A 143,159-nucleotide genomic window follows, 5' to 3' on the forward strand; every position below is an offset into this window, starting at 1 on the left:
TCATTTATTCACTCTAATTTAAGGTTTTGCGTGCCAGTAACACATTTTAATGTTTTAGAAGGTCTCTTTCTATAAGTCTATATTATATAACTAAACTATGGTATGTAAAGTAAACAAGGTTTTCAAAATGTTTAAGAAGCGTCATTTAAAATTAAAATGCTGATCTTACGCCGCCAGCCTGCTCAGCTCGCTGCCAGCCTGGGGTTCTGTTCACCTAGGCCGGCAGCGGGCTGAGCAGGGCCTGTGGCCGGGACCCCAGACCTGGGGGGGGGAGGGTTCAGGGGTCAGGGCAGAGGGCTGGGGGAGGGGGTTCAGGGCAGAAGGCTGTGTGTGTGGGGGGGGGGGGTCAGGGCAGAGGGCTGGGGTGCTCCCAGCCCCCTGCCCTGAGCGGCTCAGGGCAGGGGGCTGGAAGGGATGTGCCCTGTTCCACCCCCTTCCCCCAGGCTCAGTCCCTACCTCTCTCTGCGTCCTCTACGGAGCTGTGTTCAGGCTGCCGCTCTTCCCCCTCCCCCTCGCAAGGGCCATCAGCTGATTGGTGCAGGGAAGGAGAGGGGGGGGCAGGAAAGCACCATGCGGGGGGAAGAAACGGGGGAGGGGGAAGCTTGGCTGCGGCAGAACCAACCTTCTGACTCCTGCCCCCTCAGGGGAGAGCGGTGGGCCGGGGGGGGGGGGGAGTTAGGCTGGGGACTGGGACCGCGGCAGGCAGCTGCGTGCCGCTCAAAATCGGCCTGCGTGCCGTGTTTGGCATGCGTGCCATAGGTTGCTGACCCCTCGCATAGAGGCACCCAAGGCTACAGGGCAGGTGGTGATAGACCCCCTCAAAGTGTCACAAATACCTTTGACTATTAACCCATAGGACTGAGCGTCCTTTGGAATGCCACTGAGGATAAGGAGTTATTCTCAGTACTTTCCTGTCCCTCCCTTTGCACCTGCGCTGTGTGTGTTCTCCAGCTCACTTCTAGCTGTACTGCCAGATATCCAGACCTTCCCAGGGCCTCCCTGTTATAGACATTTAAAGATTCCCTTCTGACTGGGCCTCAGCCCTTAGTCTTCCAGAAGCCCCGTTCCTTGGCTACACATAGCCTTCCCCTCCTGCTTCAGGCTTGTCTAAACAGCTGTGTTAGTTTGCCGTAAGCGAGGGTATGAATTTATAGTGCACTAGCTTCTCTGCACCAGCTCCCCCTGTGGACGCTCTTACTGCACACTAAGTATGTTTTCTGGTGGTGTAGCTTAATGCAGTGCCCGTGCGCACTAAGCCGTTGCACACAAAGGCACTCTTAAAGTATGTCTACACTTCAAAAGAAAAAAAGAATGGCAGCAAGTTTCAGAGCCTGGGTCAACTGACTTGGGCTCAGGGGGGCATGCGCTTTACGGCTAAAAATAGCAGTGTTAAGCATTGCTGCTCTGAAACCTGGTGAGGAGGGTGGGTCTCAGAGCCTGAGCTCCAGCCCAAGCAGGAAGCTCTAACACTGCTATTTTTAGCCACAATACACAAGCCCAAGTCAGTTGACCCAGGCTCTGAGGCTTGCTGCCGCTTGGTTTCTTTTTTGCTATGTGGACGTACCTGTTTGCACAGTCAGTGTGTCTACATGAGCAGTTAGTGTGGAGCAGATAGTGTACATGAACTACTGTGGGCTTTTCCCATGTAAAAAAACACCTTCCTAGGATAACATTTTCAAGGAGGTAGCACACAATTCCCATTGAATTTCACTAGGTTCTGAACATCTTGCTCTCTCAGGATCTTTTACAAATCCCCTAGCCCAATGACAGGATTGTAATAACTGCAAGGGAATATCTAAATTCAAGCAAAACAAAGCCATAAATCATAGACAAATCTGTAAAAAAATCCAACCCACCTTTATTAATATTTAAACTTTGACTTTACAAAAATCTAACTACTGCACCACGTGGCAAGCCTAAACAGCTTTCCCTGTTTGCTAATGCACTTGGAACAATATGGTTCGGCTGATCATTTTTCCTTTGCTTTTAAAATAAATGTAAATGTTTTCTTTAGGCATTATATTGAAACAGTTCCTAGCTGGTGGCTCTTAGACATGGAATTACCCTTAGTGAATGCAGGTAAGCCTTGGCAACTGCCTTTGCCCCATAAATATACATTGTAGGTTATTACTCCTTCTGGAAACTATTGAACAATTCTGAACTGTTATAGGAGCGTGAGGGAGAGAGCAATTGCAAACATCAGTAGAGAAGGTATGTTAAGTGGCAGTATAGCCTAGTGGCGTAGTCCCTAAACTAGGATTTAGGAGACTTGGGTTGGCTTCCTAGCTCCTTTATGAGTTTGCTGGGTGCCCTTAGGCAAGTCACGTCTCCCCGTGCTTTCGTTTCCTCACCTATAAAACGGGGATAATGATACTGGCACATTGATATCGCAATGATGAAAAGTGCTAAATTTTTATTATCAGATGTTTTGTTATTTGCTGTGAAATTAATTGACTGTTGTAAGTAAGGGCATAATGAATGACAAAAAAGTGATTAACTGAAACAGTAAAATAAGAAACCTAATGCTAAAAATACTTCTCTGACTTCCCCGTGTTAACTAATAAGATAGATCTCTATTAATATCCAACTCAAAACTGATAGGATCTTATGCTTCCTTAATAAGGTCATAATTAAAATTAAAATATTAAAACCACATTTTCAGGCATAATTTGTTCTAGATAGAGATGGAGGAAATGAGGTGAGGCCAAGCCTCACTTTTGCAATCAGGATTGTAAACACATCCTTTAGAGCTGTGATGTTCTAGGGCAGTGGTTCTCAACCAGGAGTACACATACCCCTGGGGATACGCAGAGGTCTTCCAGAGGTTACATCAACTCATCTAGATATTTGCCTAGTTTTACAACAGGCGACATAAAAAGCACTAGCGAAGTCAGTACAAACTAAAATTTCATACAGACAATGACTTGTTTATATTGTTCTATATTCAATACACTGAAATGAAAGTATAATATTTATATTCATATTCCAATTGATGTATTTTATAATTATGTGGTAAAAATGAGAAAGGAAGTAATTTTTCAGTAATTGTGTGAAGTGACATGTTTGTATTTTTATGTCTGATTTTGTAAGCAAGTAGTTTTTAAGTGAGGTGAAACTTAGGGATACAGAAGACAAATCCTGAAAAGGGTACAGTAGTCTGGAAAGGTTGAGAGCCACTGTACTAGTGGGTACTCTTGTGGGGGGACCTCTGTTAAAATGTTGCTAGTGCATTGAGGGGAAGGCTTCAGCATAATTTATCTGCTTGTGATGGAGGAGTTTGCCTCCTGTCTGGATACTGTTACATCACACCCACCAGATTACTTTTCATGTGGGTTCCTACAAATACTTCTCAGGAGCCAATCTTTTGCCTTTGGAATGAACCATATTGCACCAAATGGCATTCTGTCTGTCTCTCTCAAATATTGCAATGGATGAGGAGCACCTTCAAAAATATTCCCTACAAAGTCTTCATCCCTCCCATCTCCATTTCCAGGCACACCCCTAGGGCATTGGGCTGAACATAGTTTTCAGCATAGTTTTCATAAACGATTGCAGGAAACATTTGTTTTCCCAGGAGTGTTGCCTCCCTACGTGGTTATTTTTATGCAAACAAAACCATTTTCTCAGTCACACCCCCGGCTCTCTGTAACCTTATGCATGACTGCATAAATTGCAGGCTAAGTTGAGGAAGTTTTTCAGGAGTCCCTTATTACATTTTTTTTAATAGCTCTTCCCTCTTTTTGAGATTGGGGAGGGACTAGGGCATGATTCAAACCCACTGGAGTAAATGCAAAGACACCTATTGCATTCAAGGAGCTTTGGATTAGGTGCTTAATAAAGAGAGGGAGTCATTTGTATTTGGATCTGGATTGCAGGTGAATAAACCTGTCCCAAAGTCCAATGAGGATGCGAAGACCCTGGGTCTTGTATTGTGCTCCTCCCTAGCTTGTAATTAAAGAAACAAAACAAAGTTCTATTTGTCCAGAGCAGGCTTCAGAGTGATAAGATATCAATGTTTATAATGGTGTGAAAGGAATTATCATGGTAATCCAAGACTTGGTCTTGCTGTCCCATTCCCCGGGCTTTCATAGGCAATTAAAAGAGGTGCATCAGCATGGAAAGCAAAAGCAGATGGCTTACTTAACAACCTAGTGCTTAAAGAAAAAGCTGCACTCTTGCAGCCCAGCCGTATGATGGTTCTCAAGATTAAGATAAGCAGCTGTCACAATGAATAAACTGTGAATGTGGTGAGTCTTTATTTAAGGAATTTTTTTTATTGCACTTGGCATTCTTGAGCGGAGTGCTGCAGGTCGCTCTCTCCTGAAACCTGCTACTGTTTGTGGCTCTGGCATTGTCATTACCCAGTGGAAGAGACAGTCAGCCAGCTTCCAACTTGCATTAATATTAGTGCATTAAGAAGAAAGCTCCACTGTTTAGGCAATAGGTTCAGCTTTTCAGGGTGGGATTTTCAAAAAACCTCAGCATTGGCCTAGGGTGACTCTGGTAGAAGACAATGGAGTTTTTACCCATGACTTCACTGGGAGCAGAGTTAGGCCAATACAGAGCGCTTTCGAAAATCCCACCCTTTGTGTTTAATATTAAAATGTGAGACTATTTTCAACAGTGCTTATGTAAAAATGGCCCCTTCTCATTCAGCAGACCCCTTCCTTCTTTTTGCAGTTAGATTCATAGCCTCTGACTTCACCGATTAAGATAAATTTTTACAGCTACTCATTCTTGTTAGCCAGTACAGCTAGGGGAAAGGGAGTTGGGCTCTCTTTTGGCTTGTGTGTCATTAACAGACACACTCTTTTGTCATTGTGTGTCAGAGTTGTGACTGCAGAATCTTTAATGTCAAATTCTTCCTGGCTTGGGCATCACCAACTTGACTCTCAGATCTCAAAGAGTTTACAGGCTTGGTAGTTAGTTTTTCTTGAAAAATGAGCACACCTCAGGAGCCATCGATAAGGAGTGGCTGAGAGAATAAATACTGAGCCTCTTGATGCCCATTAAGGATTCACTTTTCAGAGCAGGACCATTTTTTAAACATTAAACTCTTTATTCAGTCTTTTAGGCTGGGATATTCAAAGGAGGTGAAGGAAGTTAAATGCTCCACTCCCACTGAATTTCAATGGGATTTGGATGTCTGACTCCCATAGCTTCCTTTAAAAATCCCAGCCTTAATATATATATGAAAGGGGGGTGGAAATTGCTTTTTTCAGCGACTTCCCTCTGTGTCTCCCTTGGGGTCTGCTGTGCCTTGACCCTGGCAGCTAGCTACAAACAGATCTCATGGCGGGAGGATACTGTTTCTGGTTCCTCTGTGTCTTCCTCTCTGTGAATACTGTAAGGACATGGAAGTTGTTGTCACTGACTTTCCAGTAACTGCAGGAGCAGGAAGCACAAGGCTCTCGGTCCAGAGTAGGATGTATCCCAGCTGTTCAGATAGTGCCCTGTTCTTTCTGCTGGCTTAAGTACGGTCAGTGGCCCCAGTTGACTGCTCTTAGAGTCCACCAATAGGATGTCAGAGGGCAGCCTCAAACTGGGGCTGGGCTTCCTGGGTCATCAGTTGTTAGCAGACTGCCAAGCAGAGGGTTGAAATATGGCTCTTCCTCTGGACCTGGGTTCAAGGCCTGTGGATAATGACACCCACTCATCAAAAAAGCAAACTTTCCTTTGCCTCCATTTTACTTACATATCCTAACATCCAAGTGTGTTAACACTGTGTCTCAGACAGTGCATTCAAAATCTTTTTAGGATCTGATGTCCTTTTGTCCCTTGCAAGTTTGCATGGCATTTCTTTCCTCCTCCAAGATCATTTCTCTTTGAACTGCATGGATATTCCAGATGTTTCAGCCTGTGAAGCAGCAGCTCCCTTACATATAACAAACCCAGAAGACTAATCCCAATAAAGCGTTTAGAAGAGCATCAACTTAACCACAAGCTGTTTGAATGTCAAGATGCGGAGTCTGCGATTTTTTGCTTACGTTAATTTTTGATAAGATTGTATACCACATCTCAGTCAAAACAAGGGGAAAAAAGAAAAACTCTGAAATGTTTGTTTGCCAAGTTATCAGCTTTCAACTTAGGCAGTGGCAGAAGATTGTGTGATGCCTTAAATCTCACTTAAAGCATCAAAAACACGTTCACCCTGATTTCGTAGTGGATAGATTGTCTCTGCCCTTGCTGATCATCTTTTTGTGCTTTGGCATTTTAATTTATGCTGATTTGCTTCAACACATCCCACCAACAAGTGGAAGTGGAAAACAGGGTATACGATCTCTGAACAATTCAAAAGAATAGAACAACTTGGGGAACAACCATTGCAGCAGTTTCTCCAACAAGATTTAGTGAGTGGGCAGCACATGGGATGACAGGTGCATGCTAATTCACCTGCTGAATATGATTTTGAATACCTTTGTATGCAGCAGCCATGTTAGCTCTGTTGTCATAGCTTTGTCCCTTGCAATCAGGCATATCTAACCTGTCCTTTTTCAGCTTCTCTAAAATAGCTTCCATAATTCCCTGCCCTGGTTTGGTATGGATATCAATGAACTCCTCTACAAAGCGCTCAACAACCTTTGCACCATCTGTGATGCTGGCAGAGCCAGATGCCAGCTCATGTTGAAGTCCCTATGTCGCAACTGAACACTGACAAATACAGAGCTGGAATCGGTCTGGCCTACCTGTGTGTTAGTATTATTAAAACAGGTATTAGAATTATAAGAATGTGTTTAGAGCTTGCTGAATGCTTGTGTGTTACTGCATATATTAATCTCACATGTAACATCTATGTCCTATAGTGTAAAGTAATATTTAAGCAGTTGTCTTGTGAGCTGCTGTGACTATGTAAAACACCAGATAGGAAAGAGACATTAATTAGCGTGAAATGCTGATCTGTAACAGAAGGTGTTATGTCATCCCCAACAGGAAAGGTCCACTGACATTAGATGGACTATTGTGGGACATTAAAAAGGACAAAAGATGTTTGTTGTTCTTCACTGGAGAGACAGGGGAGAGCAGATGAGCCATGCAAGTGGATTCCTCTGGTCAGCTGAACTTGCAGCTCAGAGCACCTGGCAACATGGGGATAACACCCTCTCTTCCCCAAAAAAGGAACTGGGGATCACTATGCAACTTGGATTCTGGAGGGCAAGGTTTCTAGGCATAAGCAAGAGGTCCCCAGATGCTTAGCCTGAGTTAGCCCTAAAGGATATATACAGCTTGCTGAATATAGAAGCTTCTACCTTTTGAAAATTAAAATTATAAGTCATCTGTTTACCTGTTTTAACCTTGTAAATAACTTTATTTCTTTTTCCTATTTAATACATTTTCATGTAGTTTATTATAGGCTTGGCCACAAACATAGTCTTTGGGCTGAGATCTAAGGTGCAATTGACTTGGGGTAAATGACTGATCTTTTGGGACTGGGAGTAACCTGAATATTGCTGTGATTCTCGGTGTATGGGATGATCTATCACAATGGTACACTCACCTGGGTGGTGAGATATATTGCAGCACTGAAGGGGACTTTCTGTGACTCCATGGTTAGGCTGTTATATAGAGCCTGAGGAGTTTGCACTAGATACTTAGTTGATGAAATCTTAATATAGAACTCACAAGCAATTTGTGGTTTATGTCCTGCTTCTTAACAATCTGCTCTGAGGTTGGTACTCTCACTCCTGAGCCACTGCAGGTATCATTACACTGGCGTAGGTGTCAGGATTCACATACTACCGGTCAATTAAATGTATACATCATAACCCCAGTGCTGTTAAAGTTTAATCTTGATATTGAGTGTTTTAAAGGCTAAAAATAGACACAGTGAGGAAATCACAGTCATGTGACAGTCTTGAGAGAAAAAAACCCTTGAACATTTGTGTTTGCAGAAGGGATTATCCATTAAAAGGAAAGCCCAAGATCAAAAGCTGAGAGCTTTCCTCATAAGCTTGGAGCAGGTACCAAGGAAAGGAGAAGAGCTAGAGCCTGTGTAACGAAGCGGCCTATGGCGGGACACTACTGAGAGGATCAATTCAGGACAAATTGCTTAGAGCAGGGCAGTCACAGCTCAAGGGTGGGGTTCCTTCACAAATGCCATCACCCAACTTGATCCTTACCCATCACCCCAGATAGAGGACCTACCGGAACTATTAGAGGGGTGCAACGTTCATAAGTACTCTGGATTTGACTTGAGGGTATTGGCAAATTTCTTTATATGATGATGCGGAGGAAAAGTCAGCTTTCTAGTGGAATCTAGCCTATATGAGTTTAAGGTTATGCTTGTATTCCATAGTGTAAGGTAATATTTGAGCAGTTATATTGTGAGCCTCTGTGACTATGTAAATCACCAGACAGGAGAGAGACATTAACTAGCATTAAGTGCTGATCTGCGACAGATGTTGTTATGACCTGCCTGAATAAAAGGTCGATCGACCCCAGATGAACCATTGTGGGACATTAAAGAGGACAAAAGATATCTGGTATTCTGATCTCCCTGCCCCGCCCCATGAAGATGAGCCAGGCTAGTGGATTTCTCCCATCATCTGAGCTTGCAGCTCAGAGAACTTGGCAGAAGGGGGATAAAAACCCCAAAGAAAAAGAACTAAGGGTCTCTACGCAGCTTGGGCTCTGGAAGGAGAGATTTCTAGGTATAAGCAAAAGATTCCCCAGTTGCTTAACTTGAGTTAGCCCTAAAGGACATATAGAACTTGCTGAATGTAGACTCTTCTATTACCTCTTGAAAATTAAGATTGTAACTCATTTGTGTATCTGTGTTTACCTGCTTTAAACTTGTAAATAACTCTCTTATTTCCTTTTCCTGTTTAATGAATCTTCATGTATTGTATTATCAGACTGGCTACAAATGCTGTCTTTGGTGTGAGATCTAAGGTGCAATTGACCTGGCGTAAGTGACTGATTTTTGGGACTGGGAGTGACCGGAATATTGCTGTGGTTCTTGGTGTAAGGGACCATCTATTACAAAGGTATGCTCACCTGGGTGGTGAGATAGGAGTACCCAAGGGGACAGTCTGTGACTCTGTTGTTAAGTTATTTTAGTGCCTGAGGAGTTTACACTTGATACTTGGTTGGTGAAATCTAAGTATAGAACTTACAAGCAGTGTGGGGTTTGTGCCCTGCTTCGTAGCAGTCTGCCCTGCGGTTGGTACGCAGGCTCTGGAGTCACTGCAGGCAGTGTTACACTGTCTTTCAAAACCTCAACATACCTTAACACCTGAGTCATTTGTCCCACTTGTTAGAGGTCTGGAGTGCAATCAAACATAATAGAGAAGTATTTAGCTTTCATACTTTTACAAAAATAATCTGCTGTACTTTTATTATGATCTTACTGATAAATTCATTTTAAATTCGGTTTGATAAGTAGCTTTGTGGTTCTGGCCTTAATAGTTTCCACATGATATCATGGCACACTATCATACCTGGCAAGCAAGTCAAGTGAGCCCCAACATTTATTATTACAAGGGCTATCTAATTTCTTGTCTGAACCTCTCAAAGCTAAACACCTCTCATCTAAGTACAGCAAAATAGCCTCGATGACACAAAATATTATGCCACATGTCCTTCTGCATCTGATAGCAGGTTTGCATACCTTTGTCCATTGTGCAACTCTTTTTCAATCATTTGACAAGTTCCATCCACCAAGTGATTGCCTCCCTGTGTTCCTTTGAATGTTTGTATTGGTATATTCATGTGCTAAAGAACATAACCTTCGTGAACTTCAGTTTTACGCTTCGCAAAGGAAGATGAGGCATTTGACTGAAAAGGAAAAGAAACGAAACAGAACAAGGAAGCAAAAATCAAAGTGTACATCAACCAAGATCACTGGTATAATCCCCCATTAGGAGTTTGGACAAAGAACTGCGATTTAATACTTGCCTTCCTTTGCATTCATTAGGTGAAACATCTTGTTTTATATTAACAATTGGACCATATTCCATCCACAAACAGTCAACACAATCCGGCTCTTGTGGCCTAGTAGCTGGATCAGTTTTGTCATAGTCAAAATTCTTCCCCACGCTTTCAATAACTGAACCGCTTTTAGCATACATGTCCATAGCAATTGCACTAGCAACCAACAGGCAATCTTCTGTCCTAGATTCAGAGATTCCGCCACCAAGCAATTCAACACCAAGCTGAGCTCTGTGCCAGAATCATACTCTGGCACGCAACAAACCTGACAAACCCAAATCAATGTCCTTGCCAGCTAAGGAAGGCTCAGAAGTGTGAATAACAGAATCATCCATGGATTGTGCAACAGGAACATAGTCGAACTTTGCACGTTTCAAGAAACTTTGTAGACCACTTTCACTTTTCTGATCTTCTTTTTTCATGGGCCTGCTACAGCGTGTGCTTTTGAGCATCACTCTTGTGCTTGAAGATTGTCATGGCAGAAATCATGGTTGATCATAAGAATTCACCCACTAAGCTCTTCATGAATGAATTGCTAGATTTGGAATGACAGCTGTAGTGGGTGAAAGTGCTAACTAATATCTCTGTGAAACTGAGAAATCAGATGAAAGGTCATAATATCTCTGTGAAACTCAGAGCTATAGCCAGTGGTCAAAGTGTATGTGGGGGGATGTGTCACAGACCCTCCCTTCCAATTATTTTTGAAGATCAAAAAGGATTTGCACAGAGCTTCTTACAGAACTGCTGCTTCAAACTGCTCCCAGGGCTCCTGCTGCTTCCTCATACAGCTTCCCAGGGTCCACTCTATTCTCCCATGGGCAAGCACTGTTCACTCATAGACCTGCCCATCAGTGTACAGGGAGTGGGTGGTGCCTGTGTCCATGGAGGAGTGGAGCAGATCCCAGGACTGAAAGATGCAGCAGCAGCCCAGGGAGTGGCAGATGTAGCAGCTGCGGGGGAGGGAGAACACAGCCTAGAAGCTAGGGAGGGGCCAGGAGAAGCCACAGGGAGCATGGTCCCTCCTCCACTGGCCACCCAGCACTTTGTAGAGACAGGCTTAGAGCTGAGCAAGCAGGGAGCAGCAGGGGCAGAGGCAGCAGCCCTGGCATGGGTCCCAGAGACTCAGAAAACCATCCCCATGGTCACTGCTCTCCCAGCTCCAAAGAGACCCTCTCCTCTTTGGTTTGGATATCAATGATGTAAGCAGGGTTTGAATGAATTCTTCCCTGACAGCTAGCTGGGTGGGGAGGAGACTTCAGGGAGCAAACTGTATTTACATGAACACACCTACTCTGCTTAGATAGACTGCAGATAGAGTGGTGTGTTGCTCAAAATAATCAACTTTGGCTGGTGTTGGGTTACAAATCACTGTAGTACTGAATGCAGGGGTAGTGAAATACTGTTACCAATGTTGTCATTATTGTATGAATACAGGGAAACAGCAGCAGGACTGTGCTTAACCTGTCCCAAACGAGGGGGTCACCCTCAGCTGAAAGCCAGGGGCTTGAATGCCAGAGCTCTGTGACAGTAAGGGAGGAGAGAGGTGTTCTAGCCAGGAGGTGTGATCTCTCTCTCTCTCTCTCTCTCTCTCTCTCTCTGGGTCCTACCCAGTCTGGTTTAACCTGTTCTTCCCCACTGTTCAAAGAAAGAGCTCAATAGGCTTCATTAAGAGCCTCTTTGTTTAAGAGCCTCTTTGTTATGTTAAAATACTCAAATGAGAGCTGAAATCACTTGAGATGGGGCAGTGTTTCTGCCCAGCCTGCAAAGACCTGAAGATTACTAAGGCCCTGTCTACGCTGGCATGTTTCTGTGCAGTAAAGCAGCTTTCTACATTGTAATTGCCAAGGTGTACACACTGCCAAGCCACTTAGTGCGCAGAAACTGCACAGTTGCAGCGCTGTAAAAAAAACCAACCAAACAAACAAACAAAAAACCCCACCCCAACGAGAGGTGTACAGCTTTCTGCACTGGGGGTACAGCACCGCGGTGCCAGTGTAGACACCCTGGTCGATTACAGTGCTGCGATTGGCCTCTGGGAGGTGTCCCACAATGTCTGTTCTCACCTCTCTGGTCATTGTTTGAACTCTACTACCCTGCCTACAGGTGACCAACCATCATCCCCACCCCGTAAATTCCTTTGGAATTTTGAAAGTCCCCTTCCTGTTTGCTCAGTGATGTGTGCAGTGGTCTCAGTACATTTTTACAGGTGGTCATGCCTGCTCAACACACCAGGCAATTCCCTGCTTGGCGCAATGCCGAGCTTCTGGACCTCATCAGCATTGGGGGAGAGGAGGCTGTCCCGTCCCAGCTGTGCTCCAGCCATAGGAATTGTGATACCTATGGACAGATTTCACGATGCGTGACAGAACGGGGGCCAAGCCATTCTGTACCCACGAGCTGCCGGTTCTACAAAGAGCTGGACATGATACTCAGTATCCACTATGGATACTTTGGTGGCTCGCATGCCAGTCGAGAGTGGACCAAGCCAGAAGGAGGAGGAAATCTTGAATGAGGATGTGAAGGGGGAGGCGGACCCAGAGGCAGAGGATGACTCAGAGGTCATCCAGGAGCCTTTTTCTACCCCGGAGGAGGCTAGCCAGTCACAGCTGTTGGATATTGCAAAGCGCGAACAAGAGAGGAGGCCCCTGGTAAGTGGATTTGATTTTGGGAATCGCTGAAGCAAGTTGTTACAGGCAGGAGGTTGCAGAAAGCAGGCTTGTGTCCCACCACATGCCTAATCTGAGCAGTAGAACAGGGTGTTGATTGACTCACTCACTTCACAGGAATATGCCTCAGATCTCCAGGAAACTGTCATGGAGATACTGGGCAATCCACGCCGCAGGTTCTTTGGCAGAGCTGCTTTGTTTCTTGCCTCATTAACGGTAACTTTCCCACACCACTGTGCCATCACCGGAGGCAGAGCCGGCTCTAGACCCCAGCGCGGCAAGCACGCGCGTGGGGCGGCCCTTTCCCGGGGGGGCGGCAGGCTGGGCCGGCGGACCTGCCGCAGTCATGCCTGCGGGAGGTCCACCGGAGCCCCGGGACGACCGGACCTGCCGCAGGCATGACTGCGGAGGGGGCGCTCGTCCAGCGGCTCCAGTGGACCTCCCGCAGGCATGACTGCGGACGGTTCGCTGGTCCCGCGGCTCGGCTGGACCTGCCGCAGGCATGCCTGCGGCAGCTCAACCAGAGCCACCGGATCAGCCAACCGTCCGCAGCTGCGGGAGGTCCAGCCGAGCCGCGCAACCAGCGGACCCTCCGCAGTCATGCCCACGGGAGGTCCGCTGCTCCCGCGGCTCCGGGGCGCCTCCCGGGCATGACTGCTTGGGGCGGCCAAAAACGTAGAGCCGCCCCTGACCGGAGGGAGGTGGGAGGGGAACGGCCGGATGGACCATTGCTGCACACAGGAGAGCCGCATAAGGGCCAGGGCAGAAACTGCAGTCTTGGAGAAGACCCTCCCTTGATAACCTGCTCACCCTCAGCAGCGAGTTATCTTCCATAATGAACACAGCCTGTGGAAAATGTAGGACAGGAATGATTATCAGGACCCCCCCTACAGTACTGGCTCTCCCCAAGAGCCATGTGCCCAATGTACAGCAGGGTCTGGGAAGAGTGATTTCCCCTGCCCCTGTGGCTACTCACCATTTTGGGGGTCTTGTGACTCATGTGTGCTTGCCTGGGGTCAGCCAGTTAGTGACAGGTGTGTGAGTACTGGCTGTGCTTTAAATCACTGAATCAGTGTTCTGTGTGTTGCAAACAATATTGTTTCTGTAAAATATTGTGTTTAAACTTCACAGAGATGATCTTGGGAGCCCAGCCTCCCTCTTTGTTATTGGCGGCTGAATGGCTATGCAGAATTAGAAAGCAGCCAAGAAGAACTAAGGAGGACTTTCTGCGTGATGTTATGATGCGCTCTGCGGCCAAGAAACAGGAATTGAAAGAGTGGCAGGACAGCGAGAAGAGGGACCGAAAGCCAAGCAGACATGCTCCAGGTGATACTAGCACTGCAAACGGAGCAGTTCCGTGCCCACCCTCCCCTGCAGCTGCGGTCGCTAAACTCTTTCCCATGCTCGCCCCAGACACCAGCAACACACTCTTATCAACCTCCTGGCTCCAGTCTGTAGCCGTGGCATTCCACTCCTCCCCCGTCACAGTCCAGCACTGCAGACTCCCAGTACCCACTGCCATAGGTGCCGACTTCCCCTCTGCCCAGTGGGTGCTCAATCCTCCACCCCTGGCCCCGCCTCTTCCCGACCCTGCATCGCCCTCACCCCACCCCTATTCCACCCTTTCCCCAAAGTCCCCACCCCTGCCCTGCCTCTTCTCCGCCTCCTCCCCTAGCGCACTGCATCCCTGCTCCTCCCCCTCCTTCCTAGAAAGTCCTAAGTACCGCCAAACAGCTGCTAGGCGGTGGGGGGCAGGAAGCGCTGGGAGGGAGGGGGAGGAGCAGGGATGCAGCGTGCTTGGGGGGTGAGAAGGAGGTGAGGAGGGGGGAGCTTAGCTGCTGGTGGGTGCGGAGCACCCACTAATTTTTCCCTGGGGGTGCTCCAGCCCCAGAGCACCCACGGAGTCGGCACCTATGCCCACTGCACTCAACACCCGTCCCTCTGAAGTACAGTACCCGCTGCACTGTACTCCAAAGGAGAAGGTTGGATATGATCCCTGGACATACACAAATCTTTAGCCGGCCTGGGACCCACCTCCTCCTGAGACCTTCCCTTCCCCTATCCCCCTCACTGCTGATATTTTTTTTTGTTTGACTCTCTCCTCCAGTTGTTGTTTTTAATAAAAGAATTGTGTGGGTTTGAAAGCAATCTTTATTTTATTAATTGAAAGCAAACAGAGCCCCGAAAAGCAACAGACAATTATGTTAAACCTTCATATTGCATCGTCTGCACCAATCACAATCACCTCCTAGCATTACAAGCACTGCACTCCCGAGCATAGCAACAAATACTAGTGGCTTTCAGCTTCAAATTGCTGCCTCAAGGCATCCCTGATCCTTATGGTGCCACGCTGTGCCCCTCTAATAGCCTTGGTCTCTGGCTGTTCAAACTCAGCCTCCAGATGCTGAGCATCTGCAGTCCAGTCCTGAGTGAAGCTTTCACCCTTCCCTTCACAAATATTATGGAGCATACAGCATGTGGATATAAGCATAGGAATATTGTCATCGGCCAGGTCCAGCTTCCCATAGAGGCAGCAGCAGCAGGCCTTTAAATGGCCAAAAGCACTCTCAACAGTCATTCTGCACTTGCTCAGCCTGTTGTTGAACCGCTCCTCGCTGCTGTCAAGTTGCCCTGTATATGGCTTCATAAGCCATGGCATTAAGGGGTAGGCAGGGTCTCTCAGGATCACAATGGGCATTTTGACTTCTCCTATAGTGATCTTCTGTTCCAGGAAGAAAGTCCCTGCTTGCAGCTTCCTGAACAGGCCAGTGTTCTGAAAGATGCGTGCGTCATGCACCTTTCCAGACCAGTCTGTGAAATGCCCACAGTGATCCACAAGAGCTTGGAGAACCATAGAGAAATACCCCTTGCAATTAATGTACTCAGTGGCTAGCTGGTCTGGTGCCAGAATTGCAATGTGTGTACCATCTATTGTTCCGCCGCAGTTAGGGAAGCCCATTTGTGCAAAGCCATTCACAATGTCATTCACGTTGCCCAGAGTCATGGTCTTTCGGAGTAGGACAGGGCGGCCCAGAGGATTCAGGGGGCCTGGGGCAGGGCCGGGTCTTTGGCAGCAATTCAGCGTCGGGTCCCTCTCAGAGGGAAGGACCCACCGCCAAATTGCCACTGAAGAATGAAGCGGCGGCAGTAGAGCTGCCCCTCGATTGCAGCTTTTTTCTTTTTTTTTCTTTTTCCGCCACTTGCGGCGGCGCTTGTACTCACTGGGCGGCGCTCCGAGGCTTCGGCAGCACTTCAGTGGCGGGTCCTTCACTCGCTCCAAGTCTTCCGTTGCACTGAAGGACCCACCACCGAAGACCCGGAGCGAGTGAAGGGCCCGCCACTGAAGTGCTGCCGAAAACCCGGAGTGGCTCACGGGGCCCCTGCGGGGCCCAGGACCTGGGGCAAATTGCCCCACTTTCCCCCCCACCCCCCGGGCAGCCCTGGAGCAGGATGCGATTAATGGCCCTGCACATTTCCGTCAACCCTAATCCAACGGTTGTCTTTCTCACACCGAACTGGTTAGTGACCGATCAGTATCAGTCTGGCGTAGCCAGCTTTCACAGTGCAATCGCCACGCACTTCTCCAACGGGAGGACAACTCTCATTCTTGTGTCCTTGTGCTGCAGGGCTGGGGCGAGCTCATCACACAGTCCCATGAATGTGGGTTTCCTCATCCAAAAGTTCTGCAGCCACTGCTCATCATCCCAGACGGTGCATCATGATGTGATCCCACCACTCAGTGCTTGTTTCTCGAGACCAAAAGTGGCATTCCACTGTGGTCAGCACCTCCGTGAATGCCACATGTTGTAGCTACTACACGTAGCAAGATCAATGTTACACTCCTCTTGCCTTTGTAGTTTAAGGAATAACTCCACTGCCACTTATGATGTGTTAATTGGAGTGAGCAGCGTACTGGTCAATAGTTCGGGATCCATTCCTGCAGACCGAAGAGGCAGCGTGCGCAGTACACAAACTGTTGAAAGATGGTGCCAAATGTGGACAGAAGCACAGGGATTGCTGGGATGCAAAGCAATGCATCACGGGGCATTGGGACAGGACTCAGGATGCCCCACGACTCCCTCCACCTTCCCACAAGTCTTAGCAGCAAAAGAGAAAGAGGTGCTCTGTGGGATAGCTGCTCAGAATGCACCGCTCTGAATAGCGCTGCAAGTGCTGCAAGTGTGAACACGCTATTGCACAGGCAGCTGACAGTGTGAACACACAACAGCGGTTTTCCTTCTGCGCTCTCTGAGCAGTGCTGTAACTGCTGGTGCTGTAACTCTGCCAGTGTAGACATGGAGACTGATGTGCAGAGGTCGCAGCAGAGAGGCAGGTGGCAGCAGAAGGTGACTGACAGTCAGTCGGAGAGGCTAGTGAGGCGATGTGCAGAACGAGTGGCTTGTGAGGCAGTGAGGAACCGTGGCTGGTGGGGCGGCCAGCAGAGAGGAGCAGTGGCTGGCAGGGTGGCTAGTTGGTGAGGAACAGCAGCTGGCAGGGCAGCCAGCCAGAGCAAGCGTAAGCAAGGTGCCTTCTTCCCCAGGTGGGAAGTGAAATCACACAGATGCACCTCTGAACCCTGGGTCCCCACTGACCAAGGACAATCACTGTGAGTGGGAGATAGTGAGGGAGCAGAGAGGGGCACAGAAAAGGAACCTTTGGCTGGTTGTAGAACTCAAGAACGTGAGGTGGAAGGCACTGCCCCATGCACGCTGGGGTGGGTGTCCTGCTCATTTATGATTATGAATGCCACTTGTGACATTTTCCCTAATTAGTGGCGGGTGACTTCCCTCTGTTCATTAAAAGTTTCTTTTCTACACTAATACTGTGCTTGTGAGTGGGGAAGTTGCCTCTCAGAGGCGCCCAGGGGTGGTGTGTAATTTTCCCAGGTTACTGGGTTGGGGCTCGAGCCGGTTCCGTGTTGTATTGTTGAAAAGGAACCCCTAGGTATTGAACCCAGCCCTGGTTGCTACTGGCTCCACCAGGCAGAAGGGTTACAACGACATCCACAAAGCAGTAAGCAGGGTCCTGAATACACCCTTCAGCACTAAGCAGGCCACTAAATAGTACAGTTGGGGCACTAAAGGGGCCCCTGCATACACCTTTGGGAGAACTAAATGGGGCCCTGAATCGTCCATTTGCGACCCTAAACAGGGCACCAAATAGAACATTTGGGGCACTAAACAGCCCAGAGCTAAAAATACCTGAAGGGAATCCCCTCAAGAAAGGGTTTGAGAGGGAAGGCAATGAATATAGGCTTGAGGGTTTCTTTCAGTGGCTCCCCCTTAGGACGGGGGATTTTGCTCCCTCCTTCAAGCTGTCAGGGCTTGACAGAGCTGTCTCACGCTGGAGCGCTGAAGAGCAGCACATAAAATGAAACCAACCCTGCTGCAAAACCACACACGCATGCTAAAGGGAGGGGTGGGTGTGGGTGCTGTGGGGAAGAGGAGGTAGAACGAGTTAGACTTGCTCCAGTCCCGCCCCCAGACTTCACTGCAGCCTCCTTTCCACCTGATTATGCCACAGATGCCTCAGCCAAGTCTGAGATGTGTTGAGCTGTCCGCTCTCTTCCTCTCTCTTCAGCCACAGCTGGCTGGGAAAGGCCATTTGGGACCTGCACTGCCCCTTTGCATGGACCTCTGTGGACAGAGAAGTAACAGCGGCCCAGCAGCTGGGTGAAAGTAGCCAGGGGGACTGCAGAGGAAACATCCCCTGGAACAAAGTTGTTTGCAGAAATAAATACCAGGTAACAACTTAAACAAGTGTTGAAGGAAGGGTGCAGTGTCTCAATCAGTAGCTCCTCTTCCTCTCTTCTCAGTGTGTTGCAATGCAGCAGCCAGCATGCTTCCGGTGGTGACTGAATTCTGTGGGGAAAGGCTTTTTAGACAGCAGTGTTGTTTAGGTACTGCCCTGGTAAGGATGGCACTACTGTGGTGGGGCCTGGCAGCTGGCTGGCCTGGCATCAAGAGATTCTGCTAGGGGCTAAGGATGAGAGAGTGAGTGACAGCCATTTCCTATCCTAATCTGCTGTGTGGTTTGTCTGCGGGCTGTTAAACAGGGTCTGTGTGTCACCCAGGAGACTACTATATTGGAGAACTGTGTATGTGTGTGCGTGCATGCACACATGTATAAAACACATGCTCGGGGTTTAAACTGTGTGTGTGTAGTCTGTGTGTTGCGGGGGGAAGGGAGGGTGCTAAAAGCAGAGGAAGAGTTTCCTGTTCACCTGTTCAGGGGATGGGGGGATGTTTCTCCCAAACTCCCTGTTTCTTGGCTGTTGTGATGATAGTTCGGCATGCTGTTTCAAACTACTTAACCACTGTATGTGTGTGTGTGTGTGTGTGTGTGTGTGTTTTGTATGTGCATACACATATATTTCCTAGTCAGGACTCTAATCACTAGACAATGCTGTCTGACTTTCATATTATGAGGCAATACTATCTAGTGTTTAGAGGAGGACTGGCAGACTTCATTCTGTTCTTGGCTTTGCCTCTGATTCACCATAAAACTGTAGGCAACTCATTTAACCTGTCTGTGCCCCACCTTTCCCAGCTGTTAAACAGTAATACTAATACTGTTGAAAAGTTATGTGAGATACTTGGATGATGCTTTTTGGTGCTTTCTGGATAAAGGATATTTTATAAGTGTCTGTAGCAACAACACTGTAACTAATATTGTTATTTAATTGGTTTTATTTATGAGCCAAATGTTTCTGTCATGCTAAGATCCAGATAAATATGGTCATAGTGAAATCACTATTCTGTGCCGATTTAGTTTTAGGATTCAGCGTGGTAGCAGTATTAGTCTGTATCAGCAAAAAGAACGAGGAGTACTTGTGGCACCTTAGAGACTAACCAATTTATTTGGGCATAAGCTTTCGTGGGCTAAAGCCCACTTCATCAGATGCATGCAGTGGAAAATGCATCTGATGAAGTGGGTTTTAGGATTGTGTAGCTATTTTTCTCAGTGCACCTTCTACTAATGGAAGAGACATTAACTTAGATTACAGGCTATTTATTGTGTTCAGTATAGTGGCTGACCAGCAGAGTACCCAATGAAACCAACAGCAATGCTAACACTGATGCTTACAAAAAGGTATTTGTCTAGTCCCCTTAACATTTTGGTGCCAGAGTTGCACTCCTGTATCACTGGTATGGCACTGTCCTAAAGTAAGCTTTCCTTCTGATTGCCTCAGTCTTTTGAATGGAGCAGATAGGAATTTTGAAAGTTTTTGTGACTGTACAGTCAAGATATAGGAAGACACCATTTACCATCAAAATATGAGACGCTTCTCACTGCAACATCAATAGGTCAGATTTTGGCTGTTTAAAATGAAGTTCAAATAATTTCTCAGTCCAGTCAATGATCTGACCCCTCTGTAACTGTCCTTGTCAGTATTTTTAATCTCCAATGGGTCTTTCATCTAAAGACACACTTTCAGCTTTTTTATTAGTTTAACATCGTTTTTTGTGGTTAACAATGTTATCATCTATTTCAGTAGACTGTGAGTTACTTTCACTTTAGTAACAGAGCTTGTCCCATTTGAAGTAGATTAAATTATTCTGTTCTACAATACAGGTAAACTCCAGCTATTCAGAGGTCTCAGGAGATGTCCAAAACCCTCAGATAATGGGAGGTTGGGTTATTGGGGACTTGCCCTGTAGCCCTCAGCAGTGTAATTGCTATTTTTTAACTGCAGTCTATTTAAAGGGTGTAAATTAAAGGTTTATCTTCCAAAAACAGCTTAGGATCAAAGCAAAAAACTAAGCAAATAAAAAAAAATCACCCTTCCATCAATATTTCAAGAGCAAGGCCTCATACATAGCAGCCCTGCCTGCAAGAGCTTACAGTCTTGGTAATGATATATGCAAATTGCTGGCAACTGAATAGGTGTTGATGTTCGTTGGTGGTGGTAATAATGGTCATTCACGAGTCTTTCATCTCTGGATGTCTGAGTTCACTACTGTCTTTAGTCACCAATGAAAGAAGTGTACTGGTCTTGGGCAGAGGCCACTCCTTTTGTGGCTCTGGGGTGGAGAATGATAGGAAACAGCAGGACTTAATGCATCAAGAAGCACTATCTGTAGACTTTTCTTGTGGCTTATTTTCAGTTTGCAAGGTGAGCAAGCAACTTGCTGAGGCTTTTCTCTGGCTTTTCACCTCCCACTCTGGCCCCACTGACATTTTCTCTTACATTTTGCTGAGTGGAGGAATGGTAGCTACATGGAGAAGTGAAGAATATGCTGCTTAGCTAGTCTTCCCCTTCATGTGGTCCCAGTGTAGCTTTTTCCCTGGTACTGCACAGTGTTTGGGGACTTCTGACCTTTTTTAAAATTTTGTTTTGATTGTAAAAACAGCCTAGTTAAACCTGAATAACAGACATAACCAAGGAGATCACATTTCATAATACTGATAATAGGCTAAACTCTTAGGTCTTGTTTTCAGGAAGAATCCATCTAATAATGCTTTGGAAAGATAAGCAGAGAACGCCATGTGGCTGCTTCATGAACTGAAATATATCAGAGGCTGGATCCAGAATCTCAAGAACTTAATGTGCCCTCCAATTTGCAGGCCTGCCAGGTGGTTGCAGTGGAGCAGGCGGTCAGGCAAGGTTCTGTTGGAAACAACACAACCTAGTGTGTTGGTGTGAAAAGGGGACAAGATATGGGTGTACTTCTTAAAGGCTTTAGTCAATTCCTTGCAAAGCCCTAGGGACCTTTTTACATCATGTTAATGGAGAAGGACCTCATCAGGATTGGCATGTAGGTGTAGCAAAAAAAAAGTTGGCAGGATGAATGAATGCAGAATTTTTCTCAAAGGGCCGTTCACCACCTTAAGAAGAAGGGTGCATAAGTCACTAGGGAAACTGACACCCTGCCCTGCCCTCAGAGGCTGCTAATGGTTTCATCCAACAACAGGCCCAGTGCCACACTGCTTGATTTAACCAGCTATGAAGGGCATGGGTCCCACTCACAGGTAGCAACTGGAAAGTCCCTCAGTCTGGTTGAAACTCAGCTAGAGATGATGAGGCTGTCTCTAGACACAGATCTGCCCCCTTGGAAACAGCCATTCCAGGACAAATCTGATTAATTTTATCCACAAAGATACAAAACTCATCACAGTGATTAATATTTGACTGTGTTTCCAGGCAACAGCAGCCAATCCTGGCCAGATTGTACATCACCCAGAACAATCCCCTTGGATGACATTTTGCAAACACTACTCGTGCTCATGCCGATTCCAATTACTTTCTCTCCATTACTCTCTTCCCTCATTGCAACTCCATCCATCCTCTCTTCCCCACCTGGAAGCCATTAACCGCCACTTTTCTGATTCCTCTTCATCCACCTTCCTTTCTGGTTTTGACACCTGGCTGCCCCTGTTCCTCTACTCAAAACCGCTCTCCATCATTTTCAGTGCGGCCTTAGAGGCCACATCGCAATCTTGCCTAATCTCTCAGCCTCCCATCTCCTCGCTGTCACTGCCTTGTTTGAGATTCAGCCCCAGATCAATTCTCCCACTTGCTAAAATGGCCTCTCACTTGTCCTCTTTTTCATTAAACACTGCTTCCTCTCTGATCTCTGGAGAAAATCCCATGTCTTCACAGAGTTTCTCCACTGTATAATCATTCTTTCTTCCTTCATTTTTGCCATCCTCCTGGTCAGGCAACTTCACTTCTCCACTCTAACTGAATCCCACACCTGCAATCCCAGATACTTATTCAAGGTATATGACACCTTCATAAGCCCATCCTCCCATCCCCACCCCAAGGATATTGTGAATTTTTTCAAAAACAAGATTGAGAACATCCAATGTGATCTCGCCTCCTCTTCCACCCCACCTACCTATTTTGCTCAGGTCCATTCACAAGGTTCCTGCTAAAATAGACTTCTGTTTCTATTTTTTCCCCATGTCACTTGCCCCTCACTTCGAGTCTCTCCACAGGCTTCCAGTTCTCAACCACATAAAATACAAATTCTGTTTTTTTTCCTTTTTAAGACCCTTCCGAACTTTGTTCCTCTATATTTGTCTGCTAGGGAATATTATCAAATTGCCCTGACCCTGTTGCTCCACAAACTATGCCAGCTTTGATTGTTCATTTGTCTGCTTCTCCCACAAGAAACTTTACATGTTTTCATGCAATACCATATTGACCAGAGCACTCTCCTCACACAAATCCATAAGATACCCTGTCCTTCAAATCCTTCCTCCAGGCCCATTCTGACCTGGATACCTTCAGAAAACTGCCAGCTGCAGGCCTACATAACACTTGTTCTGCTAACAGTTTTCTTTATCCTCCCTGCCTTGATTCTACAAATCATTTTTTACACCCAGTTGTTACATCTTGTCATCTTTAGATTGTAAAATCTGCGGGGTTACATTTGTACAATGGGACTCTGATCTTGGTTGGACTTCTGGATGCTACTGTCTGCCTAGTAATAATATGTGACAATCAGTTGTTCTCAATGCAGTGATCAGTATTCCAGCCACATGTGTTTCATTTGTTATAGGGCCTCTGTATGTGCAGGTGACCTGTGAGGATGTTTAGGAGACATTATGGATAGCTAAGGACAGGCCATCATTCCAGCAGTCCACTGACTGTACAGTACTGACCCTTGGAGACAACTAAAAATGACTCACATTTATCAGTCTTCATGGGTAGACAATAAAACAGGTCCTCCAAGGTCAGGCAAAGGTGTGTTCTGACTTCAAAGTCAAGGAGGTGAAAGTCAGGCCATCACAAAGGTGTAGTCTTCACCTAGACTTTCTCAATCCCAATCCAAAACCAAGTGGAGAAGTGTGCCCACCTATCTACTTTGAGCCTGAAACCAGCTAGATAGTTTACACCAAATACACACTCTGGCCCAAATTCTCCACTGGTATAATTCCCTGGATGTCAATGGAGTTACATCAGCAGAGTGTTTGGCCCACTAGCTGAAATCCTCATTTAGAATCTTTCTTCAATTCACTATGTTTGATAAAGAAGTAAATGATTTGCCCTCCTCTGTGTATCTGATGGCACAGGGATACGTGTGGTGCAACTTCCCCATTCAAGTAACTAGTCAGTTAAATTCATGTTTTCTATTCTCACTGTAAGGTATTTTTCCAGGTGTGAATAATTTTTCATCTTCTGCCTGTCTCCAGTGTCAGTTTTTAATAAAAAATTGGGACCAAATTCTTTCATGATATTTAAACACTCAAACAAGGCAATGTTGATAAACAAGATCAGAGACAGAGGCCTGAAAATGAAGTGAAGAATTATATACAATAGGCAAGATTTTTTGATGTTTTTTAGAAACGTCTTGATCATTAGCACTTCCTCAGGGAAAGATGTGAAAATGCATGCACTGCTGAACTCTGACACTTGGGAGCACCTCTATTGATCATCTTCCGGAATAAAGCTTTAACCGTCTTTAATGAACTCGAGCGCCAAGAAGTGCTGAGCTGCTAGAAATGTATTACAGACTTCTGTATCAGACAAGAAAATGCAAACTATATCTTAGATAAAGTTAAAAGATACCGAGTGATGGGGCCTGGGTATTTTAGGAACTAGTGCTAGGATATGCAGCCTTTCACCACAAGATTGTTCATTTGAATGTGGTCCAGATGGGTAGTGAATTAATATTGTTACCATCTGATAGATGTTGTTGCCCCTTGGGCAGTTTGGGGGGCCTTGCTGGGTTGTTTCCATTATGAGGGGAAACTGATAATGAGTCAAGTCTTTCTTGGGTTCAAACCCGCTTACTTACAAAGATGTCCAAAAAAGTCCTGTTTCCCCTAAGCATAATAGAAACAAACAGGAGGTGGTTTCTTTGTTTCAAAGTCATTCCAGCCTTTCTTGTGCCCCCAAAGAAGCTCTTTCTTTTGGCTTCCACCCAGGGCTACAGTCATCAGTACTTCTCTGTCTTTCTGGTCACTTCCTGTTTCTGACACTGACACACACACACACACACACACACACACACACACACACACACACACACACACACACACACACACACACACACACACACACACACACACACACACACACACACCCACCAATCAATGCCCCAGTCCCTGCATGTGCAATCAGTCTCAGGGAAACTGCTCATTCTCCCTGAACTAGTTCTTGCTCGGGCCTTCCCAAATGACCCAGTGCCTTGGTGGCTTCTGTTACTTCAGCTATTTTATTCCATAAAGGAGCTTAATTGCTTCTTCCATTTAGCCTGAAAGGCAGATAGCATGCTCGACAACAAGATCTGTGATTGTCCATTGATCAAAAGACATGTTTGCTAGTGTCAGGGACTCTAACCCCGACAGCGAAGTTAGTTGTCTGATCACAGAGAGACAGGCAACACCAGTAAGGTCCGATCAAAAGCTCTTTATTGACAAGTGCACGCATCAACAAAGAGCAGCTCGTCTCCAGAGAGGACCAGCCCCTCTTTACAGCTTAGTATTAGCCTATATAGACAGTTTTATTACGTCATACATCATTCACTTGAGCAACCCACCCCCTTTGTCTAACAACTTGAAACTAGACACTTTTAATATACACACATGCCTAGACTTTATGTCTACAACTACAGATTATTTAATAATATCTTAACAAGCACCAAAAGTTAGGAATACAGGGGAGTTTTAAACAAACCTATAACTCAACCAGGGAGTTAGAATCTGAACTGTGGGATGCTAAAGTTTCTTATCAGTTCTTCAAACACTGTTCTTAACACTGCACTGCTGATACTATGCCAGGAATGCAACCCCTGGTTTATCTCACTTTTTCCAGGGCTTTGTGAGACAATGCTGCTTCTCAGTATTTTTCCACTCTGGGATTACCCAGAAACCTCTGTTAGCCTGACTTCAGTCAGGTTGGTATACCTGTTTTGTCTGCTATATCTTCATTCAGGCCTAACACTAGCAGCCACCTACACTGTGCAGCACAATATTCAGTGGCCGCTGTAATATGAATTAGGATTTAGATTGGGTGATTGAGTGTTTCTGAACTATTTACAGCTAGCAGTCCCAGTGCATTTCCTAGTGATCAGGAGTCAACACCACACAAGAAAGCCACCACCCCGTGATAGTAACCCTGTTACCAGCCTCTTCAGAGGCAAGGGTCCAGGTTTTCAGAATTGGTCGGCCCCCATTAAGCCACTGAGTTTAAGTCATCAACTTTTCAAAAGTGCATGGCAACAAATTCATTGTTCTCAGTAGGAGCTGAGCACGTTTAAATAGCTGGCCAATTCAGCTTGGGACCTAAATGGGCACTGAGCTCTTGTGAAAATCTGGATATAAGGCTTTAATGGTCTGTTGTGACCAAACTCCCTTTTCAGTCCTACAGAAGGTCTCTCCAGGTCAGGGATGAATCACATTAGGGAAGAGGACATGTTAATCCTGTTGTTGCACTTGTTCCTTTGACAAACAGAAGCAGTTAGTCTCTTGAGCTGTCAGTCTGACACCTTCTTTAGGACCAAATTCACTTTATTCTCTCTCTCTTGTTTTTTTTTTTTAACAAAGCTCAGGTAAAAATAAGTTAGATCTTAATTATGATAGCTTCAATAGACCTAACAGAGTGTAAAACAGAATATGACAAAAGCTCTGCTAAGAGTTAATTTTAGTGGTTGTCTTGACTTGTCTGACCAAAAGGTGGAGTGATATTTACTTGTCAGTTCTATGAGTAACATCATATGCTTACATGCCTGATAAGCGTGTCAGATAGTCATGGAGAAGGAAGTAACTTTTATTTTTGCAAAATTATGACTGTCAATAATCCTGCACTAAGTGGAGGGAGATGGACCAAAAGACTTAGGGCTTGGCTACACTGGAGAGTTGCAGCGCTCGTGGTGGGTTTACAGCGCTGCAACTTAGTAACTGTCCACACCTGCAAGGCACATCCAGCGCTGCATCTCCCTGGCTGCAGCGCTGGCCGTACACCTGATCTGCCTCAGGTATAACGAGTGCAGCGCTGGGGAGCAAGTGTAAACAGTGATTAATCTTACTACGCTGTAACTGACCTCCGGAATCTTCCTAAAATGCTTTAAGTACCAGATAACATTCTTTGTTTTGTTGTGATGCCTCTCTTTGTTTTGTTGTGAACTCTGGGCTCCCGGAGCTGCTTATCTAAAAAACAAACACAGCTCCTGTTTGCTGGAGCAGAGGCAGGCAGGGGAATTCCTTTGGAATGTGCACAGCTAGTGTTTGCTAGTGTTTGCTTGAGGAGAGAGATAATTTGCTTGAGGAGAGAAGTGGGGGGAAGGGGGTCTATTTTAAAACAGGTGCTTATGTGGTCTGAAGGCTATTTGCATTTAGTGAATAAGAGAGGGGTGGGGGAAGGGGTCGAAAGTTTTAAAATGATTGAAGGTTGATGCTGTGTATCTTCCAGTCCTTAGAACTTGCAAGGCAGGGAGCTCACAAAAATCAGCTCCAAAAATCCACTCTCTCTGTCTCCCCCACGCTCCCTGTCACACTCCACCCCGCCCCCCTCTTTTGAAAAGCACATTGCAACCACTTGAACGCTGGGATAGCTGCCCATAATGCACCACTCCCAGCAGCGCTGCAAATGCTGCAAATGTGGCCACACTGCAGCGCTGGTAGCTGTCAGTGTGGCCACACTCCAACGCTTTCCCTACACAGCTGTACAAAGACAGCTGTAACTCCCAGCGCTGCACAAGTGTAGCCATGGCCTTAAGGTATTTTCCACCTTGTCACATCTATGACGGTATATCAGACTGAAATCCTGGCTCCACTGAAGTCAATAGGACTTTGATGGGGATGGGGGGAAAGGATTCTGCCCCATGTATTCAAAGGAAACAGAGAATGGCAAAAAGTACTGTTATAAAATGTATTAATATTAAGCCTGATTCTACTGTTGCTTGCACTAATGAAAATAAGGAGTAACTGCAGTGAAGTCAATGGAATTACACAGGTATAAAACTAATATTAAAGGAAAATCAAACTACTTTATGGAATTGCATTAAAAAAGGAACATTCAGCAGAGCTGTATCTAGATACTATCCTTATATTTCAGTCTTTCCCCTACCAGCACTTTAAAAAAAAAACCTTATATATTGGTTTTTAAACTCATTTTCTACTGTCTTTCAGTTTTGCAAACACTGAAATCATTTAGCAAGAGACCCCACACTGTGGTTAGGCTGAAATTAGCGTTATGTGTTTCCCGCACATTAGTGGCTTGTTCAGAGTCTTTCCAGGCACGGGGAGTAAATATGCAGTCACCACTAAAGAGTGGGCATGTGTTTTATTTCATTACATAGGCCCGGGTTATTCCATCAAGCCACCACATTGGGTCAAAGCTGGTGTGGGGCTGCATCGCTGAAGTGGGTCTTACCCCAGTGTAGCACACTGCAGAAGGGTCAGCTAGTCCTGAGACCAACTCTATCTAACCCCGGGTGAGAATGGATAAGCTCTAGGCAGGGACTGGCTGGGTTATAAGCCAATACACTTTAATACATGCGCAGGCCAGAGGACATGTGCCTCTTCCCTAGAGCATGTAAATAATCCCCCTCCTCCTTTCCCCGCTCCTCACTTCCCAGGACAGGGAGATGTATTAAATTTTGGTCCCCGGAAGTAACAGTGAGGTGAACTGCTCCTTGTTCAGTTCTCCTCATTCACAGGCACAGGTCAGCCTGCTACGGAACCTGTGGAGAACTAGTTTTTATGACCTTTGACTATCTCATAGAAAGGGAATTTAGGATTATATTTCCACTTGCAAATAGTGATGAATTAAACGCCCATTCAGAAACCATAGCAATACATTCCTAGTTCCTTGTGATACCAGGATATGTTTCTGCAGGGCTGACCAGGAACCAGAAGCACACACACCACCTGCTAATCAAATACAGATAACTGGATCTGCGTGTATGCATTTCCCAGGCCTTGTTTGGAATAGCCAAGCCACACAGAACAAACGGCGTTGAGGTCTTTTTTTATACCTCATGTTCCTGTGTGAAGATGACAGTAAAGATACACGGTGTATTGTATAAAAGGAGAAAACAACTGTAACAAACAGAGGGTATAATCTACCCTAGGGCTGCCAATTTTGGTTGGTCGAATTCCTGGAGGTTTCATCACATGACATAATCTTTAATTCCTGGAGACTCCAGGACGATCCTGGCGGTTGGCAGCCTTAATCTACACTGCAGCTGGGATCATGCTTCCCAGGTTAAGCAGACACACTTAAAAGTAGCAGCATAGCTGGTGGGTAGCAAGGGTGGCGGCTCAGACTGGCCACCTGAGTACAAACCCATCTGGACCACAGGTAAGTACTCAGGCCCAGTACCTGTGCTACAGCTTGTGCTACCCCCAGCTACAATGCTGTTTTTAGCATAGTGGCTTGAGCAACGCTAGCATTGTCTATCTGTCTTTCTGTGCTGGGAACTGCACTCCCAGCGGCATTGTAGACATATCCTAGTGCAGTGTTTCCCAAACTTGGGACGCTGCTTGTGCAGGGAAAGCCCCTGGCGGGCCAGGCCGGTGTGTTTACCTGCCGCATCTGCAGGTCCAGCTGATCGCAGCTCCCACTGGCCACAGTTCACTGCTCCACACCAATGGGAGCTGCTGGAAGCAGTGGCCAGTACGTCCCTCAGCCCGCGCCACTTCCAGCAGCTCCCATTGGCCGGAGCAGCAAACGGCGGCCAGTGGGAGCCACGATTGGCCAGACTTGCGGACGTGGCCGGTAAACAAACCAGCCCAGCTCGCCAGGGGCTTTCCCTACACAAGCGGCGTCCCAAGTTTGGGAACCACTGTCCTAGGGTATGTCTACACTGCAACATAAACCCAGGGTTAAAACTCCGGCTTTATCCTAACCCCTCTTCTCTTTAGACATGAGTTGCTCTAACCCAGGGCTTGGACCCAGGGTCCCAGGACCTCACAGGGTTAGAGGGTCCGAGCCTGAGTCAAGCTGGGGACCCAAGGTTTCAAGCCCTATTACTGTGCAGTGTAGACAAAGCCCTACCACACTTATGCTCTGGGAGTCTGCCAAAAGTATTCCACAGCCCCATGGGTGGACTTTCTTTGTCCTCTGGACAGTCAAGTTCGGTGGACAGTCAAGTTTTCCCACACTGCACCACAAACAAAGAGCTAGCACAGTCACAGTTTGGGAGGGTGCTAGGAAGTCTCAGTTATGGGGGTGTGGGGGGGTGTTGACCTGAGTCAGTCTAATGCAGTATAGATGCTGGAGCCCCAGATTGGGACACGGGTTTCAAAAATTCCTAACCTGGGATTATATATGAGTGTAGACATTCAAGACCTAGGTTAACAAACCCAGGGTTTGATACCTCAAGTTCCACTAACCCTGGGCTTACATTTCATTGTAGACATACCCTTAGAGGTCTAACCATCACCCATGTAGTCCTTTCTCATATAATCTGTTCCATTTACTTCAGTGGGGTGACTTGCATGAGAAAGATCACTTCCAAGAGCAAAAGTATGGAGAATCAGGCTCTTAATTGCAGCAACTCTAAACATAAGAAAACTGAAGTGTGAAGTATTTTTTGAATGAACAGTACCTACAGCTGAAGTACCAAATAATCTGAGAAATGCTTATAACAGATCACAGACTGACACAATTAATGTGCATGGATCAGCTCCACAGATGTAGTTAATTGGTGCAGCTCCACTGAAGGCTATGATAAGGCTGGCAGATATATTTCATTGAAAATTTTTATTATTAAAATGAATTTTTAACCAAAATGAAAAATTTAATTTTCATGAAAACTTTCCTTTAAGTTACATTTTTTTCAATGAAAAAATAGAAACCAAAAACATTTTGCATTTCAAAAAACTGAAACATCGGTTTTTGAGTTTCAAACACCAAAAATTTGTTGGTTCCTGGATTTTGTTAAAAGCTTCAAAAAATCCGTGGAAACCTTTGCAAAAAAACCCACGTTTTCAAAATTTTCCTTGAAAAATAATTGGCATTTCATTCATCTAGGCCTAGTCAATGGAGCTATGCCAATTTTCATCAGCTGAAGATCACTCAATGTATCAAATCATTCTGATATCAGTATGGAAATAATTGAAAAGGTTTTGGGTTTTTTTTGAAAGTCGTCTACTTTATCTAAACCTTTGCCAAAAACTGTTTAAATCAGAGATAATCTATTACTAAAGCTAAGTTTCAGTAACATACAGTACTGATCAATATGATCCAATCTATTCCAGTCAGGGCATAAACTGAATGTTATATCTTTCACTAATGTGACATCACATTCTGAGGATTCACATTTGCCTTCACAGTTTGGCACAGTGAAACATAAACACATTCTGACATTAAATTCAGACAGCTGGAGGTTGCTTCACTTTGCTTGGAAGTCTACTCTTCTGCTGTCTTGATCTTCTGCAGGGGCGGCTCCAAGCCCCAGGACGCCAAGCGCGTGCTTGGGGCGGCATGCCACGGGGGGGCGCTCTGCCGGTCGCCAGGAGGGTGACAGGCGGCTCCGGTAGACCTCCCGCAGGCGTGCCTGCGGAGGGTCCGCTGGTCCCGCGGCTCCGGTGGATCTCCCACAGGTGTGCAGAACCAGTGGACCCTCCGCAGGCACGCCTGCCTTCCCGGCGACCGGCTGTGCTTGGGGCGGCGAAATGTCTAGAGCCGCCCCTGATCTTCTGGCCCTATTTACATAGTATTCCTTGTGATCACTGGTTTTTGAAAGAACATTTTCTGTTTTGAAAAGATGTTAATGAAAGGAATAATGCTGTACCTGATAATGTCACTACTGTTAATGCACCAGCATTTATAAAAACAAACGTAGTTGCAAGTAGTGGCTGACAGTCATTTCCATCTGATGGCTCTTTGGCGGCATGTTTGAAATGAGTTGGGTGGCTCTTGGTTGTGCTCCCTGTGGGCATATAATCACAAACCATAAACTACCACCACAGCTAGCACATTTGTTAGTTCTCTCAATGGAAAAGCATTAAAGCATTAAAAGGGCCATGGAGACTGAACTACCCTTTCATTCCTATACTCCTGTACAAACCGCCCAGGGTATTTACTCATGGGTGCTGACGTAGGCATTGCCACAACTGCTGTGCTACTGCACTCTGGCTATCTCGGGTACATCTACTTGAGCGTCAATCACACCCTGTGATTTCAATACACACATAGCCCTAGAGATGCTTATTCTCCATGCCAGGGATGAGGCATTTTGGTGGGCAGTGTCAGAGAAGCTAGCACTGATGCTGCCCATGCCATACATATCCCGTGCATAAACAAGATATTGGTCTCCTACTCTGCTGATCTGGCATATTCAACACTTTATATGTTATGATATAAGAGGGATATGTTGCTTAATCTCTGTAATAGAGGCATAGTATTCAGAGGGGAGAAATAAAGAAAAAAAATCTTGGGTTTTTTTGCTATTCAGGTTATTTTCTAAGCAAATCCTTTAGATCAGTGATATTCAGACAGGCTCACAGAAGTGGCTCTTCAATGTGTCTCCTGAGGTTCGTTGCAGCACATGGCATTAAAACACTGTGTGGTTTAATTATTAACCAATCAGCATGTTTTACTATGTTATTAGCCAATTGTAACTGATAAAATAATAATTCTTGGTCACTCATTTTGCTGTGAGACTAATATATATACACTAAATATTTCTCCTGTCATACTGTTTAAATATGAATATACAGTACTGTAGTAAATGAAACGAAGAAGTCATACTACTGTGGCTCTTTTTGGGTAATGATCACCAATTTGGTTCCTGAACCACTGAGGTTCTTTAGAGTTCCTGGGCTTATTTTTTCAGATACTGTGCACCCACAACTCCCATGAATTTCAGTTAGATCAGTGAAAATTAAGATTGGATATTGTTCTAAAAGATACACTCAAACTCAAACAGGAGTTATCAGCTTGTTACGTGAATGAAGGCAGCGTTGCCAGCTCTTACCATTTTATCACAAGTCTTGCGATAGTGGGAAGTTTTTTTTAAAGCACCACCTGCTGTAATGAAGAAATTACACTTTAATTTTTTTTAAAAAGTGGGGTTCAGCCCTCATGGTTTCAGAGAAAAAACTTGAAAATATGACCTGTGTGAACCATAAAGACTCAGAAACCAGAAGGCAAATAAATAAAAAGAACTCCTCATTTATTATTTTTAAAAATCCCATTATTTTTGAGGCGGTCTCGTGATTTTGAATACCGGTACTTAGACTTAAGAATACTGTGAAATTCTTGGGCCTGCGTTATGCATGAGGTCAGACTAAATGATCACAATGACCCCTTCTGGCCTTAAACACTAAGGATTTCAGCTCTGAGTGTTCAGCACTTCTGAAAACTAGTCCCTAAATGTCTCAGGATTCAGCAGCTTGTGAGAAACCTCAACCGTGTAGTTCCATTGCATTCAATGGAGCTAAGCCAGCTGATGATATTTACACCAGTTGATGCTGTGTAGCTCAACGCTTGCTGCAGGGTTGGAGTGGAAAGTCAGGTCTGTGCTGATCTATTGAAGTCAGGGAGGGAGACAACCTAAATTTGTAAGCAGACAATTAGTTTTCTTTAATGGATGGATGCTTGGATGGATCCATTTTATTATTTAGAAGTGACCTTGGACTAATTAAATTAGCCATCCAATGATATGCAACAAACTACAATTTTTCATCTCAGCTATTATCAGTGTTTGCAAGGTATCAGCACACTATAGGAATTAAGATGAACAGGCCTAGATGTGAAGGCAGCTGTGTATATCAAGGGATTTAATGCAGCCTCTAATTTCATTTTCTGCTGGCTGGCTTGGAGAAGCCATGTGACTTTTGCTTGCTACATAGCTAGTGTACATGATAGTTATGGAAGGTGGGTCTCCAGTGATGCAAATCATTTTGTTTCATGGTGCAGGCATATTTTGAAAGTAAGGTGGAGTGGTTTTAAATCATCAGTTCTCCTATGCCAAAAGGTAAATATTATTATCAAACAATGAATGGCATCTTTTTATTGCAGCAGTGCTTTATCTGTTCCCATATTTCTATTGCTTCATATACCATTGACTATTAAGCTTTATTATTCTCCTTTTAGAGTGAGTCTAAAGAACGTTATAAAAAACACAGGAATTGAAGCTTTTTGCTGTGGTGCTCAGCTTGGACTATTTCTGCAATTGTGGCTCTTTGAGAAATCATTACGGTTCATAGTAAAGGACAGTTTGATTAAATCTATATCCCATGGGCCAGATTGGGATCTCATTTAGACCAGTTTTACACAGGTGTAGCTCTAGTTACTTTTGTGGAGTTACATCCAATCTGCATCAAGGTTATTGAGAGCACAATCTGAACCCAGCCAACCTAATTTTGATCTCCCTTACACTGGCATAAATCCAGAGGGGTAGCCGTGTTAGTCTGGATCTGTAAAAGCAGCAAAGAATCCTGTGGCACCTTATTGGTGTCACCTAATTTGACACCATCAGCTCAGGATTAAACAAAGACTGTGAATGGCTTGCCAACTACAGAACCAGTTTCTCCTCTCTTGGTTTTCACTCAACTGCTAGAACAGGGCCTCATCCTCCCTGATTGAACTAACCTCGCTATCTCTAGCTTGCTTCTTGCTTGCATATATAAACCTGCCCCTGGAAATTTCCACCACTTGCATCCGAAGAAGTGGGTATTCACTCACGAAAGCTCATGCTGCAAAACGTCTGTTAGTCTATAAGGTGCCACAGGATTCTTTGCTGCTTTTATAAATCCAGAATAGCTCCATTATAGCCCATGGAGTTTCAGCAGTGTGAGAGGCCAATCCAGCCCAGATTCTATACATGATATACTATTAAATTGTCATTTCTTGGCTATTGTAGCTCCCTTCACTATCACCTCTCCAAATCCTACATCTTCAGGCTTCAGCATGGGCAAAATTCTGCTGCCTTCCTTCTCACAGAAGGACACAGCACCGCATCACTCCTCCAACTCTGCCAGTTCATTTCAGGATCCAGTTAAAAAAAACAACCTCCATGGACTTCTACAATATACCCTATGAGCTTTGGTTTTCTCTACTCCCCTGCCCACTCCCTCTGATCATTTATCAGTGGCTTCCCTCTGTCCCTTTGTGTAATCTTGCCTCTCAGTAGTATTATCATTTATCATTTGTATTATCATAATGCCAAAAGTGGCAATGTAGTGCCGGTATTAGTGTAGTGCCTGTATTACTGTAATGCCCAGTCATGGATTAGGGCCCCATTGTGCTAGGCCAGTGGTTCTCAAACTTTTGTACTGGCGACCCCTTCCGCAAGCCTCTGAGTGTGACCCCCCTTATAAATTAAAAACACTTATTTAATATATTTAACACCATTATTAATGCTGGAGGCAAAGCGGGGTTTGGGGTGGAGGCTGACAGCTCGTGACCCCCCCATGTAATAACCTTGTGACCCCACTGAGGGGTCCCGACCCCAAGTTTGAGAACCCCCATGCTTTTTGTTCTATGAACATAGAACAAAAAGACCAAAGACCTTATTGGTGCAAGATCCCTGTCTTCTGAGGCGTTTACCTTTCTGTGTTGTGTTGCTGTGTATTCTGCTTTTTAAAGAAACAACACACAGGCACAATGGAGTCCAAATATACACGTTTACTAACCAAATACAATAGGTTTGACTTAGTAACTTACACACAGTGCTGCTTTGGCAGGGTTCTGGTTACAGTAGAACCTCAGAGATAAGTACACCTTGGGGATGGAGGTTGTTTGTAACGCTGAAAAGTTCATAACTCTGAACAAAGGGTTATGACTGTTCTTTCAAAAGTTTACAACTGAACATTGATTTAATACAGCTTTGAAACTTTACTATGCAGAAAAAAAATGCTGCTTTTAAAAATGAAACAAGCACAGAAACAGCTTTCTTACCTAGTCAAATCTTTTTTTTAAACTTTCCCTTCATTTTTTTTAGTAGTTTATGTTTAACACAGTACTGTACTGTATCTGCTTTTTTATGCTGCCTGATGGCATACTTCCGGTTCCAAACAAGGTGAGTGGTTGTCTGGTCAGTTCGTAACTCTGGTGTTTGTAACTCTGAGGTTCTACTGCACTTCAGAAACACAGAAGACAGTTAGCACTGCTAGAGGGCTCACAAACTACTGAAAGGAATACTACCTCGTTCTTACAGGCTATATTGGGGGAGGGCAAACTACAGCCCACGGGCCGGATCCGGCCTCTCAGGGCTTTCAATCCGGCCCATGGGATTGCCAGCCCCGTGGTGCAGCGGGGTTAAGGCAGGCTTCCTGCCTGCCCTGGCCCCACACCACTCCCGGAAGCAGCCGGCACCATGACTCTGCAGCCTCTTGGGGAGTGGGGGGAGGGGGCAGAGGGCTCCATGCACTGCCCTCACCTGCAGGCACCACCCCCTGCAGCTCCCATTGGCCTGGAACGGGGAACTACGGCTAATGGGAGCTTCGGAGGTGGTACCCACAAGTGAGGGCAGCATGTGTTGGAGCCGCCTGCCCCACCCCAACCCCAGGAGCCACTGCTGGACATGCTGGCCACTTCCGGGAGCAGCGCAGGGCCAGGGCAGGCAGGGAGCCTGCCTTAGCCCCGCTGCACACTGCTGCCACTCTGGAGCTCCTCGAGGAAAGCAGCACCAGGCCAGAACCCCCACCCTGAACCCCTCCTGCACCCCACACCCCAACCCCTTGCCCTGAGCCCCTAACCCTCTGCCACAGCCCTCCTGCACTCCAACTCCCTGCCCTGAGCCCTTTCCCACACTCCGCACCCCCTCTTGCACCCAACCCCCTGCCCTGAGCCCCCTGCCGCACTCCACTCTCCTGCACCCCAACCCCTTGCCCTGAGCCCCTTCCTGAACACCACACCCACTCCCACACCCCGGACTCCCTCCCGCACCCCAACCCCCTGCCCCAGCCCTACATTCATGGCCCTGCATACAATTTTCCCACCCAGATGTGGCTCTCGGGCCAAAAAGTTTGCCCACCCTTGGGCTATATGCATTCTCAGGAATCGATCTCTGCATTTGTAAAGCTCCTATTACTGTAATATCTAGGCTTTGTTACATTATTAGGACTCAAAATGAGCTCTGTTATGATAAATAGTTTCCCAATAGGGGGCATTATCGTGTGATTACATCTAGAAAATTAGAAAGCTCTGCTCTCAGGAAGTGCTTGGTGGGAGAGGCCAGTCCCTGTGGAGAGAGGACACAGCCGGGATATTACACTGTCTCACCTCTCTCTCTTTTTATGCTTGAACACTGAACGAGTTCTCTCCAAAGTGAAACCAAACTCTTCCTCTCAGACCCTGTTTTAGCCACCAGTTACTGTCTTGCAGAAGAACCCCGCTGGGTCTTCTTCCACTCTGTCCCTTGGGGACTGTCTCAGGAAAAAGTTTAGTTTTGGGGCGTGCCCTGAATGTGGTATAACTCCGGCTCATTCTGTCTCTCTTGGTAGGGCGGGTTGTAGCCTGGAGCCTTATGTGAAGCAAACATTGATTTTGGCTGCTGAGAATTTGAGCCAGGCTTCTGTCAGCTCTAATGTCCTGCAGGGATTGAAGCTGCCCCAGCAGGTAACAGAGAAGTTGTTGCCAAGATTGTGCCAGCCTAGGCCATTAAGCGCCTTAGAAACTAGATTTTCAAGGCTACTCAAGTGCCTACATTTTTTTAAAAGCACCTGAATATCTTAGGCACTTAAATCCTAGTCCAGATTGAAATCAATATGAGTTAGGCACTCAATCTGCTTAGACATGTTTGAAAATCCCATTAGGCACCTATCTGCAACTTTAGGTGCCTAAATATCTTTGTAAATCTGGCCCTTAGTGATCAGGACAAATACTCAGAACCAGAACTGGAACTAAATGGGAAGCCAGTGCAGGCTAACAAGCATATATGTTACATGCTCTCTTTGACCTGTTCCACTAAGTCTATGTCTACACTACACAGCTTTTAGCAGCACGGCTGTGTCACCACAGCTGTGCTGCTAAAAGTCGCTGTTTGTCGGGTCTCCTGCCGACAAAAAACCTCCACCCCCAACAAGCAGTGTTTGCTGCCAACAAAGCGCTGTTCACACTGGCGCCTGTCGTCAGCAAAACGTTTGTCTTTCAGGGGAGAGCGGGGTTAACACCTCTGAAAGACAAAGCTTTTGTCGTTCAATTGCCAGTGTAGACATAGCCTTGGGAGGCAAGCACAGTGGAATGGACAAGCTGCAGGTTTTTTTGGATTTCACTTTCAATCCCAAGTACAGTCCACTGTTATACTTCACTATAATAGAAAAAGGGGACTGATCCCCTCTTATCCACGCTAGTTTTACATTGGAGTAATTGCACTAAGTTCAATGAAGTTACTCCTGATTTATACCAGTGTGTGATCAGACCTGTTCTCTTTAACAGACCAAAATATGGAAAGAAACTTCACATGAAGGAAATCAAACTATGTCTGAGCCGTAGGCATAACGTTTTAAAAAAAATCTGATCTTTTGCAAATCCTCTTCTCTTTGCACTGATGCTCTGTGAAGCATAATTTAAATTGGTTTAGATAGAAAAAGGAAAACAAAATCCAATATTGTTTATATCAGAACACTCAGAATAAATTAAGATAAAAACCATACATCTCCAAACTTTTGATGAAGAATATTTTCTTATAGGTAGCATAAGATATATTTTTCCAAACACTGCTGGGAAAAGGGTTTGGGTACTATTCAAAATATCAACTCAAACATGCCAAGAAAATGGACTGTATAATTGTTCTTACTGTTCCAGTGAATATTCAAAAACACATGCTGTAAGGGGCAGCCTAAATATACATTTCAAAATTTCATATGTACTTTTTCTTGTTCTCTCTCAGCTCCATTTATTTCCTTTAAAAATAACTGGTTCATCGACTTGCATCAGTCTTCATTACTTTGCATAAGAATATGCCATATTCCAAAAGCTTAAGGGACTGCACGCAAAGTATGAGTCTTGACAGTAGATAATTAAGCAGAAAGAATGCCAAGTGAGTACTTGTAGTGAGTATAAATTGTTCTTTTCCTTTTTTTAAATTTGCCCATACTTTGCGTTTTCTTGTTCTTCACATTAATTAGTTGTCTACATTGCTCATTAAACAGGCTGATTTTCTGTTGAGATTCCTTTCAGTCATAGATCTTTTTCCCTTCCTCGTTCACCGTCCCATTTTCCGTGTGCTCTAGTGCGGTTTATTAATGGAATAGATCATGGTAGGCATTTTCAAAAAGCTTTTTTCTTCTCCTAGGCTTCAGTGGCTAATTAAAGAGGTCGTTGCTAAGAGATGATGGAAAGCATCATTGAGAGGCTCTGATGTGCTCTCTTTCTTACCTTCGGCATACAGGTTTTGGACCAGAGTTTGGGAGTAAATGGGATGGCAGCGTCCCAAAATACTTCTGTGACCAGACCTGTGACAACGGACAGAATAAAAGGGGACAGTGCCAGTCCTGGGCCACTAGGAGATACAGAGTCGAGCAGGACAGAACGGGACCCAGGGCAACAACTAGCCATGTTGGGGTTCTTTCAGATCTGTGATGTGGAGGGCAAAGGCTTCATCATTCGGCGTGATATGCAGGTAAAGCAAAATTGGTGAAATGATGCAATACAATAGTTTTACCATATACAAACCCACATGTAAAATGGAAGTTCAAAGGAAATGTAAAATTTATAAAACTCAGAGCAATTGATTTCACTTTTCACTTAACCTGGTGTAACTCTACCGACTTCACTGGGGTTACTCTTGATTTACAGCAGAATCAGAAATGTGTTTACTTCATCGATTTTCTCTTACAGATTTTGTCAACAAATGCCATTCCAGGCCATTCACTCTGCTTTCCCCAACCAATAAAATGGTACAAAACCTCAGTCAGAATGTATTTCTAAATATACTTATGCAAACAAAAGAGTATTCTATGTTATTTTGGTATGTTCACATGGTGCTTATTAAATCAATGTTTTTTGGAAATAATTTTAAAAGTTAAGGGGCCTAATTCTGAGCCCATTGAAATCAATAGGCAAAATGCCATTGACTCTGCCAAGAACAGGATCAGGCCCATGCTGTGGAAATGTTCAGAGAGAGATTCTATCAGGTGTGTTGTGGAAAACAACAACAACCCACTCTGCAGCTATTCATGTTGTACATTCAGAGCACTCGTTGGGTGTATTCATTAATTTTTTACTTCAGTGCTAATGAATTAAATAGAATTTTTTGGAGGATTTAACACCTTCACATACAAAGCTGTTTAGTGTAATAGTAAAAAGTGCCCAACACACAGAGAATTACCCATTCTGAAAAAACCAAACAAATCAATGCTCAGGTTATTGCCAGTTGCAGGTTTTCTGCTGTGTGTGTTTATGGATTTTTTTTCCTTCAAATTACTTGTTTTACTGACTGCAAAGTTTAAAAAAAATGTTAGAGTAAACATTTACTGTTGGTTGTAGTGCTTACTACACTGTGTAGTCCCACTGAAGTCATTGAAATCACAGTAGTAAGTGTGTTATTCCTGGTAGTAAATGTTTGAACGTTTGGACCATTAGGCATCTTTCTAGATCACCATATTGTTTGATTTATGTATATGGATTAAAATGGTAAAAAGAAAATAGGATTTAATTTTTAATACAAGGGAACCCTCACATATTTTTGAACTTTGTCTGTTGCTACAAGAAGGGTAAAAGATATTTATTCCCATTCAGGTCTGAGTTCTACACATACAGAGGAAATGTAACTCTATTTGCTGCGAGCATCTGAGAAGGGTGATAGAGAACTTGTTTGAGTTGCAAAGAGAAGAATGTAATTTTGTCTTTGATTTCACAACATGAAACAGCTCTTTCAGGAGCTGTTTAGCATGCGTGATGAGCTTTATATATGAGTAAATCTCCAATTCATTAAAAATAGATATAAAGAGCACTGGGACTAGTGACATGAAACCACTTGAAGTGGCATTGCATTATGCTTATTTTTGTTTCTAGCTGAGCGGATTAAAGGTGAAACTACAAAAACATCCTTTTTGAAAACACCGGGCCTGATTCTCCTCTCACTAAACCACTATGTAAATCAGGAGTAATGTCACTGAAATCAATGCAGTTTCACTGGTGTAAAATTGAGGTGGGATCAAGTCTCTCTCTTTGACTTTATATTCTACCTGAGATCAAAAGTTGAGAATTAAAAAAATACAGAGGCCAGCAAATTGGAAAGTTACAGTTAGTGTTAGCTCAGATACTCGGAGCCTGCTTGTCACAGAGTGGCTGGCCCCTTTAAATGAGGCAGGTCCAGTTCCCCTGTGGTAGAACAAGTGCTCCCAGCTTGGCCAGTTAGGAGGGAGGGGTAGCACATGGATCTGGGGGAAAAGGGTCTCCAGGGAGAAAGCCCAGACAGCTGGTGCTCAATTAAAAGAGTACAGGAGAATCCTGCAGTTGGCTCTGAAGCAGGAAGGACTGAGAGAGGCAAAGGGAAAATCCCCTGGGAGCTGTAGCCCAGGGTGGGCTGAGGAATTGTTTTCATGGGTTGGGGTTTTTAAACCTATGTTTGTAAAATAAAACTGCATGGAAAGAGACTCTGGATATGGCAGTGGGTCCTTTGTGGGCTGAGGACAAACCAGAGCCTTATATTGCTCCACTGAAGTCAATGGGAATCTCCTCAATATCCCATCCAAATATACAGAGCAGAGCTAGCCTTGTTTATCCTTTAGAGCTGGGTAACCACCACACCCATTCAGATGAGGAGAGTCCTGCTCTTGCTAGTTCTTTAATTACAACTTCTTTTTTGACTCCCATAATCTATTCATCCCTGAACACAACTCTACGTCTGTGATATCAGACTCTTGCAGTAACATGTATTAAAGATTAATTTATATCTCATTATGTCACTCTTATTTTGAAATGACTTTAATATTGTTCTGATCCATTTTTGTCTCACTGATTCCATATCAAATTTGCTCAATTTCCAAGTAAAAGAGGAGGCACCTTGAAAAAGAAACTGTAATATAAAATACTTTTTGTTTATGATAATAAAAATTAAATTACCCTAGAAAATAATGTACAAATATAATATATATAAATAAATTTCAATAATAAAATAAAAATAACATTTGAAATGATAAAATAGAGAAGTAAAATAAATTAATAAAATAAATAAAATAAAATAGTAACATAAAATGAATAAAATTGTCAACACTGATATGTTTTATTTAGAAAAAACTGAAATGTTTCATTTCAAACATTTCAAAATGGATATTTGGGGGGGCGGGGCGAGAGGAATTTCCATTTTGCAGGAAATTTAGAGTTCTGTAATTCTAAATTACTGATGTTCTTGTCTTGCTCTTTAGATTCTTCTCTTCCACTAACCACTTTTATAATAAATAGTGTAATGGAGGCATGGCTTGTCATTTCAGAGACTTCATGGTGAGCTACCTCTTAGCCTGGAGGAGCTGGAGAAAGTATTTGATACTCTGGATGCAGATGGCAACGGTTCACTTACACCTGAGGAATTCACGACAGGATTAAGTGAGTTTTGGAATGCAAATCTGTGTATATCTCCATCCATGTTCAGTACTTCATAGACAGGTAAGGAGACATGGTTCCTTAAGGAACCTGCAGTGTAGTCCTGATGCTTGCAGTGAACCCTGCACAAAAGGCCACCCTGACATACCTGAGCACAGTTCTGGTCCACCTTTATTAGAAGACCTCCTCCATTATGCAATTCATTTTTGTCAGTCTCTTGATTAGTTGCTTCAGAGAGGTTTCATGTTACCAGAAAGGAGTTCTAGGGGACGCCTTGTCAGTAGGTCTGGTCAAAAAATTTCCATCTAAACTGGTTTTCAAGAGAAAATTAGGTTTTCCACTAAACAACATTTTTCACAAGTGTCTGCTTTCCATGGAAAATTTTGATTTTTCACCAAAAAAAAAAGAATGGCCAAAACCCAAAATATTTTGATTTGGGAAGTTTGCCAAAGTGCTTCAAGGGAACTGTAGTTTGGATGCCTCATGTTCCCATTCTCCTCTATGGCCTGCGCTCCGTGGCTGGATTGCATCTCTAATGATGCACCATGGCCAAAAACTCCCATGGAACCACTGCCTCCCCCTCCAAGAAGGTGTATCCTGATATCATCATAGCATATCCTAGGAAATATAGTATGACCAGGGAGCCTGGCCTGTAGTGGATAATGGGAGCATGAGGAACCTGTATTACAAAGTCCCTTGAGATACAACGACAACATTTCTGAATCAAAATATTTTGGTTTTTGTATTTCCAGGGGGAAAAAAAAATCAAAATTTTCAGCAGAAAACATCCCCATTTTTCAACCAACTCTACTTTTAGGAGATGAGTGCTGAAATACTTTGGGGGAAGAAGTGTGTTTACAGGACAGGCCTGAGGCGTGCTCAGGCTCCCATTGAAATCAATGGAAAAACACCATTGAAGGCAAGAGGGAGGGTGACTGATTTGTGAGAAGGAGGGTAGGGTTCCAAGCACTCAGGGTTGGCATGGAAAAAGACATGAAGCCAAGAGTGGGAGAAATACACAAAAAAGGGCTGGTAGGAGGGAGGTTTGGGAAGAGTGCAGGGAGTCAGAGGGCCAGTCAGAGTAAGAGAGAGTGAAGGGGCAGAGTTCTGAAGGGCCGTGAAGATGAAGATGAGAAGTTTAACATGATGTCAAATGGAAGAGGAAGCTGCTGAGATTGATTTGAAGAGTGAGGTGCTATCAGAAGAGCAGCCAAAGAGAAGAAAGATCTTCAGGGCAGTGGTTTGGATAGACTGGAGGGAGAGACAAAGGAAGCTATCCAGTTCTGTGATGAAAATACTGTAGATACTATGTATTTTGAAGACAGTTTCAGGGTCAAATTTTCTTCTCAGATGTACATGGCTCCCATATATTCAAATGTGCCTGAATCCAAGGCCAGAATGTGGCCTGCTGTTTGTAAACACCTGCACTGGACCAGATTCGTAGCTGGCATAAACCAGCATCAACTTACAGCTAACAATCTGATCCACTGTGAATATTTCGATAATCGTTTGGCTATCATGATGCTCCAATTATGCTGTGTTTCTGTACCAGCAACAGGCAAGAGATTCTAGAAATGTATGTAACTCAAGACAGATACAGAAAAGTCCTGAGTAGGTAGAAGTTGACAGATTTTTGCAAATATGTAAAGTTGAATGGGGAAAAAGCAGCTCAAGGAACATCTAATTTTGATTAACAAGTACATTAGGGGCTCAGCTGGGGATCCATTGTAGGCCAAGATCTGATAACCTGCTGAAAAAGCAAAATATTAAAATATCAGATAAATTTATTATTATTAATACCTATTATTTATTAATTTTATTATGCCAGATCCTTCCATTTTTATTCAGTCCTTAGACAAACTCACATTGAAGTCAAAGGGAATTGAGGATGCTCAGTGCCTCTGGAAGTCAGAACACTTATTTATTAGTTTGAGTGCCTAAATTTAGGCCTGTAAATTTGAAATTTTTGGCCTGTGTGCTTTATCCAGGGTTAAATGGTGAATAAGGGGTCAACCCAGGAGTAAAACCCAGGAGCCCTGACTCCAGATCTCTTTCTCTAGTTGATAGGCCACATTCCCTTTTCAAAATGAGAAAACTAGCATTTTCCTTCCTACCAAGCTCTGTTTATTGTGAAGTTCAATCTTGGGGAATGTCTACAATTGGAGGTGGGGGTGTGATTGCCAGCTCATGTAGACGTACTTGCGCTAACTCCAGTGCTTGATTTGTAATGAAAGAGGTCCCTGGCTCAAGCAATTTTTTTACTTTCATAACTGACACGGCAAGCCCAGAAGTGCCGGGGCTATGAACTGCCAGGCAGAGCTGGGGCTCAGCTCTGGCAAGTCCCGGCACAAATTAAGCACTGGCTAGCTCTCATTGAGCTGGCATTAATGTAGCAGTGACAAGAGGTGGTATGTGCTAGCCATACAGAGAACAAACCTGCCTGAACCCGGTGGGTACATACTTGGTGCTGCTAACCCATGCAGCACCTTGCCGCTACTAGGGTTACCAAATAGCAACTGTGAAAAAACAGGACAGGGGGTGGGGGGTAATAGGTACCTGTATAAGAAAAAGTCCCAAAAAACAGGACTGTCACTTTAAAAATGGGACATCTGGTCACCCTAGCCACTACCCCTGCTATTCCAGCTACATGACTATTTTTAGTGCTCTAGTTCAATGACAGCTAGCGTCAGTACGTCTACATGAGCTGGAAATCACACCCCCAACTCTGAGTGTAGAGACAGCCTGGGAGAGACTGCTAATAAGAGTCACTCATTCTTGTAAAGACTTCTAATTACTCTATAAACAGATTTTTTAAATGATGTACATCTTTAAATTTTAGGTCAGTTTTTGTATGGGCAGATGAATGAAAGGCATGAGTCTGACAATGAAAATGTCTATCAGTCTAAGTGGGAAGAGAGCTATGCTAAAGCTGACGATGATGAAGATGAGGACCGGCAGTTCTCAGATCTGATGGACCGGCTTGGAACGAACAAGATCTTAGAAGAGTAAGTCATACAAGCTGCAGTATCGACAATGTAAAATTCATAATCTTTTATGATTGAGCTCTACACTTGTTAGAAAACCCTGGGCCTGATTCTCCTCCCATTTACACCCACTGTGCAGTGGTGTGTCACCACTGACTTCAGTGGAGATGCTTTTGACTAACTGCAGTGAGAGATCAGAATTAGGGCCCCTTGTGATGTAGCGATCTCATATTCATTTCCGTGGCTGCTGCAAGTGATGAAATTAAAAAAAAACCCTGAGCGCCCCACGTTTGTGCCCCATGAGGACAACACAGTTAAACTCTCATAGTCACATGCATTTGTGCCATGTGAGAGCAACACAAATGAAGCACTGATGTGGCACACGTTCTGAAAATATGTACGGTAATATTGATATGCTATCTGTGTATCCAAAAATGACATTATTTGCAAATAAAGAATCCTTAGAGAGCATTCCTTTGGCAAAGTATTCTTAAATTGCCTTTGTATCAATTAAGAATAACAAATCACTAGTTCCCTTTCATAATCGTGTAGTTATTAACGATTAATCATTAATAATTTACATTGCGGTAGTGCCTACAAGCTCCAGCGAGGGACCAGGCCCCCTGTGTGCTAGGTGTTCTACAAACACAGAACAAAGGGGCTTTCAATCTATGTTTGTGTGACATTTGTCAATGAAATAAAATGACTGCTCTAAAATACCAAGTTGTCAGAATGCTGAATGCTGGGATTTTTTTTTTCTTCTTTTTACATCTAATATCATTTGAATCTGATCTCTCCAAACTATTTTGAATTAGTATGTTTGTTTTACCTGGCATTATCCAGTAAACATCAGATACATTCTGTACAGTAAGGCTATTTCAGGGACATGCTGGTTGTTAAAATAGCCGTCAGGTCTTATATGTTCCTGTGGGACATTTCAAACACAAACTGTGAGTTTAGTGATTCTCTGAAAGCTCCCATCTGTGGGGGAAACAAGATGTAAAGAAATTGTGCAGAGGGCAAGAAAACGGACCTTAGCTTTGACTTGTTTATTCACTGAAAGACCAGTTTTCTGTCCGAGCTTACACAAATAGGCTGCGCCTTGCTTTCGTTTGTTAAGAGTTAGAATAATTGTGAAGTGTTTTGTGTTTCATACTGCCCGGTTCTGTGCTGCATATAATTGAGACAAGGTCATCTACAAGATATATTTATAAGCTAATGGAATGATGTGCAGAAAATTGACTGAAACAATATGCTGGACATGCAAGAGCCTCCCTAGTTATGATCAGTGAGCAGCGTGGCGTGTGGGCCAAAGTCCACTAAAGTCAGTAATGGGAGGCTTTCTGTTGAGTTCAGTGGGCTTTGGCTCAGTCCCTAGATACTTGATTCTAAGGTAAAGTTCAGAATATTAATTTACAATGTGGTCGTCTCTGCTCCTCTAGGGCTTTGATCCTTTCCTGGTGTGCAGAAGTGGTAAACAAGCTTATATTCTAGTTCAAGTGGGAATGGAGGTTATGCAAGTGCACATGTATGGTTGAGCACTTCACTGTAATGTAATTAATTACACGTAGAGCAACAAAAGCTCTCTGCATGCTCGTGGTCTGATTTGCATGAGCACAGGAGAAAGGAGACAGGGTGTGGGTGGAGAATGGGCAAGTCTCACAGGATGTGGCCTTAAGTGATCCTCTTCATACTACAGAGGTTCTTAGCTATCCCCTCTAAATCCTGCTCCCTGTCATAGGCAGGAGTAGGTTGGCAGCTGTGCAGCAGGGCTTTCATTACTGCAGGATCAGATTCCCCTGCGTTTCCTGTCATTCTCATCACTTTTTACCTTGAATTTATACAAGCAACGCTCCCCACCTGCACTGTCCAGGATGGAGCCTTTAATGTGCATGCAAAATAGAGCAGGTCAGAAAAACAGAATAAGAAATTCACATGAATTTTGGCAAATCTTCGATCCTGTTGTGTTTTGCAATGATCCAATGTTTCATTTTTGGCAGAATTGTTTTTAAATAAAACATATTTTAGTTTTAAAACGGGAGATTTCTGAAAATGAAATGCTTCAATTCTGAAACAGTCTCACCCTGGAACTAAGCTGATCAAACATAATTGGTGAAGCAGAAGACCAAGGATAAAATTTTCAAGTGCCTAAGTGACTTAGGAGCTCAAATTGGCACTTCAGAGCTTACGTCTCATTGACTTTCAACGAAAAAGGCTTCAAATGAGTTTGCCCCCTGTCCAACTCCCATTGGAAGAAGTGGGAGTCTCTCCACTGATTGCGATCAGAGCTGGATCAGGTCCTGCATTAGTAGTAATAAAACATATATCTCTTCTCTAGCCTAATGATAACTCTTCTGCAACCACTAATTAGATATAGTTTCTGTGGTGTCCATTACAAAAGGAAGCTCTGACCCTTCCTTGTGTAAACAGTCTAAGAGGTTTTATATCACAGTCTAGGGATTCCAGTAATGCTCTGAATGACGCATGCATTTAGAGAAGACCTAATAACTAAGATTAGGAACGAGGAGGGTCAGAAGATATAGGAGCCAGAGCTTGTTAACGTTTGTAGCTATGAAAAGTAAGATAATAGGGATGACAGAGCATGGTCCCCTGGGACATGAGCCTGGAACTTGGGATTCCTTGCTCTGCCACAGACATCCTGTGTGACCCGGGCAAATCCCTTTGAGCTAGAGTCACAAAAGGACATAGGTTTCTAACTACCATTTTAAGCACCTGCATCCCAGAATCAGGCCCCACTGGGATTCACAAAACTGCCGCTCAGCTGCCCCAAACACTGTAGGCACCTAAACTCACTCAAGGCATACGCTTTTTCAGTAAAAGTTTCATCTGTGCCTGTGTTCCTGCCCCTGCACATGCACACTGCAGCTGCACACCAGGTGTCTGGATGCCTAAGCCCCAGAGTGATGCATGAACAGGGGGAAGATAGGTGTTCCTCTGTCTAACTTGCCTGTGCGACCCCGATCTGGTAAGTGCACTCAGACCTTGCCCACCGGGATGGGCCCCTATAGGTGGGCTTACACAAAATGACTGGAATCGGGGGGCAGGTCCTCCCTCATGACTTTTAGCCCAGTGGTTAGCGTACTCAACTGGGATGTGAGAGAATATGGGTTCAAGTCCCCCTGCCACCTGAAGGGGAAGGGATTTGAACTGGGATTTGCTATTTCTCAGGCCACATGAGTGTTGTAACCACTGACTGTAGGGTATTCTGATGTGGACCTTGCTCAGTCTCTCCAGTTGAAGCTGTTCCACTGAGTATAAACAATTTAAAAGTGTCACTGATGCAGGGGCAGTGGATCTTCCACCTCTCAGGTGAATGCTCTGACCACTGGGCTACTGATTCATTCTCATACCTGCTCGCGCTCTCTCTTCTGGCCAATGAGTCTCATCATTTATCCACAGTGGAACAGCTTCAACAGGAGAGACCAAGGGAGAACTCATAGCCTGATGGTTGGAGAACTCATCTGAGAAGTGGCGGGTCTCTGTTCAAATCCATTCTCCCCCTCAGATCGCAGGGAATCAGCTGCAAATGTTACCATCTCACTGTTTACCCTTTTTTTCCAAGCTCATTTATGAATATGTTGAACAGGACTGGTCCCAGTACAGACCCCGGGGGGGATGGGGGACACCACTATTTACCTCCCTCCATTCTGAAAACTGCCCATATATTCCTACCCTTTGTTTCCTATCTTTTAACCAGTTACTGATCCATGAGAGGACCTTCCTGCTTATCCCATGACATCTTACTTTGCTTAAGAGCCTTTGGTGAGGGATCTTGTCCAAGGCTTTCTGAAAATCTAAGTATACTATATCCACTGGATCCCCCTTGTTCACATGCTTGTTGACCTCCTCAAAGAATTCTAGTGGAAAACAAAAAACATGTTCACTCTTTCCCAACAAATTATGCTGATCTATGTGTCTGACAATTTTGTTCTTTACTATAGTTTCGACCAGTTTGCCCAGTACTGAAGTCAGGCTTACCAGCCTGTAATTGCTGGGATCACCTCTGGAGCCCTTTTTAAAAATTGGCATCACATTAGGTATCCTCCAGTCATCTGATAAAGAAGCTGATTTAAATGATAAGTTACAAGCCACAGTTAGTAGTTCTGCAATTTCACATTTGAGTTCCTTCAGAACTCTTGGGTGAATACCATCTGATCCCAGTGACTTATTACTGTTTAGTTTATCAATTTGATAAGCAGGGCTTAGCTAAGAAGGGCTTAGCACACACCCCTCAGCTTGCCATCTGCCATTAGCTATTTTAGGCAAGGAGCCACCAACCATGCATTAGTAGGAGCATTGCCAGTAGATCAAGGGAAGTGATTACTCCCCTCTATTTGGCAATCGTGAGGTCATATCTGGAGTATTGCATCCAGTTTGGGACCCCCCACCCCACTACAGAAAGGATATTGACAAATTGGAGAGAGTCCAGCAGAGGGCAATGAAAATGATCAGGGAGCTGGGTCACATGACTTATGAGGAGAGGCTGAGGGAACTGGTCTTATTTAGTCTGCAGAAGAGAAGAGTGAGGGGGGATTTGATAGCAGCCTTCAACTACCCAAAGAGGGGTTCCAAAGAGGATGGAGCTAGGCTGTTCTCAGTGGTGGCAGATGACAGAACAAGGAGCAATGATCTCAAGTTGAAGTGGGGGAGGTCTAGGTTGGATATTGGGAAACACTATTTCACTAGGAGGGGGGTGAAGTACTGGAATGGGTTACCTAGGGAGGTGGTGGAATCTCCATCCTTAGAGTTTTTTAAGGCCCGGTTTAACAAAGCCCTGGGTGGGATGATTTAGTTGGTGTTGGTCCTGCTTTGAGCAGGGGATTGGACTAGATGACCTCCTAAGGTCTCTTCCAACCCTAATCTTCTATGATTCTATGCTGACTTCCGTGAATCCCATTCTGAGGCGTCTATCTCTTCCCATTCATTGTGTAGAGAGCCAAGGCACCTAACTGAGGCTTTGTGAATCTCAGTGATTTTCTAGGCACCTAGATAGAATCATAGAATATTAGGGTTGGAAGGGACCTCAGGAGGTCATCTAGTTCAACCCCCTGCTCAAAGCAGGACCAATCCCCAGATTTTTACCCCAATTCCCCAAATGGCCCCCTCAAGGATTAAACTCACAACCCTGGGTTTAGCAGGCCAATGCTCAAACCACTGAGGTAGCTAGCTATCTCTCTCTCCCCCCTCCCCCCACCCCGATGTTAGGCAATGCTCAGCATAACCAGGCCTAAGATTCTTGTGCCTCTAGCCCTTAGTTTTTCAGTGCCTCCAGGGAATAATAGGATTTCCCCACTTCAAAGAGGTGTTGTGAGGATTAATATATTCAATGTTCGTGAGGTGTTCAGATGCTATGGTAATAGTGGTCATATAAGCAGCACCACAGAGAAATAATCTAATTCCATTCTTCATGATGATAATTTATAGGGGCAGGAGATATTTTCTTCCCATTTGCCCTGCAGGTTTTTCACTTTCCTTTGAAGCACCAGGTGTTGTCCTCAGCTAGAAAGAGAATCCCAGACTAGATGGAACAAAGATCTGATCTAGTATGGCAAATCTTATGATGTGAGGCTGCACAGGAGAGATTCCAGATTCTTACAATGCTACTTACCTGCACTTAATAAATGATATGAAAAATTGGTCAGAAGCCAAACTTTCACAGAGTAGGATTCAGGGAAATTACTTCAGATTTACACTAGTCCATCTGAGATCAGAATCTGGCCCAATGTCTTTGGTTTGTACTAAGTTAGGGTAAGATATTTCTAATTGAATGGGGAAAGCTAATTAGGTCTAGTTTGACTCCATATGTTCTTCAGGTGGACTAAGTATATCACTGAGTATAAATGAAATCTGTCTTTATCAGAGATTAAAGGAAGCAATTTTGGCCTAATAATTTGCTATTTTGGACTGTATAATATAGGGAACCTTATGGCAAAATCCTATTTTAGCTCTCCAGACTAAATTGGTAGGATTATATGTTTCTTCAGTGAATACCTTGAGTTCAAACTGAGCTTCAGGACTTCAGGGGCCTGATTCTCCCAGAGGGTAAACATCTCTCTTAAGGTGCTAAATGGTCTCAACTCCCACTGTAGCTGGAGATGCTCAGCCCCTCAAAGGATCAGGCCCTAGGTGTGCATTTGTGTGATTCTGCTTACAAACGGTGGCTGGATGTAGAAGTGAATGTTCTTCACGATTCATTCAGAACTGTAATCTGGCTCGGTGTTCTGATCTCAGGAGGATGTTTAAAATGAGCCGTGGTCCATATTGACATGTAGGCTCAATTTTGATCCCTGGGCATTTTAGTACAGGTTTTCAGTAGGGATCCAATACTTTTTATGGGCTGGCTCCCATTTCTCAAGTTTGAACTAACTCATTCCACAAAAGTCTCCAAATTATTCCATGGAAACAAATGTGTGTCTTTTAATTATAAATATAATACACTCTACCCTAGTAGTTTTTCATGTGTAACTGTTAGTTGCTTGTTACTCCTTTCCAATGTAATCCTCTATAGATAGATATTCTGTACTGTCTCTCTTCCTTGTTGCCTTTACAGTTTGCCTAATCCACTTAAATTGTCGGATTAGATGCCTATGTGCTTCTTTAGATACATAGATAGCTTTGGAAATTAAGCCTAATGAGTAAAACACATAATTCCCATCTGCATGACTTTTATTTCAGAATAAGGTAAGCAGAGAACAAAGAAGGAATAAATGCAACTCTCCATGAACATGTGAGGGAGAAGGCTTGATGCTCCACTGCCCTGCACTATGCAAAGTGGGTGTAAAATGCTACCAAATCACAGTGGTGGTGTTTTACCCCCATTTATATTCCCTTTATGCAGGTGTAAATGAGTACAGCAGATACCAGGCAGCTGAGTATCGGGCCTAGATAATGCAAAGTGTGTTACTCTGTAACAGACATCTGGAAATTGCTCAGACACACTATTCCACAATGGGCAGACAGAATCTTCTTGCACTAAAAGGGCCCTGCATGGAAAACAGGATTTTAATATCTACCCTACCCCACATTCTTGACAGTCATTGTCCCTTTGTTATAACTGAAAAGAACTAAATATTGTTCCGTGTGTTCATTAAAGAAGTCACATGTATTGAGAGTCCATACTTTAAGTGTGGCATTTTGTTTATTTACGTATATGGTGCTCAGAGACTAGTAGTGATGGGGGAAAGGGGCAGATAGATAGATGACACAGTCCATCCCCCGCCTCCCAAGCTTCCCGGTGAACTGGGGAATGCACAGGTGGCGAAGTCCTCTCCTCTAAGAACCCCAGTTTGCTCTGTAGGCCTATGCAGAGAATAAAGACTTATGGCCCCCACCTTCTCCATTTCCTGCCCCCTGTAGGATGAGATGTGCCCTGGGGTGCATGGAGCTCCCCCATGCACAGGGATGGAAATTGCAATAAGCCCCTTTGCCAAGACAAGTGATGGAAAGAATCCATCTGCATCTGCCTCCAACCATCCCATCCTGGGCACCTGCACAAGGGCCAGTCACAATCAGGACCTGTATAAATAGCCCATGCAGATGACAAGCCTCACATTCTGACCAATGAGGTGCTGAATTTTCTTTGTGTTACTAGGCTGCTGCAAACATTTACTCCAGCCTGAAAAATCTTATCTCCTAACATACTTTATTATCTTTTCTTTTCATCCCTCAGCGAGAGCAATATAAGACAACTTTGGTCGCAGCTGAGAAAAGATGAACCTCATTTACTTTCCAATTTTGAAGAGTTCCTGGTCAGAGTTTTCTCCCAGCTCCAAGAAGCCGATAATGAAAAGAATGAATTGGAGTGTGCCCTGAAAAAGTTGGTACATCTGTTTGTTGTGTTCTTTCTGTAGTGCTTCGGATGTATTACGTGCTACTTGCCATCAGAATCCAACAGGGGTTTCATCAACCAATCAGCTTGCTGGGGAATTGAAGATTATCTACTGATCAGAGATATTTTAAAGCAAACATTAGCCAGTCACCACTAGAGCTGGTCAAATTATTTGTAACACAGAACTAATTGGCTGAATTTAGCTCTTCCTTTCCTATTCACTAATTGTCTTGTCTGAAATTTTTTCACAAATGTCTATTATTTCGTTCTGGTTTTAACAAACTACAGCTACAATTATGGTGGCCATTCCCAGACAGCCAACATAAAAAAGTATGATTACAAGAACATAATGTATCAGATTCACCGGTACACTCTGGCTGCTTTGCAGCACGCCATGCAAAACAGCTGTAAACCCAGTTTAACTTGCTGGTTACATTGGATTTACAGCTGCTTTATGATGATGGAGCAGCACAAAGCAATCAAAAAGTTCCAGTGAATCTGGCCCAGTATGATGAAAACACAGACCAGCCTTTTATACTCAATTAAAATTCTGGAAGAGTAAAGTCATACATAAAACAAGTGGAGCGCATAGTGATGCTTATAGTTAAAGTTCCACATATGTTTTCATTATAAAATGTAATTTTCAGATGCTTATAACTTTGGCAAGCTTTTACCTTTCAGTCTGAAATTTAACAAATTTATTCCCAGCCTAGGAGTGTGTTTTCCTGGAAAGTTTGAGCAGAAATGATGTAGTCATTTTTGAGAACAAAGAGAGTGAAATAAGAGACAGCCCTCGTGCCTTAGTGGAATGTGGTGTGTGATGGGATGTTCCACTCACGGCTAGGATGGCACCTTCTCCTGGGCACGCTGGGGAATAGCTAGCCAGGTCAATGCCCCTTCCCACAGTTGCACTCCATCTCTCTGCCTCTCTCTCTGGGTCAGTGGCCCCTCTCTCGCTGCACGTGATGCTGCTGCCTCTTCATGACTTAGCCCTCCAGCCAGGTCACTCTGTGTGCTTCCCCCTTCCAGGATACCAAAGTCTTTCAAAGTGTCTCTCCACATCAGCAGTCTCAAGCAGTCTTCTCCTTCACTGCCCTATGGTGCCATTCCCTCAGTGGCTAGCAGGGGAACCCAGGCCCACCATCCACTTCATGTTCTGGCTCAGGGACCCTCTAGCCAGCAGTAAAGGTTCCCTCCTGGACCTTACTGGCTTTCCCTGAGCCCTTTCCTACCCTCTGGCACTCCATCCTCTCTGGGTTTGCCAGCCTCCTTACTCCCCTCTCCCAGGGAACAACTACAGGCTACCTGTCCCTGTAGCCTCCAAACACTCCTTCCTTCTTCCAAAGAGTGACTGCAACCTTTCCCAGCAGCCCCCTTCTGCTTCCAATTTCCTGTCTTTATAGTCCCAGCCCAGCTCCTTCCTTCTCAGCTGGGCTCCCTCACTCAGTCAGGGGATTCCATGGCCACCTGATTCCCCTGAGCTGTGACTTGTTGGGCTAATTATTCCCCCTTCTCACTCTGCATTAACCCTTTCCAGGCAAGTGTATGTGTGGGGGGAGAACACCCCATCCCATGGCGTGAGCCTGAAATTTGACAGGCATGTATTCCCCACTTCCAGGAGTGTCTTTGTGTATGCTGGTGAAAACCAGTTGCCCTTTGGTCAAAAGATAAAGAGCATATTGCAAGCATGCACACTGGTGTCAATGAACTGCCATGTACATTCCATTGACACTATGCCTGCATGGTATGTAACCTGAATGGAAATTTCCATTGAGTAGGTAATCTTTTAACAGTGTTTTGGAATTGTGAATACGTAAGTAAGTTGAGTGGAATATCATTTTTTATATGAAGGTGTACCTGGATCAAGGGCACCACAAGGTGTGCAGGCAGGGGACCCAGGCCCACTCCCTGCCCCTTGGCCACTGATGGGAACTGGAAATTTGGCCCAGATGCCCCTCTGTCATGATAGAGGGGAGGCCAGGCCAAATTTGAATGGCACTGCAACTTCATGCACAAGGTCACAACGCCACTTATTCAAATTTGGCCCAGCCACCCCCACATCAGGATGGCGGGGATGCCATGTCAAATTTGAGTGGTGTTACAATCCCATGTGCTGGGTCACAATGCTACATACTGAAATTTGGCGCATTACACCCCCCCCCCCAGGACAGAGGGGCAACAGGTCCAAATATAAGTGGCACTGTGACCCCATACACCTGCTTGGACCCCCATCTTTGCAGTCCTTCCAGCAGCCATGGCGCCAGACACTCCAAAAAAAGCAGAGCAGGGGCACCCTAGTCTGCAGGAGGGTGAGAGGATTGGATCCAGCTTTTGGTGCTTCCAGGGGAAATGGAGACACAGGAGGAGGGATGGGATCTGGAGCTCCCAGAACTGCCTGACCCATGATGGGGATGATGCTCTTCAGCCTGATCACCTCTCTGGGAAAGAGCTTGGGGCTGGGTGTGGGGTGGGAAGAGCTCAGAGCTAGGTAGCGGGAGCAGAGTTTGAAGCTGGGTGCAAAGCAATGTGGGTGGAAGAGTGTGGGGTTGGGTGTGGGTAGCAGTAGTGGAGTGTCTGAGGCTGGGTGCAGTGGGAGAGGTTTGATAGAGGCAGGGGAGGGAGAGCTGTGGGCCCCCTACTTAGAACAATTCTGGCCAAGTCCCTGCTGTGGATTATGATCTGTGATGGTGTGTAAAGAAGGACACTGAGTTCCAAAAGAGCCCTGCTTCATTTCATGTGATATCTAAAAATGTATATAGTGTATAGGACTGAACAGATCATTCTGCTGCTGTCTCATAGACTATCAGGGTTGGAAGGGACCTCAGGAGGTCATCTAGTCCAACCCCCTGCTCAAAGTAGGACCCATCCCCAGGCATATTTTTACCCCAGTTCCCTATATGGCCCCCTCAAGGATTGAACTCACAACACTGGGTTTAGCAGGCCAAGGCTCAAACCACTGAGCTATCCCTCCCCCGAAATAGTTGTGCACGATGGAAATTCTTTGTTTTATTTTCTCTTAAAAACCAACTCCCAGGAAATTCCATAAATATATATATATTAAAATAACCTTAAGGTTGCAAAACAAAGCACTCAAAATTCAGGAAATGTCCAAGTACCCCATAAAACCTTTACTCCAACAGATCCTTCGCCCTACTCTGGGTGTGAATACATTAGGATACAGTCTTTTTAATTACACAATATACACTTTTTAATCTGGGAGACTTGCCTCATTCAGGCCTGGTCTACACTGTGGGGGGATCGATCTAAGATACGCAACTTCAGCTACAAGAAGAGCGTAGCTGAAGTCAATGTATCTTAGATGGACTTAGAATTACTTACTTCGCATCCTCACAGTGTGGGATCAATGGCCACGGCTCCCCTGTCGACTTTGCTTTCGCCTCTCGCCGAGCTGGAGTTCAGCAGTCAACGGGAGAGCGATCGGAGATCGATTTATCGCATCTACCCTACACATGATAAATCGATCCCTGATAGATAGATCACTACCCACTGATCTCCTTAGTGCTGGTGCTGGATGGTTTGCAGAGTATGAGGCATGAGGCCACACTCTGGATAATAAAGATAAATTTAACTTTTGAACATTTGACTCATTTCTAAGCACCATCCCATCTATGCACTGAATGGGGCAGGGATCCTGAGGCAAAAATACTGGGTGGTCATGTAGTTAAAGACTGTATCATTCTGTATATGTACCAAGGGGCAGAGTTAAGGATGAACAGGCAATGTTAACTTTAGCATTCCCTGACTTTTCCAACTTATCTTTTTTAATGTAGTTTTTTGTATGTGATTTTTATATTCACTTAGTGTAATGACCCCATATTGGCACAAATTCTACATGTGCACCTGTGTAACCTCATTGATTTCACTGAGAACTGCGTTCATCCATATGGCTTGTGTTTAGATGCATGTGAATATTTATTGGCCCAAAAGTAGATCTGATCTAATCATGAATTTCTTATACATAGCATGTTTAAAAAAAAAAAACCCTCTAACCCTTTAAAGAGTAAACAAAGTTTGTGGTCCTGGGGGGGAAAAAACCTATTACTGATCTCTGAGGAGCAAATTAATAAGAAGACATTTGCATATGTGAGTTGATTGGCTAATATTGACATAGTTCCAGATCTTAGTATTGATGTCCTCTGAAGAAATGAACCATAGAAACATACAGATTTATCACGTCTGTTTTTCAACCATTCATGCCAAATATAACCAGAATGAGAGATTTTGCTCCACTAAATGTCTATAGTTTCATCTAAATTGAACCTTTCTGTATTTGCTAGCTGTTGGTTTTAGATAAATGATAATGGTTTGCCTCAATATTTTTCTGTCATCACTTCTAGATCATTACTGGAGCACAAACTCACATTCTATTAGGGTTATCGCTTAATCAGACAATTCCATGAAAGGTTTCTGAACAGAAAGTAAACGGTTTTGGACTGAATTTTCAGATGAGCACACACAGAGCAAGTCCGGTTAGTCTTTCCAAACTAAATACCATCACAGTTTGAAGACAGATGGCTTGCTTTTCCTGGCTGCTCTAGGAAAACTGAATTACCGTAAAGAAAATAAATCAGATTGGTAGCATTGTAACCCAAAATGTTTTTTTCATTGGAGTTTCTCCCTAATGAATGTGTGATATGCATTTCATAGATTTCAAGACCAGAGGAGACATTATAATCATCTAGTTTGACCTCCTGCTCTTTATGTAATTTTTTTTATTTATACAATACTAGAAAAGATTTACCCTACAAGACTATATTAAACCAAATATTATATGTATGTCTTCTCTAGTCAAAGAGATAGCTGGGCTGGTAGCCACACACCTGGGATAGCCACCTGTAGTAATAGCCAAACACATGAAACAAGCCGGTTAAATCCAAAACTCATGCTTTTGGCATTTACACAGTATTTTATATTCTATATTCCCAGTGTTTGTTAACTCACTTACTTTCCAACATTTTTCTTTTAAATGTTATCTTAATTTAGAATTTCTGGCTTCTGAATACTTGGTGGGAATTATTTTTAAATCATACAGTGATGTTTTGGACAATACAGTGATGTTTTGAGGGGGTTTATCCCTTTAGCTATTGATGTACTTATATCTTGCTGGTTTGAAAGGACAAAATATATTTGTGTTATTAAATGCCACATAGGTCCTTGAAGAGTTCATAATCTCTATGGAATTTTTGGTGCCTTTTATAATCTCTTCAGGAGTTCCTTCGGGGTTTATAAACTTGACTGGAGTCCAGGCTTTCACAGCCTCCATAGTGTTGTGCACAAAGTTGGTACTGTGCTTTAATGCAAATATCAACATTTTATATTATTTATTTGTATTACAGTAGCACCTAGATTGAGCAGGAGCACCTCAGCTGAGACTGGTCCCTCCATTGTGCTTGTGAATGTGTACAAACACATAATGTTTGGACCATTCTCTGTTCCAAAGAGCTTACAGTCTAGAGACAGACAAGACAGACAGACAAAGGGTGGGAGGAGAAACATGAGCATTCAGGGTAGGATTCACAGAGGAGATTTAGGTGCTCTGCTGCTTATAGGGTGACCAGATGTCCCGATTTTATAGGGACAGTCCACCCCCGTCCTGATTTTTCACGTTTGCTGTCTGGTCACCCTAGCTGCTTAGTGGAATTCACAACCCCGAGTTAGCTGCCCAGAGCATTAGGTAACTAAAAGAGAGGTTCAGAAAAGCTAGCATGCTGAGCTGCCTAATGCCTATGCTAGCCAACAGAAATGCTGAGTACAGGGAAGTGGCCTCGATCTCACCCCCACAAAAGGAGTTAGGCATCTAATCATAGATGCTGGAACTCGGGGTGGTGGGGGTGCTACAGCACCCCCTGGCTTGAAATGGTTTCCATCATATACAGGGTTTACAGTTTAGTTCAATGGCTCTCAGCACCCCCACTATACAAATTGTTCCAGCTCCCCTGCATCTAACTTCAGGCCGGAAGGAGGCACCTCCCTTCACTTGGGATTCACAGCTGTGAACTCTCTCCTAGAGTTAAGTGTCTAAGGGCTTGTCTACACTACCCACCAGATCAGCGGGCAGCGATCGATCCAGCAGGGGTCGATTTATTGCATCTAGTATAGATGCGATAGATCGACCGCTGAGCACTCCCTGTTGACTCCGATACTCCACCAGAACGAGAAGTGCAAGCAGAGTCGATGGGAGAGCATCAGCTGTTGACTTACTGCAGTGAAGACACCACAGTAAGTAGATCTAAGTACTTCGATTTCAGCTATGCTATTCATGTAGCTGAAGTTGCGTATCTTAGATCGACCCCGCACGGTAGTGTAGACAAGCCCTGAATCAAGTCAGCAATTGTTCAAGGAAAAACAGAGGAGGAGGTAGAAGAAGGTGTAGTCCTGCCTTCCCCACATTATAACCTTTAATCCAGTGGTTAGGGTTCAGTGTGGGAGACCCAGGTTCAGTTCCACCATGTGCCTGTTGTGAAGCTGGGATTGCTGATCTTGGATTTCTCACATCCCATGAGAGTGCCCTACTCACTGAGCTAGAGAGTCATTCTCACTCTTTCTCTGGCCCAAGGAATATCTAATTATTTATACATAGCAGCACCACTTCAACAGGAGACATTAAGACAGACCTTCCCCAGAACACCCTATAGCCCATATCTGGGGAGATGGTGTTAGGATATAGGCACACCCCTCTACTTAGGATTGTGCACATGCCCAACTGCTGAAATTTAAGCATCTTGGGGGACTTTACATTTGGAAATGTGGGCACCTACCAGGTTAGGTGGCAGATGAATGGGGGTTTTGCAAATGGCAATGGTTCCTAAATGTTGGATATAGTCATTTTATGAATGCCACCCAGAGAGGTGAAGTGGTTTTTCCCAAGGTTACAAAAGCAAGTCAGTAGCAGAGCCAGACTTCAAAGAAGGCTGAGGACATTTGGAACCTTCTAGGATCAGCCCATAAAGTACCCAGCACACTAACCAATTTTCATTTGAAGTATCGGCTGTTCTGACCAAATGTCTGTGTGAACAATGGTGGACAAAATTCAAATACTGCATCTAAAACAACAGGCAGACATGAAACCATCCCATGTATGAATTAACCTCACTACCAGAACATAATAACCGGAACATGTCACTTTAGCTATCCTAACCAGAGTTATGGTCTAGTTTGGTAAATTTGTTATAACAAAAAAACAAAACAAAAACATTTACCCACGGGATTATTGTAAAGACAAAGAAGCACTACAGCACTAGTGTTGGAATTATATAACAGTTAAAGCTGGTCAAATTATTCAGGGTGAAAAGGGGGTTTTGTTGTTGTTGTTTGTTTGATGATGAATTTTGGCTTTTTTTTTACTAAATAAATCACTTCATTATAATTTCTTTCCATTATTCTACCACCTCTGCAGATGGTTGACAAATATCTAGCAAATAATTTATCTGATGAATTTTTCCCACTACTTGTGGGATAAATTATTCATGATTATGTTATGCTTCAAATAATGATGATAAATTATCTTCTTATTATTATTTGAGCAGCTTTAAGAATGGAGACTAAACCAATAATTAAAACTTTGGGTGTGTTTAGCCTGCAGATGTCATCCCCCTGGTAGTATGCTAAAGCAGACAACAAACAAACATGATATTAAAATGTCTCTCAAATGTCATGTTCAGATTATAGCCCTGTTCTGCCCTTGCAAACACAAGTTAGAGAAAATCCAGTGCTAAAAACAATAGTGTATGAATTCAATATTCAAGTTGTTCCTTTTAACCTGAACAAGCAAGAAAATTCAGTTATGGTTCTCATGGCAACATTGACTACTGTGTTCTTTATATACACCATAATAGGGTCTTTCATTATATAACCAGCCTAACCCTGCTCAATGTGACATATTATTGGGCAAATACAGAGTTTACAGATGTGATCTTGGCATTCATGTGCTATCTTGTTAAATGATTATCAAGTCTTGTATGGTTTCATGGAATTCCACCCTTCAAGGATTTGCTCTATGGATTATTGTTTTCTTAGAATAGAGTGCCTTAGATATTTTGGGCCAGAATGTAAATCTGACCATGCACCTATGAAGGGGAGTAAGGAAGCATAAAATGTCCCTTTATTTTCCTCACTCTTTACTTGCATCATGGGGAAGGGTGGGGATTAGCAGCCTCCATAGGGGGTCTGCATTTCACACACAGCTTGAACTCATTTTGCATAGATGTAAATGACCATGTAAAGTGCAAGGCAGTGGAGAATCAGCCCTAAGGAATTTTGTTTTCTTGTGTCAATATAGCACAACATTCATTTGTCACTAGAGTCAATTCTGAGACTACACACTGACCTTTCTAGTTGGGGATGAAAAATGCAAGTTATAAATGACAGGCATTGTGAACATTTGGAGGGGAAAAAATGACCTGATTCTTATATCAGTTAGCTTGACTGGAGTTGTTCCTGATTTGCTATGGTGTAACTCAGAGGAGAATTTGCAGAATATAGGAAAACTCACAGGGGAATTCCCAAATCATACAGTGATTTTTTTCTGTTCCCCCTATTTTTCCTTCTGTTCCTGATTTGAAGACTTTTGAGGATTTCTGGGACAGTTACACTCTGCAAATTGCCTGAGTAACAACCCGTATCCATTCTCGCCAGACCATGTGGGGAGAATGTTCAGCGATGTCACAGAGACTCTACTAAAAATCCTCTGAATGTGCTGAGAAATGACTTTTCAATTGCTGATCATTTCAAAAAATATATTTTTTATTCCCGCCTCACCCAGCCAAAAGCTAGCGAAGTCTCTCTAATTCTCCATGCAAGCTCTGTTCAGGCCAGGTGCCAAACTGCAGCTGTTTCAGTATCAATCCTGTTAAATGCCTAATCCAGCTGTTTCAATCTCAATCCAAAAAGAGTGGGCTTGGTTATTCAATCCCTTGTTCTTTGTGTAGTTGTGTGCACTTGTGCAAAGTGCTCTTAATCTGCTCCCTGACTGGATGACTAGAACTTTAAACAAGTGTGAAACAAGTGTCAAAATAGAGAACGACACATAAAGACACAGTAGCATATGAACTTTCAGACAAGTCATTCTTTGTGCTGAAACTTGTGGGATGCATTAATGGTTTCAGAAATAAATCATCAGTTGTAAGAATACTCATGAATAATGCAGTCTCATAAATAACAGTAGAGCAAAGCTGCAACTTGAAAATACTCACAAATCACTTTCATTCCTACTTGACCAGCTCTAATTTAGAAATGTTGTTTCCAGTATTTTCATTGTTGTTATTAGTGTCACGTCTAGGATCTCCCTTCCTTAGGCTTTAGGTTCCACAGTTATTAAGAGTGCCTGATAAACAGCCACCATATATTGTGCTGGCAATTTTAAAACATCAAATAAACAGCCTTATTAGCTTTAGTGCAGTTACTGCTCTCCCCCATGGGAAACAATTTGGTTTTTATCTGTGACCCTGCTGTACGTAAATACTTTTTTTCTGCTCTTAGGATCATTCCCTTGAGTCTTGTGCTAAAACAGAAATGCGATGCTAAGCTGGCAAATTGTGAGCCTTTTACTTGAAATAGTGCTACAAAGACCCACTCCGTGTGCTTTTATCTCTTATTAGGAAAATTGCTGCTTATGATGAAGAAATTCGACATCTCTATGAGGAAATGGAGCAGCAAATCAAAAATGAGAAAGAGCAGTTTCTCTTGAAGGTGACTGTGTCTCTTTATTATACATATGGAAGGCCTAATTCTGCTCTCCCACTAGTTTTTACACCAGTGTAACTCCATTGATTTCAGCCAGTGTGAAAGCAAAAGAAAGCCCCCAAAATGACAGTCTACAGAGAAGTATAAAATAAAGCGTAATTTCACTTACTACCTCACCCAGTGATCTCATCAGATTGCGGGCTCAGGCTGGCTGACTACCTGGATGGGAGACCAAGGCGCACCCACAAACTGCACTAAGTGGTGTTGGTGTTATTCAGGAGGTGGTGTTATTCCTTCGGACAGGGCCAGCTCCAGCTTTTTTGCCGCCACAAGTGGCAAAGGAAAAAAAAAAAAGATAAAGCCATGATTGGCAGCACTTCGGTGGCAGCTCTACCGCCGCTGCTTCATTCATTGGCAGCAATTGGGCAGCCAATCCTTCCCTCCGAGAGGGACTGAGGGACCCACCGCTGAATTCCCGCCAAAGACCCGGACATGCCGCCCTTTTCCATAGGCCGCCCCAAGCACCTGCTTCCTGTGCTGGTGCCTGGAGCCAGCCCTACCTTCGGAATAACTACCGAACCAATAGCCCACTTTGCTGGTGGAGGTGCCATCTTTTACATGGGTTTTAAAATCAAGGTCCTGACCACTTGTGATCATAAAAGATCCCTTGGAACTTTTCACAGCAGCACTAGTCTCAATGTCCTGGCCAAATTCCTTCTTGAACAATTTCTGTGGTGTCATTCTTACAGAGTACCTCTGCCCCCTTCCTGGTCTCTCTGAGTGAACCTCTTCAGGTGACAGGTCTCAGGACTTTACCTATCCTGGGGTGGAATGCCACCATTCTCGCACTCTTAGACTGAGTCCTACAGTGCCCTGTGTATCTACTGTGCTCACCCAGCAAGTCCAACTGGGTTCATTACCTGCTGACCTTCCGTTTGGGAATCTGTGACCAGAGGTGAATAGAGTGACCAGACAGACATCTGAAACCAAAGTATTTACCCCAATAGGAACAAAGCATAAGAGAAAAAGGATTTTAAAGCAACAAAAAGTCTACACACACATCTATCGTACCTAGAGGCTCACCATCCCTGATGATAATCTATGCAGGCCTAGTTTCTTCAGACACCCCAGTGGGTGCTGCTGTCACAGCCTGGTTCCTCCCTGAAGAGCTCCTCAACAACTATTAAACAGCACCCCACTCCCACCCTTGCAGAGAGAGTCTCTTTTTAAACTGCCATAGTCCCTCTGATGTTCTGGTGTCCAGGCTTTTTCTATCCAGCATTGTCTCCTAACCCCTAGCATTTTATCTTGAGCGATTGTTTCACTTCCTGCTTTTTTTTCCCCATACAGATCCCTATTGGATTAAACCAATACAGTAAACATCCCAATAATCTGGCGAACACAGTATTCAGAAATACAGAGCAATGCCATGTATGTCACACATTGTCTAAAAGTTGCCCTGTAGTTTCAACTGGATACATTTTTCTTTACTTCCTGCCCTAAACTGTTGTTTAGTGTGTATTTTGCACAGTTAGGTCCCACTATCAACAGTGGGAATCTTTCCACTGACTTCATTGGGTATTGGATTAGATCCTTACACAGCAGCTGTGTTCCACTCCAGAGCTGGGTGAATCTCAATGTTGGGTCAAATGATCTCCTTATATAGAGTTGTGTAGCATTTGAAAAGTTGTAAAATGCATTGTCTTTTACAATGAAGGTTGATATGCAAAAGATTGGTTTGTATGCTCCAATAAAAAGATTGCCACTATTTAAATTATACTGTAGATCCAAAAATAAGATGTAAAGATTCTAACCTATAAGAAACTATATTACCAGTAACTGGTAATTAACGTTATCATTAAGGTAGCATAATCAATTCCATTATTAATCCCTATCACAGGCCTTTGTAGGTTGCCAGGTAAACCTCAGTTTAGCTCTTTAAAAGTTAGTCAGCAGTCACAGCCACTCAAGAAGTGTTATTTCTTCGTGTGACTAATTTATTTTTTGGTGTTTGGAGTTTTAAGTTCTTTCCCTAAAGCAAAAGTTCACAAAGGCCCTACAGAATGCAGAGACGTACGGGTGCCATATGAAAAAGAAAATGATTGCCTGTCTCGGGAGGAGCATAGCGTTTGAAAAATACATAAAAAGAAATGGTTAAGAAGGCAAATAAGTACAAACTGTTGCTATTTAAGACATTTGGTACCCTGCTGATTAAGGACTGTGTTAGAGGAATGGTTATTATGTCTTACCCATTTGGATATGTATTTTCTGAATAAGAAGCCAGTTAATGTATATTAAATTGCCTCATTAAATGTATTGTTAGGAGTGAGAGGAGTAGTGGGGGAACATTTCAGTGTTCCTGCACCCACCCCCTTGAGGGAGGTTTGATCGCTCTTTAAAGGAATTTTCCTGAAGAACTAAGGGAGCAGATTCTCAGCCACTGGAGCTCTGACAATTTACACCCAGTGGTGGATTAGCCGCTGGGCCAATGGGGCTTGTGCCCAGGGGCCCTGGCCAATTGGGGGGCCCCCGAAAAATGGGTACCCCCACACCCAGACCTGCTCCACCCACCCATCCAGTGTTCTTGCCAAGGAACAGGGTCAGGGCACAGGGGCTTGCCCCACTCCCCCCACCCACCCAGCGCTCCTGCCGGAACAGGGGAAGTCCCCATGCCCCGACCCCACTCCCTGCAGGAGTGCTGAGGGCAGCGGGCAGTGGCGGATATGGGGTTTGTTGGGCCCTGGGCCAAAGCAAGCTTGTAGGTCCCCCCACATCCTCTTCATCCCTCCCCAGCACTACTGTGGAGAGCGGGGTCAGGGTGTGGGGGCTTCCACCACTCCTCAGCAGGAGCACTGGGTGGAGCAGGTCTGGGCACGGGGGCACCCATTTTCAGGGACCCCCCAGGGGCCCTGGCCTGTTGGCCCAGTGATTAATCCGCCACTAGCGGGGGGAGGATTGCAGGTGGAAGGGGTGGGGAGGGGTCCCCAATTCCTTTGGCCCAGGGCACCACAAACCCCTAATCTGCCTCTGTTTACACCATCTGAGAATCTGTCCCAAGGAGTAATTCCTAATGAGAGAAGGAGGGGTTCTCATTTATTCAAATGCTGTTATAGAATATTTGGGTAACCACCTGTTTGTGGGGCCACTGCAGTAACTGAGAGATTTGTAAACACCCGGGGCCTAACTCTCTTCTCACTTACATCAATTTTACACCACTTCTGTTAACTTCTGCAGAGCTGCTCCTGATTGCAAGTGATAGATTTTAAAGCTAGAAGGCACCATTTGTGATAACCTGCATAAGAAAGGCCATAGAATTTCACCCAGTAATACCTGTACTGAGCTCAGTAACTTGTGGCTGAACTACAGGAAATCCTTTAGAAAGACATCCAGGGTAAACTTTTCAAACACATGGAAGCAATTTAGCAGTTTTAGACCCATTTTCAAAAGTGACATAGACTCCTAAGTCTCACAGATATAGGCTCAGATGTGCCTAAATCACTTTTGAAAATGGGGCTTAACATGTGTCCCTTAAGCACTTCTGAAAATTTTACCTCCTGTGTGGGTCAGAAACTGTGCTGGTGTAACTCAGCATAGATGCACTAACTTCAGTCATTGAGGTCAATGGAGCTATGCCAATTTACACCAGCTGAGGATCTGGCCTCCTAAGTGATGGAGAATTCACCACATCCTTAGGTAACCTGTTCCATTGGTTAGTAACCCTCACTGTTATCTACCCCTTATTTCCAAATCTGACTCCTAGTCCCATGCCCTGTACTCTGGACCATGCTGCCCTGATGATGAAGACCCTGCCTTTTTGCTTAATGTTCATGTCTTTTGATTTTGCAGGATACAGAGAGGTTTCAGTCCCGCAGTCAAGCGCTGGAACATAAACTCATTTCAAAAGAACAGGAGCTGGAACAACTGGTTCAAAAACAGAAAAGGGTATTTAACAGCATTATACAGAGAGAACTGTAGATAATTTTGATTTGCCCCTATGATTTTCCTTCATAGTTTCTCTTCTTTCCTTCATATATTTAGCAATATTTCAACTCAGAGAATTTTTTTAAAATAAAAGCCATTTGAAGTGATTGGTCACCATGAAAGCTGCAGTTCCACACTGAAGTCCTTTATAAATTCATAGAGGCTCATAGATTCCAAGGCCACAAGGCACCATTGAGATAAACTAATCTGACTTCCTGTATAACACAGGTTGTAGAACTTCCCCAAAGTAATTCCTAGAGCGTATATTTTAGAAAGACATCCGGTCTTGATGTAAAAATTGGCAGTGATGCAGAATCCACCACGACCTTGGTAAATTGTTCCAATGGTTAATTATGCTCACTGTTAGCAATTTACACCTTATTTCCAATCTGAAGTTGTCTAGCTTCAATTTCCAACCATTGGATCATGTCATAATTTATATATTCTCTTTATTGATTTTTTTATGGAACAGCACTTACATCTCCTTATAAAGAGATAATACAATATTAATATTTGCTATGTTATATAAACATACAGGGTAAAACTTTCAAAAGCATCCATCTCTCAATTTCAAAAGTGACCTAGGCAGATAAGCATTTAGTAGAATTTTCAAAAACGCCACCTATCTGTCTAAACGCCTTTTAAAATCTGTCCCTTAGCAGCCTAAGTGTCATGGAGGTAGGCCCCTAAATCACTTTTGAAAATAGGATTTAGGCTCCCAGATCACTTACGTACGTGCTTTTGAAAATTTTACCCATTGTCCTCTGCTTTCTAAAATAAGTGATTTCTCTCATAAGGCATCATAAAAACAATGGGCCTGATTTTCCACTATGTTAGATGGGTGCTGTGCAGATGTAACAGATTCCTGCTGCTTTAATTTATGCCAGGGATTACCCTAGTGCCTGGATGGCATGCAATCTGGAGACTACTATGATATCTTAAAGCTATCGGTGCACACCTCCACTCCAGATTGCTCCAAGTGCTCCTGGACTGTACTGGAGAATCAGTGCCATAAACTTTAAATAGTCTCTTCTAAACCCAGTGGACCTGATTCTTTTCAGTCACATGTCAGTTTTATGGCAGCGTATCTCCACTGGAGATCCCCGATTTACACGCACATAGGTGAGAATGCAATGATGCTCACAGTTCTCATCAGCCTGTCATGTTTCCATATCAGTGCCTGCTGTAATTTGTTCCATAGTGTGGGGAAGCACAGTACTTTTATTCTGTAAAATTGCCATAAATCCCTGCAAGCTATATCCAGGGGGGCGGATTTAATACAATTTAAAAAGTGAATTCACTGCTGGTGAAAGGCCTGAGACTGACAGCTCTGGAGATAAATCTCCTCTATTTAACTACAGAGTAAATATAACCATCTCTCTCTGGCAGTGCTGACCTGAAGGTCCATTCTAGAGAGGAGCGAGAGAAGTTCAGTCTCCACTGGTTATGCAGTGTTTGGATTCTCCTCTAAGGAGTCGATCCAACTTCCATTGAAGTCAATGGGAGTTGCACCTGGGTACCAGAGATATAACTGGGTTTTTAGTTTGCTAGTTGTGATAGTGCATTTTTATGTGTGATGTGGAGACCTGCCCCCTAGGGAACTGAACTAAGACAATCATTTTATTTCATATGTCACCAAACAGCCAACTGATGGTAATTACCTTTGGATAAGTCTACCCTGCAAAGAAAAACCTTCAACACGGAGTCTCAGAGCCTGGGTCAATTGACTCTCATGGGACTTGGGCTGCAGCATTATAAACAGGAGTGTAGATATTCCCACTCAGGTTGGAGCCCAGGATCCAAAACCAAGCTTGGAATGTCTACACTGCTATTTTTAGCCCCGCAGCCCCGAGTCAATTGATCTGGGCTTTGAGACTTGCTGCCACAGGTTTTTCTTTGCAATGTAAACATACCCTATTACTACAAATTGTAATATTTTTCTCCATTGCCTGTTGCAGCCTGTTGTGCAGTGCTGCATGCTAAATATCTGCCACATTCCACCCAAGAGGTAATTGTATTTCAGCAGTGGATTAAATGAACTGTTTCTGTCTCTGTGTGTGTGTAGGCTTATAAAGCATTTTGGGTTCTTTCAGGATGCAACTGACTATATATGTAAGCTATTATTACTCATCATTTTATAATGGTTTTATTTTAATCTTTGCTATCTTTTGCTTTTCAAGCAGATTTAGACATCTATTATCAATGAGTTACACAAAGGTTGTTCTTCGAAAGCCTTTAGCTGTGTCTTCGTCTATATATTTGTCTTCTAAACTGTTTGGTGTAAGAGCCTGGGCAAACTTGAAATCTTTATACTTGGATTTTAATCCTTGCTTACTGAGACAAAATTTACAGTGACTTCAGTGGAAGTTTTGTCTGAGTAAGGACGTCATGATTTTGACCCCAACAACTAACTGAGGAACCTGAAATGACAGTTTAATACACACACATACCAGTCCAAGAACCAGGCTGTCGAAGGATAGGATTTATTCACTACTATAAAATCCAAATGCCCCTTTTATTTTTATGGGCATGCTGTTGAAAAGAAGCCAGCCCTGGATAGACAGGATTTTCTTCTTTTATTTTTATTGTCACTGAAAGGTATATTTAGTCCGATAATAAACTGCACTTGAAACCTTTGTCATTTTAACAGCTGAGTGGTGCCCTTTGCCAGCCTAAATTATAATATGTGACTGCTCTCCAGTTGAGTAGTCTACTCAGATTTTTCCACCCAACAGCATAATTCAGTGCAGTCAGTACAGAGCTTAATGTTCACATTTATCTCTTTCCTCATGTCCAGCATTTGGGGCCCAACTCTCCTTCTTCCTTACACCTGTTTTTATAATGCTATAACATCCATGATTTTGTCAAGTTTCTCCTGATTTACATCGGCATTGGTGTAATTCAAATCAAGCCCTCAGTGTTTAATTTGTGCCTTAGTCAAATTCCTTCTCTCTTCCTCTTAAATTGAAATGGACTTTTTTGCCAATTACATTTATTTTTTGAATGAGTGATGGTAACTTTGGGTATGTCTACACTACGGGATTATTCCGATTTTACAGAAACCGTTTTTTTAAAACAGATTGTATAAAGTCGAGTGCACGCGGCCACACTAAGCACATTAATTCAGCGGTGTGCGTCCATGTACCGAGGCTAGCGTCGATTTCCAGAGCGTTGCACTGTGGGTAGCTATCCCATAGTTCCCGCAGTCTCCTCCGCCCATTGGAATTCTGGGTTGAGATCCCAATGCATGATGGGGCAAAAACAGTGTCGCAGGTGATTCTGGGTAAATGTCGTCACTCAATCCTTCCTCCGTGAAAGCAACGGCAGACAATCATTTAGCGCCCTTTTTCTCTGGATTGCCCTGGCAGACGTCATAGCATGGCAACCATGGAGCCTGTTTAGCCTTTTGTCACTGTCACCGTATGTGTACTGGATGCTGCTGACAGACGCAGTACTGCACTGCTACACAGCAGCATTCATTTGCCTTTGCAAGGTAGCAGAGACGGTTACCAGCCCTATTGCACCGTCTGCTGCTTTAGAAATTGGCAATGACGGTTACCAGTCCTTTTGTACCGTCTGCTGCTGTCATGGGTGCTCCTGGCTGGCCTCACTGAGGTCGGCCGGGGGCACATGGACAAAAATGGGAATGACTCCCCAGGTCATTCCCTTCTTTATGTTTTGTCTAAAAATAGAGTCAGTCCTGCCTAGAATATGGGGCAAGTCTACTAGAGAACCAGAGAGCACAGCCGCTCCGTGTCAGAGCCCCAGACATCCTGCAGAAATGATGAGCTGCATGCCATTCTAGGGGGTCCCCTACAACAACCCCACCCGTTGCTTCCCTCCTCCCACACCCCTCCTGGGCTACCGTGGCAGTGTCCCCCCATTTGTGTGATGAAGTAATAAAGAATGCAGGAATAAGAAACACTGACTTTTTAATGAGATAAAATGAGGGGGAGGCAGCCTCCAGCTGCTATGATAGTCCAGGCAGTACAGAATCTCCATTAGACATGAAAGGGGATTGAGGGAGGAGCTCAGCCTCCAGCTGCTATGATGAGGATGGTTACCAAGCCTTTTGCACCGTCTGCCTCTCCAGGAGAAGCTTAAAGAAGGGAATGACCGGGAGTCATTCCCATTTTTGCCCAGGCGCCCCTGGTTGACCTCACCGAGGCCAGCCAGGAGCACTCACGGGATGATGAGGACGGTTTTCAACCATTTTGTACCGTATTCCATCAGGAAAGGAAGGGGAGGGGATGCTGCTGTTCAGCGCCGCAGCACTGTGTCTACCAGCAGCATGCAGTAGACATACGGTGACACTGAAAAAAGGCGAGAAACAATTTTTTTCCTTTTTCTTTCACAGGAGGGGAGGAGGGTAAATTGACGACATATACCCTGAACCACCCGGGACAATGTTTTTGACCCTTCAGGCATTGGGAGCTCAGCCAAGAATGCAAATGCTTTTCGGAGACTGCGGGGACTGTGGGATAGCTGGAGTCCTCAGTCCCCCCTCCCTCCCTCCATGAGCGTCCATTTGATTCTTTGGCTTGCTGTTACGCTTGTCACGCAGCACTGTGTTGAGTCCCTGCTGTGGCCTCTGTCTGGAGATTTTTTCAAATGCTTTGGCATTTCGTCTTCTGGAACGGAGCTCTGATAGAACAGATTTGTCTCCCCATAAAGCGATCAGATCCAGTATCTCCCGTACAGTCCATGCTGATCAGCGCTCCATGCTGTGCAAACAGGAAATGAAATTCAAAAGTTCCTGTCTACCTGGCCAGTGCATCCAAGTTCAGATTGCTATCTACCTGGCCAGTGCATCCGAGTTCAGATTGCTGTCCAGAGCGGTCACAATGGTGCACTGTGGGATAGCGGCCCGGAGGCCAATACCGTCGAATTGCAGACACACTAACCCTAATCCGACATGGCAATACCGATTTCAGCGCTACTCTCGTCGGAGAGTACAGATATCGGTATTAAGAGCCCTTTATATCGAAACAAAGGGCTTCGTTGTGTGGACAGGTGCAGGGTTAATTCGGTTTAACGCTGCTAAATTCGGTATAAACGCGTAGTGTAGACCAGGCCTTTATTTAATTACAACATCCTTGCTGGATTATGAAAGAACCTCTTGAGAATAATACAAATTCCCTTTTCCAAACTGTATTAATTAGGTGAAGTTGTTCTTACATTTTTTTTCCCTGTAGTGTGAGGGATTGTAAAATATGTGAAAAGAAACTGCCAGCCAAGAAATGCTCAGGGCTGCTCCTACTGACTCAGCTAGATGGAGGCTCCCTTAGGGATCACTTGTCAGAGCTGCTGTCTATGGACAAGGGTGGATTAAATGCTGATCCAAACTTGTGCTGACAGGGAACCCAGAAGCCAACAGAGTGTGGCTCTGTAGATACAGAGGGGCCTATCTCCTTGCAAATGTAGGTCCAAGATCATGCTTCATGGACAGTGAGCCACTGCAAGCCAATAGATTCTTTGGCTCAGTCCCTTCTGCCAGCTGCCACCTTCTTGAATTGTCAGCATGCTCCCATCCTGCATAATTCAGGGGTGTTATCTGTAATACCCCCAAATCCATAGCAGGCTGGCATTTCAAAAAATAGGCAGCAGGGGCTCAACACAGAGACTGCTGGGCCTGCCTGGCTAATGTGTGTTTATAGGGGGGAGACAGCACAGTACTGTACTATGGCCCAGCAGAAGTCTTGCACTGGGAGAAGAAGGTAGCTGGGATCGGTGCTTGGGATAAAGGGTAGCTGAGTTTCTGCCCTGTGGGGGGTGGGGGTTGGATGGAGGGTTAGGTGGAGGTCTAGGCTGGGAAGGGGAAGGCATGTATGGATCTGATTAGGTCAGGGGTAGGTAACCTATGGCATGCGTGCCGAAGGCAGCACGTGAGCTGATTTTCAGTGGCACTCACACTGCCCGGGTCCTCGCCACCGGTCCGGGGGCTCTGCATTTTAATTTAATTAAACATCTTAAACATTTTAAAAACCTTATTCACTTTACATACAACAATAGTTTAGTTATATATTATAGACTTATAGAAAGACACCTTCTAAAAACATTAAAAAGAATTACTGGCACGCGAAACCTTAAATTAGAGTAAATAAATGAAGACTCGGCACACACTTTGGAAAGGTTGCCTACCCCTGGTTTAGGTATACAGGAGGGTAAGTTGGGGCTGGATAAGGAATAAGAGGGGGTTGTGATTAGGGAGGAAGAAGGAAATGAAGGGGATTCTGAGTTCAGAAGGAGGGAAATGTCAGCCGCTGTGTGTGTTTGAGAGGCAATTATAGGAGAACTGTTTGTGGGGCAGGGTTCCAACATTTGCTGAAGCTAGGTCTCATTTTGCCTTGAGGATACCTTCCAGTTAAGTCTTAGCTGGAGTAACAGCAGGATTTATGGTGGACCAGATTCTCAGCTCCAGTGAACCCTGACTTCATTGGACCTACACTGATTTACAACAGCTGAGACTCTGACCCAAAAATTCCTTCCACCAACTGGAAAACTTGCCTAATTAGAAGTTTCTAGTCCAATGTCTGGCCAACACTTTGCCAGGGTCATGTAAATAATTTGTGTTACTGTCAAGTATCGGAGGGGTAGCTGTGTTAGTATGGATCTGTAAAAGAAGCAAAGAGTCCTGTGGCACCTTATAGACTAACAGACGTACTGGAGCATGAGCTTTCATGGGTGAATACCCACTTTGTTGGATGAATGCATGCTCCAATACGTCTGTTAGTCTATAAGGTGCCACAGGACTCTTTGCTGCTTGTTTTACTGTGTTAGCATAAAGCTACACATTTCTGTGACATACTCACTTCTCAGTCTGATCATGTCCGATTGACCCATTTACTACCATGCAAAATTTGAACTGAATCACTCTATACTCATAGTTGTGCCATGCCCGCTAGTAATCATGTCCAAGATTAGTACCTGTGTTACTACACTATTATAGTGGGTGCTCCATAGTACCTGCTATAATTAAGTTTCCAAACCAATTACCATTGTAAACTTTTGTTTTCAGATGGTCATAACTTCCTCACATATTCACCTTTTGGCACTGAGATTCTCTATGCTTGAGCTCTGCTTGAAGCTTTTGCTATTCTCAAGCTTTTGGTATGGAGACAATTTGCATGAAAAAAAGTGTCTTATTAAAACACAGAATCATAAAAGCGTAGGGCTGGAAGGAACCTCAAGAGCTCAGGTAGACGAGCCCCTTGCACTGAGGCAGGAACAAGTAAACCTAGACCATCCCTGACAGGTGTTTGCCTAACCTGTTCTTGAAAATCTCCTGTGATGGGGATTCCACAACCTCCCTTGGAAGCCTATTCCAGGGCTTAACTACCCTTATAGTTATAACGTTTTTCCTAATATCAAACCTAACTCTAACCTTTTGCTGCAGATTAAGTCCATTACTTCTTGTCCTACCTTCAGCAGATGTGGAGAACAACTGATCACTATCCTCTTTATAACAGCCTTTAATATATGCAAAGACTATCAGCTCCCCCTCAGTCTTCCTTTCTCAAAACTAAACATACCCATTTTTAACCTTCCCTCACAGATCAGGTTTTCTAAACCCTTTATCATTTTTGTCACTCTCCTTTGCACTCTCTCCAGTTTGTCCACATCCTCCCCAAAGTGTGGTGCTCAGAAATGGACACAGGCCTCTCCGATCTGAGTAGAGAGGGACTGTAAGCTCCTGTGTCTTACATATGACACTCTTGTTAATACACCCCAGAATGATATTAGCCTTTTTCTGAACTGCATCACATTGTTGACTGTGTGTGATCCGCTATAACACCCCCACCCCGTCACAGCTCCTTTTCAGCTGTACTGTTGCCTAACCAGTTATTTCCCATATTGTAGCTGTGCTTTTGATGTTTACTATCTAAATATAGTACTTTGCATTTGTCTTTATTGAATTTATCTTGCTGAAATCAGATCAATTCTCTAATTTGTCAAGGTGATTTTGAATTATAATTCTGTCCTCCACAATGCTAGCAACCCTTCCCATCTTTTATAAGCATACTCTACATTCCATTATCCAAGTCATTAATGAAAATATCAAATAGTACGGGAGCCAGGACTGACCTCTGCAGGATCCCACTAGATACATCTTCCAAGTTTGACAGGGAACCATTGACAACTGCTGTTTGAGTTCAGTCTTTCAACCACTAGTTTGCTTATGAGACTGTCATGTGGAACTGTGTCAAAAGCCTTACTACAATCAAGATATATCATGTCTACAGCTTCCCACCCCCATCCACTAGACCAATAACACTGTCAAAGAAGGAAATTAGGTTGGTTTGGCATGATTTATTCATGACAAATTCATGTTGGCTATTACATATTATCTGTTATCCTCTAGGTGGTTACAGCTTGATTGTTTAATAATTTGTTCCAGTATCATTTCAGGTATTGAAGTTAGGCAGACAGGTTCATAATTCCCCAGGTCCTCTTTGTTCCCCTTTTTAAAGACGGTACTATGTTTGCCCTTCTTCAGTCCTCTGGGACTCACAAGTCCTCCATGAGTTCTCAAAAATCATTGCTAACTGTTCCAAGATGCTTCAGCTAGTTCCTTAGGTGTCCTAGGGTATAAGTCATCGGGCCCTACTGACTTGAATACATCTAACTCATCTGAATATTCTTTAACCTGTTCTTTCCCTGTTTTGGCTTGCGTTCCTGTCCTTTTGTTGTTCCTTCTTCCTTGTCTGGTCACAATGTAAAGACTGAAGCAAAACAGGCATTAAACACCACACCTCAGCCTTATTTATGTTGTCTCCTGAAAGAAAGAAAAAATGCCTTAACATCGAGGATGGGAGACCACCGCTGGTGTGTGTGTTGGGGGGGACCTTGGACGCCACAATTTTGGAGTCTTTCAGCAGTTTTTTCCACATTCTTCAATATTCTGCAAATTTTAACGTTTCATTTTAAAAAAAGTAAGTTTCTAGGCCAGATTCACGGATGAATTCTGGCTCCTTTTTGCTGCTCTGATAATGCAAAGCAGTCAAAGCCCCAGTTTAACCAGCCAGTTATAGTGGGTTTACCACTGTTTTGCATCTCTGAAATGGTGCAAAGCAGTTTGTGAGATGTGTTTTTCACACAATGCATAACTAAACCGTGGAACTCATTGCCTTATGAGGGCCAAAAGTATACCTGGCTTCGAAAAAGGACTGGATAAGTTCATGGAGGATAGAATTAGCCAAGATGGTTAATGATGTAGCCCTGTTTGGGGTGACTCCAAACCTCTGACCACCAGAAGCAGGGAGTGGAAGATGGGTGGATCACTCCATAATTGGCCTGTTCTGTATGCTGTCCCTGAAGCTCCAGTACAGGCCACTGTTAGAGACAGGACACTGGGTAAAGTGGACCATGGTCAGACCCAGTATGGTAGCTCTTATATACTTAGAGTCAGGAGCAGCGGAAGCTTCCTAAAAGTGTAGGGGGCTACCGGAGCCTGAACTGGGGCCCCTTCCCCCATGCCACTCCTTCCCCTAAAGACACTGCCCCCACACTGCCCCTTCCCCATACTTCCCACCCCCACACCACTCCTTCTCCCCGAGCCCCCGCCCTCATGCTGCCCCTTCTCCCTGAGGTCCCTTCCTCACACGGCCCCTTCTCCCTGAGGCCCCACCCTCATGCCGCCCATTCTCCTTAGCCCCCACCCTCGCAATGCCCCTTCCCCGAGGCCCCCCTCCTGCACCACCTCTTTCCCACAAGGCCCCCCCCACTCACCCCTCTCTGCCCCCCCCCATCGCTCACCCTTATGGCCAGTTAAAAGTGGGAGGGCCATGGACCTCTGGCCCCGCCTGTTCCAGCACCCCCACTTAGAGTATTCCAGGCCCTCTGTGTTTTCTCATTCCAGAAATACAGCACAGTCAATATAACAATAAGCTCCATTACATTCATCTCAATGGGGTGTGAATGTTCAAGCTCAATTTTGAACATCCAAATGCTCAAACTGTTAACTACAGGAAAAATGTTCTCCCTCTCTTTATTTGCGTAAAACATGAATTTACATTAAAAACCCCCAACCAAACCCCAAACAAAACCAAGCCCTTACTTTAGTGCAGTGTTATGATTGTATAATTAAAATCACAAAATGTTAGGAAATGCAAAAGTTAAAGGTCCACCAGTAATCTTAACTGATATTTGTTCCATATTTAAGTTTGGCAAAATTATAAGCAACTGAAAACAGGGTCTTATAAAAGAAAGTTTTGAGCTACCTGTGCTACCTGTAACACTGGCATTCAGTATTATCTATTCCTGCTTCCTAGTTGTTATATCACCATTGTTATATTATAAAATGTAAAAAAGTATGCAAGATGCTCAGTGCAGCCAAATTAATGTTAGCAATGTGAGTTATCATTGCTGTTGTAATCTCACTTTTTTGCAATCTTGATTTTCCATGATTACATTTTTGCCTGTAATCCAGCAATGTCATTTTTAATCAAAACCAATTCTACCCACCAAGTTAATACACATCTTTCTATCATGTTGTGGTGTTTGGTGGGAGGCACAGTGATTAATGCCGCAGCCCAGTGGTTCTCAACCCACAGTCTGTGAGCGGCTCATGACCCAATCAGCACACAGCTGCAGCCCATGTAAGATCCTCAGGGTCATACAGGTAGTATATATATTGTGTGTATGCAGCCCACATAACACATAGAGAGCTGCATATGCAGCCCACACTGGTGAATAGGTTGAGAACCACTGTGTGTAGGCTTTCCTCTACTGAGACAAGAGCCAGTTCTGATTGCGATTCAATTCACAAGCAGAGCTGAGTGAATATGGCAAAACATTATCCGTGAGTATTCACGCGAATGTGCCAGTGAGTTTGCTTGGGCTGTGCTTGTGTTTCTTTCCTGTTTGCTCTTTGGGTGAAATTCACCCCAGTCCCACTTTCATGGGATTTCAGTCAGGGACAGATGTAACCTCCCAGTTCAATGGGTGCACTCTACTGGAGTCAAGCAGAGCACTGATCACTCTGAGCAGCACCATTTGCCCTGGCACTGGATCCCTAATCCTGGCCCAGTGTGGCAGGAATGCTGGGACGGGGAGGAAGAGGGGCTAGAGAGTGAGCTTTCTCCCCACCCCCTGCCTGCTCCACTTTCACTCCACAGCAGTGGCTCCTGTCTCGCAGGGCTGGGCCCAGCTCCCCACTCCAGGTTTTGAGACCTGGCGCATGGGGTCACAGCGCCACTCAGGTTTGGCCTCTGGGTTTCATCATTTCTGTGGGTGCAATTGAATCCATGTACCCTTGGTAAAGCCACCCCTGATTGACGTGTTGAATAGGCCTTGTGCTTGCCCTCCGTGCAGGGATGTGAACAGTCACACAGTCTTGCTTTACTGGCAAGAATCTCATGGAAAGCAAATCTGAAACTTGCTCTCTTGTGCATGTGCAAGGGGGGGATAGCTCAGTAGTTTGAGCATTGGCCTGCTAAACCCAGAGTTGTGAGCTCAATCCTTGAGGGGGCCATTTAGACAACTGGGGTAAAAATCAGTCTGGGGATTGGTCCTACTTTGAGCAGGGGGTTGGACTAGATGACCTCCTGAGGTCCCTCCCCACCCTGATAGTCTATGTGCACTGGAAATGTTACATTTTACATGGGACAGGACACTGCTGTGGGCCAGGCTACCCAAAACCATATGCCAAAACCCTAACTATTCTATTTATATATCTGCCCAGCCTTGTAATACCTGAGCACCTGGTAGAGAGCCAATAATACAAGCAGACACTCCACAGCCAGGACTGCATGCTCAGAGGCAAATGCAATTACTTTATTACTGACCGCAACGATGACAGTGCAAAGATACCCTGTTCTGTATCCCTAACAGGAAAAGACAGACCAGCAAATGAAATGTATTTGGTCCTGATTTTTCACAGTAGCTGAGTTGCCATTGACTTCAGTGGGAGCTGTGAGTGCTCAGTAATTCTGAAAATCCAGGCTCTTAATGCATTTTGAATGGGACAGGGCACTATGCACCATAGAAAGGGAATGGTGTTCCTTTAACTTCTCACCAGAGCTCTGGTACAGAAGCAATTAATTAAGGCAAGGATCTGACTGCACCATCTACAAATAGGACCACATGTGCAATTACTTGGTGGGAATATGAAGGAGAGGAAATAAATTTCAGCTGTTCACCCAGACAATACCTTTTACACAAGCCTAATTTTTCTAGGTGGAAATGGACCTGTGTCAGGAAAGAAACGGTATGAGCATTTCTAAAATTCCTTTATCATGCTATTCTGCTAACTCTGCCAAAACTGCTCCTCTCCCTGAGAGAACATAAGAACACAAGTCTGGCCATACTTGGTCAGACCAATGGTCCATCTAGCCCAGTATTGTCTTCCAACAGTTGCTAGTGCCAGATGCTTCAGAGGGAATGAACAGAACAGTGCAAGAGGTTTAGGGGTACTCAGAGCATGTGGTTGCATCTCTGACCATCTTGACTAATATCCATTGATGGACCTATCCTCCAGGAACTTATCTAATTTTTTTGTGAACCCTGTTATATTTTTGGCCTTCACAACATCCCTTGGCAATAAGTTTCACAGCTGACTGTGTGTTGTGTGAAGATGTACTTGCTGCTGTTTGTTTTAAATCTGCTGCCTATTAATTGCTATCTCTAAGTAAAACTTTTGATACTGTCTCACATGACCTTCCCATAAACAAATTAGAGAAATATAGCCTTGATGAACCTACTATAAAGTGGGTTCATTACTGGCTGGAAACAAGTACTCAGAGAGCAGTTATCAATGGTTCACAATTGCCTCAAAGAGCATATCAAGTGGGTTCCTGTAGGGATCTGTCCTGGGTCTTATTAATATCATCATCAATTATTTAAATGACACAGAGAGTACTCTTACAACATTTTCAGACTATATCAAGCTGGGAGGGGTTACTAGCACATTGGAAGGCAGAATTAGAATTCCAAATGATCTTAACAAACTGGAGACATGGTGTGAAATAAATAGGATGAAATTCAATAAGACAAATGCAAACTACTACACTTAGGAAGAAATTATCAATTGCATAAATACAAAATGGGAAATGACTGTTTAGGAAGGAGTACTGCAGAAAGGGATCTGGAAGTTATAGTGGATCACAAACTAAATATGGGTCATCAATGTAATACTGTTGCAAAAAAAAGTGAACATTTTTCTGGGATGTATAATTGGGAGTGTTGTAAGCAAGACACAAGAAGTAATTCTTTTGCTTTACTCAGCACTGATAAGGCATTAACTGGAGTAGTGTGTCCACTTCTGGGCACCACATTTTGGAAAAGATGGACAAATTGGAGAAAGTACGGAGAGCAACAAAAGTGATTAAAGGTGTAGAACACATAAACTGCCAGGAAAGATTTAAAAAAATGGGTTTGTTTAGTTTGAACCAGAGAAGACAGAGGTGGGACATAATAACTGTCTTCAAGTATGTAAAAGTTTGTTATAAAGAGGAGGGTGATAAATTGTTCTCCTTAACAACTGAGGGCAGGACAAGAAGTAATGGGCATAAACTGTAGGAAGGGAGATTTAAGTTAGATTTAGGAAACACTTTCTAACTATCAGGGTAGTTAAGCTCTTGAACAAATTACCTAGGGAGGATGTGGACTCTCCATCACTGAAGGTTTTTAATAAGAAGTTAGACAAACACCTGTCAGAGATGGTCTAGGTCAGAGGTGGGCAAACTTTTTGGTCTGAGAGCCACATCTGGGTGGGGAAATTGCATTCAGGGCCATGAATGTAGTTCTGGGGCAGGGGGTGGGATGCAGGAGGGAGTGTAGGGTGTATGAGGGGGTGCAGGGTGTACGAGGGGCAAGGGGTTGGGGCAGAGGAGGGGTGCGGGGTGTATGAGGGGGCTCAGGTAAAGGGGTTGGGGTACGGAGTGTGGGAGGGGCTCAGGGCAGGGGTGCAGGGAGGACTGTGGGAGAGGGCTCAGGGCAGGAGGTTAGGGTGCAGGCACGGTGCGGCAGGGGGCTCAGGGCAGGGAGTCGGGGTGTGGGGTGCAGGTGGCATTTGGGCTGTGGGATCTGGCAGGTCCGGGATGGCAGCGGCGTGCACTGGGGCCAGGGCAGGCTCCCTGCCTGCCTGCTCTGGCCCTGCGCCGCTCCCGGAAGCAGCCGGAACCACGTCCCTGTGGCCCCTGGAGGAGGGGGAGCAGAGGGCTCCACTCACTACCCTCGCCTGTGGGTACCTCCCCCGAAGCTCCCATTGGTCACAGTTCCCCATTCCCGACCAATGGGAGCTGCAGGGGGCGGTGCCTGCAGGCGAGGGCAGCATGCAGAGCCCTCTGCCCCCAGGGGCCGCAAGGACATGGTGCCAGCCACTTTTGGGAGAGGCACAGGGCCTGCGGTGCCACAGGGATGGCAATCCCATGAGCCAAATCCAAAGCCCTGATTGGCTGGATCCGGTCCACGGGCCATAGTTTGCCCGCCCCTGGTCTAGATAATACTTAGTCCTGTCCTAGATTTCTATCATTCATTAGGTGACCCTTGGTTCTTGTGTTATATGAAGGAGTAAATAACACGTCTCTATTCACTTTCTCCATACCAGGCATTATTTTATAAACCTCTGTCATAACTCCCTTAGTCATCTCTTTTCTAAGCTCAGTAGTCCAAGTCTTTTTAATCTCTCCTCACATGGAAGCCATTCCATACCCCTAATAATTTTTGTTGCCTTTTCCAATTCTAATATACCCTTTTTGAGGTGGGGTGACAAGAACTGCAAGCAATAATCAAAGTGTGGGCATACCTTGGATTTATGTAGTGCCATTATGATATTTTCTGTTTTATTATATACTTCTTTACTCATGGTTCCTAACATTCTATTAGCTATTTCTCACTGGCGCTGCATAATCAGCAGATGTTTTCAGAGAACTATCCACAATGATTCCAAGATCTCTTTCCTGAGTGGTAACAGCTAATTTAGAACTCATTGTTTGGTATGTATATTTGGGATTATTTTTTTCCAATGTGCATTATTTTGCACTTATTAACACTGAATATCATCTGCCATTTTGTTTCTCACTCAGTTTAGTGAAATCCCCTTGTAACTCTTCACAGTCAGCTTTAGGCTTAGCTATTTTGAATAATTTAGCATTGTCTGCAAACTTTGCCATCTCACTATTTACCCCTCTTTTCAGATCCTTTATGAATATATTGAACAGCACTAGTCCCAGTAAAGATTCTTGGGGTACCCCACTATTTATCTCTTTCCATTGTGAAACTGTCATTTATCCCTACCCTTTGTTCCTATCTTTTAACCAGTTACTGATCCATGAGAGGACCTTCCCTCTTATCCTATGACTGCTTACTTTGCTTAAGAGCCTTTGATGAGGGACCTTGTCCAAGGCTTTCTGAAAATCTAAGTAAACTGCATCAACCGGATCACTCTTGTCCACATACTTGTTGACCTCTCTGAGAATTCTAATAGATTGGTGAGGCATATTTTCCCTTACAGAAGCTGTGCTGGCTCTTCCCCAACATATCGTTTTCATCTATGTGTCAGATAATTCTGTTCATTACTATAGATTCAACTGGTACTGAAGTTAGTCTTACCGGTCTGTAATTGCCAGGAGAGCATCTGGAGCCTTTTGTAAAAAATCAACATTATATAAGCTATCCTCCAGTCATCTGGTGCGCAGGCTAATTTAAGTGATACGTTACATACTACAATTAGTAGTTCTGCAGTTTCATATTTGAGTTCCTTCAGAACTCTTGGGTGAATACCATCTGGTCCTGGTGACTTAGTACTGTTTAATTTGTCAATTTATTCCAAAACTACTTCTATTAATACCTCAATCTGGGACAGTTCCTCAGATTTGTCACCTAAAAAAATAGTGTGAGAATCTCCTTCACATACTCTGTGTGAAGACCGATGCAAATAATTCATTTAGCTTTTCTGCCATAGGCTTGTCTTCCTTCAGTGCTTCTTTAACACCTTAGTTGTTCAGTGGCCCCACTGATTGTTTCCTGCTTCTGATGTACTTCAAAAATTTTTGCTCTTTAGTTTTTGTGGCTTTTGCTAGTTGTTCTTCAAATTCTTTTTTGGCCTGCCTAATTATACTTTTACACTTGACTTTGCCAGAGTTTATGCTCCTTTCTATTTTCCTCAGTAGGATATGACATCTACTTTTTAAAGGAGGCCTTTTTATCTCTAACCTCCTCTTTTACTCTGTTTAGCCACAGGGGCATTTTTTTTGGTCTTCTTACTTGGGGGGCGGACTGTCATATATTTAGTTTGAGCCCTTATTATGATGTTTAAAAATAGTGTCCATGCAGGCTGCAGGCATTTCACTCTTGTGACTATTCCTTTTAATTTCCATTTAACTACTTTCCTCACTTTGTGTAGTTCCCATTTTTGAAGTTAAATGCTCATGTGATGAATTTCTCTGACATTTCTCCCCACCGAGAATGTTAAATTTAATGATATTATAGCTGCTATTACTAAGCAGTTCAGCAATATTCAGCTTTTGGACTAGATCCTTTGCACCATTTAGGACTAAATCAAGACTTGCCTCTCCCCTGGGGAGTTCCAAGTTAGCTGCTCCAAGAAGCAGTTATTAATGGCATCTAGAAATTTATCTCTGCATCCTGTCCTGAGATAACATGTACCCAGTCAATCTGTGGGTAGCTGAAATCCCCCATTATTACTGGGTTTTCTGTTTTAGTAGCCACTCTAATCTCCCTGAGCATTTCACAATCACCATTCTGGTCAAGTGGTCAGTAGTTTATTCCTACTGCTATACTTTTTTTATCTAAGCATGGAACTCCTATCCATAGAGATTCTATGGTACAGTTTGGTTCATTTAAGATTTTTACTATATTTGACTATATTATTTCTTTCACATATAGTGACACTCCCCCACCAGTGCAACCTACTCTGTCGTTCTTATATATTGTGTACCCATGTGACAGGGTCAGGCCAGATGGCTACAAGAGAGTGGTCGAAGGTAGATACATTAGCTCCAGGTTAAGCAGGTCCCTTTTCCTTGGGTAAGATAACAGGGACTATTCCAGAACCCTCAGGAACTTTCTAGAACTAATTAAGGCAGGCAGGCTAATTAGGATACCAGTAGCCAATTGGGAAGTTACTAGAATTAATTAAAGCTAATCAGGATACCTGGTATAAAAAGGCTCTCACTCCAGTTAGTGAGGTATGCGTAAGGAGCTGGGAGTGAGAGGATGTGCTGCTGGAGGACTGAGGAGTACAAGTGTTAACAGACATCAGGAGGAAGGTCCTGTGGTGAGGACAAAGAAGGTGTTTGGAGGAGGCCATGAGGAAGTAGCCTTGGGAATTGTAGCTGTCATGTAGCTGTTCCAGAAGGCACTCTAGACAGCTGCAGTCCACAGGGCCCTGGTAGAGGGTGGGCCCAAGTTCCCCCAAAACCTCCCAACTCTTGATCCAACACAGGAAGATCTCTGAGGCTAGCAAAATCTACCAATAAGTGCAGGACCCACCAAGGCAGAGGAAGAACTTTATCACACTTGGTATTACCATGTCCCACTGCTTATCAGCATTCCACCAAGTTTCTGTAATGCCTATTATATCAAAATCCTCATTTAACACCAGGCACTCAAGTTCACACATCTTAGTATTTAAACTTTTAGCATATGTATACAAGCATTTAGAAAATATGTCACTATTTACTGTACCAATGTATCAAAAGCTTCAAGCCTTTGCTTAATTATGAAAGTTTCCCTCATTCACCCAGGGAAAGAAAGCAATGCCTTGTAACTTGTGTGATCAAAACTAAACAATGTAGCTCAACTTTCAATGGTCAGGTAATAGATACTCCTGGTGAACTGTTTGTGAGCCATCTGAAGAAACCCTGGCGTAGTTGTTTACACTCAGCAGGGACCCATGGTTGGAACAATAGAAGTGTTCAAGGCTGAGGTACAAGTTGGTAGAGGAACTAGGCAAAATTTTCTGGACAAATAGTCTTAGGTCAACTAAAACTATTCTTAAATTTGAGTCAAATTCAGCAGATTTCAGCCAGGAAAAGAAAAATCCAGAAAGCGAAATTGTTTCATTCTATAGAAACAAATGTTTCTGGATTTTTTTTGGTTTAGCCACTGAACTGGAAAATCAATTATTCATTTAGCTCTAATTGGCAGAGCTGTGTAGGTAAAGCTGCCCACTCTGTCCCAGGAGCTGTCGGTCTCTGCCTTCCATGAGCACAAAAATTCAGAGACATACAGAATTTGTGTTCCAGTCCTTTCGTTCTCTGTGTGTCTGTCTCAAAGATTGATCTAATGTCACTTTAAAGCTTGCAATGCACTTGACGTCCTTTAAAAAACTTGTTTGTTAACAACACAACACAAGAAGAGCTTTTATGTATTTCTAGATGGCATTTGCTGTCTATAATTTTAGTTCATCATCCCTTTTCCCCCACATCTTTCTCCTCCCCTGCTGTCACAGTTAGATGCTCTACCACACTAGGGGCCTTTTGTACCACTGGACCAGCACAAAGGGGCTGTAAACTGACCAGATCAACCCAGATGGGAATTCTCCTGGTGTGAGGGAGTCCCCAGTGGTGAAGAGCTGGTGTAGTCAGCTGTAATTCTAACCCCCCAAGCCCTAGTGTAGGGGGTGAGCACCTCTGAGGTGGTTGTAAAAACTAAGGCAGGGCCGAGGTCAGCATAGAACTAGTCCCGCAATCACCCTCTTCAAACCCTCCCCAACTCCATCAGCTGCAGCCAGAGCTTACTGAGCACACCGACAATCTAGCCCTCAATATTGCTAAGTAGATATTACATGTATTAACAGGTCCCATCTCCTAACATAAAATAAATACACGCTGCATTCAAAAAACCATGGACCAAACAAAGTTGCTACCCTGGCTCTCTGAACCTACTTTACCATTGCTGTTTCATCCAGGCAGTAGCAGGTTGAACCAGTGTGCTACTCTTTTATACACACTAGGAGCTACTGTTACCTTCTTATCAAATTTTGTGCATTCTTTTCTTGCCTCCACTTTGGAGAATGAGTATAATTTTAAATGGGTTCATTTAGGTTTTAAAATTTAAAAGCCTTCTTAACGCCAAGCTAAAATATCTCAGTGAATCAGAGGCATTTTTTCTTTTCCTTTTCTTCCCCTCCCACTACCTCTAGCTGGAGGGTCAGTGTAAGGAACTCCACAATGACAAACAGGAGACCAAAGTGGAGAACACCAAGCTGAAGCTAACAAACCAAGAGCTGCTGCAGGAACTGGAGCGAACGTCCCAGGAGTTAATAGTCGCCCAGCAACAATTACAGATGCTCCAGGAAGAGGCTTCAAGACTACACGAAGAAAAAGAAATGTAAGTGACAGCTGCCTGTGGCACCAGTATGCTTGCTTGAAGTGACAGCAAGCCTGATTCTCCACGTGCACAGCACCTTGTGGAGGGACTTTAACACCTGTCCAAAATGCATGTGATGCTGATGGAGTAATATGTGAGGTCGGACCAATGCAAGAACTACAAACTTGGTTACATAAGATTGTCCATAGCCATAGCAGGCTCTTGTATCCCTGCTTTACCCTGTTTACATTTTTCACATAAGGTGTTAATGTACCTTGCTTCAAAGTGGTTAATGACAACTCTGCAGCCACCTTGCAGTGCTGTGGGCTGTTGCTTCCCAGTTGCTGGGTATTGACCTGACATACTGTCAAGTTTGACTTCAGTGTGTTTTTATATCATTTGTATTAGTCATCTTAAGAACGAGATTGACTTTAGCTAACCATACAATATGGTCTTGGATATTCTCAAGTTGACCATACGTATGAGATGCTCAGACCAATTCAGTTGAGCTTCTATGAGAATGCTTTGAATGCCAGACATCCAACAGTGACTGAGAATTGTAAAAGCACTACCGAAACAACAAAAGTTTTACACCTGTTTTGAACTCACTCTTTTCACCAGCTACATATAGTGACTACAAAAGGTGGTAGAGAATCATTTCCACTTTTTGTACCATGTTTATTTAAATATTACCTGTATTTTGCTTTAAGGAAGCAAATTCTTAGTGCTTTGTACTAAAATAAACAACATTAATAGTATTGCACACCACAACATCGTGAACCAGATCCTGAGCTGTGCCAGCTGCACAAGAAGAGGTGGGCAAAACTGTCATTTGTTTCTTGATTTTCTTGATTCCAGAGGAGCAGAACGAGGCCTGTGCAACACTTAAGTCCATTTAAAGGAATATTTATTAGAGCTGGTGAAAAAATTTCCACTGAAACTATTTTTCAACAGAAAATTGGCTTTTTCAATTAAGCAGAATTATCATGAAAAGTACCTGCTTTCTGAAGAAAAGTTCAATCTTTCATTAAAACAAACCAGAAGACCTGAAAGCCAAAAAGTATTTTTTTGGCTGATAACCAAAATATCCCTGCTTAAATTGAATTGAGAAATGCCTTTGGTTCCCCATGGGAATTGTAGTTTGTCTGCCTCAGGAGACCATTCTCCTCTAGTGGTTGGATTTTTTGTTCATACTACATTTCCCATGATTCATCATGGCTATGGGACTACCATGATGCACCACCTTCCCTAATCAAGAGAGGAGACCATGGTGGAACATGCAAAATTTAGTCCAACCAGCAAGCTCAGCCTATAGAGGAAAATGAAAGCATGAGGCACTGGAACTGCAGTTCCCACGAGATATTGTGGCAGTATTTCAGAATTTCTCTTTTCAGCTGAAATATTTTGGATTTCAATTTTTTGCATAAAACTCAAAATTTTCTGTGGGGAAAAACGTTTTCCAGCCAGGCCTAATATTTAGGGGATGGAAATTGGACTGAAGTGAAACACAAGTCTTGTGTTGTCCCTCTGCAGTGGAGTAATTATACCTTAATGCTGGAATTTTCAGAAGGGTTCAGATTTTTACCATTAGGGCCAGATTTTCAAGAGTTTAGCTTCCATACGGGTACCTAAAACCACCCTAAGTGTCACAGTAGGAGCAGCTGGGTGCTGAGTACTTTTTTGAAAGTCTGGTCCCAACTGCAGATCCTGAGCACTTGAAAATCTGGCCCTAAATGAAGGCCAGCTACAGGCCTCAAATTCTCTTTCCATGAGCATTTATTCCTAATGAGTCTTACCTCTCACTAATATTCATGAAAAACAATCAGAGAAAGTGTGCACATTGCTAACCTGAATTGGATTCAGAATTAGCAAAAGTTTCATGACTATTTCTCCCCGAAATCCAATCATTTCAGCTGCAGATATGTAACTCGGTGCCAGGAACTGGAGAACTCAGCACCTCTCAGGGAGGGGCATCATCTTGGACTAAATAATGTTTCCTCTCTTCAGAAGGCCATTGGCCCAAACTCTACATAGCTATTGCTAATTTAATCTGTTTTGAACATATGAGGAATATTCCTTTGACTATAGCCACCCAGAGCCAAGCCCATTTCAAACACATGACTTTTGTCAGCTGAGGGCCTAGCTCTGAGTTTTGCATGCTGCCTCGTTTGTACATTTGTATGTTTCATTTATAGTTTTGAAGTGAACAATGGCAGTATTTCTTCCCTTGCTCCCTCCCTCTCCCCCCCCCCCCGTACCCCAGACCATTTCCTCCCTGAAGGGCCTCACTTGTGAGCTACAGAGCAAAGGCAGTGTTGCAATCAGTTGCAGGCTGATTCCAAAGGAAGTGAGGAAACCAGCAGGAAATTGGTCGGTGGTATCTCAGCTGCTCTCCATTCTTGTGGTCAAACTACTGAACGATGATGATCATTTTACATTTGTAAAGTACTTTTTATTCCAAAATACTTGATGGAATTAGCAGTCGATCATGCCCAGCTCTCCCTGCAATGGTGTGGCTCAGCACTGCCTCCAGGGCAGGCCAGAGACTATAAGGCACAACTGAGCTGTTAAAAACTGATCTACTGTTCAGACCACCCACAGGTAGCACTTCACACACCATTAAAAAGCAGAGAACAACATGGACCAAGCCCTCAACTGGTGTAAATCCATGTAGCCCCATTGAAATCAGTGGGGTTATACTGATTTACATCATCTGAGGATATGACTCCATGTGTTTAATGCTGCACAACAGTTTAGGTCAAGAAATGGAGAGGAATAATATATCCAATAAGGGAAAACTGGGTTAGCCAAATGTCATTACCTGTATTGAAACTTGGCCAGCATAGGAAGGCTAACCCCTCTAGCCTTGTGAAAAGCTTCATGGGATCTTTAATGATCACAAGCAATTAGGGCCTTAATTTTAAGTCTTATCTGAAAGACGCTAGCTCCAGCATCACTGTGTAGTCAATTGACTGGATGAAAATCTTAAAAAGGCAAATCTCCTTCTAACTCCTTGGTTGTTAGTTACTACTGGTAGAATCCAACCTAACAAAAAAAAAAGTTAGACTAACCTGATCATGCAGTCCTTACTGTGGCTGAGCTCCGTTGACATTAGTGACAGTTTAGCCGGAGTAAGGACTTCAAAACTGAGCGTAAAGTGGCATTCTCTAAGGGTTGTAGGAAGCAGCCTATAACTACTATGTTAAAATGTCCATGACAGATATTTCTTTGTTTCCCTCTGTTATAGGGAGGTATACAGGGTGACAGAAACTTTACAGCGAGAGAAGTCAGGACTCCTTAAGCAGCTGGATTTCTTAAGGTAACACACACAATCATTTGCAGGATTTCTTGCATTATCATTATAAAACTGTCTTTATTTTAAAGCTCGTAAACTCTGACCCCAAACCAACAGAAATGCCATTTTGGGATTAATCCCAGCATATAGAAATTCCTCAGTGTCCTAGAGAGAGTGGAATATCCTTACAGCATCTGTCCTGTCAGAGCTCCCTGCCCCCCACTGTAGGGGGCCTGTCAAGGAAAGACAGGGGTTTTGTCAGGACATGCTGCACTGTGGCTATTCTGTGCTGTGGAATAATATCTAGGAGGCTGTTTCAGCCAAGGGCAGGTCAAAACAGCTGTGAGGCTGCCCTGACTTTGTAGTGGGCCAGGCCTTGGATACATGAGATTCAAAGGCAGCTTAAAGCTCCTTTTGCCTTTCATTGCTGCACCAAGTGTAGTTCATTCAGAATAGAGACTGTTAGTTTAAATATATATATAATATATATGGCTGATTTTCTGCCTAACATTTTTATATTAGTATAATGCCAGCATTTGAAGCTAGTTTGGAGCACTGTTTAATGTCCTTTGTAATGTGAAATAGTATCTAATATAAATATTATCACCTCGTTTTTGTTACTAGATTATTCAATTTATATGAGCTAATTATATGTGCATTTGAGCAACAGTCTTTCATCCAATGTGCATTTAAAAATATTTCAGATGGACTCATGTACAATTACATCAGAAGCTCCCAAATTGTAGCCTGAGACCCGCTGTTGGTTTGCAGTGCATTTGCCAATGTACAGCAGCACTCTGTCCCCCTCCATTGGTGACTGGGTCACAGATAGAGGTTGATGAGCCTGCTGGAGCTTTGGCTAGCTGACCTGGGTCTTTCTGTGAGCCAAGGCAATAGTAGAGCCATTAACGTCTTTGTGTGACCCAGCCACCATGAGAAAGTGACAGAGTACCATCCAGAGTGGGTGTGGCTTAGATCTGCAGAGAGCTGGCTTATCACATGGAGTGCCTCTTCTCCATTATTTCCGGCAGCTAAATCGCATTAAGAGAAGCCGAACACATTTGTTATTTTCTTAAAGCTGCTCTTCTACATGAGCAATCATGGTAGTTGTCACAGGGATGTTACATGGTCGCGACAGGTCTATCCAGCTGTGGCTGGGAAGGTGTGCCTCAAACAAGCTCTCTATTAAGATCTGAACTATGGAAAAGTTTGAAACCCCTTGATTCAGAGTAAATGAAGAAATATTGTTCATGGTTTTTTTTTTCCACGTTAGAAGCTTTTGCTTTGACATTTGTAGATTGAGAACCAGATGGTCTAAATTAGTGTAATCCCCACTGAATTACACCAGCTGGGGATCTGGCCTTATGATAATATAGATGAGTTAAAGTCAAAGATGAAAACAGCAGAATAAAGATAATGCACTTCAAGAAGGCAGATTTGATCAGACGCAGAGACTTGGTAGGTAAGAGCTAGTGGGAAGCAAGTCTAAGGGAAAAAAGAATTCAGGAGAGGGGAGGTTGTGGAATCTCCAGCATTAGAGGTTTTTAAGAACAGGTTAGACAAACAGGGATGGTCTAGACAACACTTAATCCTGCCTGAGTGCAGAGGACCAGACTAGTTGACTTATCATTTCTATGATTCTTTGGAGAAATATCAATGTAAAAATATATTAAAGACATTAAAGTAAAGATCCAAAGATCTGGGTTTGATGCTAAATTTCTACCATAGTTTGCTGGTTCTTTTACTTGTTTCCTTTCCTTACAGAGAAAGGAACAAACATCTCAGAGACGAACGAGACATATTTTTACAGGTACACAAATACCATTTTATAACTCAATAGTTATCAAATAGAGATCAGAATGGTCTAAAATATGGGGACCAGAATGTCGTAGGGGGGGGAAGAGATTCTTGTGTCATTCCTCTTCCCTCCCGCACTCGCCACCTTCCCAGTTAAAAAGCAAGATTTATAGCAACAAAAGGTATTTATTAAATAAAACTAAAAGCCACTGGAAGCCAAATATTTAGGTTACTAAAACTCAAGCTATTTTAGGGGAAGGGAATGAATACTAATGAACCTAGTTTATAAAAAGCTAAGGAGACAATCAAGAGGGAATGAGATAATCTTCAAATGGAACAATTAAAATTCAAGTGTTTATCTATCCAATCAATAGTAATCTCTTTAAACATTTATACATCAGTGCAGTATCTGAGTACTGAACAAAGATAATTGCATTCTAAGAGTCCTATCCTCCTGCCAATGGATACAAGTCAATCCCATTGACTTTGTATCCTGCAGCAGGAGACTAGGTCCCCAGGACCTGAGAGATATCATGGCTTCCTTTTCTCTACTAAAGGTAATTCAGAATTATGATGTCTAATCATTTGCAGAGGTGGTCTGTGTTTCCTTTCTCTACAAGAAGGAGTGACGCTGGGTCAGATTGTCAGCTGGTATAATCAGCATAGCTCTGTTGGTTTCATTTATTTCAGTGGCACTCTGCTGATTTACACTGGCTTATGGTCTGGCCCACTGGGTCTATAAGGAAGATTAATTATTGTAGAATCTGGATTTTCCATGTTTTTATTTATCACTCAAAATTTTGAAACATTTGCCTCTCTGCTAATCCATCAATTACTTTCTGTCGCTCCCATCACTGTATTATCTAAACACTAGCAACAAATAGACTTTTATTAACCATAACGAACAGTAAGAGTAAATTAATAAAATAAATAATATATTTCTCCAGAAAAGTAAAACAAATGCTCCAAAAGCCAGCTGGAAACAAAGATCAGGATCTATCATTGGCAAATATGTAGAAGGAAAGGCATCACTTAAGAGGTAAGGACTTAATTTTGCTATTTGGCATATGTTTGACAGTTATAGAGAAAGTGCACAAAAGATGTGCTTATGGGATGCTTAGAATGCTTATTTCACCATGACTGTTCTTGAAACCACTACAGCTTGGAATTGTAAGTGTAATATTGATATTGCATCGATCTCTAAGGTGCCGATTAGTATGTTGTCTGAGTATCTGTGATGGGGGCAGATAAGTCCCACACTGGCAACACGCAGCTTAATGAGGCAGATAGACTACACGCTGGCTACAAAAGGGTTAAGGAGAGCCTGTGATCCAGCTGACCCTACCCTTCTATGCCTGTGGCCAATGTCAGGTGTGGAGAGGGGAGTTAAAAGGAGGACATCTAGTCCAGTTGAGGGCTGACCAGGAAGGAGAACAGAGCTCTGCAACTTCTCTCAACAAGGCAAGTCTGGCTGTAGTCAAGAGCATAAGGCAGCTTGCTAAGTGGATAAACCATGTGGGGGATAGGATGAGTAGGCCCAGGAAGATGGACATGAAGGGACTAGGGACATGCAACGACAAGCCTGGAGCAGAAGGGTAGCGTCCCTGCCAACAAATCTTCAGATGCACCTGATTTTTAGTTCACTGTTTTTTGTCACTTTTTGTTTTGTCATCTAACACACTGGAAGTGCTAGGACTCCAGTGTGCCTTAGCTGGGGTGGTGAAGGCACCATGGCACCAGATCTGAGAGGGGTGACACAATCATCAGGGACCTGCGGTAGCAGAGTCATCCCCTGACAGGCCGCCTAGACAACCCAGTTACAGAGCTCTTTTTAAAAAATTAGAAATCTAGGGTCAGATCTTCAGCTACAGCTAATACACTGACCATGCTGCTTGGGCATGGGTCGATTGTGGGAAAAGCAGAAGCCAGTCCAGTACCTGGTGTTACTTGGATCAGCATTAATGTGGCATGATATTTTCAGGAAATTCTGCTGGAGGAGTGCACCTCCACAGCGCCCCTTACTGCAGATAGTAGCCGACTACCTGGGATGCATAAGAACATGGGATAGATAGAAGACATAAAACCATGCAGAATTTAAATCTGAATTATGTGAACATAAATACGAAATAAATGGGAACATGATTAAGGCCTCCATGTCATATTAACAAGCTTCTTTTGGGCAAAGAAAAAACCTGGGAAGAGCAGTAGAATGTCACCTTGGGGATAGGGACCACAGCAAGAGTCTGAAAGAATACGGATATGCAGCTAGTATAAACGGGCATAGCTCCTTAGGTTTCAGTGCTGATTTATAGCAGTTGAGGATCTGGCCTGTACTGTTCAAGCCAGAATTAGGTCGCAGATAGAAAATTTTTTGTTCATTCTACTCTCACCATTTTAGGATGAGCCTAAATCCATTGTTATTCATCTCTGAATTTTCAGTCAAAATATTAATATTTGTTATATTACCTTCTGTATGGGTTACATATGTATTATACTAATTTTATACAAACACTCTTATATAATAGATGTTTAACTTACTTTTCAAAAGTCAATTGATTGTACAGTCTAACTCTGCTCTACATAATAGATAGTGTAATGGACCTGATTGTGCATCCTGTTACATTAATTTAAGTCAGGAGTAACTCCACTGGATGGAATTACACCAATGTAAATGAGATAAGAATTAGGCCTACTGTTATTTTGTAACCTACTTATATCTGATCTTTATCTAGCCAATCCTCCGAAGAAGATGACGTTTTCAATAACTTAACGAGGAGGAGGAATTCTGTTGGTTTGAATGGATATCTTTCTTCAGAATCTGACCATGGTACTAATGGGGGCATGACTCAAACAAAACAACTGCAGAGAATAATCTCCATTGAAGAAGATCCCTTACCCCAGCTTCTTGAGATGCCAGCTGAGAAGCAGTACAGCAAGTGGACAGAAGAAAATGGCAACGTCTCCCCGGAAAAGGAAATGGATGAGAAGCAAATTGTGACATCTTTAGACCACACACCATTGTCTCTCAGGGAGCAGCCAGTAGGGAAAGAAACACAATCAAATGTAAGGGGACAACTTACCTTAAATAGAGGTGGAGGGTATCATGTAATAAATTACTGTCCAAGCCAAAATCATTTGGCTTCCCTTTTGTAGACACAAGTTCCACCCATACAATTTAGATGCACATTTTGATACCTCTAATTGATTTTGTTCATGCAAATCTGATTACTTAGCCCTCTGGCTACTTGACTGCATAAGGTACCTAAATGCAGATTTGTGCCTAAAATTCATTTTGAAGGTGTAAAACAGGGAAGCCAGGCATCAGCTGAAAATATACCCAAGAATTACGATAGCGAGGAACTGAACAATTGTGTGAATTAAATTATACGTTTTGTATAATTGCATGAGGCCATTTCTTACATCTTTATGAGATCACAATCAGGTCAGCACCAAATCAAGGTACTAGAGTTGATTATGGAAAAATCTCACTGGACATGTTCAAAGTGGAGACGAGACAGCCAAATATAAGGGACTGTTTAGGAACATTGAAATCAGACCTAATAATGATACTGGGAAATGGGACTAGAGGATCCACTAACGGGTAGAGATGGATAAAAAAGAGGAAGCTTTTTGTGACCATGTACCTGGAAAATTTGTCCTTTTTTGGTCAACATTTTAAATTTTGATTAAATTTGGAACAAGTTTTTATAGCTGATGGGGATTTTTTTTTTTTGTGTGCAAAACTTTATGCGAAAAAATGTCCCCTGCTTTTTTGGGACAAAATGCGAACAATTTTTTTCACTGAAAAATCAAAATTCAGAAAATTTCTTCTAGCTCTACTCTCACATTAATGTTCCTATCAGAAAACTGAATTGTGTGCGCAGTCCAGACTTTATAAAATAATATCCAGGAAAGGGCAACTCTGCAGTCAAAAACCTTATTCCCATTCTTACTCCCTTTAGCTTACTAGATAATTTTAGTATAGCTAGTAAGTGTCATCCATTGCTTGATTCCTGAAGTATATATTAAAAAGATTAAGGTATGGAAAAATAGGTATACTCAGTCTTAATTACATAGCTTGCTCTTCTAAAAGAAACAGGTACTATGCACATCTTTAAAACGATCATAAAATGATGCCATGATTACATAATAACTGTTATAATTGGTGCACTTTGTTACAAAGTATAATCTAGATAGAGAAATACCTTTCCATTAAAAAAAAGGAAAGCTGATCAAAACTATTTAGATCATTAATGTGATATAGTCACAAGGTACTTTGTACTGTTCTCAAAAGAGAAGAATCCTAATTACTGGGTATTACTTAGTCTGGACAGCTGGACCTTTTCTCCACTTATGATCAAGTGGACCCTTCTCAGAAGAAAGTTACTGAACTCACTAGCTACTTAATTAACAGTAAAATATCCTAGGACTAGTTAGCTGTCATAAAGTGCATACACCTCTACCCCGATATAACGCAGTCGTGGGGAGCCAAAAATCCCTACCGCGTTATAGGTGAAACGCCGTTATATCGGGGTAGCGGTAGCAGGGCTGCAGCGGTGATTTAAAGAGCCCAGGGCTCCAGCCACAGGGAGCCCCAGACCCTTTAAATCGCCAGTGGAGCCCCGCTGCAGCAGTGGCAGGGCTCCAGCAGTGATTTAAAGGGTCCGGGGCTCCCCGCAGCAGCCGGAACCCGGACCCTTTAAAGCGCCACCAGAGCCCCACTGCTACCACACTATATGCGAACCCATGTTATATCGGGTCACGTTATAGCGGGGTAGAGACGTTATAAAGACTTAAATCAGAGAATTAGCTTATTAGTGACATTAAATGACAATTGGAAAATCTATTAGCTGGTTTCTTAAACAAATTGATACTAGGAAATTAAAATATTGAGATTGCTCAGGATTTCTCTTAAGTCCTTTTTATTTTAGAAGAGAGAGGCAGTAATTTTACTCAAGAAGTAGCACAGTCTAGCAGCTCAGCCATATGGGTAGGACTCAGAGGGTCGTGGTTCTATTTCCAGCTGTGTGACTGACCTGCTGGGTGATTCTAGGGCAGTGATTCCCAACTATTTACCATTGTGGCCCACAATGTGTTATGTGGGCCGCATCTAACTACCTGTATGGCCCTGAGGATGGGCTGTAGCTGTGTGCTGATTGGGCTGCCAGTGGCCCACAGGCCACGGAATGAGAACCACTGCTCTAGGGCAAGTCACTTCCCCTCTTTGTGATTCTGTTTTCCCTCCCGCGGCTTTGTCGGTCCTGTCTATTTAGAGCGTAAGATCTTTGGGGCAGGCACTGCCTCATGCTGAGTGTTTGTTCTGTGCCTAGCCCAATGGGACCCCAACCTCAGCTGGGGGTTCTAGGATCTAGAATGAATATCTGTGCCACAATTTTTTACCCTCACATGGGTACATTGGCATCCACTAATATCAATAACAGCTATTGATGTGCACCCCGGAGATGAATTTTGCTCCACTGGTGCTTTTTATATACTAGCCCAGCTCACTTCCAGTAAAGGACTGTCCCATTATAGCCCTACAACCCCATTACTGGAGGTCACGCAGAGTCTCCTCCCCTCAGCAGGCTCCCTGGGAAGCATGGTTCAGGGCAGGGCGCATGCCCTCTGCTATATCTCATAAGAGGCTGCAACACGTGTTTTGCTGTATAGTCAAACAAGCCCACTGACAAGTTTGGAGTGTGGGGGCCCAGGAAACTGTCTTCTTCCAGCTCCCTCTGAGGTGATTCCCACCCCAAGCAGGGTGCTAGCAGTGAGCAGTCCCTGTACTGAGTGGAGCCTAGAGGTTACGAGTGTGACCAGTGCCGGCCTGTGAAGCACAAGGTGTGTGTGGGGAGGGAGAGGGGAGGGGGTTAGATGATCTTAGTGCTTCCCCTGTCCCTTTGCACACCCACTCAGAGCAGCCACAATCTGTCCCTGAAGTTTGTTTTTCTAGTTTAGCTTTACATTTCCCAAGCAATGGAACTTACCATTCTTCCCTGGGGAGATCTCTCCATAGCCTCAGAGATGGCACAGTCAAAGCATTTAAACTGCAGCGGCCAGCCACTCTGAGCTCATGCTATCCACTGCTAGGACTCTACCTCCTTTTCCCTTCTGGCTTTTCCCACTGGCAGCAGGGCTGGGGGCATTGCTGTTCCATCAGTGAGGGCCCCTTCAGCCTGCTGTCTGTGCATACAGATGCCCTCTGGAATTGCTCCTGCCAGGGCCGGCTCTAGGCACCAGCGGGCCAAGCACCCGCTTGGGGCGGCATCCTGGGGAGGGCGGCAGAGGGCCCCGGTGGACCTCCCGCAGGCATGCCTGCGGGAGGTCCACCGGAGCCGCTGACCCGCAACCGCCAGAGCGCCGCCCCGCCCCAGCAAATCCTAGCCGCGGCTGGGAGTTAAAAGGCTCTGGGCTGGCCGCCGAGGCGGGCAGCCCGGAGCCCTCTGATTCCCGGCCGCGGCTGGGAGTTAAAAGGTTCTGGGCTCCCCGCCGCCGCAGGCAGCCCGGAGCCTTCTGATTCCCGGCTGCGGCTGGGATTTAAAAGGCTCTGGGCTCCCCGCCGCGGCGGGCAGCCCGGAGCCCTCTGATTCCCGGCCGCGGCTGGGATTTAAAAGGCTCTGGGCTCCCTGCCGAGGCGGGCAGCCCGGAGCCCTCCGATTCCCAGCCGCAGCTGGGAGTTAAAAGGCTCTGGGCTGCCCGCCGAGGCGGGCAGCCCGGAGCCCTCTGATTCCCAGCCGCGGCTGGGATTTAAAAGGCTCTGGGCTCCCCGCCGCGGCGGGCAGCCCGGAGCCCTCTGATTCCCGGCCGCGGCTGGGATTTAAAAGGCTCTGGGCTCCCCGCAGGGGGAGCCCAGAGCCCTTTAGACACGCCTGCCGCCCTAAGGGCGCACGGACTGCCCCCCCCCAGCCCAGGGCGGCAATTCAGTGCGCTGCTTGGGGCGGCAAAAACTCTAGAGCCGGCCCTGGCTCCTGCCACTGCATTGTAAGTTGCAAGGAGTCCCCTGGGGGATGCGCCCTGAAGAGTGGTTGTCCCCCTCCTTCTCCAGTCGATTTCATCCCATATTATGCTATACAGTGAATCTTCGGTGTAAATGCCATGCACGGTCTAGAGGTGACTATGTTATGGGGGCAGAATTATACCATGTAGTCATATAGCCCTCCCCTAAGGCCACCCCTGCCCTGTTCAACAGTGAAACCCTTCTGTTCTCCACTCTGCCTTGGGGAGGGGAGCATCGAGACCTAGGTGTTTTTAATTCCCTAGCGTTTGCTCTCCTGAAGTCTAACTCCCTTATGGCGATACGTTCTGTGGTCCCAGCCCTTTCCACATTGAGTACAAGGAGCTCCAGGTCGCTGGTAGTAAGTTTCCCTAGTCACCTGACATTCTAAATCAATGCTGAGAGCCCCTTATCAGAAGGGCGGTAGAGCTTGTGTAAATCAGTTCTCTTCTGGAAATGAATGAGTCTTTTTTCATTCCCAGGTTATCATGTCCCGAGCACAGATGGAAAGTTTCTCGGAGAGGGCACTGATGCAGTGCAACGTGCCAGCAACCTCCGCGTTGCTGAAGGGCCCATAGCTGGTCAGCCCATCTTCAAAGCGGGTGGCACTGGCTGGGATGTTGTAACTAAGGTGCCCAAGGACGTGCTGAGGCAACCTTTTGTGGGGACCCAGTTAGAGATTAAAACTATGCTCCCAATCCAAAGCCCATCGTCTGCACTCCTTCTGGTGAATCATCTAAGGAGCTGCAAGCCAGGCAGGCACAGTTAGGGACAATTCTTCCCTCTCTGCTCCAACAAGATGGAATCAGGTCCATTGAGTATATGCCTTCTGCCCCACACATTTCTATTAAATCTGCCCAAAACTGACACACGTGACTTTGGTTGTGTGCTGTGTGTAGGAAGGTCATTAATAGCACATGACATCAAGATAAAAATCTGAGACCATATTGTAGACCTAAGAGAAATTTATATTCCAATAGCATATGGCAAAGTACCTTTCCAATTCAAGATCTAATAATCTGGGGAGAGTTTGTAACTTGTTTCTGCAGATCATAGGTTTCCAAGCAGTGGCTGATTCCCACGTTGGGATGGGGGGAAGATATTTTGCCCACAGGACAGGTTGGTCAGTCCTTTCAGGGCATAGAGTTAGACTTCGGGTGCATCCAGCAGGGAGTCATCTGAAGCCAAGAGCTCAACAAAAAATAGCTTGAGGCATTAGCAGCTGCATCTCCTTTGCAGCTTGCATGGCTGGAATCACTAGCAATAGCTGTTGGATGACTTAGTCCTGTCATAAGTATTCAGCCGGGGATGAAGAGGCCCATCTTTATGCTCGGTTTAGACGTGGCATTGGAGCCATATGTTTGATTGCAAAGGTAGGTTTCCCTCATGAGTGGGCCGGATGCATCTCATAGGGAAATGGCTGACTGGGCAATCAGTGGGTTGAGCCAAGACCCAGTGGTGCTCTCAGGCTGTTAACCCTGCCAGTTTGTGTGTGTCCACTGAGGACAAGATTTTTGATGCTGGCTAACTGCTAACTGAGCTATTGTTATGACCTAATAGAGTTGCAGTTCAGGGCCTTCCAGTCCAAGCTGGGGTGGGCGGCTGTCTGTGTGAGAATGTTATTTCCCAGCACTCAGATTACACACACACACACCATGATGCTTGCTATTGGAAATAGGATAGAGGCTCAGGGTGATTTTCAGCAGATTTGAGAAATTGCCTTACATATATAGAAGCGTGCATATTGCTAAAAGCCTAAAGGTGCAATGCAGTTTGAGTTTTTAATCTGAAAGGATAAGGGAGCGATGTGATAAGAGATCTCAGTACAGTTATAACAATGGCTGTTACTCTAACACATTGCTCCAAATGTTGACCCTGGTGGATGGATTTCTTACAGTTAAGGGACACAGTGGAGGGCTTTTTCTCTAGTACAAATACAACTATTTTTTCCTAGGATAATTCAGTATTTTCTTCATAGCAGTACAGAATATTGGGTGGGCTGGATTTCTCCCTTGCATTGAAGGGAACACCAGGCAGGCTACCTGCTGGAAGATCTGGGCCAGCCCCCAGCACCCTTGTGCATATGTTGGAGTGCTCACTTTGCATTATAGGGGGATTCACCCTGCCACTTTTTCTACAGAATTAGTATTGTGCTTCCCATCTTGCCTTCCCCCTTCAGCCTCTCTATCCTAGAGCAGCAGGATGGTTCTGGCCCCCCATTGCAAACTCACTGGTGCTGCTCCATTTTTCCCTAAACCACTGCAGCTGAAAATACAAGGGAAGGGCTTTTGGAATAATGAGGTACACCTCTACCCCGATATAACGCTGTCCTCGGGAGCCAAAAAATGTTACTGCGTTATAACGCAGTTTCACCTATATCGAACTTGCTTTGATCCAGTGGAGTGCGCAGCCCCGCCCCCCGGAGCGCTGCTTTACCGTGTTATATCTGAATTCGTGTTATATCGGGTTGTGTTATATCGGGGTAGAGGTGTACCTAAAATAGAGCAGAAATAGTCTTCTCCAGCATCCCCACTCAGTTTAATCTACAAAACATGGACAATTCCCTCATACTTGAGAAGCTAAAGGTTATCACCTTCACCTTGCCAAAGATTAACTGGGCCTGATTCTCCTCTCATACCAATTGTACACTGGTGTAAATCAGGAAGCTCCTGGATCTACACCAATAGCAACTGAGAGCACAATCAGGTAATAGAAAGTATAAAACAGCTTATAAATTTGCTTGTGTTCTCGAGGTAAAGACACAGTCTGTGATATGCATAAAGTTTAGTGTGGGGAGGCTCTGGACAGAGCTGTGCAGAGCTTGTTGGATTGGACTTGCAGAGGTAAATTCAAACCTTTTTGTTTCAGCTCACATGGGGCTTGCACCCCAAAATTTGGCTGGGAATCAGATTTGCTAAGGCCATGGGGTTACAAAATCAGCAGGAGAGCTGTATTTTTTTCTGTTTTGGACTAAAAAGAAAATGACATTGACTCAAAAAATTGAGCTCAAAGATGCTAGAAATTCTTTGGGGAAAAAATACAACTTTGATAAAAATTCAATATTTCACCCTTTCTGTTATGTGACAAAAAGGCTCACAATTCACAGCTAAGACCTCTACAGAGTCTTCCACTAAAACCAAAGGAGGCCAGACTGGACATTCCTAATATCATTGAGGTAAAAAACAAACAAAACTCTTTAAAAAAAAATCAACCAGACAAAAAACTCTTAAGGTTATTTCATAAGTCACCAAGAAGGAAGGATACAGCCTCAATTTTTTCCTCTTTGCAGGTCATCTTTAAGTCTTTACAAATTGGAAAGGGCAACAGAGTTCAGAGTTAGAGTTTAAATTGTCAACTAACTTTTGTGCTTGTTTGAAGGAGGAGAGAATATACTCTGCCCCTGATCGCTTATTCAAGATTGTTTTTGTGGGCAATTCAAGTGTGGGAAAGACTTCATTTTTGAGGCGATTCTGTGAAGGCCATTTTTCCCCAGACACATCTGCTACCGTAGGTAAGTTTAAGAAACATTAAGATGATGATTACAGTAGTACCTAGAGGTTCCAACCAAGACTGTGGCCCTGTTGTGCTAGGTACTGTACAAATACATAGTGAGAGAAAGTCCTTGTCCCAAAGAGGAGAAGCAAAGGGACAGAAGTGATGTGTTCCCTGAGGTCACAGAGCAGATTAGTGGCAGAACTGAAATTAGAACCCAGTGATGAAATCCTTGGCTCATTGAAGTCATTGGCAAAACTCCCATTGATTTCAGTGGAGCCAGGATTTTTCCTCAGGTCTCCTAGCTTCTCATCTAGTAACCGAGGCACTAGATCACAATGCATCACAAAAGATTAATAAGATTTGGCAAACGTCAAATGCCCTTGTGACCATCACTGAAATCATAATTGCCTAATTTTCCAGGGAAAAAAGCTTTGTACGGCACAAAAGAGAAAAATGTTAGCAATAAATTTACAAAGCTGGGTGCTTAACTGGTGCCAAGATAGCTTATGCTCGTAACCGTTGCACTTACAAGTCAGACCTTCAGACTATATGCATAATTTCCTGGGGCTTCCAGAAGGAAGGCACCGATGTTGGGAGCTGCAGCTTAGATGGCAAGTTTTTAAATGTAACCTCTAACGCGCAACAGTAACTCATTATCTGTGTGTGTCACACCAGGAAGTGGGTTATTTGGCTGGCCTGCAAATACAGATAAGCCAAAAGTAACATTATAAAAATAAGAACTGCTGATAAGACTGATAGAGCAGACCGTGCAGAACAGCTGGTCATTCAAAACCTTGACAAACCCAGATGCAACTCAAACCCACTTCCATGAAACTAGAAGGCATTAGGACCAGATCCATTAAACTCAGTAGCAACACTCCCATTTACATCAGTCTAGCAGGAGCAAATCTTAGAAGCATGTTGCAGAAGAGGGCAGTTTAACTTAATGGTTAGAGCAAGTATCATTATAAATATCCAAGAAGTGTATAAACCAAAGCTAGAGAGCACTTATTTAAGAATACTAGGCAACATTTTCAAAAGTGCCTATATGGCTTAGCAGCCTAAGTCACCTTGACTGTCAATGGGACTTAGGATCCTAAATCACTTGGGCTCTTTTGAAAATTTTACTCATCCTGACTTTTTGTGAATTAAATTAATTTGTTAACACATTTACATTTAATATGTTTGTTATTGCTTTAAAACTATGGCAAATAAAAGCTTCTTCCTGTTCTTATTATCAGCCTGTTGTTAAGGGTCAGAATCTATTGCATGCCTTCTGAACCAATGAACACAGGTTAGAAATATTTGTGGCTTGTTTGAACATGACACTATTATCTTAAACTACCATGAACCTGATCAGACCATCAGAATGAACCTGAGACAACTTGTGCTGTGTTTATAGGTATAGATTACAGTGTGAAAACAGTGACAGTGGATAACAGCCAGGTAGCCCTGCAACTCTGGGACACTGCTGGGCAGGAACGGTGAGAAAATGTCTTAACTTTCTACTCTCCTACTCTGTGCATTTAGAAAAGAGCAGCCTTGGGCTCAATCCTGCTCCCCAGAAGTGGGGAGAAATGGGCGTATTCTCATTTAGTTCAGTGAAAGTGAGAGCAGGCCTTTGATCCTTTCCCAGAAGGATCAATATTGGCTAACAGGGTGTGGGGTGTTTCAGGCAAACCCTGCCAGCCTGTTGTAGAGACTCTTAAAGAAATAGTCCCATTAGCTACTATTAAGGACTGGAGCTGGTTGAAAATGTTCTGTCAGAAAGGCTTTTTCAACAGAAAATTACTTTTTAACAAAATGGAAATATTCACACACAAAATACCTGTTTCCATTTAAGTGTTTCATGTTTTCATTGAAAGACAAAAAAAAATGAAAAACATTAACTTTGTCTGGAAAAAAATATCGCAGTTTTCAGTTGCTGAAAATTGAAAAGTTTATTTTTTTTTTCAATTGAAGCCTGAATAATTTTTCACATAGAGGAGTGAGGAATTCCTGAAATGACACACAAGGTGAGGTTTGGAGGACGCGAGGCAGGGGTCAGAGCATACGTGCGACCATCAGTAGTACAAGAACAGAAAGACAAGGGAAAGGATCAGCAGCAGGATTTTTCAAAACACTTACAGCACATTTTTGTTTACTTGATCTTTTAGTCACTGACACTGAGTTCCATACATGGGATTGCCACTAAAGGAGAAAAAGAATGAACTATATAGGAGTAGATAAAAAGGGGACTGCTAAATCCAGAAAGCACTGCATTTGTTCCCTCGCCGTATTTCACTGTATAGCTCAATTTTCCCTTCAGATCTACACTGCACTCTGTTGCAAATTTTGCACTCATCTAGTGCATGGGATTGTCAGCGATAACAATGGAGGTTTCATGTGTAAAATAAGTAGGAAGAAAATCCACTCTGCTCGTCAGAGAGCAGAAATGTGTCCCCTGAATGTAAATTCATATGTAAGGGTATGTCTACACTACCCGCCAGATCGGCGGGTAGCGATCGGTTTATCGGGGATCGATATATCGCGTCTCATCTTGACGCGATATATCGATCCCCGAACGTGCTCCTGTCGACTCTGGAACTCCACCAGGGCGAGCGGCGGTATCGGAGTCAACAGGGGGAGCCGCGGCCATCGATCCCGCGCCCTGAGGACGGGAGGTAAGTCGAAATAAGATACTTTGACTTCAGCTACGCTATTCTCGTAGTTGAAGTTGCGTATTTTACATCCATCCCACACCGTAGTGTAGACCAGGCCTAAGCTAAGTAAATGAAGCTTTGGTCCTCCAGCTCTTACTCATGTGAATAAACCTTAGTATGGCAACATAGTGAGCTATTTTTCCCATCTCTGCCATTGACTTGCCACTTAAACCTTTCTATGCCTCTGTTTACTGTGCATCTGTAAATGAGTGTAATAAGCTTAACCACCTTTGTAAATTTCTGTAAGATCTAGAGATGAAAAGAGCTATCGATGTACTGTTGTTACAGCTCATGTGTGTAATCCCATTGACTTCAATAGGACTACTTGAGTGAGTAGGGATTACACATGTGAATAAGGGATGCAGAACTGGGCCCTGATTTAAGAAGATATTTGGCTCCACGTGCCCATATATCTGTGGCCCAAACTGAGCTTAAAAGAATACAAATGTTCTATATAGATCCCTGTGTATAAATCTTCAATGCTGCAGGACTGAAGGGCTGGTGTACAGCTTCTGACTACTATACTGTAATCATATTGTACTACTGCTCTATGGCAAAGGGCTATACACAGATTCTTGTTTGCAGGTACCGCAGTATTACCAAGCAGTTCTTCAGAAAAGCCGATGGTGTCATTGTGATGTATGATATAACAGCAAAAGACACATTCACAGCTGTCAAACAATGGTTGGTAAGCATTGAGGTAAGAGGACGTAGCTTTCAATCTAAACTACTCTGGCCTCATGCTCTAACTTCTTGAGGTGCTCCCTCCAGGTGGGGGTTACGGGCAGGTCAAAAAGGAGGAAGTAAGGTCCTACCACTTCTTGTGCTGTGGCAATTACTCTGTTATATATAGGACTTCAGTTCACAGAGCTGCCAAACCAGCTTTTTACAGAAGACCTACTTCCATTTTATAGGAAAACAATAGTCATTCTAAAATTTCAAGGAGTATCTCTCTTCAGTGGCCACCATTGATTGGATGTATGTCCATCTTTCCTGGTACCTGGCTTAATCTGAGGGAAAGAATTCCCAGCATGCACTCCTCTGCTTCCCGTATCAGTACACATTGATCGTTGTCACCAGAGTTGAAAGATGCTTCAGTGCAGTGATGTAATTCATAAAGAAACAGTTTTGCAGCGGCTACATCTTTAAGTTAGGAGATTTTAAATAGGTTGCTCATGTAAATCAACGGTATCCACAGTACGTGCTGTAAAACTGGTTTATTTTATAGGATTCAGCTTCCTGAAAAAAATTCTGCGGAACATCTTGTTTTTCTCCCCCTGCCCACACCCAGTCATAGCCCCTGCCCCAGTGAGCTTTTTGCGACTTAAAAATGCTATTTTCTATTCAGATCTTCTGGCAATAAGCACAGTATGCTAACATGTGAAACACTGTATCTGTACTTTGGAGTTAGGCCCCAGGGCCAGATTAACTCTCCTGTGGGCCCAGGGCTATTAGATTTTGTGGGCCCCTGTATACACGTCTTTTTCCTAATTTAAAACAAAATGATCACAATTATGGCATCGAGGCTATTGACGCTATACTAAACTTGCCTTTTAATTAACATAAAGCCGCTCTGTGGTTACATTTCAGTCTTAAAACATGTAGAATACAGTTAAGTTAATTCAAAATAGCCTGTTTCTTACCTTAGAACAGCTGTTATATGAGTTTCTTCTGGGAGGGAGTTTGGGTGCAGGAGGGGGCTTCAGGCTGGGGCAGTGTTGGGGTGCAGGAGGGGGTGTGGGCTCTGGGAGTGAGTTTGGTGCAGGAGGGGATTCTGACCTGAGGCAGGGGATTGGGGTGCAGGAGAGGGCGCAAGGTGCAGGCTCGGGCAAGGATGCGCTTACCACAGGCAGCTCCCAGCCAGTGGCACAGCAGGGCTCAGGCAGGCTGCTGGTCTGCCTGTGATAGCCCTATGCCGCTCCCAGAAGTGGCCGGCTGTTGGCAGGTCTCTGTGTCTCCTGGGAGAAGAGGGACAGATGTTTCCGTGTGCTGCCCGCGCTTGCAATTGCCGCCCCTGCAGCTCCCATTGGCTGGTTCCTGGCCAATGGGAGCTGCAGGCATGGTGCTGGGGGCAGGGGCAGCACGCGGAGCCTCTTTCCCCTCCCACCAGGGGCCATAGAGACATGCCAGCAGCCAGCCACTTCCGGGAGCAGCGTGGGGCCATGGCATGCAGGCTGCCTGCCTGAGCCCTGCTGCGCCACTGGACTTTTAGTGGCCCGGAGATTGCAATTGACTGGAAGAGGCTCCAGGATCGACAACTGATTGGTGACCACTGAATTGTATATAAATAGGGATTTATTTTTGCGGGGCCCCCCTTAGCCCGAGGGCCTACACTGCAGCCCTAAAGCCCCTGCATTAATCTGTCCTTGTTAGGCCCCAATTGTTCAAATACTTACCACTGTCAGTAGCCCTGACCACTGTCGGTAGCTACATTGAAGTAAACCCAGTATTAAGTATTTGCAAGATCAGGCCCTTATTTAACATGTTTTCTGAACAATTCAACATTTATAACAATTCACCACTTTAAAAAATAGCTTTAGAAGAAAATTTTAGTTTTGATAAGGAAACATGGTTTTCTTTTCAATTTCAATATTTTACATATTTGATTCATCTTGACTGACTAATTTTGGGAGATGTTAACTAGCACTGAGTTCAAGACATATGGCCAGATCCATTGTCTTTAACTCAGGTAATGTGCATACTTAATCCCTGGTGTACTTTTGGTAATATACTCATTCTGATAGTGTTTCACTTGGTAACATATATTACCACTTTTCAGAATTACATTTGATCAAATATATTATCTCCATTTACATTATGTATTTTGATTGGTATGATTGGATCCAAATGCAGTGGTTTTCATGCCTATCTAATTGGAAGAGTAGAGTCAGATACCTGTGGTTTTATGTAGCACAGTATTTTTCTCTCTTTCTTTTTCTCTTTTTTTTTAATTTGTTTATGTCTGAATGATTTCTGAGCTGTTCTGTTATTCAAGGAATGTCAAAGATGTTAATGCATTTCTAGCACAGAATGTCTCCTTTATTCCTTTTGTCCAATTCTGATGCCTGATATAGTTCTTCATAAAATAACACTTTACTTGCCTGATTCGTATTTAGGATTTTCATTTTCATATTGGCACCTGGTGGGTCTCGGCTCTGCTTCATCTTTAATCATTTTTTTAAATATTTTAATGATGTTGACATATTGTGTGCAGTATGGTGTTGTGTTCTTTGCTCTGCAGGAGGCAACTGGAGAGAATATACCTGTCCTTTTGTTGGGTAATAAAACCGACAATGAAAAAGAACGAGAAGTCCCTCGTGGACTAGGAGAACATCTAGCCAAGGTACAGTATGGAGAAGGGAATCGGTAATAAAACTAAAAGATGAAAGTGTTTAATGGATGTTAGATTCTATCTAGAAACTCAGAAATACAAGTTATTATTTTTAAGAGGTCAATTGCTTTTAGAAGGGGAAAAAAACCTTAATGCTTATTAGTCGATCTTGGTGAATCGTTTCTAGTGAGTAATTATTTGATTAATTTTGTCTCTTAGTGAACTACCTGAAAAATGTCCTGCATTTGTTATTATTTGTAATTGTTTGTTAAATTATTTATCAGAACAACTTATAGCCTGTGGTTTTCCTGTGAATTGTAACTACTGATAATTATTAATGTGTGGTTGGTCACCTAAATCACATGGTGGTGTTTCTGATCCATGACTGGATGATTAACTTTTAAACAGGAGAATAATGAATGATGAACACTGAAGAGTGAATGATGGTATATCTCCTTAGGGATTCTCTTTTTTCCCCCCTCATTGCGTAGACAATTTCTTAATACATTGTTTTGTGGACACCTCCCTCCATTTACAATCCCATAACATCCCTGTGACACCTACAGCAGTTACTTCCATGGAAAGTCATGACAGAAAATTACATATTTTTAGCTTTTTACTGTGATTTAGTAGCTGGAAACAACAACAAGAAGCAGCTCTCTGGAGTACCCACAAGTGTTCTTCAAACCACCCGTGATCCATGAGCCGTAGTTTGAGAACCAGTGGATTTAGGGTGACCAGATGTCCCAATTTTATAGGGGCAGTCCCAATATTCAGGGCTTTTTCTTGTAGAGGCACCTATTGCCTCCCATCCCCGTCCCGATTTTTCACACTACCTATCTGGGCACACTAAATGGACTAGCATATAACAAAAGCACTTGCTTACACACACATTATTTTTGCATTCAGATGCGTAGCGAATATGAATTCATATGAATAACACCTCCAAAAGATTCATCTACATAGAAATCAGCTGTCCAAATCTTCATGAGAAAATGAACTAAAAGGGGCAGAAATATGACTGAATCAAATCAGATATCGGATTCCACGAATGTGTCTGTAAATACATTTTCCCATTATTCATTACTTATTGGTAATGGATTTACTAGTTTGTCCAAAATGCAATGAAGTCAATGGAATTATTCTGTATTTGCACCAATATAACAGAGCAATACTTGCACCTGTAAATATAATTTAAAGAGTTGGGGCTATATGCTACTTTTGACCTATACACAGACTGATGATAATACATTGCCATATATAGGTCTTGTGTTGTTATATGGCTTTTATTTTGTGTTTATAAAATGAAGAAAGGTGCTTTCTTATTTAGGGCCTGATCTTACTCCCATTGTAGTGAGTTACAAAATTCCCATTGACTTCAGTTCCCATATTATCAGCCCCTTACTCAGTACCTAAAAGTTTCTGTATTTAGCAAATCGGTTTGGTTTTTATGTAAGGATCCGAATGCAGGTATAATTTCAGGCGCTGCAGGTTACTTTCTAGGAAAAACTCCAAGGTATTATTACTGTAGCCTTATGCAAAAAGCAAGTGACACACGAAAGGTAAGTGGAGGGAGTGGGTGGCTATTTGTCATTTAGCTCTTTTTAAAAATGGGCAACGAGTAAAGTGAAGATGAATCACGTTGAGATGCAGAACTTGCAGCCCACCAGGTCATTAGCTGTAACATGGCATGTAAGGAAATAAAATGCTTTACAAAAGTAACGTAGAACAATGTCAAATGAAAAATGATAACATTCAAATGAATGAATACTCATTAGAATACATTGCTTGATGGAGCAAAAGTAAGGAGTGATCAGTGACAATTTGTCACCTGAAAAGCTGCAGAGATTTAATTCAATTACAGCAATTTGCCTGTTGAGCTTATAATAATTTATTTCAATGGATATTAATTACTGTTAAATGGCAATGTAATTCCTAGGAAACCACGTATGACATCTCCATTAACGAATCCACTTGAGTAGCTTACTTACATGAATTACTCCTTGGGCACTCAGACTGCACTGGGTCAGATCCTCATCTGGTGTAAATCTGCCCAGCTTCATTAACGTCAAAGGAGCTAAGCCTATTTATACCAGCAGAGGATCTGGCTCATTGTCAGTAGGTTTTCAAGAATGTTGGTGGATCGCATTTAAAGTATTGTGGGTCACATAGTGCAGCTCTCATTGCTTCATGAAACTTTGGTAGTTAGCAGCCTGGAGTCTCTAGCTAGATAATGTGGTGTAGAAATCAGCCAGAAGTCTTCCTGGAGATTTCTGCTGTAGGGCAGCCTTTCTGCAACTCCTCTAGCATGCCTAAGGATGCCTAACATTGCAATGTTGGCACACTAAAGAAAGTCCTATCAAATCCTCATCACTTGAAAGGATTGGAGGATGCAGTACGATACCTCAGGGTATGGCTAAAGGGAGATAGGCACATCCAACAAGGATAGGGAAGGCCCTGGTGGGAATGATGGGGGGGCAGCTAGACCGTGAGAAAGCTTAGTCAGCAACATGAAAGAACAAGCACCCCAACATTAATCAACACTGTCTGGTATGCAGACTTGGCATTGCGGAATGGGAGCAATAGCCTCAAAGCAAAAGTACTCATGTTTAATATAAATCTGACAGTGTCCAAAATGTGCTCTCTAAGAAGGCAGTAGAGTTACTGTCCCAGATCAGAGCAACTGCACCTGTATTCCTCCTCCATGGGCTCCCACGCTCAGGCTTCCAGCCATCCTCTCTCTTGGCCAGAGATAAGTCTCACTAACTCCTGGCTGGGGTTTTTCCAGACTGCATAGTTACCTGTCTACACTGAGATATGCCCAGCAAGCCAGACTGCTTAAAAGGCCACTGTCTGCACTTTGCTTTCTCTTGAGAGGCTATGAAGAGTCGTAATTGCTGCCAGTTACAAGTCACCACACAGCTTTTTCTAAGCAAGCACTTTTATTCATAAGGTGAACACATTAAAAACATAAGAACAGCCATACTGTGTGAGATCAGTGATGCTTCTAGCCCAGCATCCTGTCTCTGACAGAAGCAGATACCACAGCTTCAGTGGGATGCACAGATCAGGGCAATTTGGAGAGATCCACCCCTGGTTTCCCCTCCTGACTTCTAGTAGTCAGAGGTTTAGGGTCACCCCAAGCATGGGGATACATCCCTGACCATCTTGTCCAATAGTCATGGATAGACTTAACCTCCATGAACTTCTCCAATCCTTTTTTGAAACCAGTTATACTTTTGGCCATTACAACATCCTGTGGCAATGAGTTCCACAGGTTGACTATCTGTTGTGTGGAAAAAGTAATTCCTCTTGTTTGCATTAAACCTGCTGCCTATTAATTTCATGAGGTGGCCCTGGGTTTTAGTATTGTGGGAAAGGGTAAAGAACACTTCTCTATTAACTGTTTTCCACACCATTCATGATTTTATTGACCTCTATTATATCCACCCTTGATCATTTCTTTTCTAAGATGAACAGCCCTAATGTTTTTAGTCTCTCCTCATATGGAAGCCATAACTTTAATAATGTCTGTTGCCCTTCTCTGAACCTTTTCCAGTCAGGCTTCCAGCTCCCAGCCATCACCTATCGTGATGACAAAAAACATATTAAAAATAATAGAAGAACCTACCTGTACATTAATAAGCTTACCAGAGATCTCCCAACTCCAACAAGAACTCTGTCAGGAGTCAGTCCTTCAAACCCCAGTGAACGTTTTTTCTGTGGTTACAAGTTCATAACAGCCTTGGCTCAGAACAAGCCCACCCATGAATCAGTTAGTCTTTCCTTTATACAGGTTAGGCCTTTGATCTTCAGCCTCCCGGAGCAAGTAATCAGCAGGCAAAGGTCTTTTCCTCAGGATGTTGCTTCAAAAGGCAGGATTGGTTTTGTTCTTTTTTTTGTTGTTCTTTTCGCATAACCAGAGGCAAAGGGGGTGGGGAATTGCATTCACCTTCCCCTAGATATTTCCCTGGAAATCCATTTCACAGGTATCGTCCCATAAATCCATTCTTGTCTGACACATTGTTCAATATAGGCCTTTAACCATCCCAGCCCACAAGAAACTTAAATCTTTCCTTTAATACAATGGACCCCAAACATATGTTAACTCAATTCAGTAGGGTCTCCCAAGGACATTGCAGGAAATTGCCATATCTGTCACCACTACTATCAGCAAAATAGAGAAAAGACAAGTCCATTTACCTTTTCTAGTAGATTTACAAAGAAATTTCCATTCAGTGAGTTTCACTGTAGCATGATTGCCTAATCAGTAAACAGTTCAGCCAAACAAAGCTTTTCTGCCTTCGTTACTTCAGGAGGCTATTCCACAACTAGACTTACAGGACAGTAACCACCAAGATCACTCCTCTTCTCTCCTTGTTTGTTGATTTGTTTTTTCCCCATTCTTTAGGTGCCTCCTCATTTGTCCATGATTTTTCAAACATAATTGTCAGTGGCACGATACGTTCATTAGCCAATTCCCTTGATAGTGTAGGATGCGTCTCAGATGGTTAATTAGACATAACTTACTTTCTGCTACTGAGGGTTTCCACTGTACATTCTGTCAGTGAATTTTCCCTTCAAAGTTCAAAGGCATGGCTCCTTCTGCTGCAGGACTGACCGTGTCATCAAGAGCAGGATCTGTTTGTCAAAGTGATGAAGATGAATGATTAGCATCAGTTAGGTGTAACTCATTATCTCACATTAAGGATTTGCTCTGCCACATGGCATTTGCTGAGAAATCAGTTCTGATTCATGCCAGTATCACATGTGTGATTTCTCCTCATACAAGATGCTGATGTGCTGTAGGAGAGCAAGGGAAAGCCAGTGCCACTCAACAGTCAGGCTCATGTGCATCATCCACATGCTGACTAGATTTTCTTTTACAGGTCTAACTGCATTCTTATATAGAAGAACAAAGGGTGTTGCCCTGAGCTTATAATAGATGTCAAATTTGTATTTGTGTGACTGTTAAGCTATTTAACCAGGACATTTCAACGCCTCAGTGTGTGTGTGTGTGTGTGTGGTCATCATAACAATTATTCAGCACGTTAATAGTCCAAACTTTTACATGCTTTTCGGCTATCAAAAATACAAATTTAAACTAATATTACTAATCCATCTATCTTTCTTTCTTATCAGGCCTCTCTAGGTGCAGTATAATAAATTAAAATCATGACATTCATCAAAATGTAGAAAATAAAACAGTGAAAAAACACACCTCTAAAATAGACGGGCTCAAAGAAAACCACTGCGTAAACTGCAAAGGACTCCATGTCTGACAAGAAATGGATGTTGGTTGTGTTATTGTTCTGGTGACATCTTTATTTATTGTCTAAGATTTACCTCAGAACATAGGTTCCCAATTTTTCCCATAATCAGAGAGACCCAAATGACCAATGTGTATTCCTTTTTCCCTTTTATCTCCCAATGTTTCCATGGTGCCTTGTAAAGCTAGATTGGCGCATTATGCAAAGTTGACTGAAATTATCTCTGTCTGATCTAGGATTACAATTTAACTTTCTACGAATGCAGTGCCTGTTCCGGTCATAATACTCAGGAGTCAGTGCTTCACTTAGCTAGGTAAGGAAAACAGCTTTTGCTTTTTTAAAACATGGACTATTGCAGGGGTAAAAAAATCAAACTAGGTGAAATGAAGGCCACAAAGGGCACAAAAAGAAGAAAAATCAATGCAAGAAGATTTGAAAGTGAACTTAATTGATCCCTATCACTGACAACTGAATGGATTCTATTTGCTAAATTAATTGTCTCTGATAGGAACCAACCTTTTGCTGTCTGAATACTGCCTTGTGCCTTTTACGTTATAGTCAATAGTGCTGATCCTGCAAGAAGCTCCAAGTGGACAGAAGTGCCCACATGGAGCTCCACTGGAGTCAGTGAGGCTCTGCACAGGCAAGAGGCTCTGTCTGTGCAGAGTCAGTTGCAAAACAAGGGCTTCTGAGAGGAGGAATGTGGGTAGAGGTGCAACACCAGTGATGGCTCCCAAAGGCAGACTATGGGAGTGCTGGGGAAATGCACACAGCCATGGACATTGCTGTGCTCTTCAATGGGGTACAGGGTGTGCTTCTCCCCCCATGCCAGTTCAGTTCTTCTACCTGGTTGAAAGACTGAGGAGGATATTTTCAAAAGTACCTAAGGGATTCAGGAGCACAAATCCCACTGAAATTAAATGTGACATGCTCCTAAATCCTATTGGCATTTTTGTAAAGCTCCCCCAATACACTTTGAACAGGAGAGAAACTAATAATGAATGGCAGATATTAGAGGCTGTACTTCCTGGCAGGAACCTTCAAGTGAAACTTTGGGGATTTTTTGAACTTTGTGACCAATACCCAGTGGCTGCAAACAATGAATAACACAAACTCCCCAAATAACAGCAATGGACTCTTATATAGAGATATACCTCTCTCAGAGCTGGAAGGGACCCTGAAAGGTCATTGAGTCCATCCCCCTGCCTTCACTAGCAGGACCAAGTACTGATTTTACCCCACATCCCTCTAAGCGCCCCCCCTCTCAAGGATTGAGCTCATAATCCTGGGTTTAGCAGGCCAATGCTCAAACCACTGAGCTATCCCTCCCGCTCAGCTTATTGCTTGCTGCTTTGATTCACAAAAATATTCACAAGTTGCCGATGATCAGCTCTAACTGCAGTTTTCCAAATAAATGAACAAAATAGATTTTGCAATACAACAGCCTTGATTTTTGTTTTATAAACTGTGCTCACTTGCTCATTAACTCACAAAATTCTGTTGTTTTCAATTAATCTCCCAGTCATCAGTGCAAATTAGCCATGTCCGACTGTGATGGAGTGTGTTTTTTTCTTGTAGGTATTATTGCCTTTTTCTGAGAGTAGTTTTTTTGCTTCTTTCCTAGGATTTTAAAGGAACAAGAAGATAAAGCGAAAGAAAAGACTGTTCAGCTGCTGCAAGACTCAAAGAAAAAGTCTTGTTGTATCAGACTGTAGAAGACTAGGGTACATTTAGACAACAATCATACATCTTATGTCACACTACAGTGCATCAACACATCTGCCTCATGTTCAAAATACGTCTTATGCTACGTTGTGAATGTAACAGCAGAAAACCTTTAAGAACCTCGTGCACACTCACTTCTCACTCTTTGCAAAGATGGAGGCCTTAGGATTACTTAGACTGTAAAGACTTCAAGGCAGGGGCCATCTTTTTGTGATGTGTTTCTATATCACTTAGTACCATGGGGTCCTAATCCATGACTATGCTCCTAGATGCTACCGCAATACCAATAAGAAATAGGAATAAGAAATCTACTTAGAACAGGAAGCTAATTCTCATAGGTCCTGATCATAGACACCCTTACTTGAGTAGCCCTTACCTTTTGCGTAGTCCAGCTGGCTTCAGTGGGATCGCTCATATAAGGTTAGAGTTTGCGGGACTGGATCCCTAATCTTGTAGCCTCAAATCTTGGTTCCATGTTGATCTTCTCTAGTTGTGTCTGGTTTGGGGGGGTTTAAATTATTATTATTTAAATTTTAAGCACAAACAACGAAATGTAAAACTCAGTGTTAAGGTTCTGAATGTCAATATACAAGAGTGAAGGAAAGAAATAGTCAGGATTCTCAGAGTAACATTAACTGATCCACACTACACATCTCTAGTATGTTTATTACTAGTGACACTGTTTGCACATAGAGCCTCATTGTGGGCCCATAACTCATGCTGGGGTGCCGTTACATGACTCAGTGATTCCTGTGGTTTCCACCAATGCCAGTGCGGGTTTTACAAATGGCCTTTACAGCAAGCCATGTTCTTAGATGTCACTGACAGATGGCTGTTGTATCAGACTTATGGCTGACACAACTCCTCCCTCTCACAAGGCTCCATCACAGAAGATTTAGCATACGAGAGTTCAGGGCCAAAATTTTTGAAGCTGTCTGCCTAAAGTTAAACCAATGTTTTTGGAGAAATTTTCAAAAAGCATCTCAGGGACTTAGGAGCACAGATCTCACTAAAATCCAAGAGCATTTATGTTCCAAAATTCCTTAGGTGCTTTTACAAAAATCCTCACTATGCACCTAAATAAATGCCCTGATTTTCAAAAGTGCTGAGCAGTCAGCAGCTCCCTTTGACTTTAATCAGAGCTGCAGGGGTCACAACACTTGAAGAATCACATCCTTTATGTAGGTGCAGGCCCGCCAACAGCAAGTCCGGGGCTCCAGGAAGAACAGTCAATGGGCCCCCCCCACACAAGCTATGCCTGCACAGACACAGTCTGCCTGACATTTGGGCGGTGCTGTGCTTGCACTGGCTGGTGGCCAGCGAGCTGCCAGCTGTGCTGCTGGGTGTGCTCTTCCGGCACAGCCCCCAGGGCTTTCACATGCCCAACTGGTAGGTTGCCAACTGTCTAATCGCGCAAACCCAAAGACTCTTGCCCCGCCACCTACCCTGCCCTTTCCCTGAGGCCATGCCCCTGTCCTGCCCCTTCTCCAAGGCCCTTACCCCTGCTCACTCCATCCCCCCATCCCTCTGTCTCTCACTCTCCCCCACCCTCACTCACTTTCACCAGGCTGAAGCAGGGGGTTGTTGTGCAGGAGTGGGTGTGGGATGCAGGTTCTGGCAGGAAGTTTGGGTGTAGGAGGCAGTGAGGGGTCAGGCTGTGGGAGGGAGTTTTGGTGCTGGAGGGGAGGAGGGACCAGCTCTGGGAGGGAGTTTGGGTGTGGAGTGCAGGCTCTGGGCAGGGGCAAGGGGTTCAGGTGCAGGAGGCAGTGCAGAGTGCAGTCTCTGGGAGATAGTTTGAGTTTGGGCTCTAAGTTGGGGCAGGGGGGCAGGTTCTGGGAGGGAGTTTGGGTGCGGGCTCTAGGCTGGGGCAGGGGGTTGGGGTGCAGGAGTGTGGCAGGGGATCGGTGCTTACCTGGGGGTGGTTCCTGAAAACAACTGGCACACCCCTCTGGCAGTGGCTCCTAGGCAGGGGAGCTAGAGGGTCTCTGTGCACCGCTGCCCACAGGCACCGCCCCCGCAGCTCCCATTGGCCACAGATCCCCGCCAGTGGGATCTGCGGAGTCGGTGCTCAGGGCGGGGGCAGCAGCATGCAGGGACCCCCTCCCCCAGGGGCTGCAGGGACGTGCCAGCCACTTCCGGGAGCAGCACAGAACGAGGGCGGGCAGGCAGCCTGCCTTAGCCCTGCAGCGCTGCCAGCGGCAGTGGCAGCCACTGGGAGTCCCCAGGCTCTTTTAAATCACCTGGGCCACTGGGCAATTTGCCCCTTTGCCCCCCACATTGGCAGGCCTGAGTAGGTGCCTAACTTTAGGGACCCATCTTAAAATCTTGGCCTAGAACAACACACTGAATTCATTTTTCCCTTTGGACACCCTGGCGGAATATGAATGAAATGAGCAACTTCAGAGCTGGCCTTCCAGCAAGAATCTGAATAATTCCTGAGGGTATTCTTCTGTGTTGCACACAGTGGTACTTCTGTGCTTTCAAGAATTGATGTAAATATGGATGAGCTTGCACAGAAGAAAGAGAACCTGTCTCAGTTTATTTTATCAATAGAACAGAAGAAAACTGAAGATTGGTTGCCATAAAAAAGAAAGATGATTTATATATTATATTTTCAATCCATTTTCTAACTTTCCAAAGTTTGGGTTATTTTAAACTTGAATAATAAATAGATTTGAAACCAATTCAATTAAAAATAAGAGACTGTGCTTTTCTAAAAGACCAAAAGGCTAAACACTAGTTGTATATGTAGCTACTTTATTTTATTTTTTGAATAAAACCTTTAAAGTAATTCAGTATGCTGTTGGAACATCTGTCTCTCCAAAATAGTCATCTAGATGCCAGTCACTGTAGAACAGGAGTTTGCAAACTTTTCCTTAGAGCAACCCCTTTCTCCATACAGCGAACTCACTTTGATACCCTCCCAAATAGCTCAGGTCTAGCCAGGACCTCTCCTTCCATCAAGATGGGACCTAATTCCTATTTAGCACTGCCAGATGGGCACTATTGTCCATAACCATCTAACACCTGCTTGCAAACCTTTCCCTCTCCGGTGGGTTATGACGCCCAGGTTGAGAATCCCCACTGCAGTGTTTAACAACTGAAATGCAGTGAAGAAGAGCAACACAACATTCCAAATGAGGGCAGGCTATTCGCTTGGCTTCTCAGGGTTGTGTCTTTATACATGGAACCATTTTCTGGACGTCAGCTACTGTGGGGAGGGGACACATTACCATTGCACTGGGTTCTAAAGGTTGTTCCCACTAGGGATTTGCCATAATGACAGCCATCAGTGCCCAGCTCTGGAAAGGAAAGCTGCTCCTTCCTCCAGCTTGAAACTGGGGTAAGTGTCACCAGGTCAAGGAGAGGCTTTGCCTTTCAACTACACTAGGGATAAATCTCCAGTGCAGCAACACCTCAGACTCAAGCACATTCTGCTCTCCTCTGGTTCAGAGTCCCATAGCCCAGCACGCCGATGTCAGAAATCAGCCAGCTGCAGAGCCAGTCTCTGGGCAACCAAATGAGCGCAGCTGGTCGGTAGTAGCCTGCCTGATTGGTGAGAAGAGGCAGCAGGCCAGCTCTTAAGCCCAGCAGCAGCAGCCACAGCAGTTTTGTGGCTGCTCAAAGAATTTGCCTATGTCTGTGATAGCTCCTGTGCCTGCCTTGCCTTACTCGAGGTAACCTGACCCTTGACTCTGATTTCTGACCTCGGCTCTGGCATCTGTGACCCTAGGCTCCTATTCCTGGCAGCTGATTCTTGTTCCAATCTCTGGGCATGGCCACCCACATCCCGCTTTCTGTAACCAGAACTTAATATCATTTAGCCAGTTTCTATTGTCTCGGCAGGGTGATTTTAGGTCCCAACTCTGATCTCACCAACACTGGCTTTCCCCTTATGTAGCTCCAGAATCAGGCCCCTAATTTCTGGTTCCATGAAGAACAGAGTTGTCTCAGAGGATCATAGATGGGGGTGGCCTCTAAGGTAACCTGCTGCTATTCCTCTAATGCTTTAAAGGCTAAGACAATATTCTGGTTCTGGAGCAGGAAACAGTAGGGGGGCAGAGCATAGGTGTAATGGGGCCTCTGCATCTACTTCTATTCAGGAGGCCAACTTGTTTGGGGTAATAACAGTATCATGTGATGTGAATGAATTGCTGATTCAAAGTCCTTGACTCCAGACCTCTGCAACACTGCAGAACACTTCTGCTACTGGATTTTGTTAAGTACTATTTATTTTGTCTTCCATCAGACATTTACTACTAGTCATCATGCCAGATTCATCCCTGGTGTAACTATTGATTTTAATGGAGATCCTCCAGGGATGAATATCAGCTTGTGTTCCCTGGATCTGAATGATGCTGGAACCTCATGACTGAGATACTCCACTGAAGAAGTATTTGTTACATTCAGTGACTGATTATCACTTCTGCTGGTGTAAATCCATTGCATCAGTGGAGCTATTCCTGATTTACATAAATGCACAGTAAGCAAGACCCAACTCAACTTGTATCACTTCCCAGTGACACTGTGGTTAACTGACAGGAGACAGTGTGACTGACAGGCAAAATGAAAAGTAGAGTGAATCATTTCAATCTGTATGAAAGCACTTGATATTGATTGAGCCTCTTCATTTACAATATACATTATCAAGAGCACTTTAACTGCAGTGACAATAATTATGTAAGTGATGTTTTTATATGCCCAATCCTATGTCAGGAGAATATTACTCATCATTAAGGAAGAGTTCCACTTCAGCGTCAGCACAAGTGGGAACCTGCTTTACAAAGTAGATATATGCAAATGCAGCTGATTAGCAGCACCTTCCTAAACTCATCTCAGACAAAATGGAAAGATGCCCTTTTGATCTTTAAAATGACAAAACTTACAGAAATGAGTACTTGCAGTTTTGAAAACTTTAAAAGCTAGTACTTCAGCTAGTTAAAGCTAAAACATGGTAAGCTCTGTTAATTTGAAAGGGGTAAACCTGTGGAGCTTTCGCTTTGAGCCAACTCTAGTTTATGTTTTGTTCATTTAGGAAACTTTTTATCTTTATTGTTCTAGTAACCATTTCTGACTTTAATGACGCATTACTTGTACTCACTTAAAATCCTCCCTGCTTTTGTTAAATAAGGTTGTTTTATTCTTTAATCAATCCAATGGTGCAAACTGTGTGGGTAACACCAGTTAAGGTGTCAAGTTGTTTTATATTGTTCCCTGACAGGGACAATGGACCTTTGTTATCTAAACTGTCCAGGAGAGGGCTGGACAGTGTAGTTGTGACAAGATGGCCAATGTTAGTATGGTGGGTCCTGTGCTTTTCTTGGCAGTGGGGCTAAGATACTATCCCTTGCCCCTGCTCTTGGAGCACCAAGGGCCCCACTAGTGGCCCAGGAAGGTGGTAAAGGAGGGAAGCAGAGGAGGGGTCTAGGTTTGCTCCTCACTCTGAGCCCCAGCCCCAGCCCCTCTCAACCCCTGTGGGTTCTTCCCCCTTGGGTGGGGTACCTTCAGTCCTTAGATGCTGTGGAAGGGTTTTTCTTACTTTGGTTTTCTGGTCTGTCAAATCTCAAAACACACCTCCAAGCCCCAGTCCTCTCTCCTTCCTTCTCCTGCCTGAAGCAGGGGGGTTTTATTAGGTTCCTGACAGGGCCTTAATTGACTGCAGGTGCTCCAATTAACCTGTAGCCACCATCCCTAGTCTACAGAGAACCACCAATGTGTGTGTGTGTGTGTATATATATGGTGGTGGTGGTGGTGTTACTTCTTGGTACTTCCTGCAATGCACATATATTCTCTGTAATTTTATTCCTTCAAAGTGCTGTTTGACTGGTCTCTGCATTTCATAATTTTATTTCTCTCTTATGCTTAAATTTAATTCTTTGACTAATGAGTTCTAAAATGCCTAACCTGTCCTGGCTGGAGTAATTATCCCTATGGCAACTTTTAAAATATATATATTATATCTAGGGTTTTTATTTCTACTGGTGACGCACATCCCCACATACCTCGATATTGGTGCACATAACAAAATTAATTCCACACACAAATGGAAAAAATTAGAGAGCACATTGGCCTGGCACATCGCAGGAATGCTATTTGAGGGTAAGGGGGTATCAGTGCCCCCGGCAGTATTTTGTAAGGAGTTTGCCTCTCAGCACACCTACTGGATTGGGCCCTGCAGGCGAGATAGGTGGGGGAATGATTACTTTGAGGATCCTTCCAGGGCTTAGGCATAAGTTAAGTGCTGAGCTGCTCAGTGATGTCAGGACTTTAGGCAGCTGGCAGAAATATAGGTGCTTAGGGGACTTTACCAGTGACAATGTTGGCACCTGCAAGGTTAGGTGAGCAGTGGTTTTGTGAACATCAGTGGTGCCAAAATGTTGGACTTAAGAGTCTAAAGTGTCAGTTAGGTGCTTAAATCCCCCTTGTGAGTCTAGCCCTTAGGGTATAACACTGGGAAAACAGAAACTCAAATGATTTCCTAGCTGTAACAATCTTCCCCCTCACCAACTCCCCTTTTCTCTTAGACAAGGGGACTGGAATACAATGTTGCTTCTGCACCTACACCATCTCCAGCTGTGATGATGCTAGATGCTACAGTAAAGCATCATCTTTCCTCTGAAGGCAGACTGCTACAGGAAAATCTATGTGGTGCAGCAAGTGGTAAAGATGGGAGCACGTTACTTCCTAAAGACCAGGTTCTTCTCTCCCATTTACACCAAAGTAATCTGGGGTAACATCTTAACTCATTGAAGTTACTCTCAATTCGCAACACAGCACCACGCATGAGTGGAATCTGGCCTTATGTATTAAAGCAGTCCCCTAGCATAAGTGCTAGGAGGTGCTGTATTTTGAAAGAGAGATTAAACCAAGGGCCAGCTGACCATTTGTGGTCATTAAAGATCACTTGTCACTTTGCCCAAAAGTACGATTGTAAACTCTGGTGTCCTGGTGTAATGCCATTCTGCAGCCTGGTCTATATACAACATTGCACTGTTTAACTACAATCACTTTTTAAATTGATTTACGTTAAACCAGTGCAAAGCCCATTGTGGACATTTAAATCGGTTTATGTCATCTTAGCTTAAATTGGTTAATAACCAAATTAACCTAAACTGATATAAATTAGGTTGAAATCAGTTTAAGAGAATCCACTCAAGGCTTAAAAACATGCATTTAATTCATGTAGTGCAACTTTGCGTGTAGACAGAGCCTAAAGTCCACCAGTCATTTTAGCCAGAGATGGATTCAGTCCTCCTAAACCAATGGAGTATTTTACCCCAGAAGGGGATCTGCTCTTCTGACTGTGCCTCTGTCTCTGCACTTACTATGACAGACTATTACTTGTCCCTAGTGCTGAACATGACCTTGTCTGTAGGAGACCTGTGAATTAAACCTAGTTGTCCACTTGTAGGTCTGTACTCTATCCATTGGGCCGTGCTCTATTACCTCACTAGACCACCTAAGTTCTGTATTGGGTTAGACTCCTTTCATACAGACAGTGCCATCAGGAGAAAGGCCTTAAAATCCCATAAGAGCCCTACATTTAGAAGCAACTGACTTTCCTGGGAGATTTAAAGATTTAGAGCAGAAACAAATATCACAGATAAATGCCATTGCATTTAGCTGGGTCTCTGTGACATTTTTCTCTGCCATGCAGTGTTGTATCACCTTGCCCTTGTTATACTATTTCTTGTTTCTTTATCCTCTTCGCTTTGGTTTGGATATTTTTCTCAGTATGTTTTCAGAGCATGATTTTCTATTCTTCCTTTACTGGAATTGTCCTGGTCCTCTCTGTTAATCCTCTCACCCCAGTCCTTGCTTTGTTTTCCTTCAAACAATAGTAATGGTTAATCAAAAAAACAACACCATCAACGTTTAAAATATCCTGCGTGATGGCTGAAGGACACCCAGCCAGGGTCAAGGGAATGTGTACAAAGGTGGCATAAAACTCATCTTTGCCCTCCCTGATCCTGGAATGGCTGGTCTAGGGTGTGACAGCTTGAATGGTGCTCCAAGTTACACCAGTTGCTAATGGCCTAAAGGGATCGAAACAGCTGCAGGGGATCACCAGGAATAGCTCAGTCAAAAGCCTTGTGTGTTGTGCAGAGCTGTGCCAAGCGAATGTGAAATGCCACCATTCTGATTTACTAGTGTTTTCCACTAGCGCTGTCCAGATCTAAAAGACTGCACTGTACAAGGTGCATGGCAGAAGAGAGACAGGCCCTTTGACTCAAAACTATTAACAATCAGCAACTGCCATAGCAACCCAGTATCACATGCCCACACATTTGGGATCTGCAATAATGCCAGCGCCCATCTCTTTGACACATGGCATAAATCACTAAAATAGCTCTTCTGTGACAGGGCTTCCTTCAGTGTGATCTGAATAAAGACCTTGGCTTGCATTTAGCCAGTTCTCTGATCACAGCAAGAGAGAGGATGCTGGGGTGGAACTGAGCTGGCCTCACAGCTCCCCTATTAGGCATTACTATTTATAACCTCACATTTGAGCCACTTTGCATAAGGGTGAAGGGCATCGATCTAATGATGAGCCCCTACGTTTGTTAAGCTCAGGTGGCAGGACTGGTGGTTTTGGATCACTGGGGCTTTGGGTAACGTCCCCAGACAGGCATACTCTACACAGTGACAGCCGTTCGGCACATAACCGGGGGGCAAGCTGATGCAGAGAGTACCAAACTAAGAAGAGACCTAGTGTGAATTCCTGGCCCCACTGAAGTTAGTGGGAATTTTGCCATTGACTTCAATGGGGTCAGGCTTTCAGTTCTGGATGTTATTCCCATTGGGCAAATCACTTGAACTCTAAGACTTAGTTTCCTCCTGTGTCAAACGGAGATAGTGGTACTTACCCTCCTTTGTAAGGCACTTTGAAATCTATGGCTAAACCAAGTTTAGTTTGGGGATATTGCCTTTTAGGTTTCAAATTCCATATCAGTCCTGCAACCCTGCCCTCTGGTAAAAGCAAGTGGCCTCTGATGATTTGCTAGAGCAGAGTGAATAGTGCAAAAAATACCCTGCAAATATTCACTCCGATTTTCAAATGTCTTAACTTCTGCCATGTTTGTGCCCCCTTTGGAGAGTGCTTCCCCTGAGCATTCAGGTGATTGAGTATTACTGGCACCATTACTAAGGGAAATGAAATTTCAAAGGCACGATTTAGTAGTAGTATTTGTTCAGCACCAACAACATGCTCAGTGCTGTACTGCACACACAGTAAAGACAGTCCCTGTTCTTTTTTGATACGTTTACAAGTTTGGTTGATAAATGTAATAGTGTTGATGTGATATATTTAGATTTCTGTAAGGCACTTGACTGGGTACTGCACGACACTGATTAAGAAACTAGAACAATACAAAATTAACATAGCCAGGATTAAAAACTGGCTAATTGACAAATCTCAGAACATAATTGTAAATGGAGAATTATCATCAAATGGGTTTTTTTCTAGCGGGAGGGCCCTTAACATTTTTATTAGTGACCTGGAAGAAAACATAAAATCATTACTGATAAAGTTTGCAGCTGACACAAAGTTTGCAGCTGGAGGAATGGTAAATAATAAAGAGGATAGGACACTGACAAAGAGCAATCTGGTAAATTGCTGTAAGCAAAGAATAGCCATTTTAATATGGCTGAATGTCATACATCTAGAATCAAAGAACATAGGCCATGCTTACGGGATAGCAGACTAATTTAGCTACAACTAATCAGGAAAGAGATCTTGGAGTCATCGTGGATAGTTCTCTGAAGACGTCCACGCAGTGTGCAGTGGCAGTCAAAAAAGCAAACAGGATGTTAGGAATCATTAAAAAAGGGATAGAAAATAAGATGGAGAATATCTTATTGCCCTTATATAAATCCATGGTATGCTCACATCCTGAATACTGCATACAGATGTGGTCTCCTCATCTCAAAAAAGATATATTGGCATTAGAAAAAGGTTCAGAGAAGGGCAACTAAAATGATTAGGGGGTTGGAATGAGTCCCATATGAGGAGAGATTAAAGAGCCTAGGACTTGTCACCTTGGAAAAGAGGAGACTAAGGGGGGCTTTGATAGAGGTATATAAAATCATGAGTGGTGTGGAGAAAGTGAATACAGAGAAATTATTTACTTGTTCCCATAATATAAGAACTAGGGGCCATCAAATGAAATTAATGGGCAGCAGGTTTAAAACAAACAAAAGGAAGTTCTTCTTCACACAGTGCACAGTCAACCTGTGGAACTCCTTGCCTGAGGAGGTTGTGAAGGCTAGGACTATAGCAGGGTTTAAAAGAGAACTAGATAAATTCATGAAGGTTAAGTCTATTAATGGCTATTAGCCAGGATGGGTAAGGAATGGTGTCCCTAGCCTCTGTTTGTCAGAGGGTGGAGATGGATGACAGGAGAGAGATCACTTGATCATTCCTGTTAGGTTCACTCCCTCTGGGGCACCTGGCATTGGCCACTGTCGGTAGACAGGATACTGGGCTGGATAGACCTTTGGTCTGACCCAGTATGGCCATTCTTATGTTCTTATGTTATGTTCTCTATCCTAGGAAGTGGTTATTCTGAAAAAGAGTTGGATGTCATGGTGGATAATCAGCTGAATATGAGCTCCCAAGGTGACACTGTGACCAAAAAGGCTAATGCAATCCTTGGATGCATAAACAGGGGAATCTTGAGTACAAGTAGAGAGGTTATTTTACCTGTGTATTTGGCACAAGTGCAACAGCTACCAAATATTGTGCCCAGACCTTGTGTCTACAATTCAAGAAGGATGTTGGTGAGTTGGAGCAGGTTCAGAGAAGAGCTACAAGAATAATTAAAGGATTGGAAAATATGATTTATAGTGACTGGCTACTTTTCTTTTTCTTTGAGTCTAAAAAAATTAATTTTACATTCACACATGTGAGCATTTATGTTGGAAATGCCTCTGCACTCATCCAATCAAAAAACAGAAGTAATACCATGTGACATATCTGACCAGTCACAGTTATCCAACACAGGTCACAGAAAATGTCAGACAGATGATTCATTACATCTTATTGGCCCAACTGGACTTACTGTCTGTGGGTAGCCAAACACATATGCCTGTCAAAGGATATGCTGAAGATACTTGAAGGGGAGCTCTGTGTAAGCTCGAAAGCTTCTCTCTCTCACCAACAGACGTCCAGTAAAAGATATTATCTCTCCCAACTTTTCTCTCTAAAACATATGCTGCATATTCTGAGAAGCTTTTCCGTCATGTTAGTGATCTTCTCATCCTGATTTGTGGAGGACACCAGTTGCACTTTCTGCCTCTCCCATGTACTAAATAAGAGACCTCATTTTACTACTTAAAACCCAGAGTCATGTTGCAAGTGCACATTGTTGGCCCAGAGTTGTATCAGTGCCACATGTCACATCACACTACCTCAGCATCGCACAATGCAAATGTCCATTTAAAAAAAAAAAAGTGATTTGTTTCCTCTCATTGAGATGCTGTGGTGGTGGTGTGATAACAGCAATTATGGGATAATCAGTTGAATATGGAAGTAAATAGCAGTTTGCTTTAATCAGGCCTCATTAGTTAATCACTGATCTGTCATGCCAATAAATGTGAAAAATGTGCTACTGTTTGACGTTAAAATATTTCTGCTCACTGATCAGCATGATAAATTATGGCTAATCTAATGAATTACATGTGTTTTTTCTGGACTGACATTTCATATTTCTGCAACAAATGATGAGTCAAGTATAGTTGGTGATTAAAGTACAGTGGAGAGGGTAATCCAAAGGGTTTGCTTCTGAGCTCATACCAGTTTTACACTGGAGTGACTTCTGATTCACACAGGTATAAGTGAAAGCGGAACCTGGGCCAGAGATGAAAGTACAGCACTGAATTGCCAAGACAGAACAGGGTGTAATGGCTGCTTTCCACAACACAACTGAAAAAAAGGTCATCAGTTCCTCAGCGTAAATTTTAATTAATTTTGTGCTCCAGAAAGGTGACAGACGGGCAATTCCAGACAGAATCATGGAGCTGTGACCCAAAATGAGGTGTTTTCTGAGAATTAAAGATTTCACAGCGAAGCGGACATAGTCATCTCATAATTACACTTGCAGCTATCTCTACATCATAAACCCTATTTTCATACACATCCACTACACCTCCAAACTTCCCCCAAAGAACTCTATCTTCACATTTTTCATGCCACTTCTCATTCCAGCGCGCAGTCTTTTTGGAAAATTAGGTAAAAATCAGACAAAGAGAAAGGACATGGCAGAGGGGCCCAAGGAGATAGGTGGTTAATATGGGGGCAGGGCTGTGTGCAGTGGACCTTAGGAGAAAAAGTGGGGACCGGGAAAAGCAGATGGAAGTTAGGAGTCATAATACCTTTGAGGATCTGGTTCTTAATTCCCATTCAAATCCATGGGTAGGGCCCTACCAATTTCATGACCATGAAAAACATGTCACGGACCATGAAATAAGCCTTTCCCCATGAAATCTGATCTCCCCCTTGCTGCTGGTAGTGCCCTAGCCAGGGGGCTCCTAGGTACAAGTCCCCGCCCAGCTGGGGAAGGACAGGACTTGTCCTTCCTTTGCATGGCAACTCTCGAGGGTCAGGAGGGGGGAGATCAGACCCACCTTCAAGTGCCACCCCCTGCTACAGGAAGCTCCAGTGCTGGGCAACAGCCCTAAGGTTCCTGCAGCTGGAGGAGGCTTGTGGATGTGGGTCCGATCTCCTCCTGCTGCTGGAAGTGCCCCAGCTGGGGGGCTCCTAGCTGTGAGTCCCTGCTGGGTGAAAAGAGACCCCCCCAGGGTTACAACACTGTGAAATTTCAGATGTAAACATCTGGAAACACAAAACTGACCAATTAAAAAACCCTCTGACTGTGAAATTGATCAAAATGGGCTGTGAATTTGGTAGGGCCCTATCAATGGGATAGGCACCTAAATTTTATTTTCGAGGATGTGGGTCAGAATGCTTAAAATTATTCATATAATTAAAATCTTCCTTTCCCTTCACCATCAGTACCTCCTTATTTGATCCAGGCATAACTCCCATCACCACACCCTCCCTATAGATCTGCTGACTTCTGGAGGAATGCAGCTCTGCTTCTGTGGCCTCCTATGCCATCTTTGTTCTTCCCACAGGACCAGGAGAAGAACTTGCTCAAGACTGTTAGAAGGCAGCGCACTTCAGCCTTGCCACTTGCGCCCCTGTGATGCTCTTTCCTCACCTTATGCAGAAATGCCTATGTCCTGGGGAACCCCCTAGTTGCCCTGTTGTGGCATCTTTATGTCTGTAACAGCACAGAAGGAACTTAGCAAATTAAATTGTTCTTATATGACAACTTAACTTAAAATGCTCACGTTTGGTTACAAAAAAAGAAATGGGAACATTCATAAACACAAACTTTGTTAAAATAGAGTTAAGGTTGAAAGTATGTTTGAGAGGGAACCAGATAACTAAGAAAAAATATTACAGAACAAAAAATATGCGTCTTTTAAAAAACTCAAATATTCCAAAGTCTGGAAATCATTAAGGGATCCATCCTATTCCTTCCTGCCTATCATCACATTACCTCATCCAGCTTACACCATTCCACCCATTATTGATTTTGTCCACTAAATTTGAAATAATACATGCAGAAGGGAAAAAACATAAAATCATACTTCTTGTGCAAAGGATCTAATATAGTATAACACTAATATGGATTTCACCTTACATATTAAAAGAAAATACCCAACACCTATATACAGCAGGTTAGTTATTGTATGATATAGTTAAATATACAAATTAGTAAACTACATACACTTGTACAAAACCTACACCAACTTATGAACAACACATTTCATATCCCAAACAGATTGATTACCCATAACAACTTTCTTCTACTCTACCAACACAATGTACTATGTGTGATAGACCCAGGCCAATAGGGTACAGCAGAAGGCAGATATACTGGCCACTGGATTAAGAGTTTTCTGTTCCCTGACTGACCAGAGCAGGGGCTGCTCCAAGTTAATGAGAACACCTGACTCTAATTAACCTGCAAAGAGTCAGGTGAGACCATTAAGCTAATGTGACCACCTGACTATAATTAAGGCCCTGCTGATACTATAAAAAGGGCTCACTACAGTCAGGCAGAGGAGAGCCAGGGGAGAGGAAGTGCAGCTGAAGGACTGGTTAATGAAGACACCCTCAAACCATCATTAAGGGAGCTTTAAGGTAAGGGTGAAGCAGGAGACCTGTGGGGAAGTGGCCCAGGGAAATGTAGCAACTCTGGGAGTGAAAGGTTGGCTGCCAACAGCTGCTACCATTAGGGTCCCTGGGCTGGCATCCAGAGTAGAGGGTGGGCCTGGGTTCCCCCCAACCCACCAATACAGGAACATCTCCTGGGAGGGGAAGTCAGGCCCCTGTCAGGACAGGAGGCTAAACTGTTCTGCAATAAGCCCCCAGGGACAACAGAGACTGTGGGAGGTCTCTCACCAACCTCCTTGCTGCCCTATGATGAAAAGGGCTCAGTAGACTGTAACCCTGGCCCTAGAGAGAGAAGGGCTATGTGGAGGGTCACAGTGAGCCACTGAGGCTAGCATAAACCGCCTAAAAGTGCAGGACCCATGGGGGCAAGGTCAGAGCTTTGCCACATATGAGAGTCCATAGAACTCTGCCTTAATTACTGAATCATGGGGTTATATTATTTGTATAATCTTTACTAAATGTTTGATATAAAGTAGGTAAGCCAAGGGTCTCAGTGAGCTCTCTGCTGCCATCTATTGAGGTTTATGAGGTCTTTTCCTTCTGCTCATCATTTGCAAAGGCAACATCCACTGTGCTGGGGTAATCATTTTTGGCCATTTGGGGTTAAAATTAACTTCAATCTTGGATATATGAGTAATGAAATGTTGCTATCCCTATTATGTGCCCAAAGAGAAGCTGAACTGTATGTAATGTGCCCTGATTGAGGGGTCTCCATAATGTATACCTTAACTTCGAAGCACTGGGTAATGAGCCCAAATCCAAGTGAAAGAAAGCAGGGACCGGTGCTTCTGTTTGTTGATGTGGATTTTAGTTAAGGGTTATACATGTTATTTAAACCCTCTCAATAGAATGTAAAGATACAGTTCAATAGGCTCATCTGAGAGTTCCTTTCTTGGCCCAGTGATCGTTACAGCTGAAATCACCAATAGCTGTTCCAGAGAGTAGAACCTTAGACCTGGTGTGTAGATAGTGTTGTGGTGAAATATAGCTTAGAAAACAAAGCAGAGAGGTTCCCTCCTACCCAGGGAAGTCCCTAGAACTGTAATCACTATGATGAAAGACGGCCCAAAGAGGTAGTGGTGAAAAGCAACCACTATCTAGCAATCTTACAGCTGTGATTTCTAATAGCTGAGGTAGGTGCTCATGCACTGTGAGACCAGAGTGGACAGGCAGAGTAAGAGTTGAGAGATGCCAAAAAGTAATGGTAGCAGTAGCAGCAGCAAGTGAACATAAGAATGGTCCATCTAGCCCAGTATCTTCACTTACGACAGTGGCCAATGCCAGGTGCTTCAGAGAGAATGAACAGAACAGGGGAATTATTGCATGATCCATTCCCTGTTGTCTACTCCCAGCTTCTGGCAATCAGAGGCTAGGGACACCCAGAGCTTGGGGTTACATTCCTGGCCAATAGCCATTGATGGACCTATCCTCCAGAAACGTATCTAGTTCTTTATTGAACCCTGTTATAATTTTGGCCTTCACAACATCCCCTGGCAAGAAGTTCCACAGGCTGACAGTGCACTGTGTGAAGAAGTACTTTCTTTTGTTTCTTTTAAACCTGTTGCCTATTAATTTCATTGGTTCTTGGGTTATGTGAAGGAGTAAATAACTCCTCCTTATTTACTTTCTCCAGACCATTAATGATTTTATAGACCTCTGATACCCACCCCTTAGTTGTCTCTTTTCCAAGCTGAAAAATCCCAGTCTTTTTAATCTCTCCTCTTAATCATCCTTGTTACCCTTTTCTGTACCTTTTCCTATTTTAATATATTTTTTTGAGATGGGGCAACCAGAAGTGCACACAGCATTCAAGATGTGGGTGTATCATGGATTTATAGTGGCATTATGATATTTTCCATTTTATTAGCTAGCCCTTTCCTAATGGTTCATAACTTAACATTTGACTGCCACTGCACATTGAGTGGATGTTTTCAGAGAGCTATTTACATCATTTTGTTTGTATAATTGGGATTATATTTTAAAATGTGCATTACTTTGCATTTATCAACATTGAATTTCATCTGCTTTTTTGTTGTCCAGTCACTTAGTTTTGTGAGATCTCACAGTCAGCTTTGGACTTAACTATCCTGAGTAATTTTGTATTGTCTGCAAACGTTGCCACCTCCCTGTTTACCCCTTTTTTCCAGATCAGTTATGAATATGTTGAACAGCACTGGTCCCAGTACAGATCCCTGTTTACCGCTCTCCATTCTGTAAACTGACCATTTATTCCTACCTTTTGTTTCCTATCTTTTAACCTGTTACTGATCCATAACAGGACGTTCCCTCTTATCCCATGACTGCATATTTTGCTTAAGAGCCTTTGGTGAGTGACCTTATCGAAGACTTTCTGAAAGTCCAAGTACACTAGATCTGCTGGATCACCCTTTCCCACATGTGTTGACCCCCTCAAAGAATTATAGTAGATTGGTGAGGCATGTTTTCACTTTACAAAAATGGTGTTGACTCTTCTCCAAAAAATCATGTTCATCTGTGTCTGACAATTCTGTTCTTTACTGTAGTTTCAGATGATTGCTGGGTACTGAAGTTAGGCTTTTTGGCCTGTAGTTGCCAGGATCGCCTCTGGCACCTTGTTTAAAAAATGGTGTCCCGTTAGCTATCCTCCAGTCATTTGGTACAGAAGCAAATTTAAATGGAAGGTTACATACCTCAGTTATAGTGCTGCAATTTCATATGAGTTCCTCCAGGTGGCATGATGAGAGGTGCCAGTGGTGTAATGAGAAAATGGCAGCAAAGCATCTCTTACCAGGAGCCAAGCACACTCATCCTCCTCCTGGAGAACTGGAGGTGAACCCACCTGACTCTGCTCACATCTGACAACAATCTGTGAGTGGGGTGCAGTGAAAGGAAGGATGTAGTAGCATATTAAAGGGATATTTGTCCGTTGGATTTCCACACCAAAAGGTGGGGAAACTGAAGCAAAGGACTACTGTCCAAGATATTGTGTGGTGGGGTTTGCATACTTTTGAGTCATTGGTGCTGTGTTTTCCTGAATTAATTTCTCCCCCTCATAAAAGACCCAGTGCTTGCAAGTGGGGAAGTTTTGACTATTAAGGGTGCTGAGGGGATATATTTAGTTTTAGCAGTTTTCTGGTGGGGACTTGAGACATTATTTTCATTGTACTCTTAAGAGGAACCACTAGATGTTGAACCAAACTTTTATTGCTGACAACACCTGGCAGAAGAGTTACAGATATATAAAATCAACAGTTTACATCCAGCAGCACATTTCCATTACAGAAGAAAACAAGGTAGCAAAATTAAGATCAGATTGATGGAATAAGGCAGGTGGGAGGATAGTGAATGATGAAAGATAATACAGCAGGGGAGAACTGCCAGAAACTTTTAAAGGTTAATTTCCAGAGTTTCCAACATGTAGTTTTTTTTAAAAGGTGTAGAGTATTTTGATAGTAAGCATAATATTGCGCTGTTTTGGTTGCTAGATCATCTCCATTGAAATATATGTTCATCCTTATTTCTGATCATGGGGAAAAAAATTCCAGTGCAAGTATAATCAATAAACACAAATATTGTCTATGTGACAAGGACTGATTCTCCTTTCGGGCACATTGGGTTTACACCAGTATAACTGCATTGGGCCTTGTTCTCATTTACCTTAACGCTGATTTACAATTGTAAAAGGTGCCTTAGTGTAAATCAGAATCAGGCCCTACTGACTTATCTTACACCAATGTAAGCAAGATTAGAATCAAACCTGTAGTACTAGTGAAACTACAATCCATGACATTTTCAGTAAGAATGTATAAACTATACTCTGATAATCTGCAATAACTGTGAAATCATTAAATGTACTTGTACTGAATGAAAATGTCAGCTTTGGCACAATAAACCCTTTAAAAATGATGCTATTGTGGAAGTGCTGATCGTGACTCTTTTGTTAAGGTGGAATTGAGCTTTATAGTTAAAATAAGGATTTGATTTCTTTATGTATGGAGAATATAATGTCCTCACCAATCTTAACACACACTGAGTGAAGAATTAATATTTTGAGCATTTACAAGTAAATCTAGAGTTGTAAATTGGACTAGAGTTCAAATTAATTTTGAAATGAGAAATATGGTACTTTGTGTAAGATCTTTTTTTGTACGGCGCAATCTTTACATAACTACCATTGTGAAGCTGTATGATTAAAGATGACCATTTGTATGATTGTTGTTAGCACTGCTATACAATTGCAACAAATCTTGTACAAAGTATGTCATGTAAGTTGTCAATGGTAAATTTATGATTTGCTAAGCATGCTTATCCTGTTTCTATGCATATATCATCTTTGTATCTGAAGTTATGAAAATTGACTACATACTTGTATCTTAAACCTGTCTGGTATTCCTGGGTAACACCCCTTCCCCCCCCAAGAGAATTTACATTAAGGTTAGGCAGCTATATGTTCTTAGCATATGTGTAACATGCCCCTGGTGGCATGTGACCAGAATTCATCATTGAATTTGGTCCGCTGGTTGGACCATTAGGTTCCCTGGCCTGGGCTGGGTACTGACAGGGAGGACAACATGAACACTGATCCATGTCCCCCAGCTATGTGTGGATGGCCTATCAAGGACACTCCACTCTCACAATGGGCCATTGAAGAAACTCATCCCACCCAGTAGGTCTTCCTGTGGATGCCTCAGACAGTGATTCAGCAAACCACATAAGGACATGTGATATGCTCATGTGACCCTGGACTCCATCTTTGGCCAGTAACTTTCCATTCACCGGGGCTGTGGGCTTTGTTTAGGACAGTAAATTTCCCCGCACGTGGCAGAAGATATAAAGGACACCTAAAACATCTCCATGTTGTCTCTTTCCTGCTCTGATTCTCTAGACTGCAGATTTACAACTAAAAGGAGCATCTTGGACTGAGGACCTGCCAGTCTTTTGGAAGTTACTAGAGAGACTTCACAAGCCAACAGTCCATTCCATCACTGCTTCAAATCTGATATCAGGACTTTGCAATTATTTGTATGGATGTGATCTATTAACCATTTATAACTCTATTTTCTTTTATTAATCTTTGCTCAGTTACTAAAGATTGGCTTACAGTATGATATTTTGGTAAGATCTGAGATTCATACTGACCCAGGGATATGCGTCTGATCCTTTGGGATTAGAAAGAACCTCCACAAATGGTGAAATGGGTTTTCAATAACCTGGATGGGGAGCCAAGGGCTGGAATGCTTAAAGGGGACTGTGTTTGGCTTCTGGTTAATCAGCGAGGTGCTGCAGAGGCTCTTTTTAGTTACTGGTTTGGTGAATCTAATTACAGAGTAAACTACCGGCTCTGGGGATTGCCTGCCCTATTTCTTGCAGTCTGCCCTGAGATTGGCATTATCGGTGTGGTCATCACAGGGATTCAGCCACAGCCATAATTACAACATAACAAAACAATTACATAATGCAGGCTGTTAAAACTTCCCCTATAGTGAGAGCTCATTGAAATCTTGGGTATGATCCCAATCCTCACTGGAGCCCATTTGCACCATCTTAAAAGGCCAGAATGGTATAAAAAGGCTCTAGAAAGAAACCCACAACGGCTGCCATAATGTAGACAGATCTCCAGTGCTGTCTAAATTACAACAGGGGACTCTCCAATCCTCAAAACTGCCCAGGATTGGGATGGTGCAATGATGGTTTAAAGCCACTACGACACCTTCCTCTCACCCTGGGCTGCAAGTTTTGTGCTGTGCCTCTTAAGGGCATGACAAAGAATCGCACTCCTGCATGTAGGCTACATATGAAGAAATTGTGTTATAATAATTAACAACGTATTAATTACATCTAATTGTAATGATCATGGAGGTATTAGACCTGGCCTCGATTTCAGAATGAGTTGAGCTGCTCTTGCTCCACTCTTATTTCATCAGTGTTAGCCAGATGGGATGAACTTTTGTTCAAATACTCTGCTCTACTTTCTTTTTTTCCTCTCCTAATTCTTGACCCTTATTTTTCTATGTATGAGACAAAATAGAGTACAAACGCTCTTGCTCTATCGTGGAATTTAATCTTGGATGTTCAAAACATTGGTGGCTTTGTGGATAGTGCTTAATGCACAGTTTTGGGAGGCGATATGCCTGGATCCTACTCTCTGCTCTATCATAAACATCCTTGTACTCGTTACTTGGGGCTTAGTTCTGACACCATCAGGAGTTCATGGTGTTTGCCATCTTGGTGGAAGTGCCTCGCATCTTGCAAGACCAGGCCCCTGATCCCTTTGTGTCTCAGTTTCTATTCTATTCTGTGTGTTCTGTCATCACCTTCATTGTCTGGTTTCTGAGCACATTCCAGGAGTGCATTAAGTGGCATGAGTAACATATTTCACGTGTGGTTTGTTCTTTCTCTCGTCCTCTCCCCAGGAAGAGAATTGCATGTGCAGTGGAATGTTCAGGTTGGTAGGGTTTTTATTTTTTGTTTAATAAGTACCTGCTATTATGTCACAGTCATAGTGTTTAAGGCCAGAAGAGGCCTCTAGATCATCTAGTCTGACCTCTTCAATATCACAGGCCAACACCACCACCCAGGACCCACACACTAAACCCAACAACCAAAATGTGGATTAAGTAAATGAGACCCACAGGAGACTAGAGAGTAGGAGGGACTCCTGAGGCCCCTGCAATGGCAGGGAAATGATTAAGTGAGATATAGCCAGATAATCCTGGCAAGTGACCTGCACCCACACACTGCAGAGGAAGTAAAAAAAAACAACTCCAGGATCACTGGCAATCTGATCTGGGGGAAAATTCCTTCCCAACCCCATATAGGGGGTTCGGTTAGACCCTGAGCATGTGAGCAAGACCCAGCCAGCCCAGCCCCTGAGAGAGCATGTTTGTTTGGTGCCACCTTAGAGCCCCTGGCTCAACCTGCCTGTGGCAGGACGACAACTCACCGGCCCTGCCCCTGCTGGTCATCCGGAGAATTAGCTCTTTCCAGCCCAGAGCAACCTCTGCGGGTCGGTGACTCGCCTGCCGCTGGCCCCGTGTCCTTCTCAGACCCTGGTGCCCTTTGCCCAGGGGTTCTTCCCTCTGTAGTACCCCCTCACTTTGGGTCTCCCCTCCCAGGGGAACCCCCAACTCCCTATCCCCACCTTGCCTTAGTGGCTACTGCCAGTCTCCATTTTGCCCCCGCTCACTGAGGCGGATGGCAGCCTGTAAACCAATCATCAGCAAGAGAGGTTGGACCAGCTGCCTCTGCCTATTCCTGGGTTGCCCCTCTGCAGCCCTAGTATGCTTTTTTGGGCCCTTAACTCAGCCTGCAGCCTGGGGCTTTGCTAGGCTGGAGCTCCCCAGCTCCCTCTGTCCTTCCCCAGCACTGCTCCACCCTAGGTACCCTGCTCAGCTCCCAAGCAGCCAGGTCCTTCTCTCTCTGAAGCTAGATAGTGTGTCTTTCTGTCTCTGGCCCTCAGCCCTCTTATAGGGCCAGCTGTGGCCTGTTTGGGGCATGGACTCACCTGTGGCTGCTTCCCCCAATCAGCCTGGCATTTCTCTGCCACAGCCCTCTCCAGGGCTGCTTTAACCCCCTTAGGACAGGAGCGGGAGACCACCCCACTACACTGCCTAGTGTCCCATCTCCAGGCCCAGGGCTGCTGAGCCCTGCCCCACACCATCATAAGCAATCCCATCATACAATAGCACTCATAAATTTGTCCAGCTGTCTCTAGCTGTTTGCCAGCACAACTCCTAATGGAAGGTTGTTCCAGAACTTCATCCCTGTGATGGAAAGAAACCGTCTTCTAATTTCTAGCCTGAATTTGTTCATGGCCAGTTTCTATCCATTTGTTCTTGTGCCAAGATTGTCCTTTAGTTTAAATAGCTCTTCACCCTCCCTGGTATTTACCTCCTACTGTATTTATACAGAGCAATCATATTCCCTCTCCGCCATCTTTTTACAATACTAAGACAAGCTCTTCCAGTCTGCACTCAGGATAGCCCCTCAATTCCTCTAATCCTCGTCACAGCTCTTCTCTGCACCTGTTCTAGTTTGAATTTAATCTTTCTTGAACATGGGTGACCAGAACTGTACACAGTACTCCAGGTGAGGTTTTACAGGGCCTTGTACAATGGCATTAATACTTCTCTATCTCTACTGGAAATGCCTTGCTTAAAAAAAATCTTAGGATTGCATTTGCCTTTTTCACAGCCGCATCACATTGGTGGTTCATAGTCATCCTGTGATGGATCCACTCACCCAGGTCTCTCTCTCCTCCTCTGTCACTTCCAATGGATGAGCCCCCAGCTTGTAGCATAAATTCTCATTATTAGGACTAAGTGCATGACCTGACACTTTGCACTATTGAATTTCGTCCCATTTCTGTTACTCTAATCATCAAGGTCATCTACATGTTCCTATATAATATTCCGATCCTCCTCTGTACTGATGATGCCTCCCATCTTTGTATCATCAGCAAATTTCATTAGCACACTCCTACTTTTTGTGGCAAGGTCATTAATCAAAACATTGAATAAAATTGGTCCCAAGACCGATCCTTGCAGAACTCTGCTAGTAACCTCTGTCCAGTCCAATAATCAATGTTTCAGCACAACCCATTGCCTTCTCCCCTTTAGCCAGTACCTTATCCTTCTTACAATGCTTCCCATCCACCCTGAATAGTGGTCCAACCTCATCCTTTTTTAATGCTTTTTATTAATATAACTGAAAAACCCTCTATTTCCCTACATTTCCTAACCGCCATGATGTAGCTTTCTTTGCTTTTTCTGTTTCCTATAGGCTCTCTCCTTGCTCCTAATTACCTTTTTTGATGTGGTCATTCATCCAGCTGGTCTGGAGCCTTTTCTTACAAGTTTTTTTTTCTTTCTTTCTATGCAAATGTCAGACAGATTTTGCATAGCTGATTTGAAGAAACTCCAAACCTCCTCCACATTGTCTTAAGCTTGTCAGTCCATCTGACAACTTTAACTAATTCCCTTAATTTCCCAAAGTCTGCCATTTTGAAATAAAAAAACATAGTTGATCACCTGGTTTTGGTTATCCTTCCATTTAATTTAAACTGAATCAAATCATGATCACTCAATCCAAAGTTATTTCCTCTGACCATCTCTTCTATGATGTCTTCACCACTGACTAAAACTGTATCACCTCTTGTTGGTTCAATGATTTGACAAAGAAAACTGTCATCTATCACATCCAGAAATAAGTGGGCCCTACCATTATCAGTAGTTTTTATGCTCCAATTTATGTCCGGGAAGTTAGTTTCCCATTATGACCCAATTCCCAAAAGTATTTCTCTCTCTAATAATATTAAGGAGATCTCTAGCACATCCAAGTCCAACCAGGACATCTATAGCAGACCCTTAATACGATCCCAACAGAACTTCTTTTCTAATCCTTCCCCAAAGTGATTTTGACCCAAACAGATTCTATTTTGTGCATACTATCACTCCTTTATTTCTTTACAGTTTATTGCTGCATTGATGTACAACACTGCACCATCACCTTTACTTTTATTTCTATTTCACTTAAAGGGCACATGCGCCTCAATACCTGTATTCCAGTCATGAGTGCTATTCCACCACTTTTCTATAATCCTTATAATATCTGGTGTGACCTCCAGTAGTTCCAATTCCTCCATTTTATTACCCAGATTCCTTGCATTCATGTACAAGAATTTCAGTTGCTTCCCTCAGACCTCAACCAGTTTTCTACCTTGTGGTATTCCATTATCCCTTACTGTATCTTCCTTTAGCTGATTTTCCTGAACCTGTGTATTGAAGCCAGGTGTGGAGATTTCACAAGTCTCTCCCAAACTACTCCCCTTATCTGCTAGTTTAAAGACCTTCTTATCAGTTGTGCCAACCTTTATCCCAGAAGGTTAATAACCCATAGACTCATAGACTTTAAGGTCAGAAGGGACCATTATGATCATCTAGTCTGACCTCCTGCACATGCAGGCCACAGAATCTCACCCATCCAATTCTATAACAAACGCTTAACCTATGTCTGAGTTATTGAAGTCACCAAATTGTGGTTTGAAGACCTCAAGCTGCAGAGGATCCTCCAGCAAGTGACTCGTGCCCCATGCTGCAGAGGAAGGCGAAAAACCTCCAGGGTCTCTGCCAATCTGCCCTGGAGGAAAATTCCTTCCCGACCCCAAATATGGCGATCAGTTAAACCCTGAGCATGTGGGCAAGACTCACCAGCCAGCACCCAGGAAAGAATTCTCTGTAGTAACTCAGATTCCAACCCATCTAACATCCCATCACAGACCACATACCTACCTGCTGATAATCAAAGATCAATTGCCAAATTAATTGCCAAAATTAGGCTATCCCATCATACCATCCCCTCCATAAACTTATCAAGCTTAGTCTTGAAGCCAGATATGTCTTTTGCCCCCACTACTCCCCTTGGAAGGCTGTTCCAGAACTTCACTCCTCTAATGGTTAGAAACCTTCATCTAATTTCGAGTCTAAACTTCCTAGTGTCCAGTTTATATCCATTTGTTCTTGTATCCACATTGGTACTGAGCTTAAATAATTCCTCTCCCTCCCTAATATTAATCCCTCTGATATATTTATAAAGAGCAATCATATCCCCCCTCAACCGTCTTTTGGTTAAGCTAAACAAGCCCAGCTCTTTGAGTCTCCTTTCATAAGACAGGTTTTTCATTCCTCTATCATCCTAGTAGCCCATCTCTGAACCTGTTCCAGTTTGAATTCATCCTTCTTAAACATGGGAGACCAGAACTGCACACACTATTCCAGATGAGGTCTCACCAATCCCTTATATAACGGTACCAACACCTCCTTATCTTTGCTGGAAATACCTCGCCTGATGCATCCTAAAACCACATTAGCTTTTTTAACAGCCATATCACATTGGCGGCTCATGGTTGATCACAGGATGACTAATACTCCGAGGTCCTTCTCCTCCTCCATTACTTCCAACTGATGTGTCCCTAATTTATAACTCAAATTCTTGTTATTAATCCCTAATAATAACCTTGCACTTTTCACTATTAAATTTCTTCCTATTACTATTACTCCAGTTTACAAGGTCATCCAGATCTTCCTGTATGATATCCAGGTCCTTCTCTTTGTTAGCAATACCTCCCAGCTTTGTGTCATCCGCAAACTTTATTAGCACATTCCCGCTTTTTGTACCAAAGTCAGTAATAAAAAGGTTAAATAAGATTGGTCCAAAAACTGATCCCTGAGAAACTCCACTAGTAACCTCCTTCCAGCCTGACAGTTCACCTTTCAGTACAACCCATTGTAGTCTCCCCTTTAACCAGTTCCTTATCCACCTTTCAATTTTCATATTGATCCCCATCTTTTCCAATTTAACTAATAATTCCCCATGCGGAACCGTGTCAAATGCCTTACTGAAATCGAGGTAAATTAGATCCACTGCATTTCCTTTCTCTAAAAAATCTGTTACCTTCTCAACGAAGGAGATCAGGTTGGCTTGGCATGATCTACCTTTTGTGAAACCATGTTGTATTTTGTCCCAATTACCATTGACCTTAATGTCCTTAACTACTTTCTCCTTCAAAACTTTTTCCAAGACCTTACATACTACAGATGTCAAACTAATAGGCCTATAGTTACTCGGATCACTTTTTTCCCTTTCTTAAAAATAGGAACTGTTAGCAATTCTCCAGTCGTATGGTACAACCCCTGAGTTACCGATTCATTAAAAATTCTTGCTAATGGGCTTGCAATTTCATGTGCCAGTTCATTTAATATTCTTGGATGAAGATTATCTGGGCCCTCTGATTTTGTCCCATTAAGCTGTTCAAGTTTGGCTTCTTCCTCGGATGTGGTAATATCTACCTTCATAGCCTCATTCCCATTTGTCATCCTTCCATTATCCCTAAGCTCCTCATTAGCCTTATTAAAGACCGAGACAAAGTATTTATTTAGATATTGGGCCATGCCTAGATTATCTTTAACCTCCATTCCATCCTCAGTGGTTAGCAGTCCCACTTCTTCTTTCTTTGTTTTCTTCTTATTTATATGGCTATAGAACCTTTTTACTATTGGTTTTAATTCCCTTTGCAAGGTCCAACTCTACATGGCTTTTAGCCTTTCTCACTTTATCCCTACATGTTCTGACCTCAATAAGGTAGCTTTCCTTGCTAATCCCGCCCATCTTCCACTCCTTGTAGGCTTTCTGCTTTTTCTTAATCACCTCTCTGAGATGCTTGCTCATCCAGCTTGGTCTACAACTCCTGCCTATGATTTTTTTCCCCTTTCTTGGGATGCAGGCTTCTGATAGTTTCTGCAACTTTGACTAGAAGTAATTCCAGGTCTCCTCTGCCTTTAGATCCACAAGTTCTTTAGTCCAATCCACTTCCCTAACTAATTTCCTTAATTCTTTAAAGTTGGCCCTTTTGAAATCAAAAAACCTAGTCCCAGATCTATTTTTGTTTATCTTTCCATCTAGTTTGAACTGAATTAGCTCATGATCACTCGAAGCAAGGTTGTCCCTTACAACCATTTCTTCTATGAGGTCCTCAGTACTCACCAAAACCAAATCTAAAATGGCATTTCCCCCCGCTTGTTGATTCTTCAACTACTTGGTGAAGAAATCCATCAGATATCACATCCAGAAAAACCTGAGCCCTATTATTATTACTAGCACTTGTCCTCCAGTCTATATCTGGGAAGTTAGTCTCCGATGATCACACAATTCCCATTAGTGTTTACTTCATTAAAAACATTAAAGAGGTCTCTATCCATATCCAAATCAGATCCCGGCGGTCTGTAGCACACCCCAAGCACTCTCTCAGGGGAGGCTCTAGTAGCTTTCTTTCCCAATGTGATTTTTGCCCAGACAGACTGTCTTATCCATCCCATCACTTCTTATTTCTTTACAGTTAACTTCATCTTTGATATACAATGCTACTCCACCACCTTTGCCTTTTATTTCTGTCTTTCCTAAACAGCACATAGCCTTCAATACCTGTACTCCAGCCATGACTACTATTGCACCATGTTTCTGTTATCCCTATAATATCCGGTTTCACTTCCTGCACCAGTAGCAATAGTTCCTCCATTTTGTTACCTAGGCTCCTCGCATTAGTGTACAGACATCTTAATTTTTGCCGTTTTGGCTTCACTGACATTCTTTATCTGGTTAGGCACAGACATTCTGCCACCAGTATCATCTATTAGACTGGTATCTACACTACCCTTCCCCTTTATGTCCATTCTTCTGCCCACGGCTGTATCCTCTCTTACTTTGTTTTCTTCTCGGTGTTAAATTCCAGCGTGGAGATTACCTGGACATCTCCCAACCACCTCCCCCAATCTCCTAGTTTTAAAGGTCTCTTAATCAGTTGGGCGAGCCTCCATCCTAGAAGTCTATTTCCCTCCTTACTCAGGTGAAGTCCATCCCGAGAGAACAGTCCTCTGTCCATGAATGCTTCCCAGTGGCCATACATCCCAAAGCCCTCCTTATAGCACCACTGCCTGAGCCATCTGTTGATCGCCATAATCTTGTCACACCTTTGTTGCCCCTCTCTAGGAACAGGCAGAATCCCACTGAAGATCACCTGAGCCTCGATTTCCTTAAGTGTCTCTTCCCCAGCCTGGCATAGTATCCCTTGATACATTCCAGTGAGAATCTAGCCATATCATTTGTTCCCACATGAAGGACAATCAACAGATTCTTTCCTGCTCCCGTTAGGATCCTTTTCAGCCTCAGGTCCACATCCCGTATCTTAGCATCTGGCAGACAGCACACCCTTCTGTTCTCCGGATCAGCTCTTGTTACAGGCCTGTCTATTCTTCTCAGTAAGGAGTCCCCAATCACGTAGACCTGCCTTTTCCTGGTAACAGTGTGATTCTCCAGTCTATCCCCTGCTCCCACTGGCTGCAAGTCCTCTCGATTTCCTATTCACCCTTGCAATCCTCCGCAACCCTTCCCGTATCCTCCTGGGGCTCATATTTGGTGTTGTCTCCATTGACTCTTCCCCTCTTCCTGTAGGGCTAACTGCTCTTCTCCTCTTCCTTGCCCTCTCACCTTCAGCGACCACCTGCTGTGCCTCTTCTTCATTTTTCAACTCCGCAAACCTGTTCTTGAGCTCTATTTCTCCTTTACTGGCACGTCTTTTCCTCTGCCCGGTTCCCTTAGTCACATGCTTCCACCGTCCACTTTTCCCAGCAGTCTCCCCTCAGAATTCTTTGGTCCTGCTTCCATCTGCAAGTCTGAGATTATCCCTTCAGCCTCCTCATGTCTTTGCTCCATCTGCTCGAACCCCCTTCTAAACTCAACCAGAGTTTCCACCTGCATCTCCAGTCCTCGGATCTTTTCTTCCATCAGCTCTATCAGGCAGCACTTCATGCAGACGAAACTCTTTTCAGGTACCCCCTCCAGGATCATGTACATGCCACAGCTTCCACATCCAGTCATGCTCATTGTTTCTTTCACTGCTGCCTCTGTACTGGTCATAGCCTTCCCACCTAAAACCTGTTAGCCTAGGAAACACAAACCAAAACAAACCCCCAACAGGCACCAGAACACTGGCAG

The 143,159-nt window shown here is 43.7% G+C and overlaps 1 protein-coding gene across 1 annotated transcript; it reads left to right on the forward strand.

Annotated features, from left to right (window-relative positions):
* Positions 1-12,368: 12,368 nt before the first annotated feature.
* On the forward strand, positions 12,369-115,961 carry CRACR2A (calcium release activated channel regulator 2A). The gene is made up of 19 exons (XM_044983316.1): positions 12,369-12,575; positions 18,509-18,586; positions 38,834-39,064; positions 41,880-41,991; positions 44,828-44,993; positions 52,663-52,809; positions 62,439-62,529; positions 66,370-66,465; positions 85,613-85,800; positions 89,027-89,098; positions 90,839-90,884; positions 91,819-91,910; positions 93,604-93,934; positions 101,244-101,376; positions 102,763-102,844; positions 104,648-104,762; positions 107,304-107,405; positions 112,900-112,976; positions 114,288-115,961. Exons 1-19 carry the CDS (start codon positions 12,369-12,371, stop codon positions 114,376-114,378), a joined length of 2,457 nt encoding a protein of 818 aa, XP_044839251.1. The 3' UTR covers positions 114,379-115,961.
* Positions 115,962-143,159: the final 27,198 nt, after the last annotated feature.

This window comes from Mauremys mutica, chromosome 1 (genome assembly GCF_020497125.1).
Source record: "Mauremys mutica isolate MM-2020 ecotype Southern chromosome 1, ASM2049712v1, whole genome shotgun sequence".
NCBI lineage: Eukaryota > Metazoa > Chordata > Testudines > Geoemydidae > Mauremys > Mauremys mutica.

Excerpts from the sequence above, each read along its gene's own strand:
- CRACR2A (XM_044983316.1), top strand. The coding sequence starts at position 12,369 with ATGGATACTTTGGTGGCTCGCATGCCAGTCGAGAGTGGACCAAGCCAG. Across the intron at positions 12,576-18,508 it reads AACAAGAGAGGAGGCCCCTG|GATGGCACTACTGTGGTGGG; the intron begins GTAAGTGGATTT and ends TGCCCTGGTAAG. Across the intron at positions 41,992-44,827 it reads GGAATTCACGACAGGATTAA|GTCAGTTTTTGTATGGGCAG; the intron begins GTGAGTTTTGGA and ends TTTAAATTTTAG.